We start from the raw sequence: 131,351 nt of genomic DNA, 5'->3' as shown, positions 1-131,351 counted from the left end.
GCCTCCTGTTTGCTAGTTGCATTAGAGTGTATTACGTATTTCCTAGACTTTCTGAATATAATTTATTTTTATTAGCTATCCAGTCAGCATGCCATCTTCCAGCCTAAGGGAATTAGTCATCCCCAGGTCCATTTTAACTTTCTCATTTTCAAGATGTCTTAAAATCAAAAATTTTAAGTTTGGGTGTGGCTCCCATGTGAGAGTACTTGAAAAGAGTGTTGTTCACTGACTTTCCTTTCAAAGTATCCAAAGTGAGGGTTTTATTGCTCATCTTTTTGTTTCTCTTAAAAGGGAAGATGTAGAAGGGTCACAATGCATGTCAATGAATTTTGAGTCCTACATAGTATCTTGGTTTAGATCCCATTCCTTGCCACTTTGTGAGAAAAGCTTTTTTGTTAATTTTCTTACAGGTCATGAGTATTCTTTTTATAATACTTGTTTCTGTAGGCAGGGTAAACTGGTTATTGAGTTGCTGTGAAGGGGGGTAGGAGGGATTAAAAAAAAAGAGGAGGGGAATAAAGAGAGCTGATAGGTATGATTCTTCTGGAAACTCTGACAAGCACCAAGAGATGGGCATTTCAGTGGCTGCAAAACCTGGTATGATGTTCCCTTCTAGAGTCCTATGTGAGTGCCTGTTGATGGTTGAAGTCTTTTGTTCATTTCCTGGGATTAGTACTGATGGCCATAGTAATAAAGATCTGTGGCAGGAAAATGTTATGAAGGCATAAGCAGGTTTGGGCTTTTTTGACTGATGGAAGGTAGTGCACAAGTGTACAACTTATTAAAATACTCCACTGTGAACAGAAATCACATAATGACAAGTAGAATTCACCTAATAGTCCTCAGAATGGCTTTTTATTTTTGCTCTCAAAATTTCTTTGCCAGCTGATGCTGTTGAGTCAGAGTGGTGAACCTGGTAGAAGAGGTGACAGCTCTGAAAGACTCCTGCAAAGCTGCAGTCACCATGCAGTGAGGTGTAAAGGTCTGAGACTATTGAGGGATGAGGGAAGAAGGATTTCTTAGTAGATGTAAGAGATCTTGTAAACGATGCATAAAAGTCTGGCTGTCCCAAGCAGAGGTAACAGCCTGGGAAATGGTGTTGACTAAAGACCCTCCTTCTCTATTAGGAGAAATCTGTTTCTAACCTCTTGGGCAAATAGATCTCTTCAGCACCTGAAAATGGATGCAAAGAAGGAAGTCTTCAAATCCCTGGAGGAATTTGCAAGCTGCAGAAACTCCCAGGGCCCTGCATAGAATTGAGAGTTTTTTGTGGTTTTTATTGATGTCTTGGTACTCCCATGCTGCAGCTCTGAAAACTGAATTCTGGATGCCAGGATCGATTTCTCTGCCATTCCCATGGATGCACTTTACACGGTGCTCAGTTCCCAGGGGCTGCTCTGTAGGTAGTGCTGTCTGGTCATGGTTCGTGTTCAGGTCCCTGCTTATGAGGCCCATGGAGAAACTGGACACTCAGTAGGTTGCCTTTGCAGTGTAAGTGATCCTCTTTGTCTTGGCCTAACTCCTCCAGCTTGTAACAGGCAACGGTGAAATCACATCCACAGCAAAAAACTTACAGTTTTCTCTCCCCTAAGACTGTCCTCCCTCTCCTTCCCTTTTCTGTTGTGCCAGGGTTGTGCCGTTTTTCACTATTTCTGTTACTTTTTTTTTTCTTTTTCTATAAAGAGATTATTGAATGAGATGGAGCATTTTCCTTTTTCTTTCTTTCAAGCCAGCCTTTCCTCTGTCACACACCATCCACTCAGAAATCCCTGGTCCATGTCTTGTTGTGATTGGTAGCAGTTACCAGATGGTGCTTCTGGTTCAGTGTAGTTTGTGTGCATCTTGGAGTAAAAACTGTGGTGAGCCTGGCTGGAGTTCTGCCCATTTGTACTGCTGACTAATAAATAAGCAAGGGTGAGCGCAGTTCCCTGGCTTCTGTGTCAGTTCTTACACCTTCGTGGTTGTTCTGTAGCACTCTGCAGAATGGCTACATTTTTTTGCCTTGAACTTTCCCACAAGTCCTATATCCACTGTCATCTTAGTGCTTTTAAACTTTAGGAATTGCCTTTTGGGAAGGACCTTTAGAGAACTAGGTTGTTGCGAGAGTTTCTTGGATCTTAAAAGGGCAAGAGGGTCAGAGCAGTATCGTGTGAAACAGTTCTCGCAAGCTGAGCTCAGCCTTGTAAAGCAAGGCTCTGAGAAAGCCCTGGATTTCATAAAACCACTTCCCAGAATCTGCACTACTTATATCCCAGGTTTTGCAGTGTATTTAGACTGTTTTGTGAGCAATCAAAAATTGTGTAAAAAAAAAAAGGTTTACCTTTGTAAATTTGTAATTGGGGGAAGAAAAAAAAAAGATGTTTCAATAAGTAAGGAAATGGATGTTACTGTAGTCTGATCCACAGTTAGTCTGCACTCAAATACTTCTCAAAGTGGCCAGCTGAGTGTTGGCTAGTTAATGTGAGATGTTAAAAAGAAGGTGAAGTACCTGTTTACATTAAAATAATCAGGTGGCTTTCTAAGGTTTTCAGCAGGCACAGCTTGAAACCTTTTAAGGTTCCAAGAGTTTGTAGTGTTTTTGGGCACATACTTTCTATAGACTTCAAGATTTGTTTCTCACAGAATATTCTGAGTTGGAAGGGACCCACAGTGATCATCAAGTCCAATTCTAAAGTGAATGGCCCTTCAGTCACAGTGATGTGAGGGTTTTGCTTTCTACACATACAGATTTATATTGAAGGAAGAGAATTTCACTGTCTTCACCTCCAATTATCTTACCCCAATGGGCCAAAGAATGCATTTGAGTAGAAAACACCTTTTTCGCCGGTGCCATTTACAATCCCCATCAGCTCTTCAAGGTCACTGCTGATGAGTCTAGGGCCTTTCTGCTTGCACTGTCAGCCAGTGGCAAGGTGCACTTCTCAGTTTGACATTTGGGGGAGTTCACTGCAAGCTGGTAAAGTTTGGGGTGGGGGGGGGATGCTTTGTTTAGTGTTCTGTGCTGTTATTTCCAAACAAGGGAATAAAAAGGAATACAGTGTGCCTGTAATGCTGAGGGCCAGTCCCATTACACTGCTCTTGCTGTTGAGGCAACTACAAGCATGGTTGTTGAATTGTGTGGCACTTCTCCAGCTGAAAGTTGATTCCAGCCCGTGGGGTTTGGTTTTTTGCCCTTGCCAGTACTTGATGGGATTAGAATTGGAAAGGAAACCATTTTGTATGGACTTCTACTGGGGAAAAGCAGTAAGTAGATCTACATTTTTGTTTCTGGGTTTTTTTAGTGTTTTGGGTTGGGTTTTTTTTTCTGTTCAGCATCTTTCCCATCTTTTGATGACGCACTCTGATTTTATGGATCAGAGTGAAATATTTGATTGATCATATTATGAAAAATCAATGAAAAGGCTGTCAGTTTTGTGCTGCCTGCTATGTATGCAGTGATGGGTTTGAGTGCTCACCATTGTGAACAAGAAGAAGATACCTTGGGGTGCCCAATTATAGCAGCAGTGAGAGGAAATTCAGAAGAGTAATTTTGGCTTCCTTCATTGCCTTTATGTTGGCCTCTGAGAGAGTGGCCATTCCACTCCTTTCAGGTTTCACAGCAGCAAAAGCACTAATGGCAGCTCTGTGCCATCCTGACTTCTTGTGTCTGTGAGACTCAATCAATGCTTTTCCTTCCACATTTAGTAAAACAATTTTACATGCACACTGAGCAGCTATTCTTATCTATACGTGCTTTGAGGTGGACTAGATGAACTGGAAGGTTTTATAGAAAGCCATCTCTTTCATTTGTTCTCCCTCACCCACCCTTTTTCTGGTTTTTTGTTTTGTTGGGTTTTTTTTAATAAACTGCTTGACAATGGAACAGTTCTATAAAGGAGGTATTTTTAAAGCAAAGATGAGGAAAAGCCAAGTGTTTTAATAGGGTTAAAGAAAGTTAACATAAACAGAAAAAAAGCAGTTGAGCTCTCCCAGTTCAAGCAGGTGCTGTTACCACAGTAACAGGACCTGTAAGTATCTGAACACTTAAATTGATAATGTGTTTATTGCTATAACATTCCCATGTAGTTTGGAGCAGAACCTTTTGGAAGGGAGCTGTGAGCTAGAAACTGAGTTTAGGGGCTTGGATACCTAAAGTAGACTCTAAGCAGGGTTTAGATGCTGAAATCAATGACTACAGTCTGTCTGTTCCCTGTTCAGTCACTACTTAGCCTTGGAGGTGATGAACTTCCCTGACATCCAAGACCAGGTGGATTTTCCTTTCATACCCACCCAGGACTGCTCAGAATGGGAGTCCCACAGCACAGCTCATAGGGAAATGTGATCTGACCCCAAAATGAAGAGTTTCTTTGCCTAAGTTGTGATCAAATCAGACTCATTGCTCAGGGGAACCAAGTTCCTGACAAGCATCACACCTCTGTTTTGGCAGCTTTTAAATTGTAGCTGGGAAAGAAGAGAGCCTACAGGGGAAGGTTCTTGCCTGTGAACAGGAAAGCAGGGGTCAAGTGCTATTTCTGAGCACTGTCTTTTAATGTGCTGTTTAATATTAACATCACATTCATAAGCAGAAATGAGAACAGGCAGCAAAGCTCTTCATTCCCACACTACAGAGTCATGCTTCCCCTTAGGCATAGTTCTCTCTCTGGCCCAGCACATGCATTATTATCATTTGGGTTGAGTGGCAGGAGGAATCCCCTTCCTCGAGGAGAGGCATGTCTTGGACTAAAGCTCTCTCCCCTACACTGAAGGTTTGAATCTCTTCTGGCAGCCATTTAAAAACAGTGACCCTGCTTTGTAACAGAAACCCAGGTGCATTTTGGAAGATGTTTGTGTGTGTGGTAGGCAAGAGATCTCTTTCCAGCCTCTGTGGCAAGAGGTTGTGTAATGTATAATCTCTCTTCTTAACTGTAATTGATTGATCAGTATTAACTGAACAGGCAAGCACTTACTTTGCTCTTTTGAAGGAGTTGTTTGGGAATACTTGCTAGCAGCAGGGCCTTCCATGGGTCAAACAGTGTCTGCTCACTGCTTAGTCTGTGATTTAGAGGCAAGCAGGTGGGCATCACATATGCAGCAAACCTTTGGGTTGTTTATCAGCACAAGTATAACACATGACCCCCCTAAAAGAGGGTGCTGGCTTTCCTAGGGTGACAATCCATGGCTTTCTCTGTAGGTAGGTCTTCACAGTGTAACTTAACAGCCATGTGTAACTTGTGACTATCAACTGGCTGCAAAGTACTTTTTAGGAAGAGGAAGAAAGTAGCTGCTAATATTCCCAGCTAGTCAAATATCAGCTGCACCTGACCATATGCATAGGGAAGAATAACCCCAGGCACCAGCACAGGCTGGGGGGCTGAACTGCTGGAAGCAGCTCTGTGGAGAAGGACCTGGGGGTCTTGGTGGACAACAAGGTGTCCATGAGCCAGCAGTGCCCTTGTGGCCAAGAAGGCCAGTGGTATCCTGAGGTGCACTAGGAAGAGCATTGCCAGCAGGTTGAGGGAGGTGATCCTGCCCCTCTACTCAGCCCTGGTGGGGCACATCTGGAATGCTGTGTCCAGTTCTGGGTCCTCAGCGCAAGAGAGACATGGAGCTCCTGGGGCAGGTCCAGCAGAGGCCACAAGGGGCGATGAGGGGACTGGAGCATCTCTTACGAGGAAAGGCTGAGGGAGCTGGGCCTGTTCAGCCTCGAGAGGAGACAACAGAGAGGGGAACTCATCAATGTCTCTTAAGTGTCTGAAGGGAGGGTGTCAGGAGGACAGAACCACGCTCTGCTCAGTGGTTCCAGGCAGTAGGACAAGAGGCAACAGGCAGAAACTGATGCACAGGAAGTTCCACCTAAACATGAGGAAGAACTTCTTTACTACTGGAACAGTAGTAGCAGCACTGGAACAGGTTGCCCAGAGAGGCTGTGGAGTCTCTCTCACTGGAGATACTCAAGAACTGTCTGGATACAATCCTGTACCATGTGCTTGAGGAGGGAGGTTGGACCAGATGAGCCACTGTGGTCCCTTCCAGCCTGACCCATCCTGTGGCTCTGCGCTATGTATACTTAGCTGTGTATTTGGGTAGTTCCATAGTGCCTAACTGCAAATGCATGAAGAGAGCACATAAGAATACCTGCTGGATTCACAGAAACTTGTTCTCTTCAGACTTTATAAAGCTTTCTTCTTTCCCTCACACTTAAAATGTGTTTTTCTGGGGGGAGTCTGAGAATATGTAACTAAGCTGCTTGCCTGGCTTTCCCAAGGAAGCAGCTGCTGCTGTGCAGCAGCAGAGAATGTGGTGGAGGAGGAGGCAACACTGCTTTCTTCATGTAACAGCTGCAGGAGATCTGAAACCTTGTGGCTACACTTGACCTGGTTTTCTTGTCAAAAGCACATCTGGTTTTCAATTTGATTTAACTTGGAAACTCTGCTCTGCCTGTGCTGGGGCTAGGAGTCCTGAGATGCAAATCCTTCAGTTAAAATTCCAGTGTGTCGCTGCTGGGAAAACTACCAAGAGAGCAGATCTAAATGTCGTCTTGGTAGTCCTGTGAGAGAGGCTCACCTTTGTCTTGTCACCTTATGTGGCTGGGATTTGTGCCTGGCAATTTGAGTGCTCCAGGACCTGTCAGACCCCCTTCTCCTCCTTGTACTGTTTTGGTTTGGCTGGTATCATCTGGTATTCCCTCACAGTGGCGTTGTCTTAGTACAGGTGACTTTCCTCTGAGCTAGTATTTCTTACCTGGCATTGTGGACAAGAGGAGCCCAGAGTGTCCTCTGCAAGGCATGTTCACTGTGCCATGGACTTGGTCCCTGTCTTCCCTGAAGCAGTTTGGCTGAGGAGTTTCTGCGGCTCGCTGAAGGCTCCTGCAGGAGCTGGGTTGAGGTGGAAACAGGCTACTCTTGACTGCATACTGTGCCAGAGATCTAGGAATTCTTTGGTGCAAATGAGCAATCCTTTTCATCTTAAGAGCTGGGAGAAAAAATGCCTGCAAACTGCAGCCCTCTGACAAAATGCTTGCTTGCTTGTGGTATGGAGAGTGTTAATAGCAGAGACAAACAGAGGGGAGATTTGCCAGGGTTTCTGATTATAAGACTGTATAAATTCTTGAAGAGCAGGCAAGCCTGAGGTTTTAAAATTCTGCCTTATACAGTCCCTTCCAGAATCCTGTCTTAGGAAGGTTGTGTGGATGCTGCAAAGGTTCAAATACAGACCCAATATTTGGAGTCTGGATGTTTTAAACCAGGGCCTGAACTGAAGGGCTGTCGTGCAAAACAAATGTACTGGGGTGGCAGTGAAGGAGGGAACAGCTAATAGATGTTTTCCCTTTGCATGACATCTGTCACCTTCCCCCATGCCAACCCTTCCTCTGTTTATAGCAAACCATTTGCTCCCATTAATTAGAACTGGATTGCTGCCATCTGACCAGCTTTGTGCCTGTACAAATGTCAACAGAGCCAGGACTACACAGGTGGGCAGAAGGGCCAGTCAGAGGAGATCTGTTGCATCTGTTTAGGGAGGGATAGATGGGGGAAAATGCCCCCCCCCTTCCCAAATCAGGCACATTGGCCTACAACAATAATTGAAATGCAGACTGGGAGCCCCAGGATGCCACTTTACCCAGCCCTTTTCAGAGCAGACTGCACTTTAAGCCATCCCCTCCAGTTAAATCTCTTTACCAAAGTGGTCTGTATGAAGCCTTACATACAAGAACATAATGGTGCTGTCATTTTTACAAATAATCACAACGGGACAGAAAAATAAGAGGAAGATGATTACGCCTGAAAATCCAATGAAGTTCCAGTTGCTAATGCAGTGGAAACTTAAAAGAAGCTGAACACAATCCCAAGCTGTTCCTGCCAGGCTGGCTTTTCTGCTGTGATTTAGGAGCATACAGCTGTGTTGCCATGACATTAGGAAGAAATGTACCTACCCTGGGATGGTTTTCCTCGTGTAAAATACTATGAAGACAAAGTATTTAATGTGGTAGTTGAAGCAAATCTTGAATGGGAGAAATGGGTTAACCTAGTTTGGCTTGGCTGGGTTGTAAAAGAAAAATCCCTGCAAACCCTCCCATGGCTGCCTCCAGCAGTGATGCTCTGCTTCTGCTGGGACCTTGAAACAAGAGGGTGGCACTGGTTTTAACACTGAGGATTAAACCCCATCTTAAAAGGCAGTAGAACAGAAAGGCTTCCCTCACTCCTTCATATAATGGTGGGAAGTGTTTCTTTGTGATGTGGGATGGAGGGGGTTGATGGGATGTGCCTGCGTGTACCCCAGAGTACCTCAAGCCTTTTACGTCCTGGAAGATGATCTGAATCTGTTCAGACATGGAGGACCTGAATGCCAAGGTTGTGAGTACTCCAAACACCTGAACTAATGGCAAAATGGTCCGGGGGAGAAAGAAGGGTGCCTTGTTCTCACAAACTTGCAAGGAAGGAGACTTTTTGAAGTCAAGAGTAAAGAGATTTCTAAACAGAAAAGCTTTGGAGATGTTTTTACACCATGTTGTAGGAAGTATGTCATTCCCTTCTCCATGGCCTGGCATCTGAGGATTCATCCTTTGTGTTCCCCTGCATGAACAGGGGGCCCTAGCCCCTACTCTGCTGGAGTGGCAGTCGTGTTTGTCTGGGCCTTAAGTGCCTCTTGCTGCAACATCCAAGTCAAGTATGCAGCTTCCAGCTTCAGTGTTCTCTGATCAGAAAGGACAGCAGTAGATCTTTAACAGACCTCTTCTGTCTTTCTCATGTTCTCACCCTCAGTGCAAGATTTTTCTTCCCCCTAAAAATGAGCATTTTTTGTTTCTTTATATCACCAGCACTTTCTGTGCTAATGACAGATGCTCCATTTGCTGGTTAGAGGTGAGGCAAGTAAAACATAGAGCTGACTTATCTCCCAAGTTCTGCAAGAATCTCTCCTGGCACAATATTTTCGCTAATTTAACTTAGGGAATCGTTTCCAGGTCAAAGTAAATGGACTCACTTAGTGCATAAACATAGTTGGAAGGCAGAGTGTCTCACAGAGTGATGGACGGAGAGCTGTCATTGTGGCTCATGGGTTGGTGGGGGTGGAACTGTCAGTCCTCTGAGACAAAACATGTGATTTCTGAGTGCCTCAAAATTATTAGTTGTGTCTGCATCAGGTAAATAGAGTGTAACGGGAACTTGACAGATGCATCTTTTTCAGGAAAAATAAATGTTACTGTGTCAGTTAAATAGCAGAGTATTAATTTGCTGCTGAGATGATGATATGTGCCAGTTTTAGTAACGGTGCTGCTGGATTACCAGCAAGCTTTTGCAGGTCTGGGGTGATGCTCGTGGCACATGTAAAAGTAAGGGAGAACTCTGCCGGCAGGGCTATGCTCTTGGGAACAGCCTACAGGTAAGAGAATGTGCATTTTTGTATGTTTTCTATGTTTTGCAGACAGGGTAAACCACGGGGTTCATGTTTAAATACAAGGTCTTGTCCCCCTGCTTGGAGTTTTACTTGTGAAAAGATTTGAGCTTTTCTTAAATATTTCCTATTTGAAGTGTGTTGAAAATGTGCATATGGAGAAACCACCATTACCCACCACTTAATCTCTGCCTTCTGTAAGGTGCTTTGCCTCTTTAAGAGAAATCTGTTGTGTTTTTCCTTTCCTCCTTTTTGTGTTGGATACTTTTCCATATCTCTGAGCATCATCACCTGTTGCTCTTAATTTTTGCTTGCTTGGGGTTTGTTCACCCTAGTTTGGCTTGTCACCACAGGCTTTTTAGTCATTCCCATAAAAAAGCTGTATTGTTGTCTCTGAGACATCAAAAGGGGGGAAATGACAGAATAGATAGGGAAGTGAAGAAGAAAGGTGAGGCAGATGGATGCTCAGCTGGGCATTCCCGGTTGTAACTACTGTATGGGGGCTACAGCCAGTGATTTGGGTAGTGATGGTGAGCGGTGCCTTGTCACGGCCCCCCCAAGGCACAGGAGCAAGGTCTCGGGAAGAGCCTGTGCTCCTGGGGGAAGCACTGTGGGCAGATCTGGTTTGACCTCTCTGTGGTCTTGGCTATGAGCGCATTATGCCCATGTTAGCAGCGCCTCTGGAATGAGATCTCTGGAAGTGCACTGAAGAAATTATGCTGAAAGGCAGCCGATGGGAAAGTTCATTAATGGCTTTTCTGAGGAAGGCTAAAGGGGTGTGAGAGCTGTGTTTAAGCCTGTGCATCAGTCTGTTCAGCCATCTAATGCAGGAAAGTGCACCTGTGCACAGCAAAGAGCAACACTTGGCTGCTGCAGGGTGCTGCCCTGCCTCAAGACATTCCCATCTGGGAATACATGCAGAGCTGGGGGGAATGTTACGGATTGCTGAGCATTAAATCACTGCATTCCCAAGACACTGAGTGATCTGAATGTGCATAGCGGGGGGCTTTCCAAGGTGTGTGGTGTTGATGGATGGGGTAACCAGCACTGACAACAAACTCGGGCTCTTTATAAAGGAAACTTGAGAATTCTTGTAATTGTCACAGAAACATTTTGTAACTGTGGAGAGAGCAATTTCTGTCTCTTCCCACAAATAGGCTATTTCAGAATTCAGTCCTGATTTCCCCTGAAATTAAACAAAGGGACCAGAACAAGCTTTTGTCTGATGCCACCAAGACCATATGTCCTGGTATTGATTCAGACACTCTTTCTTATGGCTTCTGCTTTTCTCTAGCTTGTGAGCTTGTGATTTAGATTATACCTGAGGTTTTAAGCTTTTATAATTTTGGATTTTTTCTTGGTCACAGAAGAGTTTAGGTTGGAAAAGACACTTAAGGTCATTAAGTCCAACTGTAAACCTACACTGCCAAGTCCACCACTAAACCATGTCCCCAGGTGCCCCATGTGCAGGTCTTTTGAGTACCTCTGGGGATGGTGGCTCAACCACTTCCCTGGAGAGCCTTTTCCAGTGCTTACAACCCTCTTGGTGATGAAATTTTTCCTGACATCCAGTCTAACCCTCCTGTGGCACAATACTATTTGTTGCAGCATTCCACCATTTGGGAGTGATTTGAAATCAGGTAGAAAAATGCTTAACCAGGTACAGGTAAATACCCTAAACAAACCAATGAATGCTTAGAGTCTCCCCCTTGTTCTGCCTCTGCCAGGTGTGCATTTGTGGCTGCTACTTGAGCAGTGAGGCCACTGGAACAGTGAATATGCCAGATTCATTTGTGTGCACAATGTACCAGTGGAAAACCAGCAGTGAAGCTCTACTGTCTCTTCCTCCCGATAGAAATGCCTCCCTCCTTCCCTGTAAACACAGATTTTATGGAGCAGTAGCCTGGGCTCAGCAGCCTGTGTCCCAGCCTGTTAGAGGTAAGAGTCAAAGCAGAGCTAGGAGTAAATGTGATGCTTAGGCCTCCTGTTTTGAAGTCCCCAGTGATGCACTTTGTTTGAGCATGATGCCTGCTTTGTTGTCAGCTGACAAAAATGACAAGGAAAGACACGTTTCTGCAAGACAGACTTAGAGTGCATTAAATAAATATAAATTTTATTAAAAACACCCACATCTCAGCGTTATCAGGAATGATATAATAATAAACAGCTTTCAAATAACCTGCATTACATTACAATACTTACAGTATTTATAACCATCCTCAGATTCTTTTTATAGACATACCAAACATCTCATGAAAATGAATGAAACTAAAGTAAAAAAAAAGTAGAACATAAGCATAGAAAATGCACACAGAAGTTCATTACCTTAGTGTCAAACTGCTAAAGTTTCCTACACAAGTTAACCACTAGCTTTAGAAGTGAACTTTATACTGCTGTGCGTCAATCAAGATGAAAAATTCATTCAAGTAAAGTTGACAACTCTCAGAAGCATCTTCAAGTATGGCTATAGTCAACCTGATAATCCTATACAAGCAACTCTGTCTGCTTTGTCATTCGTTCCAACTGAGGCAGGGTTCTGTACACCAAAAATTACAGCTCAGGTATTTACAATACAAAACTGATTCACCAACTAAGCTTCCTGCTCCTGCTGCCAGCAGTTTGGCAAATGATGGTGCACGGCATAGTAACCAAAAATCTACTATGGATTACATGAATTATATAGGATTAAAAAAAAAAATCACCAAAATATGAAGATATATAATGATTTACTTAATCTGACATATAACCATCTTTTTTTTTTTTTTTTTTTTAAAGATGAAACTTTTGTTTCAATGAGTGGGTAAAGTCACAGACTGAGAAAAAACATAATTGCCATAATAAATATTTGACCATTAAACCCAAAGGCCTCCTTTGATTTGAGTTAGGTTGTGATTCTGTTGGATAGAATTTTTTTCGACCAAACTTAATCTTACAGTATATTGCACAAAATATAGCTGGGACATGGAGGTTTGCATGTTTAGGGAAGCCCTTGTACAGACTGTACCTTTTTATATTTTATTTTATTCATTACAGTATCTAAGAAGCCTTATTTAGAGAGTGACTTGAACAACTCTAGCAAACAGTCACTTGCCAAACCCCTGCCTTACATTTTTCCCTTTAATCAGCTCAGTGCATTCTACTTTCTTTTTGTTTATTCATTTGAAACAGTCAAAACATTCTAAATCTCTTAAACACTTCTGTTACAATAAAAAGAGCTAACGAATTTACAAAATTAGTTTTAGTTACACAATACATGTACAAGAAAAGTAAGAGAAGGGATTCAAAAGAAAAACATTAAATCCCTGAAAAAAACAAAACAAAACAAAAAAACCCCAAGAATAATATATTTAACCTACAACAGCTTTACATACACACAGGTGACACGTTGGCATAGGAGAACATGAGCTGAAATATCCCTGAATTTTTAGAACCAAAAAAAAAAGAAGAAAAAAAACAAGTTGAAGTTCAAGTTATACTTGCTAAAATGTCAAGTATTGAGAGTTTTTTTTGTTTAGGTTTTTTTTTGTTTGTTTTTTTTTCAAAGGCTATTGGGGGAAAAAGATGGTATACAATATATAAACTTTCACACTCAGTTCAATATCCTATTGCCAAACTAGTGTTGAGGTATATGACAAGTAGGAACATCACTCAAACCTTTTAATGTATTTTAGCTCACATTATGATATATTTGTAGCAGGCTGAGTAGCACCATGATGTGAATTCAGCTCAAAACCCAAATATATATAGATTTAATATTTTTACAGTACTAAAATACTAAAGCATTGCGTTAAAAAAAGTTTTGTTTACAATTTAATTTACTATACAACTCTCCTGCTTTTTTTTTTTTTAATAGAAATTAATGATTTAAAACCACCACAGCAAGCCAGCTGCCTATTTTTTTTTTTCTATTTAATCAACGGAATCGCACAGAACTAACCCTGTTTCATTCACCTTGTGTAGGCATCGGTCTGCTCAGTCTTCCTGGAAAAGAGGCCACTTGCACCGAGAAAGGACTTGCACCACAATGTACATAATTATCAACACTAAAGCAGTTCTGCCATTCCAGTGGGAGCGCACAGATCTCAAGAAACAGCAGAAGCCCAAGCTAACTAGGTGTAGTTTGCTGCATGCTGCTAATTATTACCTGTGGTTAATATAAAATTCTCTCCTTAAAACTGTACATATTTGAGCAATGAACTTGTCATAATAATTGTAGAAAACAGTTTACAGTATAGCTGTGTGAGATGAGCACCAGAAAAAATGTGTTTTGTGTACTAAAGTATTCCCTTATATCCAGTAAGCCCCATTTTTACCATAACTGACTGTATTAAAAATGGATATGTAGCCCACTAGCTAATGCATGGCTAAACCAAAAGTATTTAAAAGCTTTTTTAGTTTAAAAAAATTATCTTTGCATTTTAAAATCAAAGTAAACTCTTCTTTTTTTTTTTTTTTTTTTTAATGTCTTAGTACCTTAGCATTGTTCAAGTTGCCAAGCTTAGGTAGACAAAGTGCTTTTGAAACACTATTTAAAAAAAAATATCTTTCTCTCTATTTTATTGTCCTTTTCTAGGACTTGACTGGATGAGCAAAATCCAGAGGTCTTTGTACTTCCCATATGTTAAAAAGTAAGCTTATTTTAACACCAGGTAACTTCAATACATACATGAATGAAAACGTCCTCCCCGTTGCCGAAGAACATTTGACTACATCATTGACATTTTGTTATAAAGGCATTAACTGTTTAACTGATAAAATAAAGACACCATTCTCTTAGATAGCACCATGGTTTTAGGATATTCAAACAAATTCAGTGTTTTGCTGTCTTATTTGTTTTATACTTATCTACTTCGTTAAATAAAATCAAAAGACTATTAAGATTACAGTAAAAACTGCATGTTAAAAAGCCATAATTCCAGTATTTCAGTACATCATAGATTCAGCACCAGATGTTATTTTAAGATTCCTGCAGTTGTAATACTACAGTATTATTTTTTAGGGTTTTCTTTTGCTCCTGTTCCATGACTATGCAAACTTGATGACGTTAAAAGTGGCCACAGATGTGCAAAACTGTAAGAAAAAAAAATCTGTTTGCAGATTATCTCTTTCAGTAATAGAGCCAGTGTTTTCCAATGTAAATTGTGAAACACTTTTTTGTTGTGTTCTCTCTTTTTTTTTCCCTTTCCTTTTCTTCTTTTTTTTTTTTTTTTTTTTTTTGCATAGGATGCTTTGGTCTTGTTTCCTACATGCTATCTGTGACCACTTCAAAATCCATGGAAAACAAGTGCTCTAGTGAGATTTACCTCTTTTTGCTGGTGTGCCGAGGCTTTTTCCACTGATGAGTTCCGTTTCCTTCTCCACCCTTGCCTTCCCCAAAATCTAAAGCACTACTACCCTAGTGACAAGGTGTTGTTTCAAATGAGGTAACCAACCAAGGTGTGAAGTCAGATATATCGGTTGTAAGGCCCTGTAACCCGTGTAAAGGCATATGGAGATGTGGTTACTGTGGAGTCCGTGGTGACCGACAGTGTCCTTTGTGCCAGGGACTTGATGAAGCGCACGTACGTTGGCTCAGAGGGCTCGTGGGGCTCCGCAGGCTCCCGCTTGGCTTTTTTGCTGTAGGATTTCTGAGGCACATAGTCTGGGCCGTACTTCTCGCATTCCTCTTCTTTCTCTCTTGCCTTCTCAGCCATCTTTGCCTCCCACAGAGCCAGACCATGTTTTGGCTCATTCATGCTCTTGTGCTGGTAAAATACAAGGGATATTCTGGTGGGATGGTTCCTGTTGGGATTTTTTAAGGGAGTCGTTGCATGGAGCTCACGTTTTGCACACTCTATGAGAATTGACCCATGAGATGGAGCAACTGCCACTCCTCCAATTTCTGGATCCAGAAAGTTCTGCTCACTATCTGACCAGACTTCATCGGGATCCTCTGCTTTTTCTGGATTCAGCACATCAGTTTTATCTAAACCACCCTGGGGAGTAGTCCTGTCATGGTTTTGACCTGGAAGCATGTTAGACAAACCATTAACTGCATGTGAAATCATTTCATTATCCTTATTCTGGAGATGCAGTGAATTAGGAAGACCACTAAACATATTTGGAGCAGAATGGTAGTCATGTGGTAAATGTGGAGGGGGTTGCATGTGATGATGTTCACTTGTTTTACTCATGGAGGCATAATCCATGCTTGGATTACTCAGATTAGATTTTAACCTTGAGGCAACCTCCATAAAATGGCCATTGGCATCATGGGTGGAGTAAGAGGAAAATGGCCCTAGGTGGTGTAAATTTGGTCTAATGGTGCAGTTACTGAAGGAGTCTACTGGCATATTTTGGTTTCCATAATTCAAGTACTTGGGACCAAAACTCTGATTATTCCCAAACCTATGCTGGTATAATGTTTGAATGGGTGGTAGACTGAGTTTAGACATATGGTCTTGGCTGTGGCAACTATACAAGTCCATGTGCTGATGCTGGGAAGGGTAGGAGCCCAAGTAAGAGGGGCAGTTGTCCATAGCTATGTTTCCATTGCATTGGTAGGGGGGATATTGGTTATTTTGACTTAAAGACCCTGAATAAGGGTTCATGGGACTGGAAGAATTCAAATAAGACCCCACAGACTGTGATGAGGTTGTATAGAGGTTCATGGGATTGGACCCTCCATATGGATCTGAAGTGTACGAAGAGTTTGGATAAGCATTGGCTGGATTAGGTAACCTTCCATAGAGATTTGCAGAACCTGAACCCGAGTAAGAGTTAATGGGATTTGACTGAGGGTTGTTAGGGAGAGTGCGCTGTGGATGTTGCTGCTGCTGCTGTTGTTGTGTGGCTGGTCCTGAAAGACGTAAAAGATCTGTAGATGTAAAAAGGAAAAAAACAAACAACCACACAACAAACAGGCTTTAAAAAAAAGGCCCCAAACCAAACAACCACCCAAGAAATTACATACTTTATATGAAATTTATAAGAAAAGTAGATTCATTAGCAGACACTCCCTTTCTCATATCTCAAACACCATCCTTTAAGAAGCTGAATAAATACTAAGGCTACTCTTCCTTTTTGGCATGTATCCAACGAGATCAGATGCTAGTGGCAGTGAGGAAAAGAGGACAGTGCAGTCTGTTCAGAGTCACATGCACAAAATCCAAAGAGTTGAATCATCTTTTAAGTAGCCCATGAACTGGAGCATCAAAGTGCTCCCAAATAGCCGTGCACAAAGTGACTTTCTTTTCCCCAAGGATAAATAATTCTTTTCATCTACATGAACAGAACTGTCTCCAAGAAATGTATGTTAAAACCAACATTCACTGATAGACAGAACAGTGCAGTAATAAGTGAGATCAACTGACGACATAAGAGCAAAAATACCATTCATTAAAGTGCAATGGCATCATTTAATGGTCACAACCCTTGCCTGGGTTATGGGACAGCTGACTTCTATTCATAGGTATTTCAGTGACCTTCTGGGTGGCCCTGGAGGTATCCCTTTTTTCCTCTCTGAAAACTGCTGTAATAATAAAATAGTTCTGATTACTCCTTTACTCAGGACTCTCAAATCTGCTGCTGAGAACTGCTATAAACTCTTACTCCACTATGGAAAACCTGCTTTGCTTTTGGTCTTGAGGCAGAGAGTATAAATAGTGGTAAAGAGGTTACACTTGTATCTCCTCAAATTAGGAGGTTCTCTTTAGCAGATTGAGTGATGTGTAAGTCATTCTTTCTTTGGCAGCAGCACCACACACTTCTCTTCATGACTTCTAGCACTACTAGTCTTTTAAAGATACTTTACAATACACTGAATGGCAAGCAGAGTTTGCTTCTAGATTTCTACAAGTGTTAACTATCCAACAGTAAAGGATTTCTCAGTGCAGCTTTTTTTTTCTTCTCAGGAGTTGTACCAAATTTGGCACTCTAGTATTTATATAATATTGATATTCACTTTCAAGAATTCTCTTGCCTTTTTACTTTAATACATTCTTGGGCTGAAAAAAATTGTTTTCTTGAGGCTGTTTATAACTGGCCCTGATTTGTAGGATGCTTACCACTGCTGACCCTGCTCAGATTCCTGTGTTTACCTGCCAGCTGCTTTGCATGACCTGCTGCTTCAGAGGTGCCTTGCTTGTTGCGTGCTGCAGCAGACTTCTCTCTCTCTTTGCTAGACCCATTCTCCAAGGAGGCAAGCTTTTCTGCAGCTGCTTTCTTTGCTTCTAGCTTCCTTTGCCGACAGGTCTTAACAGGCTCTGCTAACATCCTTACTTTTCGTCGAAAGGAGGTAAGGACCTGGATGCTGCCATTCCTCTTCTTCTCCTCCTGGCCCTCAGTGCTTCCGAACTCATCCACATCAGAGACTTTGTATAACGGGAGCACATGGAGCTGCTCATCTTCTGGTGTTTGGCCAATTTCACGATTGTCTTCTCTAGTCAGTGTGCAAACCTGTCAGAAAGGTGTATTAGAGATGTGAAACTCTACCTCTGCATTGTGCCTTGTCCTGCCACTGTCAGCACTGGCATCTGGCAAGCTCTTTGTAAGTGGTGAGTTTCTGTGCAATTTTTGTGTACCACAACAAGCCTGCAAATGTAATTTCTTCCATTACTTTGTTAAAAGAAACAGAAGGTGTATAGATACCTATTTCTTTTACCTGTGCTGAAATGAACAGTATAGTTAGGGATTACCCTCATGTGAAATAAACTCCAATCCACTGTATAGCGGCCAGAGAGATAAAGCAGTAAAATCTGGGGCTTTGTACTCACCTGAAAAGTCTTTCACTACAATACATGAGGTAGCTACCTATTAGAGACAGTGTGCAATACAACACACTGGTGTTGTATTTCACACTCCCTTACAGTGTAATAACATTGCAGTGTCACAGTAATGTTAATACCAAGATTTAGGGAAGTTACTGTTGTTACGCAGCAGGCTTGTGTTAGTTCCAGCTAGAACAGGTATTAGGAGGATCTTTGTGGAAAAAGATGCCGATAGAGATATATTGTTGTCCCAACTTTGGGGAAAAAACCTCAGCTGGAAATATACGTTGTACTGGTGGTGATTAACTTGTGAATTAAGTCAGACCCTGGAAACATTTAGTTGGAATTAAAAGGGCAGATACTCTCTTTGGTTGTAATAAGAGCTGTGAATCTAGGGAGCTACTTCAAACTACAGCCACGATGATTTTTCATAACTGGAGAGTATTCTTTCTCATGTTTGCCCCAACTGTTTTGTCACGGAAATAATCCAATACACATTGAAAACCAGCTTCCTTTTCTAGTATCTTCTACCAAGCTTCTGCAGTACATGCCAGAAATCAGAACTGAGGAGAGTAAAGGGTGCATGTACTTGCAGACTTTCTGCTCATCCCAAGCAGGAACAAAATCCAAAATTTCCAAAACTCTCTCAGAAAGAAGTTATTTTATTAGAAGATAGTCTCCAAAGTTGTTAGGAAAAAAAAAAAAAAGTGTTTCAAGAGGATAAATATAAACTGGTTTGTGCCAGGAACACTGAAATAGGCATTTCAGCTCTGCTGGGACCTTCTTTCCATTGTCTCCACACTCCTTCTTTTACCAGTTCTGCATTAAAATGTTCTTTAATACACTGTAAGCTCATTCATTTGAAAGAAAAATGTGTAGGGGGTAATAAGTTAGCTCAGTTACTGCCTAATTTTTTCTTTTACTAATCTGCATTATGCAGTATAACTTTAAACAGAGAGGAGATAATGAATCAAAGCCACGAGCTGAGTGCTGGAGTGAGGAGGCTGTTACACATCCCAGACTTACCAGAGTACTCCCGTTCTGCATATTGTGCAAGTCTCTGTGAGCATGAGCACAGAAGTCAAGGCAGGCAGTGACCCCTGAGAATGGGCGACCTTCCTTCAACCCCAGGCGACACTCGGGGGCTCTGTGTTCGTACTCGATCTGGAGAGACAGGACAGGTTTCACTGGGTGCTCCAGGATACCGAGTGCACAAGGAATGCTCTGCTGTGACAACGGGCAGGTCTCCCTCACATCTTGGAGGTGACAACAAACACATCTTGAAGGCAAATAAAACTACAGCAGTTCAATTGCCATTTTGTATCCATGCTTCATTCCTCGCTTCTTTGTTCCCTGGTACCTTCTTTCTCTGGTGTGATTGTGAAATTAGCCAATAATACTTTTCCTTGTGTATTACTCCTGATTTTCTGCCGGGGGTTTGTGTTTTTACATGACAAATGCGGTGCATGGTTTCCGTGACTGGCACTGTGAGAGTGATATGTTTGTGTAGACTGGAAGTATACCAAGCTATTAAGGGAAAATGGCTTTAGAAAACTGACTTCAGAATGACTTAATGAAAAATAATAATTTGCTTTTAGATTTGTAATATTTTGGCATCTTAAACATGTATTTCATTAGTTTAAGTCAAATCTAACCCCTGACTGAAAAGAGAGAGAATTCAGTCAAGACAGTGCTTTGTACCCATGCAGTCATTATTAAGGAGCTTTACAAAGAATTCATAATGCAACAATAGACCTTACACAAAAAGTAAGGATTTTGTAATGGAAGATAAATCCTTAGAAAAACGATGGCTTCATGTTATATTTAGAAAATTTAAAATGAAACCACATTTATAAAATGCTTTGCTGAAATTCCTGAACCTTTCAAATGAATGCACAGAACATCTACACTTAATGGAACTTAATGGATCCCTTTTTAAGTTAAGGTCAAATTAGAAGCTTTGCCAAGTCTTCATTCAAAACCACTAAAAATATGTCTAGTTTGCTCACAGATATTTATTTTTCAAATCTGGACTATTTATTTCCCTGGAATCTGAAAATAAAAGCAGAACAGAACTTGAAAACTGTCTAAACTTCATTGGAATTAAATGTGAGTGGTCTGAAATGTTAGCCAGACTATAATTATCTGATCAAACTATACTGGTGCAGCTGCTCTCTAAGATGTTCCGTTTGGTCCAGTTGGGAAAACAGATCCTTTCCAATTCTTGATTGTAATCCAGAAGTGGTCCAGATTTGGATTAGAATAAATCTGGGAATTTGAAATTTGGTTTTAGGGCTTTTTTGGTTTTAGAACCTTTTATAATATCATACAAATTAGGACTCAATCATCTCTCTTTAAAGCCACTGACAGTAGCTCGAGTACAGTTTCCCCACAAATACAAGGTCTACATGAACCTCCTGAAATAGGCCAAGCTGTACACATGCCTTATTCCATAAGGTAAAAATTGAAGCTTGTAAAAGCATGTATTTTCAACAAACGTTGGGTAGAAGAACCACACCTTACTTGGAGAAAAGTTCTTTAGTGAATTTTTGTGGGAAAAGAAAAGAAGCCCAAGCAAAGAAACATTTTATTGTTCCCCACCTTATTTTTTTTTCTTCCTCTTCCTTTTTTCTCTTGCAGAATGTCTCTCAGATATTTGGACAGATAACCACAGCTAGTGGGCACACAGCCACAGTTTTCTCCATAATGAATCTCCAGACATTATCTGATCAGGTAAGTGAAACTAGGTAAGTCTGCACTGAGTCTGCTTACCCTGTCTAGCTGCTACTAAAAATGAAGTAAAGGAGTAAATTTTACAGCAGATAATAATGGACAGTTTTGTGTTTGTTTACTGTTTCTGCTAAAGCTGAAAATCTGTCTTGTGCTGGTTGTACAAGGCTGTCAACAGGAAAGCAGGATGATGTCCCAGTTTGCAGTAGATGCTCAAAGTTTGGGGCCTGTAAATTCTGTGAACGTTCCTAACAGTAGTAAACCTGAGCAATGAGAATGAAGGCCAACAGTTACATGTTTGCAGGTGGTGTGGTGTCAAATTTTGGTGTAACTGTCTGAAAGACATTTTGTAATGAAATGTCGATGAGCTGCAGTCACACTGGGAACCTCATCAGAGCTCTGAACGTGCTGGTGTCTGAGAACACCGATCCATGGAAAACAGGTGCACACGGTCCCCTCATGCAAGAAGGCTGATGCAGGCACTTGTGTGCCTATGCAGGGATGAGTGTGTTCAAATATAAAACTTCACTTTGAAAGCATGTTTATAAAGGCTATTTTGGTGAAAACTAAATTCATCTGCTGCTTGAGAGAGCAGAACTGAAACTGTGGCTTCAGGGCTTGAGTGCAAACTGTTGCCAATCTCACACCAGATTCATGGTAGCTTTGCTGGTTTGGCTGGTAAGTCAGGCTAAATCAAGAAATTTGTATTTTAGAGCTGAAGAGTGAAATAATTTCATTGTGTTGATGTAGGTGAAAAGATTAGTTCTATTTAGTGGACCAAATCCTGCTAGTTTTACTTGTGAGAGAATTTTAAGTGTAATCATTCATTTCTATTTATCTTCATGCTGATGTCCAAGAAATGTTGGCACAAAATGTATATAATGGTTTGGTGCAAGGCTGAAGCATTGGGAAGTGTGTTAAAAATCAGGTTATTTCCATGACTGCTCATGTTCCTTTTTTCCCCCATCATACCTGGTTGTTATATGCATCAGGTGCAAGCTTCTTGTAGGTAGGTGCCATCAGGGTTGACAGATTCTGCAGATTGGATTCTAGTTTTTCTTCCTGTTAGAAGATGAAACAGGGTTCAATGACATTTCCATACTGTACATCTGGGATCCAACAAGTTAGGGTCTTTACACAATTATGTTTACACTGATAGTTGTGGAAAGGCATAAACCAGTATCATTGGTGTTTAGACAGTAACTGTTGTGAATCTCCTTTTAATTTTATTGTTCCAAGGCCTTTAAAGGAATGGAGCAGTTACAGCAGTGTAGTGGGATACCTTCAATAGGATGTCATGTATTATTCTTGTAATTTGTTTTATATTAAGATAAATCACATTCTTCAACATGGATATGTTTTAGATCTAAGTGTGATAATCCTCATTATTTTCCTTTTTGGAGTTTTGGGAAAATAATTATCTTCAGATAGCTTGAGAGAAATAACATCAGAATGGTCCATCAAGTAAATCTGGCTAATTTTAAGGGTTTTGCACATTGCAATGACAACACTTTGACATACTGAGACATTTTTACATGCAGCAATTTAAAAATATTTAAATATTGCAGCCTTCAAAAAGTTCCCAATCCTTAAGCAATGCAGAATAATCATGGATGTGTCTAGTAACTGGAGATATGGAGGTGGGAATTACCATAGCTCCTTTTTTCTTTGAATTGTATGCTCTCAAAATAAAGCACTCTTTAAAAATAATGCAATAACATACTCCAGAGTTGTTCCCCATCCTCTAAGGATGAGAATCCTAAATTCAAAACCTCGCTTATATAAGGCCCTTATCTTTAATTTTAAGTGCATAAAGGACAGTGGCATACTGGAGTGGTGTACTCATTTTTAGGAGTTTTTGTATTTTAGGAAGATGTGAAGAGCTGTGAAAAAACAGGTTTCAGAGAGGTATGTATTTGGTGTGTTTAAAGTTTGTATCCCATACTACAGGGCAATATCCTAGTTTGGTTTGACATGAAATTGTCAAAAATATCTTGCTGTGACCTTGTGGCTGCTGCCAGAATGTGGAGCTTTGGTATGGCCAGTAGGTTAGCATTTGTTAGTGCAACTTCTAGTTCTTTCGGTGAGAATTCTGTTTGTGCAGTCTATAAACTGTATCTATGCTATGGAACCCAGCCCCTGGTCTGGATGCATGCTTTGGCTCACCCCAACTTTGGGACCAAGACTGGAGGGTAAAACCCTCTTTCCTGCCCAAGTCTGGCCTCCATAGGAAGTAAATGCAAGAATGCAAGTTGGAAGAGTGCCCTGGTGTGCTCTGGCCAGGTATCCATCTTAGAAATGTAGGTAGTTTAGGATTGCAGGCTGTGATAAAGAAGGCATTGTGCCACAGCATGTTTGGAGGAGAGCTATTCTGCAGTTCTTGGTGCTGTAGAAGAGCAGTGGGCAGGAAAATCTGTATGTTAGTGATGATGCACTCTTTTCAGCACAGACTGCAGGATGGAGAAGTACTTGTCTCTCTGATCATGTGAGAGGAATGCTTGGATTTGAGTAAGACACCAGAATACAGTGAAACTGTGGTCTTACGTGCCAGTACACAAGCAAGGGACTAAATTTGCGTGTCCGTGCCAGAAAGCAGACTGGGCCACTGGAGCTTCACATGACTTGCTGGAGGTGTCCAGGAATCATTGCAGTCATAACTTCAGGCTATCTTGTGTCCAGGCTAAGGTCAATGTTTATTACTCTGGCTTATTTTAAACATTTGCCAGTTTGCTGTAACACAGAGCCCAGTCTGGAAACATTCAGTGGGGCAGGACGGTATGTAGAATGAGTCTTCCTAACCTCTTCTTCCTATTGTCATCTCAGTCTCATCATGTTTATCTCCATTGAACCAGTCTGCTCTGGTTCTCAGTTGCAGTGTTAGGTGCCATTAGCTGGTAAACCTTCCATTGTGCCACTGGGGAATGCTCAATTGCAGGCCTAATAACAGCCAGAATTATTCAGGCCGTGCCCTCTCCTCTAATTGTGAAAGCCTGCAAACATGGTTTCAAGTCTCAGGACTTTTACCAGCTGTCAGAATTTGGACAGTCGATTCAGCTGGCTCAGTGACTGGAATCAATCGGTTTTGACTGGCAGTTATTTAATTACCCTACATGTACAGCACTCAGGGAGGCCTCAGGCCCTGCTCTTTTGTACTGTATCTCTATTTACAGAGTGACAGAAAACACTTCTTTGCAAATGAAGCTCATTTTGGAAATGGACACCAACCTCTTTTGGGTCATCTCCCATCAGCTTAAACTTTCTTGGAATCTTGCTTCTGGCAAACTTACAACCATTGTAGTACATGCTCCAGGAGCAACCAAAGGAAAATGAAGCACCACAAGTTTCAGGGTCCAGCCCTTGGCATGCACAAGTCCGTCTAAAAGATAAGAGAACACAGCTGTTAGCAGCAGGCAGGTCCCCCTGTGGTGCTCTGGCAGTAGGCATCGGTGTTCTGCCAGTGCTCCAGAGAATCAGCGGTGTGGATCGTCTTCCATCAGTAAATAATGAAGAAATGCTAGAGGGAGACATACACATCGTAACAGAAGAATTTATCAGAGTGAATAATTTCATGGTTACAAAGTAGGGTCTTTGGGGGTTCTACACTTGTGTGAGAAACCCGGCTTTGCTCAGCTCAGAGCACATTGCGTGGTGCCTTGTTAGGTACTGATATTCATGGTGCCTCAGAGGCTTGTGCTGACAGTACTGCAAGAATGTGGGAGCCCTCTGACAGGGACTAAGCAATAATTCCTGAAATATGACTCTACCCATGAAGCCAAGTAACATACAGTGATAGCTGTGGTAATTTTGGTCTAAATGTTCTTTTCTCTCAGAAGGGCATGGGAAAAAGATACAGTGCAATTTCTTTAGATTGAGGCTAGTCAGTGTCAGCTTACACAAGTATGATTTAGTGCACCCAGCTTTTATTTCAAGGTTGAGGTATCAGCTATCCTGGTGCCTGCTGAGATCTCTTCTTTTAAATACATTGAGATGCTTCACAACTCTGAGAAAGTGTTTTTCCTTATTTGTAAGAGGGTTTATGTTGGGTTTCCTACAAGGTTTGTGGGTTTTCAAACCACCTGAAATAGCTGGGAAGGTTGTAGATGTTTCAGGATAACAGCATGAGCAGAGGTGCTGGGTCTAAGGCTGAAGACAGGGCTGCAGGTTTGGTGAGCACATCCTTTGCTCCACTTACTCTTCGTTCAGGGCACAGCGCCGGTTCGTGAGCGTGCCATACTTCCTCAGGGTGTCGGTGAGTTCAGAGTAGAGCTTATCAGCCAGGCTGGTTGGGATTCCCTCCCAGACCAGGATGAGAATCACGATGACGGCCGTCTCACACGTGTGTCCCGCTCGTTCGCGCACCAAGCAGAGCAGCTTCTCCTCCTGACTGCTTCTGCGGACTACCTGCATGTACAGCAACACACACCCCAGAGCCCCAACACAAACAATGCATTTCTTAATGTGAAGAGCAAGAGAATAGGAAACCTCAGCATTACTGTGCGTGTGGGGAGGTTACTTCTACTTGTATCCTCCTCTTTGTTTCTGGCAATTCAGTCTGTTTTTCTCACTGTGATACGGCAGGGCTACCCTTTGTGTTTAATGAAGCTGACTCTAAGAGGTTGACTGATGGCATGGACAGCCATGGTGGTGGAAACCAGCTTTGTAAAAGTATCCTCCATGCTCAGATTCAGCAGGGATCCTCTCCTGAATCTGTGTTACGGTTGTGGTCCAGATTGATTGGTGAGCAAGAGGAAGTGAGCAATGAGGTGTCTCCCTGCACAGAGTTGGGTAGTGGACACCTGTCTTAGAGCAGGAAGCATGCAGGGAAAGGCAGGTAGTAAGGAAGGGACTAAATAACTGGACATTGGGAGCTTTTTCCCCTTTCCTTCCAAACTTAAGCAGCTATACTCATAACCAGCTTCACAGTTTTGTGACCTGCTGTTATTACATACAAACATTACAGTGTTGAGAGGAAAGCAGTAGATGTTTTTCAAATAAAAGTGTCCTTCCAGTAGCATAAGCTCTGCCAAGCATTTCTTTAAAAGGGTGCAGTCTGGCATGCATAAACACTGTAATAATGTATTAGTTTTTCCTCATCCTGTCTTCCCCCAGCAATCCAAACCACCGAGCAATTTGTTCCAAAGTGTGACAGTGTTTGCTAAGAGGGTGTCCTAACACTTCTCTCAAACTGGGAGGGTATTTTAAAGATATCCCAGTGGTGCACTGGACTTATTTGTAGGCTGAAATTAAACAGCAACGAAAATGTCAGGTGGTGTGAAACTTAAATCTAAGCAAACATGCCTTTCTTCTTAGGTTTTTGTACCTTTAAATCAAATTTTATTCTTGCTATTCTCTGTGCAACAAGTAAATGGAGTGAGAGATGGGTGGGAGCAGGCTACAGGCACCCCATATTACTGCTGCTGTTGAGCTGTTTTAAGTTTCCTAGTGTCAGCTAACAGGACATGTCACTGCTGTCAGCTACATGAACCATCATACTGAACTAGATTAATTTGTTTACATCACTTACCCATTTAGCAATTGGACATCCTTGAGAACTTTTGCCTTCTTTCCCAGTGTAGACAACCCTCTCAATCCTTATAGCTTTACCCTTCTGTCCAAATCTTAAACAAAACAAAAATAAACAAATAGCAGATTCATTTGGTTCTTTGCGAACACTGAAAAAATGGAGCACATTTGCCAGTCTTATCTTAGAAAAATAAACACTATGAATTACAGGGAAAGACGTGCAATGTGGTTTATCTTGATGATTTTATTACAGTGGTGGAATGATATATTAAGAGAGGCAAATGTCTTTAATACATCCCAGATGGGTAAAAATTATCAATACCACATTAATATTACCAAACATTTTAACCATGTCTTTAGAGCATTTGTTACAGACGACATTTTGAAAAGCGGACTTTTCAAAAAAAAAGAAGTCTCTTTATTTTGTTGAAGAATTTTTTTTTTTTTTAATTTCTGGGTTGAAATTGTTTCTCTGAAATGTACATAATTAAGTTGTCATGGAACAACTGGCATGTAACAGTCACTCTATTAATTTTCTGTGCTTGTTTCTGGCTTAGGCAGTGTGAATCAGTTAAGTCAGGATTAATTTGCATCTTATCTTTTTTTTTTCCTTTATCATCCACTCATAAATTGTTACTTATTTACTTCGTCTTCAATACTCCAGTTAGGATCACAAGGTGCCCTCAAATAATGCCATTTGTGTGGCTTTTTGCAGCCAAGGTGGGCAAGCTCAGCTCGTGCTGAAGCATTTAATCAAGGGGATTACACTCTCAAGGCAGACTCTAGCCCATGTGCAAGCAGTGCTGTTGCCAGAGCAAAGAGGATCCACTTTCCAGGTGGAAATATGTGGCAAATGCCATATGAAGCAAATCTTGAATCAGTAGAAAGTGCTGGATCTGCTGAGCCATTTCCAGGCATTTCTCTGGGATTGCCCACCTGCTGAGCCTGGGAGCACACCAGGGCTCAGGGGAGGACAAGGGCAGAAACGACAGTGGCTGCAGTGTTACAGACTGAGCTGCTCTGGCCGCTCGCCTGCTCCTTGGGCACTGGGCAAACTGCACTTCCATCACCATTTCTGGAATTCTGCCACTCTCATTGGTGTTAACTTTTAATAGCCAAGTGTGGGGACTGACTAAATCATTCTCCTTGTTCTTTGCCTTTACCTACAGAGCAGTCAAGGTATGTTCCTTTTATGCAGCCATTTAGTGATGCCTTAAGAACTTTTGACCTTTTTCCCTCTTGTTTTTGCACTAAAATTTTGGTGACATATTTTAGGGCTGGTATCTGTGTTTAAACTTTTGTCCTGTAAAGGAAGTGAAAAATGCTTATTTTTAGATGTGATCTCATTGTGAAGTTTCAGTGTCACAGGAAATTATACAAACAAAATCAAGTTGTACTACACATATTCTGCAGGCAACTGTTAGGTCACTTTTTCCTGCTTAGGCTTAGATGTTAGTATTTATTTGTTTCCTTAATTAACCACATTAAAAAACCCCATTTTTAAATCTTAACATTTTCTATCGGTTTTCTAATCTGGATTGCAGGACAACTGTGCGGATGCCTCTATAGAAATATGTTGTACATTACACACTGGAAATGAAATTGACTTTGTCTCAAATTTTTTCAACTGTCAGAAAGGAATTTGTGCCTGATGTTTGTCATGCTTGTTTTCAAGCCAAAGCTGATTGGCTTTAAAACTGGAGCAAAACTCACTGAACATGAAGTAGAAATTGGGAGAAGGAAGAGGGAAAATGTCTGTATCCGGTGTGGATTCTGCAAGAAATTAGTTCTGGTATAGCTAAAATATTAATTGTAAGTCTAAATCCAAATCCTGGCTTCTTTAGCAGTGCTGAAGTGCTGATACCTTAAAAGTCAATCCATATTCATGGAAAGCCAGGTTAAAAGCACTTCAGTTGTGATTAATGTCACCAGATGCATATGTATGCTTGAGAGTATCTTTATAGTGAAGGGTTTGGGTTTCTTTTACTTAGGGATACAAAATTAGCTAATGAGTTCTGGAGTTCTTCGGTCAGAGAATTTCACAGTTCATACCATACAGTTTAACACTAGGTATTGTTCAAGTAGCTGCCCTATACTCTGCTGGACCTGGCTGAGTAGTTGCATGTTACCTATGATCTCTCATTATTTCCTTCTGCCAACATGAAATGAAATTAAATTAAAGAAAAAGAAAAGGTAAGGTCAATATTAAGAATGAAAAATTACATTCCAAAGTAAAAAAAAAAAAGTCATCTCTATAACTGACATTACAACATGAATGACTGTCCTCTTTTATTTATTATTTGTAAATACTCAACAATTAACCAGTTGATGAGAGCTCTGGAGATAACAGATTGTAAAGAATTTCTTCAGAGAGTCAGCATTCACTTTCCCTTCCCAGAACGAAGCTGATTTATGTAGTTTACATGCACTCAAGCTGCTCTCAAAGCTGAAAATTATTGGGGCAAGAGTCACAGGGAAGGAGGTACTAAGAAAGAGAAAGGACCTCAGGACTTAGAGGTAATCTGAAGGGTTTAATAGGCTCTAAGTGCCCCATGGCTGTGCAGTGATGAGCACAAGCTAACAGTGCTAAGAAATGGTGTTCCTTAGCTCAGACTCAGCACTGCAACAATGCCCACTTGCTTTTGCTCCTGCAACTAGCTGGAGCTTCAGTGTTGTTCTGGAGTCGAGATTTTTAGGGTACTAACAAATCAAATTCCCATCTGTCTCTGACTTAACCGAAGAGTTTTTTGTTTGCTTCTTTGTTCAGAGGGGAACTGCATTCCCAGATACCTCTAAAAATCTGGTCATTATTGGCTACAAGTAATGCAGAATTCACAGTGCAGAAGTCACTTTTGTGACAGCTTTTAATTTATGTGTCTTAGGCTGGTGGGGTTTGTGCTAACACATATTTTTAAACAGCACATATCATATATGTGTTCTGTTCCTTTAAAAATTCCTGCTTTGGTTGGTGTTGATGTAATAAATACGCCACAGGATGCAACATGATAACAGGGATTGTCCACAATCAAGATAAGACTGGGCTTGTGCAGTACTCCAAGGCAGGGGAATGTTTTCTCACAACACTACTTATTGATTCTTGGGCTGAAATCCCATCCAACAATTTTGTGGCATTCCTCTGGACATGAATTAATTAGATTTAGATAGTTGGTAATTTGGCAAGAGGAAACTAATGTTGAAATTCAGTATTCTGCTCTTCATCCTCCTTCTCCACTGGCATTCTCCTAGCCAGAGGGAACACCAGCCCCATGCCTGCCTTTGCAGCCACTGCCAGACGCCTTGCTTGGCAGGCTGGTGAGAACTTGTTCCGGCTTGGGTTTGCTGGCATCTGTCTCCAAGGGCACAGCCCGTGCCAGCCAGCAGACTATTAGCCCTGTCAAATATTGTGACTCTCTGGTGAATAGCAGGGTGCGTAATGTTGGCAACACTGGAGTAGCTAAGCCTACAAGTAATTACTTGATTTGCAGTTGTTTATTTCTTTATGTGCAAAAGCTGGAAAAATTCTGACATCCACAAAAGGATAAACGTTAATCTGCTCTGTGCCTTTGGACTAATTACCTTTCTTCCATGATTTCTCTAATAGCTGCCACATTAGGACCGGCTCCTAGGTGGGTATAGAAAGGACCTTCATCTTTTTCAATAATTTGCTCTGTTTAAAACAAAATAAAGGTTATTACTTTGAAGCTTAATTCTTTCATGTAAAATGTCACATTGCAAAGCTTACATCTAGCTTGTTGGAAGACTGCTGTATGGGCCTGGGGTCAGTTTTCAAACACTTATGTCTAAGGTATTTGCCCACACAGTTTGTACGAAACATGCAAAGCAATGGCTAATCCTGCAAACAGCCATGATAGGGACTGTGTGCCTTTCCCTAACGCAAACACTTGTTCCACATCGCAGGCTCTACACTGACATTCAAATTGGTGTTTTCCTGTTATCAGCAAACAATTGTTTCTCCTTCTTCCACTTCCTCCTCTCCCAGTATATAGAAAGGAGGATAAATGGGATAACAGTGGTAAATATTGATGTTAGGGAGCTGTACTGTACTTGTTTTTCAGCAGACATGTTACAGTGCAGGAACTTACAGCTTGAAAAACTGGCCAGTGAGGTTACACAGAGAATTCCTGCAACCCACAGAAAGACTGTGAAATGAAAAACAAAAACCCAAGTTTGCTGAAAGAAATCGTGCACAAGGCCTGGTCAAAATGCTTGTATGCCAAGAATGTGGCCTCGGTTTTCTGTGTGTAGGTAGGACCATATCAGCAGTCACAATACATGCTGTGTGTTTGCTTTGGTTCCAGGAGGCAGGCTCCAGCGGTGTGAAAGAAACGGCCAGGCCCTGCTTGGGTTCAGGAGATGGTGGAGCTGTGCTGGATGCTTTCTGCCATGCTAACTCCAAGGGCTGGATGAGGTGGTGCTGCCCTTGACAGACAGCCTCTGGAAGCATGATGAAGGCATGGCATAAATCTGAACGTGTCAGTGGGGAATGGCTTAATTTAATCTTCTTAAGGACAATATTGATAAGAAAAAGCAATAAACCTGTAGATTATGCTGTGGCACTGGGTTCTTCAGAGAAAGTTTCATACTCCTGTATTTCCTAGTGTCTGCCAGGACTGAAGAATTAAAATGTAAATGGAGGATAAGTTCTTAACTTTGCTTAGTGGTTTCAGTACAAAAAAAAAAAAAAAGAAGGTAAGGAAATGACTGCTAGAAAAACTTGTGCTAACTATATGGAAGAAACAATATAAAAAACCCCCAACAAATAACAACTGTGTTTTCAAAAAAACCTACATTTTGAAGGTTGTTTCTTATAAACCAAGGAATTGACTTCCAGTGTTCTTCCTGGGAGCTCCAGAAATACACTACTTCCTGGTTTTGTTCCCATAGATCATCTCTGAAGCATAGCCCCAACATTCAAAAAGGCAAAAAGGTCCATTTTGCATTTTGGAGGAGCATTGATTCAACTTTCCTCTTTTATAGTTGATACAAAATCATAGTAACTGAAACTGTAACAAGGATTTTTATTTTCTTCCCCCCATTTTTGGTGCTGAACCTTTTGTCTCAGCCTGAATAGTTTATCAGCAGAGTCTGAAAGTGCCTGTTATACTTGGCTATGTGCAGTGTCAGTACTGTGTGGAAGCTTGGGCTAGGGGGCCATGCCTGTAATCCTACTTCCCTCTGCTCTATTTTTCCAGCTTTTGGAGACAGGGTATGCCATCAAGCAACAACAAGGGTCCCCCCCACTGCTTTTTTTGGTGCTGCTTGTGTAGCTACTCTATGAAACTGTGGATCTCTTTACCCTTACAGGAGACAAATGCCTGAAAGGGAGGATAAACTCTTGCAACAAGTGAGGAATAATCTGACATCTGTTTTTGCTTTGGCTTGACTAGGGGCAACTTCAGCAATTTCACTCTTAGAGCAAAAAATGGCCATAAGTTTTGGACTAGGACTGGGTTTTTAAAAGCTGTATCTGACCTTGACAAGTAAATTAGGTCATAAAGTTATGACCTACTTTTTATCAGGATGTTGTTGTTACGTCTGCTGCTCAAGGAGAATGGATGTGAGGCCATAAGCATTCTGACTGAAAAATCAAATAGGTAATTGCTTTATGAACTATTGAGGAAGGGCCCATGTGCAGGATTGGTAAGTGGAGTAGGCATAAGTGTTTAAAATTCCAGTTTTATCAGTCTTCACTAATTGTGTTTCTTAGAAAACCCCAAAAGATCTTCCAGCAAAAACATCCAACTAACCCTGTGATCCCAACTTGAAGGCTCATTTCCCTCCTGTGAACTATTATGTTTTTAGTACATCTCAGCACTTACCAACACAGCTGCAAGATGGGAAATCATACTGGGTTTTGGCAGGTGTGTCCAATAAATTTTTTACAGGAGTATCCAATAACTTGGAAGGTGAGTCTAAAAAATTATTGAGAACAGTTCCAGCTGTTCTTTTGGTCGGGGTTTTCTCAGCAGACAAGTTTGCTTGCTGATCTAAGATTGGGGTTTGAGTGTCAAAATCTGCAGCACTGGTATTTCGTGATAGGATGGTAATAGGGCCTGCTGTTTCAACCTTCACATGTTTGGGTGATTTGAGAGTAAAAGTCTTATGATCAAACAGTGATTTGACCTGTATCTGTTTTAGCTGCTGCTCCATTGTCTCAATGATGCTCTTTTGTTGTGTGTTCTCGCAGCCAAAGTGCTGATTCTCTTGTTTAATTGTTTTTTTCCACATTTTGTTTTCCAGCTGTCCAGCTGATGGGCGCATGCAGACATTAGACTTTGTGCCAGCCTCAATTTTTATAGGCTTGCGTGCTGCACTGGGACCAGTCTCAGTTTTGGGTTGCTGGTATGCTTGCTGCTCCTGTTTTTGCAAGAGATGCCACCGCAGAGCAGCGTGCTTTTGAAAATCCTTAGAGGTCTGGGACTGCAAATGACAGCCTCTCTGGTCTTGGGCGTGGGGGGCAGTTTGGCTGTTTGGTAAGTACTGCTGAGGGATCTGGGGAGCTTGTTTGCTCGGGAGGTCTTGGTTCAGACTAGCACCATAGCCCTGTGAGGGCTGGAGGGGTGGCAGCTGCAGAACTGAGGCTTGTTGCGTCTGTTGCTCTCGTTCTTGAAAACAATGATTCACATCTTGCTTTGCGGTCAAGTTATTTGAAAAATACTGCATATGCTGCAAGTCCTGCATTTTGTTGGCTCCAAAGCATTCCATATTTGCAGCGTTCCCTTTCTTCTCAGAAATCACGTGCCTGTTGTTTGGGCAAGGGTGCTGGACACTGACGTTTGCCTGCTGAGTGTAAAGGGGAGCTTTGTTGTTCACGGTCTGTACCTGCTCTAGGCCTAGCTGATGGTTAGGCAGTGGGAATGCAGCTGATTTACCATACTTATTCCCAGTCTGGAAACATTCATCTGCTTTAAGTTGATTGAAGGACTTCCTGTCTAGAGACTGCTTAGCATTGCTTTGGGGGTGGGATATGGCTTGGGGCAGGTCTTTAGTTCTCATTTGCGGAGCCTGCTGCTGGTTTGGGGTTAGCTGTGGACTGCGTGGCAGTTGCACTGGATGTGCCTGTTTTTGCAGCATCTGTTGCAAAATATGTGAATGCAAGAATTGCCCCTTTTCCCCTGGCTGGGGATTCAAGTGCTGCTGTTTCAAGGGGGCCCCTAAATGCTGTTCAGCTTGTTGTTCTGATCTTGGCTGGAAATGGAGCTGCTGTGGTGGCTGTTGCTGCACTTGCGACTTGAGAAGGGAATCCACCTTTGTGAGCTGTGGCTGCGGTGAGTGTTTGTGGAATGGCAGCTGCTGGTCAGCTGGGGGATGCGGCTGCAGCTGGGAGCTCTCGCTTTTGTACAGTGGAGGAAGTTGTTCCTTTTGCATTATCTTCTGGCTCTGGGCCTGTCCTGAAGGCCCCTTTAATGAATCAGGACTTCCAGCATACTGTTTTGTATAGACTGTTTGGGCTGTGCTTGCCTGGTACTGAAGAATTGACCGCAATAATGCTTCACTGGGCTTTTGGGGAGGCTCTCCCTGGCGGAAGTGGGTGGAAACCAGTTCTATCCAGGCTGGTTTTGAATATTGTTGAGCCTGTTGTACAGGCTCTTTCACTTGGTCCTTTTCTTTGTCAGGAGGAGTCTCAGGTTCTCTCTGTCCTGGGAAATGCTGATAGTGTTGTTGCAACTCACCCTCGCTTCTGTGTGCGTGTAGGTTTTGGAGGGGAGGTTCTGATGCCAGTGTCACTTCTTCGAGGCGCTGCAGAATTGAGGCAGCCACAGCAGCTTGCGGGTTGCTTTCACTGACATCTTGTTGTGATGTTTGTGCCTGTCGCAGAAGGCTCTGCTGAGGGTGAAGTTGTTGTTGGCTGAGGCTGGGACTTTCTGACATTGGTCCCTCCTGTTGCCCTTCATTTTTTACCTCCCCAGGAAGAGTTTCATCACATCTGTTGTCATAGGAATGGTGTCCTTCTTGCACCACGGCAGACAGTGCACTGTTCATTTCTGGAGCAGGAGGGGTGGAGGAATCTTTGTGAAACGTTGAGTTCTGTGTAAAGAAAGCACCATTATTTTCTGCTTGCTCAGAGTACCTTTCCAGAGCAGTGCTCTGAGCTTGCAGGTTACTGCTGGAACTTAGAGAGAGGTCTTGGTTGGGAACCTGCCCTATGCTTCCATGAATTTTACTGTTTCCTACAGGTAACTGGTGAGGATCATAGCCTGCAATCTGTTGCTGTAGCTGTAGTTCTGATTTCTGAAGTGAACAGCTACCTGGCAATACAGGTGGTTTACTGGAGTCTTCTGTGTTGTAGACCTCAGTAACCACTACAGCTGGCACTTGAGGCAGCTCAGAGTTTGAGGTCTGTGAGGAAGTGATCTGCCCTGAGGTATGGGATGAATGTGTTGTCTCATAGGACAACTCATTAGTAGCCTGACTGGTAATGGCATTGATATGAGATGTGTTCTTCTGCATTGCTATGGAAACATGTTCTGGATAATATTGAGACAGTGTTTTCTCCAGGAGTTCACCATGCATGCTTTCCATGGAAGAGGCAGAAACTGTAGCACCATTAGGCATTGGCACTGCCTTGTTCTTAAGTAGTAAGACAATGTCCCTGTTATGGCAATGAATATTTTCCCGCTCCTGCTCATCCTGAATCAAAAGGTCATGAGGGTTTTCTGAACCAACACTGTTGTATCTTGTAGATGGAATCAAATCTGAAGCATCCTTTTCTTGTCTTGTAAAATTCTCAGGTTTCTTCTCACTATAACAATTGGAGACACTTGGTTTTTCACTGTTGTCCTCTGGCTCAGCTTTTTCTCCATTTACCTCTTTGTCTTGTTTCACTTTCTTGCTGTCATGAAGTCCATACAGAGCGGGCTCGCTATAAGTGCGCTTGATCCCACCATTCTGCATATATTTGGAATAGACTTTCTTTTCTTGTAAAAGGTCGGGGCTAACGCAATTGTTTGGACTTCCCTTCGGGTGGGGCACTCCAAAGTTGCTTTTATTGAATAGCGGCTTGCGGTCTCCATTTACTTCCACGTCAGGCCTCTCTGTTGCTGGACTCCCATTCTGTAGCTTCACTGCAGAAGGCTCTGCCTGGCAAACGTGAGAAGACTGTGGTATTAGAAATGGACTCAATCTATTGCCGTCAACATGGTTGGTTCTGTCCTGTTCCATCTGGCCTGCTCCGGGGCCATCCACAAGGCTACCCTCTGAACGTATCTGAAAGAGAAAAGAAACAGGAGAGAATCTAAGTCAGCTTTAGTTTCCATTGAAGGACAGCCAGTTACTGACAATGCCTGCAGCACTCAAGCACCCATTGCCCTGACCAGCTCCCACACAGAGTGAGCCTTCAGGCACACCTGAGGGGCGTTTCACTATCCTAGCACATCTTGCAGCCCCAGGTCTCCCTTTTTCTTAAAGGTTTGTTCTTCAAGATGAAAAGAGAGTGAAAATGCAGAGTGGCTTCCTTACACCATTTAACATACAAGATATTTTACCAGAAGAAATTGCTCGTAGTGGTGCAAAAAATATTCTCTGCTTTTGAATGATTTATATAGACTCCTCTGTCATCACATTTTGCCCTTGGTAAGGCAGAAAGTCATGTTGAAACCATGGTTCCCAGACTTGGTGCTAATCCTGTAATTTGATTAAGTGTGCCAAACCTCTTTTGTCTGACTTGAATGAGTATGGTCACCAAGTTTCCACTTAGAGGGGAAAACATTTTTTTTCTGTCCTCAGCTGTCTGACAGGGTCTTTTAAAACTGGCATTCCTAAAGACCATGCAAGTGGCACTGCACAAGACAAAGCCATGCTTGCCTGCTGTTCACAGGAACTCTTACAGTTCATCAACAGATCAGTAATGTTGATAGAAAAAGAGTGATTTTTGAAAGGTTTGATGGAATTTTTTTTTTCTGGTATTAATATCCTTTCAAATTTACATCTAGACATCAAGCATGGCTTAAACTATGCATTTGGGTTTTGAATTGAGCTCTGCAGCTGTGGAGCTAGGATTTTTTTCTTCTTTGTTTGGATGGGAAATCCCATTTTCTCATATACTCTTTATATTTTATTTACAAAGTGAAGTTTTTAGCTGGATAATAGTACTGACAATGTGCAGTGAGCAAATTCCATACAGTGACAAGCTAATCCTCTTCACATGCATCTTCCTAGAATTCACAGACCCAGTTAACATAGATAAAGCCCTTGTTTGACTCTGCTTGTAATTTATTCTTTGTTGGTTTATGGTTCTCAACCAGTCACAAATGACAGAAGGCAGACTGACAGTGAGTCTTACAGACATGAAGTTGCACAGAGAAAATTTGGACATATGCATGTCTGTCTGCAACTTTTATTTCTGGTTTGCATAAAGGAGAATCTGAAGGATTCTCCATTACCAGGTCAGCTCTGCTTGGACTGCAAAGTCAAGAGAAGCACTACGTGTGGCTCTATACATGGTATTGCCACTACATAGGAAGAACTATGATACGGAAAACATTCTCCCATCATGGTTGCTCTGCTTTTGTATTTATCCTACATTAATATTTTTATGTTAATAAAATGTAATTTTAAATGTTATTTAAATGTATTTTTTACAGTTTTCAATGCAGTATTGCCTTATTCAGTTTAGTAATATGATTCTAAAATGCTTTTAAAAGTAATATTAATTCATTAAATACATTGCATCCAGCAGAATTCTCTCTGCTTGCAGCTCTAATTTCAGTACCAGGACAATTCAAATGCACATTTTGACTGGCAAGCACCTATATGATAACTTGGATTCATTTCCTCCGAATCCCAAACTTGTTTTTAGATTTACTTTTGACCTCCTGAAGTTTGATTTTTTAATTCCTTTACTCAATTTATGTTTTTTATGACAGAAGTAGAGAAGTTCTCTCTGCAAGTAACAGTAGTTTAAAAAAGTATTTTTGGCGGGAAAGCTACGAACAGGGAGATGAAAAAAATGTTTGTCAATCTTGCCTGGGTTTTTTTGACATGGTAGTGCAGGCTTATTCCCTTCTAGAAGTATTGTCCACCCTAGCTTTAGAGTACCACAACACATGAGCATTTGCAGCTTTCCCAGGGAGATGATGTTCCGTGCTTAGCAGAAAGCTGTATGGAAAGGATTCCTCTGATGTGTCATTCTAGGCCAGGCAGCAGAACGATGCTCCTAGAGTGTTTCAAAAGTAAAATGCCAGCCTAATTTGGAAGCCATTCTTTCCCTTCACACCTTTCATTCCTAAAAACTGCAGGTGAACCACAACTCAGACACAAGTGTGTAGGCTGCTGCATTTCACAAGTATGAAATTAAATAAAGGGTACCATAGTAATTAACACCAGGCTGTCAAGCTGCTTCTAAAAGATTTATTTCTTTAAAAAAAGTTTTAGTCTGTGCAACTAAGCTGTGAGAAACTTTGTCTGGCTCTCAAAGCCTACCTTGCTGCTTTTTTTCTAGTGTACCCTGTGGGTTGCAACTAAATTCCTTCCGAGAATTCCCCGGCAATCTTTCTTCTCAACTCCTTACTATCTATCAGATAAACCCACCATTTCCTTTAGAAGTGGGGTCTCCCTGACTTCTCTAAACTTAGCTTGCAAACTCCTTAAAGGAGTACATGTGTGGTCAGAAAAGAGTCTTAGGTTCATGCCGTCCTCAAAATCCACAAGGTTATCTTGTGACATGAATTATTGTTCATGTCATTCCAAAAGACCTCATGGTATGTTCCCCCAAATTCTGACAACCTTCAGTGTAAAAGGCACTGGTGTTATACATTGCAAAGAACATGGGAATCATTTGGTTCTTTAAAATACAAAGTTAATTCATGCATTGAAAGTGCCAGATTTGCATTCTTTGAAATGCATCTGTGACTTTGCATTATACTTCTTTCTCTGTCTACACTCAAGTTATTCGCTATCCTCAAGTCAGACCTGAGTAAAAATCTTCCTCAAGCACCTACAAGTCACAGCAAATGTAATGTAATTTGTAATGTAGAACTGGCAAAAAATAAATGGCCACGATATCCCTATTACTGGTTTTAACTGGGACACCATGAAGTAGTACTCCTACCTGCTCGCACCTTAAAAAGGCTTTGTGGTTGTCCTTACAATCATTGTTGGGTGAACTGTTTGCCTCTCAAAGTAAATCTACCTTTCCCCAAGTGCAGCAGTTAGTCTTTTTGGTCTTTCCCATAGTTGTATTTTATCCAGACCATTTAGAAGCTCCACATATTTCTCTTCAGCTATAATCCATTAGAAATTCAAGTCACATCATCAGCATCTGTGAAACAATTACTGCATCTAGGACTGACTCTGCAGTCTAATCCATCATAATTATGACTGGCCTCTTTGAAGATGCCACGATGCGTGACTTTAATATAGTACATTACTGTGCAAATGGATCAGCATCTCATCCCACCAATATGCATTCAAGTTAGAATTCAGACTACCACTGTTTGACTTTTTCAGATGCAATTGATGTACGTACATTTATTTCTTGACACACGTAGGGCACAAACTGGAAACTAGGCACTGAATGAGAGCCTGAGATTTTTGTGTTGTTTGTTTTATGGACAAGTTCAGCATGTTTCTGCCACCTCTTATCACTATACTATGGAAGGTGTTGTTGCAAGCACAACACACATTTCTGCAGCAACAGAAGTTGTGTTATTTTCTTTCACAGAAAACTTTTCTTTAGTTTTAGCCAGTTCTAGAGGTTCATAGCTTATTTCCTATAGCAGCTGTATGTGAGCAGTTTGTGAGTGCAAAGCAGCTCAGATGAATGAATGGATAAATACACCTGCTGCAGGGGAGTACAATCTTCTGCAAAACTGGGTGAGATTCCCAGGAGAAAAAGTAGGTGGGGGAATAGCTGTGGTAGAGGACTTGTGGATCTAAAAGGACCAAAAGGTGGAGTGTCAGATGGGTTGTTTGAGACAGACATTTATGTCCTCAGAGGTTTTTCTCCCCAGCAGAAATACACATCCTCAGATCACAGCCTGACTTGTGCTCAACTGATTATCAGGATGAGACTCAGGAAAGCAGAAGTCAGATACCCAGAAGCTTGTTGATGGCTCACTGGGTTGTTCCTGGAGTGTTGCCACAGTCTCCATCCTGCTGGCACCCTTCTGCCACTGCCAGATGACACAGAGGTCTAAATTGCTCCTAGACAAGAAACCCCTCTGGCCCTTTCTCGACAGGAGGTGAATTTACCCATATGTTTTGTCAAACTCCCATTTGGTAAACTGTACTTTGTGCTTACACTCTCCTGCTCCTGTTGTGTGTGTAGAGGAGCTGGCTTCACTTGTGGCTGTGTATCCTTATGTGCTGTGGTGCATTTGCATCTGGTAAAGAGTTCTAAATACTCCTGAAGTGAAAAAGCTCCTGAAGTTAAAGGTTTGGTTTTTTTTCCTATTTCACTGCTGAATGAAAACTTGAGAAGAGGCACAAGTGGTTATTACTTAGGTAAGGGCACTCATGCATGGCTTTGTCAGAAAGCTCAATTTTTGCTCTAAAACCTTAAATGTTCTGGACTTGCATACTTGCACAATTGTTTCTGAGTTAGCCTGTGACAAAGTTTCCTCTTCTTTAATATTGGAACAAGACGTGTAAGCAGTTACAATGACGCTTAGTACCAGGATTTGTTATTATGGGATGTGGTTCTCTGGCCTAGCTAAAGACCGGTTGCTGCAGCTGTGCCCTGGGTTAACACCTGTAAGCAACTGCCAGTGTCCCTAGAGGAGAAAAGACGTGCAGTTAACTCAGATGGCTAAGGGGTGGCGTAACACATCAAAGCTCCTTATTAGTGAGACATTTCCATTATTGCTGGGATGAAAAGTTGAACACGTGTGGTATAGTTTAAGGATTTCCTATATGTTTTGCACCTAAGGTACTGTAGTTTGTACACAGAGAAACAACATGAGCTTCCACATGGAAACTTAGAGGAGAGGCAAGACCAGGAGAGATTCAAGAAAGATTGCATTCATACCCAAGTTGAATTGAGGCTCGAAACCCCACAACATCCCCTAAGGATTTGCTCTGCTCCTTAGCAGCATCACTGCTGCCCCACTCTGCATATGTGGTGGCTGAGGAAAACACAGTGAAACTTCAGGGCAGATGTAAAGGAGACCCCAGAAGGACAAGGACACTCTGTTGTTAGCTGGGCTCTATGGCTTACAGTAGGGTCCTTTTGTACTTCATTCAGCTGTCTCTTCATTTGGATAGTTTATTTATTTAGGGCATTAGCAATGCTTTGGAAAAAACTTGAGTAAGGATGCCATGCCTTGCCTGTCCCTTGAAGTTTTTTAGTTAAAGGTATATTTCTTCCTAAAATATACATACTGCTTTCTTATTGTAGCTTTAAAGAGCAGTTAAGGGGTTAATCTAGAAACTCCTCAATGACTCTGTGACTGTATTCTGCAGAAGGTCATATTACATGAATATAATTGTCTTCTCTGGCATTTAGATCTTCAATACTTTGTGTCAAAAAATGTGGGATGGATAAAATTCGTTACCTAATTTATAGCTAATTTATCCTTCATTTACAGGGAAAATGGTGACTAGCGAATATAGATATAAGCAGACGTAAGGGAATGAAGAGCATGGGATTTGTGACATATGAGGATTAATAATTCATTAAATCTTATCCAAGCCAGACGCTTCAAAATTCATGCATTTTTAAAATCAACTAGTACTAACCCCCCCTCAATTTACTGACATCAGTTCCTGCTTTTCAGTGATACAATGGTCTAATTGCAAAAGCACTTGAATCAGGTTTTTTTTTGACCTTAATAGAGAGGGCATGATAGTAAAGCTAAACAGTCATTTCCCCTTGCTACATTACATAACTATCAACAAGACTGAATACTGTGTAATTTCTACCCAGATGTGAAAAAATTGTACTATTTTAACAATTACAAAAAATCAAGGGAAGTAAAAATTAAATACTTCTACAATATGGGTGGAAAAAAGCAATTATGCAAAGGAAATGAATTCAGGATTATAAAATGGAAGTAAACAGAAATTATAATGTCGCAACATACAGCTCTCCAGTTCCCATTTTTTTGTGATTTATCTTCCATACAAACTTTGTATCTAATTGTACTATGTAGCATTTCTAGCAAAACACCACAGCTCCTCAAGTAGTTGCTTTTAATGCCAACATGGTATGACCAGATTAGAAATGTTTCCCGAAAGGTCAAACTTCAGAACCAGGCTGAATTTAAGAAACAAAAGGACCCTGCCATTGCAATAACCAGATCATTCAAGATGAGGTTGGCATCTACGTCTGTTCTTGCTGGTTGTAAGCTATTTTCTGTAGTTTAGGTTTGGAGTATGGTGGATCCAGGTAGTTTGTACTGACAGACCATTCCACAAGCTCCCCAGCTTGTTTGGTGCTACCTTGGCTGCTGGGATGCCAACATACTCTAAGTCCAGTATTACTCAATTTCTTGAGCACCACCTTGACTAGCAGATGTCTTTAACAAATACAGGGAAGCTGAACTAAAGCACCCTTTCATCTTTGCTGGTTTTTTGAGAATCTTTGTATCTAATAATTATAATAGGAAGGCTGAGGGAGTGGGAGTGGCTCAGGGGTGCTCAAATAAGTGTGTGTTGAGTGAGATGCTTTTGCATAATGAGAAGCTTCTCTGTGAAGTCTGGACCAGCAAAATTCTTTCAAATTGTGACCCACACAGGACATAATTTGGTAATTCCCCAGCACCTGTGAATTCAACACGGGCAAAGATGTTGGTGTTGGAAAACAGAACAAAGTCTCTTTTTCTTTGTCTTAATCCATTATGCTAGGCTAGGTGTGTTGAGCAGTGTTAATCAGGTGCACAACTAGTGCTTTGACCTGTTTCTGATTTCTGAGAAAGGATGTTATTTGAGGGGTGATTTTCCTCTCGGTACTTCAGCTACCCCATGTGTCAACTGGTGATGATGATACGGGCTGCTGATTAAAATCAGCTCCCTGAGAGCAACAGCTGACTGCTCTTGCTGCTCTGGCCAAGCTCTGCACTGCAGCCTCTTGTGAGAACACCAGGATAAACAAGCGTTGGTGGCTGAACCATTCCTCAAGACACACTTGATGTTATCAACCTGCTTTTTAGGGACGGTTACCAAGAGGTCACTGTCATCCTTATCTTCCAGTTTCTGTGATCTTTGTCCATTTGGCTTCAGACCTGGATATAGCATGGATTTCTTGGGTTGATGACTTCCTAGCACCAGTGAAAGGTCAGTTATCCGTGATGATTTCATCACAGCTTTTAGCAGAGTGAAAAATCCCTGGATGGAAAAGAAAAACCACCAGCAAGCTAAAAATTTCAAGATTTCATCGTGTTGGGACAGTAACATTAGAAAATAGGCATATGAGTGGAAGAACTGATAGAAGAGAATAAAACACTCTGGGCTGCACCATCCTCAGAAAACCTATTTACACAGCCCTGGTTTCCATTATCCTTTGAACTTCAAATAGGAAATCCTGTTGGTCTCACAGTTCTGTTGAAAACAGAATTTTTTACAAAATGCAGTTTTCTTAAATTTCTTTTTAAAAGTTGAAGATCATACTGAGAGGAGAGTGGGGAGAATGCAAAGAGAAGGTTGATGGCTCCAAGGTGTACTCTGACTGGTGCTCCTACATGTCCAGGTGGTAAAGCAGAGCTTTCAGCCCTTTCACTGGTGTCACTATGGTAGCCTTTACACCTCTCTACATATTCCTTCTCTGTTTTTCTCATGGCTCTGCCACACCTAGTCTGGGATGTTGTGGTGAACTTAACTTTTGGCTGCTATGTTTTGAGAAATGAGAGGCAGCCAGAGAGGCAGCTCCCACACTACACAGTGTATGCTGCATGTGCCAATATAGCTGAGGGGCAGGTTCTAGGGATCCCTGGCAGGGGCAGTGAGCCACGAGATGCCCTGTGTCCCTGTGAGAGATGCTGCCTGCCGCTGCATGTCCTGCTGGGGGTTCACTTCCACATAGTGGAGCTGGAGGAGTTGAGCCGAAACAAGGGTACTCGCTTTGGAAATATCTTACAGTTTTAATTGTTGCATGATTTAATTTAAAAATGTGTTTTCATTCCCACTTGTGATTTCGTTTTATTCCTCCCAATTTGTGCCTTTCGCAACTTACAAACCAGACCAATTGCTCATAAACACATGGGAAAAATAGGTTTGTTGGTGCCCTGTTCCTTGGCTTCAGGGCAACACTAGCCAGACCTGGACCAGTCCACTCCAACCTGTTTTCAAGAGTCTCTGATGATGAGGGTTGCATAATAACACAGTTACATGCAGTAATTAATCTTACTTATTAGAAAGCTTCTACCATTTAAAACATAACCTTAGATCAGCTCATCCCATCTGCCACAGACATGTGGAGCAGGTTTTTTTTCCCTTCTGTGCTATGGCTTCTTTCTCCCCATGTAACTGAAGACTGTCATTAATGCTCCCCCCTTAGACAGAAAAAACAAACCAGTTCGTGACATCTGATCTCCTCCCTGGGTGGATCTGTATCCTTACCATTTGTTCCCTGACCAAATGCATGGAGGTCACAAAGCAAATCCACAGTCTGTTCTCTGGAGACATTATGCACATCCTGCACTCCGCTAAATTTTCTCTCAAATTCAGCTGTAACATGTATCTGTATAATCTTCGAAAAACCTGTATGAATTACCTTGACTTTCCCCTCAGTAACTAAGCAGTTTTATTCCCTCACTGTATAAATCAAACTGAAATCAACAGAACAGGCTTGTTACTTCTAGCAGAGCTTTATAGAACAGGTTGTTTCCTTAAAATCTTTCTGTGTGCTTAAGTCTTCGAGCTACTCACACAAACATCTCTTCTGACTCCCACTGTTGCTGAGGCACCACAGAAGATAAGGATCTAATGCATTTTTAGATGTCTATGAGAAGATGCTCCCTGGAGCTGTGGTTGCCATTCAGCTTTTCTGCATTCGTGTGTGGTCTTCAGGAGCAGTTTTCATGTGGGTTATTGCAATCTACACACAACAATGGCAGGGATTATTGTGCTGAAATCCAGATCTGAGAAAACAGTTACAGTTACCTCTCCAGATGTACCAGAAATGAAAGACAAGGTGGTTTTGATGACCAGAGCCAGCTGACGACCTAAGAGTAGTTGAGATCTAATCCTGATAAAAGCAAAACTGGGAGAGAAACAACACATGGGAGCTGGTGCTGCCTTACCACAGTTCCGAGCACACAAGGGAGCTTGGCATGGGTACTGTTGCCATCCCCTTCAGCTTTAGGCTGGAGATGAAGATGTGGGACTGCGTTTTCATTTTGAATACTCAACATACAAGCTTGGGAAGAACTTGGTCATTGATCTTCTTAGATAAAAGGGCTCAGGACCCAAACAAATTGTCAGTCAAGAGACACCAGCTTCACATCATGGCAGCATTTACTGAGAAATCACAGCCTAGCTTCTTAAGCCTGGCTTGAAAAACACATTTTCTGTAGTTACCATCTTGGCTACAGTAATTTTCTTCCCTTTCTAATTTTAGCTTTATATCGCTTGCTGATAGAGGTTTTAGGTTTTTCTTTAGAAGGCCACTGTTAATCTTGTTCTGAGGATAAAGTGATAGGCTCCAGTTCATGCTTCCACACAACTGAGGCCATTTCTCAGTTCCTTCTTACCTTGTTCTATCCCCACTTACAAAGGATGTGGGGTTTATGTATAGCCATTTAAAACTTCTTAGTATTTAAGCATAAATGGGCAGTATATGGGGAGTTCTATGTATTTTGTGACAAGAAACATGTAAGAAAACTACTAGAGAAAAAAGATTATTACAAGGATACAGGCTTTTTCCTTTCTGTGGATTATCCCTTCAGTATTCCAGGGAAACTGGAAACCAGTAACAAGTCTGGATTTTGTGAATGGGATGTTTGCTTCAAAACACAGCTCTAGCATGAAAGTTTCTCCCTTTAACCAAATTAAAAGACTGGATAAAAGCTTGGAATTGCTGTGCTGAGAAACAGTTGGGACCCCAGAACGAGCTGGCATTCCTGCTTTCCTTTAATTTCCAGTAATTCAAAGGAACATTGTTTCTCCTGTTTAAATTTTTCCCTTTGTGGCGGGATGCAACATGAAGAGGCAGAAAGTTCACTGCTGCCAAGCTAAAAGGAGCCAGGGGAACTGGCAGATTGTGATTTAACTCTCACTAAGACTTTTAGACTCCCACAGCTGACACTTGGAAGAGCAGCATTTGAGCAGTCCTGAAGGGAACTGCAACACTTCTCTCTCTGTCCTTCCTTTTCAAATATTTTCAAAGCTTTGAAAACAGTCGGTTGTTCTTCGTTCTGGCAACTCACCACTTGCTGCCGGCTCACATCAGTTCATAGTCTTCTGAGGTATCTAGTGGCCTGCATGGATTTGAGAGAGTTTGAAGCTCTAATGAAAGACCTTTGATATTTTGGGATATTTAAGAGACATACAGAAACGGGTGAGTTAAAAGAGCTGTTGTCAGCCTCTGCAAAGCCCACTTCATATTCTGAGTCATGAGATACCGTTTCACTAATTGATTATTGTCTGTCCACAACACAGTCATGCTCTTAGTGCACAAAACAGCAGTGTGGATGAAAAGCTCACCATTGTAAAGTACACACTCAACTGGATTTAGAAAGCTGGGAACAACAAACGAATCTAAGATATGAGACTACTTTGAATGAAACTCATAAATCATAGCTGAGATATTTTTCAGCTTAAGTCAACATCTTTCCTACAGACGAAAGTTAATGGAAGCTTTAAATGCCTCTCTTTAGTCTTCCTGAGGACCTAAGCAGGGGAGCTCTCCTCTAAAGGGTCAGGTGACTTTTCATTCTTTAAATCCACACCTCCAGCAATGAGGACTTGATCCCACAAGCCCTGCAGAACTGCTTCTACCTGGCAAGGTTGTGCTGAGTGTTTGCCAGGCTAGTCCTTCAGCCAGCAGCCTCATAGCTGCGGTGGTCTTGAGCTCAGGAATGCAGGTGTAGGAAAGAATGCCCTGTGTTGTGTGCTTGAGTTCCTGTCAGTGTGTGTGTGTCCTCAAACACCAAGTGAATTGCACAGCACAGTTCCTGCTTTTCTTGCCAACACAAACCTACACTCCCTCTGTGACCCTTGCTGCCCCAAAACACATCAGGGAGAGAACAGGTTTGGGGGCAAAGCAAGGATGATAGGCATTAAGCTCTGATATATGCAACTGGTTTTGCTCAGAAGAAATACAGCGCAGTCTGTGATTGGTAGTGTTACTTCTATACAGCCTCTGGGGGCAATGAACAGCTGCTTTTTCTTATAAAAAAACAAACCAGGGGGAGTTGGGAGAAGAGAGGAGACATCTATCAGGATACTTAATGTCTAATGCAGTCAGTTAAGCTAACATGCATACCACTGTCAAATGCATGTAAGGGCACTTTATCTTTGGTTTGTTAACCTTTGAGGGTCAGCCAGGTCGATTATGAGAAAATGAGGTAATTTTACTGTGGGAAGGGTGGGGGACAAGGATGAATGGCAAAGTTCATCTGCTTATTTTACTCCCCAGTAAACAAACCTTCCTAACAGCCTCATCTAGCTCACAAAAGTTGTCTGTGGAAATGGTGTTTAATAAATCAGATGTGTGCCTCAGCTTCCCAACCAAAATTGTCTTAAGAGTCTATGATAGGTATTGGTGATTAAGCAAATGTTCTGAAAAGTTAGTTGCACCTAAAATTAGAACTGAGAACAAGATGGGCAAAAAAATATTCTGGCGTACCTGCAGTTAACCTTTAAAAAAACATGTGGAAGACTAAAGCAAACCAGGTGAGTGCTAGAGACAGAGTATGTCCTCATACTGCTGTGCATCAACTGTGCAGCATGACAGAGAGAAATTACGTCATGAAGCTTTTGGACTCTATGATTCAGGGTGCTGATGGCTCCAAGCCCATCCTATTTCCTACCGTTTCCCTCTGGTACTTTTAAAGTCCTTTCACTGAGAGGTCCCAACAAAACTGTGCTCCTCTCTTCAAGCAGAGAGGCCAGCCGAACATGCAGTGGATATAGGGCATGTGTCAGCACTGTGCAGCAGGCCCCCAGTCCCATCCTGGAAACTGATGGGGATCCCAGCGGCTCCCAACCTTCCCCTGCCTGTGCTCCCTGCCCCAGCCCTTGTTCCCGGAGCTGTGGAGGTAGAGATGTCTTCAGAGTTGTTAGTTGTTTTCTCATACACTGCAATATAACCAGGCAGCACAAAAGTCTCAATCCGTGCTTCAGTTTTTCTGTCTTCATTGAAAAAGTTCAATGTCTTGAAAACAGCTGGTACTACTTAATGATCTTTTGGTAACGAAGGCTGATTCCTTTTGTTATGCTCTCTGAAGATTAAATTTTGCTCTGGACTCTATTGCCTGAAGGAGGCTATTGTAAAACAAGATACTCAGAAATCAGCAAAAAGATGTTCGAGCTAAAACAGGACACCAAAACATTTTAACTCTACTGGTGCTGCTGCCAATGAGTTAGAGAAAAGATCCTAAGATTATGCTAAAACCAGTCTGGTATTGTGGGCTAATGACTGAGGAACTGCTTTCTAAAAGTGTGCACAGCCTTGTAAATGAATCAAACCTCCATGATATAGAAGATGCTTCTTTGATGTTCAGTTTTAAATCCTGACTTGGTCAAACAGGCTATCATGGAAATAACTAGATGCTGGTAAGCACTGCTATTGCTTTAAATTAAAGGAGGGAAATACAAAGCTCAAGGATTTGCAGTCCCTTTTACAAGAGACACATTGGGAACAGCCTGTGTCTACCAAATACTGAAAAGCTCAATCAGGATTCCAAAGGAAATTGCTATAAAAGATTAAATATGTGGTCAGCAGTAATAACTCTCCCTCTGTTTGTTGTGTCAGATTGTGTTTGTGTTGGAGGAAAGATTGGTGTAGTTCAGATAGCAACAAGGAAAAGAGAGAGAGAGATTTTGAGAGAGATTTTCCATTACAAGGTTAACAAGAGGAAGTGGATGGGGATGAGGGAATGTGCTCCACAGAACTGCAGGAAGCTGAAGTTGGAGGAAGGCAGTGCAGCATCTAGAGACTGTGGCTAAAAGTTTTGATGGCTACAAACACTGACAGTAGTTTTTAGAGATGAAGTTACCAAGGACTAACAACCAACAGAGTCTTCAAGTCTCTGTTGTTGGGATGCTCCTGCAGCAGCTGTGGGGATTGGCCTCTGAACCCTGGAATTGACAGGCAGTGACCTTTTGTCGGGTGTTAATTACAGAGGCTTCCCCTGGGACCTAGCCCACTAGGAACCTACTGCAGAGTTTGCACTGACTTATTTGAAAGTTTAAGCTCATGCTTTGCAGCTATGGCACTCATCTCCAAGTAACTGCAATAACTTTGATTCAAATCAGTCTTTATAGAAACTGGCCCATACGACCCTTTGACCCCTCCCAGTCCAGAGCAGCTCCGCATGCCTTCCCAGTTCTGCTTACTTGCACTGGAGTACTCTCCTCCCATCTAGCCTGGCACCAGCACACACTCATTTGACCTGAGATCCCACCTGTGGGGTTTGTGAAGCCACTGCTTTGAGGCTGTCTCTGCCCTCTGGCTCCCCACAGCGAGTTACTGAATGATACTGGGGTTGCCTGTGACACCGCTTAGCCTTCCTTCACGCTCCAGTGCAACAGGGCGGCAGCCTTTGCCAGTTATTTTGCTCTTATAGGTCACAAGCACAGATAGAGATTTGCGGGGAACTGCAGTAACCAATACATAACAATGCACAAAATGCAGGAAACGCTTTTTGTACGCACTTTGAGTGTCATTGTTGCCTCTTTCTGTTAAAGCTATAGATATGCATTTATAATACACAGAACCAGGTTAATTAAGGCAAGAACTGCCGACATGATCTTTTAGGAGTAGCTTTGCAATTCACACATGAAGACATGAACAGTGACTAGTGCATGTAATGCTAAGCATAACTGAGTAACTCTTCCTGAGGGATTCAGGGTGGCCAGACACTGTAAAACAGTGGCCACAGGCATGAGCTGCGTACAGCATGGCGTGGCAAAATGTTGAGCACATAGGACAGGATATAGGGTGTTTTTTTCCAACCGGAAGCTCAGGGATGAACTATTCATAGGCATTGTAAAACAAACAGCTAAGCTTTTAAGTTTTAAATGAACTTACTTGACTTGAGACTTAGTGGGTTTTCAATAAGCTGACTGAAAAGAGGAGCAGCTGTAACATCTGTTATTAACTTGTTCTCATTTGTGGCCTTATCATAATTTAGATTTAGTTTTAGGTACAACAATTTACCTAAGTGCAAAATTATTTGTTACTTTATTAATACTTTCATTTCCATGGACTGTACATGGAAAAGAGGACCATAAACTTTTGCATCCAGTGCAATGGATGGAAAAACTGACGTTGACTAGGCCAGAAATCAGATTTTTACACAGAAACATTACAGATTCTAGTAACTTACAGGTGTTACCATCGGCTACAGGAAAAGTAGTGGTGGTGGTATTTTGTATATTGGTCATGCCCCAGTAACTCCACAGTGCTCTTCTGTTGTAATACTGAGTCTTTCATGGCTTGACAATGTTTTTTTGCATTCTTTGTATTTTTTGCTTGAAGGGAAGTTCTTCTGTAAGCCTTTTTAAAAAATAACAGAAAGAATCCCTTTATTTTTTAAGTCTAGTTTCTGTATTTCTCATCTTCTCATCTCATTCTAATCTTCTCTTTTCTCAAAGGGAAAAAAATAGATTTATAGTATCTGAATGAAGAAGACAGATAATATTAAGTACCTGACACCTCAAAAGAGCAAAGATCATCAGCTTTCTCTTTCAATTTTATAGTTAGACAGTGCATTTGACAAAGTTAGGCTGTCAAATAGATCATCTACTGGGAAGATTTACACAATTCCCTCACTTGTTATCTCTACTCATGACACAAAGCTTAGCTAAAGTCAAGTCACCCCAGATGAAAAATGAGAAACTGTGCTTCTTCACTTAAAATCTTTGGTGATTTTAAAATGCACAAGGTAGATCTGTTAGTTTCCTGCCCTGTACGATGGTGATCCTGAATGCGTATTTAGCATCTGAGCTTTTGAGGCAGAGCTCAGGAAAGTCCAAATGACAGCACAAGGTCTTAGATAAGAGGGATATTCCTGAAAGGTTCCCCATACCCAGAAAGGTGTGTAAATTCATACCCCATCTGACTTTGCTCCATGTTCAGCATCTGTCTCACAAGCCTAATTGGAAAATGCTTTACAGCGGAAAACGGAATCACTGTCGGATGGGCAGAAATCTTTCTTTCCTCAGTTCTACAGTCCTCACAGCTGGTTGCTTTTATTGTTTTCATTTCAACTTTAGTTGTGTTTGAGAGCTGGTGAGGAAGAAAGAAAATCGAGGCCAATCTCATGTTTACACTTGTGTCTCACAGAAAATGTTCTGTATCCCTTTTTCTTTTTTCCTCCCAATTTTAAAACAGAGCTAAGAATTTTCTTGGCTATCTTTAGGGGTGAAGGAAAGGGATTATTTCCTAGCTTTAAATGGAATTTTAGCTATTCAGAAAAACAAGCCTTTGTCATAATGAAGAACAGTATCATCACCTTGTAGCAGGTGATACAAGTGGTATAGCAAGATTTTTGGTTTTGTAAGGGTAAACACTGGTTCTGTAGTTCAGACATAAAATAGGAATCTTTCTAGATAGGAGTTGACCTTTTCTCTCCTGGAGCTTATGGGTGTTTTCTCAAGAAGTAGAAATTCTTGTTCTTGCTGTGCATGGAGAAGATAAGGACAGTATCACAGAGGGAGGCAGTTGTGTTTTCTCAAAAGGTAAATTACTGTTTAAAGAGGGAGAAAAAGAACAGACAGAAACTGTCTGGGGGGGATTTTTGCCCAGGGGAAGAAGGAAATATGTAGTATCACAGCTGAGACTAATTACACTGAAAGGACTAAGAAAAAGAAAGAACAACAGTGAAGACAGGAATCCAAAACCTGTAGAAGTAAAATGCACCCACCAAGGGTAGAACGGCAGAGATTAGCATTCTGATTTGAAACTGAATTGATCTGCTGGCTTTCTACAGAAAGAAAGGGGGGGATGAGGTTTTTGGGTTTGTTTTTGTTTGGGCTTTTTAAGTCATCATCTGATAAAATGCTTAGTTAATAGTCAAGAAAAGAAAAATCCAAATACAAGAAATCTTCCTGTGTCTTGGTAAAGAAAACTCTCGGAGTCACTAAAACATTGATTGAACCCTGTTTTAAGCAGGTAATGACTTGAAACTCCCTGCTGAAAAGGTGGTTCACAATGATACATGACAGATGCAGAAGCAATGTGAGTGTGAGATGGCACGGTTATTTCAGTTTCAGGGATGATGGGAGTTTATCTAAGGATAAAGGAGGGAGGGATTCCCTGTGCAAGGTCAGTGTAGGGGAGAGATCCAGGGGGAGACCAGCTGTCTGTACTTACTAACCTCTAATCCAGGAGGATGGCTTTGTTGTGCTGCTCCAATACAGAACAGGTTAGACTGAATGCAGATGAGGTACCAGCCATCTAGGAAATCATTTTCTGTTTCACTGATTTTGGTTCTCGTTGTTTTATTTTCCCTTCCCTTTGTATGTAAAACAAGTGTTGAAGGAGTTCCTGAATAGAGGTTGATCTGCTCCTCTCGAAGAGCGGCCTTGTGAGCAATGTGGCTCTGCTGGCCCAAGGGCTTGCCAGCACTTCACAAAGGGCCCTGATAGTACATAAATTCAGATCTTCACCAGATAGATAATTTTATGTGGTCTGCAGAAGAATAGGCCTTTGTCAGAAGGAGATGATAGCTGACTTTGTTTGGGAGGGGGAGGGGAGGTACGAGTTTTCTCATTTTCTGTGTACTTCTATTCAGCTGCTGCAGAAACATCCCCATCTGCTTTGAATCTACATTTTAATTCCAAACCCTTGCAAGAAATACAGCAAGCTGGCTTGTTCTGTCTGGCAAAGTACACACATAGCAAGTTGCTGAGCTGAAAGCTGTTCCAAAATCTAGGAATGTAACAACCTTAAAAGCCAAGTTACCTGGCCTCGTGCTCTGTCTAACCATATGATGATGGTAATCAAAAAATAGATTTCATTTGTCTGTCCTTTAAATGTTGTCACTTACTCAAGAGTATGTGCTTTCTTTGCTATCTGCTCTGTCAGGAAAATGTGGTTTAAGGATATGAAATGCGTTTGGGTTTTCATTTCTCTGGTGAAAGCAGGCAATGGAACTTTTCCTGCTTTTCCTGCATGATGAAAAGGTAGTGAAACAGGAGGTGCAAATTAAATTGTTGATTACCGTCATTTATAACACCTATATCTGAATTCACGTAGTATGACATGACTTTTGCTAGTAGCAGTGAAATCTTGCATGGTTTATATATGTGTGTGTGTGTGCATGAAAGCTGAAGCGCTTATTTTAGCTTTAGGATCTTCACAATTTGTGTTTCTGCTTGTCTGTCCTAGTGCATAAAATTTTATCCCTAACTGTCAACAGGTGTTAGAAACAGAAGCAGCTGGAGCCAGAGTTGAGCACCATTTCTGTTCTGATCTGATAAACTTGCAAATAAACCATGTATAACTTCTGTTAGGGACACCCAGCAAGAGCTAATCGTGATGCAGACCTTAAGTTAATTTCTGTGCCTGTTTCACAAACTGTAAACAGGATAGTGAGTGATACACAGACTAACTCACAGGCTGATAAGCAGAACTGCCGCTAAATTGTTCCTGGTTGAAAGGAATCATAGAAATGCAAGTTATTTGCATGGCATTCTAGAGAGAGTACAATTTAAAGGGGGTTTTTTTGTGATGGAAAGAAAATGGACAAGCAAAACTGTTCAAGCAAACTTAAGCTGTTGTGAGAAAAGACAGAAAAGGAGAAGAGCGTTTACTGTGAGCTGAAAGGGAAAAAGAATTGAAAGATGCCCATTCAAATGCTTCGTCTGCCTGCTAATTTTAATTAAGACTCCTCCTTTGTAACTATGCCACAGAGCCTGAGTCTTTAAAAAAAAATTGTCACTAGGCAGATTTCTGAGAGTCTCCTGATTGAATCATCATTTTAATCTCTTCACTGCTATTCCCCTCTCCTGAGCAGAAGCTACCCGCTGCACTATGTGACAATTAACATGCTGAGAAATGCTACTGCACTCCTCAGGGAGTTTCAGTGATGCAAAACACTGTTCTGCTGTGTGACAAAAACACCAAAACATTTAAAATATCTCTCTGGTAAAATACCATGGGTTTCTAAAGCCTGGATGCACACCTTATTTTCACTAGGAAAAAATACTCTTCATTAACTTTTTCTGAAGAAAAAAGTATTCCTTTCCTTCAACTCTCCCGCAGCCCTCCCTAAAATCCTCTCCATGTTTGGAGAACTTGATAAATACTTTGCAAATAATTAGCAACCAGTGACAAAACCTGCTCTTTCTGGGTTTGCGCGTCTTTGCTCAGTGTACTTTTACTTTCTCAAATCCTTCATCATCCTTGCCTTAGTGCTTCATGTTTCACCTCTCTTCCCAAACAAAGCACTAGAAACAGCTTCTTGCTCTGTGCCTGATGTGGTCCCAGCCTGCTCTTCTGCACTGTCTCACTCCAGTCCCACGGGAGCCAAGCCGGGTTTATTGAACTGGGTCACTGCCCCCAGTTAGACACCACCCACTGTACCAGTCTCCTCTCCTAGCAACAAAAAAAAGAGGGGGGTAACAAAAAAGCAAATGAATCCTTTCTGCGTCTTTTCTCTGTCACCTTTGTAAGCCACAGATCAATCCAAGCAAGGTCTGCCCACAGGGACATGCTAATTGAGATGCTGTTTGGCAGCAGACTCTGTCCTTGCACAAATGTTCACAAAATTACTAATTAAAAACAGGCCTCTTGCCCTGCTTCCTTCCCTTGACAGGCTAACATAGGCACGTTTTTCCTTTCATTATTTTATGGACAACAATAATGAACACACCAAAGAAAGAACACTTCAGGAACAGTTTTGTCTGAAGAAAGTACCGAGGGTGGTTGTCCCTTTCTTCTTCCACGCCCTGATGGCTGCCAGCATTGCTGGGTGAGTGCAGTCCAGGAGGAAGTCATCAAGAGGGGGGTGTAGGGGAAAGGTGAGTCACTCCAGGCAATTCTTAATTATAGTGAAAAAGGAGGAAATATGCTTAAGCAGAAGAATTCTGTTTCTGTTGTTCCAAAAGTATTTTGGGTATTTGCAAGGAGAATAAACAGATTTTCCATGAAGCCTGGAAGGTTAGCTCTCAGTGAGAAAACCCTTTGCGTTCTGCTGCTCAGCTGAATGTCTGTCCTCCCATGGCCTTGCTTGGAAGCCAGAAGGCACCAAGTAGGAGTGCAGAGTACTGCGTTACTCCAGAAAGTATACACCATGCCAGATGGGCAGAGCTCTTAATTACATCATAGATAATCATAGTGTAATCATGGAAACATGCAAGGAATGGGAGTAACTTTAATTCAGGAAAAATGGCTAAGTGGGTTGTGTAATGGGGAAAACCAGCAAATGCAGAAGAAGAACCACAGTGGTGAGGTGACTGCTGCAAAGCAGGCAACAGAATGATTTCCACAGTGATCAGAGATTGTGAAGCAACAGGCTGGATTTTTATCTGGCTGCTGTGCGTGACTAACATCAGCTCTGTGTGTACATGAAATGCTGAGGAACTGATTTCACTGCTACTCCACTGCATGTGTGTTCATTGTTGTCTAAACTTGGGAATAATTGCTGTGAAACTTTCAAGCACATAAGAGTTTTCCTGTAGGCAGAATGGACAAACTCCTAAGGGAGAAACAAGTTGGCTCCTTCTGAGGACCTTGATCTCTAGACTTGGAGAGGAACAGCTTTGCTGTGCTGGAAAAAGCTGCATGCGCATCCACGTGCTTTGGAGGCAGCCTCCTCGCTGGGTGTGAGCCAGCTGCTGAGGAAGCAGCTCTCCACGCACGGCCAGACTGCTGGGTGAGTGCCCGCAGTGCACAGGGACACGGAGGGGAAGCCGTGGTTATTCCTGCTGAGGCTATGAAGGGACAGCAGTGTGGCACTCAGCAAAACTTCAATGTGAGACGGAAGAAATGAGCGAAAGATGGGCCAAAATGTGCAGTGGTGTTTAAGCACATAGACGTGCAGATGGACACATCATGGGGATTTACAAACATAAATAGAAACTCTGTGGAATTACAGAAGTACTAGTCTGACTCTCTAAACATCTGAATGCCTCTGGAGAGATGGTCCTTAGGGCCTGTTTGACCAGAAGTCAGGTACGCAGGTTTGGTGACCATAAAATGCACAGCTCAGATGCTTGTGAAAGCAACTGTCCTGCAGGATACCTGAGCTCTGCTGTGGACTGCTGGTGTTTTGGTAGCCCACTCTCCATAACACCAGCCTGTGCCATTCAGTTAGCAGTCCCATATGTAGTTTGTGGGACTGCTGGTGACCTCCACAAGATCCTGCCAATATGTGGACAGTTGCCAGAATCAGCCTTATGAAGCTGAGGTCAAAGCGTTATGCAAAAAAAAAAAAGAAAAAGTGCAGTAGCAATTTCATCTTGATACTGGACCTCCCTTGCTAAGCAGGTAAATAAACTTAGTCATAAGGAAAAGCCAAATGCTACAGGAAGTAAGATTCATATTTCCACACGTAAATCCACCTTCCCTTTATGTTAGCTCCAAACCCTCAACACAGAAAGATTAAGTCGCCTGGTTTACAGGCACAAAAATCTGTCTTCTTCTGAAATAGTTAACTACATTTTTGTTCAGAGTAAGGAAAGGGCAGGAACTGAAAAGAGTGATCTCTACATGTTGGGTTTTTATTTATGTAAACTATCCAGAACACCTCGACAATCTTGGGGATACACAGAGCTATATATAGAAATGTAAATTAATCTATTAGTGAGCATGACACTGTGTGCAAGCCAGAATACTCCTGAGTATTTTAAGCCATATGCTTTCCTTCTTCCGTATAGCCTTGAGTAGATTATTCTAAATCACTTTCGCACTATGTAAAAGATTTTTTTTCTTGCCTTTTATAGTCATTATTTCAGTATGAATACTATGTAGTCTGAGACTTCCTCAAAACCTCCCAGTTTGTCTTGAAGCTTCCCCATAATAAACTTTTATTAGGGTCCTGTAAAGCTGTATCGCTATCCCATTGAAGTAGATTATTCTGCAGTGAGCAGGTTATACAGAAACCTCATTGTTGAAGAAGTAGGTGTGCTCTGACATGGGGATCAGTACATCAATAACCCCAACAGGCTGATGATTCCTCCAGAATCAGTACATACCTATCATTATCCTGAGTTACTTACAGAGCTTTTTAGAGCCAAATGTGAACCTGAGAGGTAAGGTCTTTTCCAGGGCATTCGGTACTGTTCCTGTTACTTGTATTCTGAGCATGAAGAACACATGCTGTGAACTAGTATTTGGTACTCCTGAGCTGAAATGCAAATGCTAAATGATTCTGACTGGAGTGGGAACTATTCCTGATTTGGGACCCATGGCATGCTTTCCAAGCAGGTAGTTGTAGGAGCACCAAGCCTCAGGAAGACTAAGATTACCCTGGGTTTGCTTTTCTTGGGTGACTGAGAGTTTCAGCAGTGAAACTCTCCTGCTTCACAGGAAGCTTTTCCTGTGGCTGGAACATGTTTAAGGGCTCTCTCCCATGGCTGTTCTTTGGTGTTTAATAACACGTGAAGTTATGCATTTGTTGCTCCCTCACTGGGATGTTTACAGGATCTTTTTCCTTTTCTCAGCTTCTGATCTTCACAACAGTTGAAGCACTAAATCTGTCATATATGGCTGAAAGCAGACAGTTGAATCAGACTTCCTTTGTGGGGGATGGACATGTGCATATGCACAGTATCATCCCATATTATTCCCTGTGCTGGGGAACTAGCTTAATATATATTTTTCTAGTCACAAGAGGGATGTATGACTGCAATAGCTTGTGGTAGTGAGAAGAACAGTCGCTGGTATTCATGGATAAGGGAAATATGTTCAAACCAAACAGCACAAAGCTGTCAGACACAGCACCTTAACCACAAGTCAGAGGACACTAGGCAACACTATCTGTAAGAACTGAAAGTAGAGAGGAGACAACAGAGACTGGTAATTTTAAACAAGTCCTGAACCTCGCAATCCTCAGCGGGGATTATGCGAGGAGCTCCTCTGGAGGCAAGTGGAACAGGTTCATGGAAGACACACCCTGTTTGGGTTCACAGAGAGAGGTGAGAAGGTAAGAAGTGAAACTGAGCAAGCCTTTTTGAAGCAACAGACTTACTGTAATTTGACCGGCTAGAGGACAGGACTTTAGATTGACAGCTTTCTTGACTTCTATGGAGAGAAGCTTGATAAGTAATGTTTTGGGGAAAGTAAATCAGAAGTAAAGCCCAGAGCAATGCTTCAGAAGGAGGAAGGGCAGACAGGTGGTGCAGTGTAGAAAAATTCTGTGTTGTCTTAATGCATGCTAAGTCATGCAACTGCAGGGTAGGAATTTTGTGCCAGTCAACAAGTTTTCCCAGAGAACACTTCACACACACTAAAGTGACGCATACGTGAAAGGCTGGAGAGCCTCAGAACTAAAAGGGACAGAAAGCTGGGAATTTGCTAGAAGAAGTCCCTTCCTAATTTTTAATTTGGGAAGGGAGCTGTTTTGGAAACAGTTAAAGATAGTTGCAAGGTTTGGTCACAGGAACTGAAGAGAGAAGTTTGAAGGATGTGAAAGGAAGCAGGGTAGTCACACAGGCAGAAAATGTGTAGGTGCTTTGGGAGCAAGCAGCTGCCAAGAATTGAGTAAGGAGAGCGCTGTATATATCCAGATACAGATGCAGACCTTGGTTAGCTTATTCAGCTGTCTGGCCTTCTTTGGGAAAAAAAGCAGTGAGATCAAAGGAAGGATTCTAAAGGAGGGCAAGAAGCAATGAGTGAGAATGTGAAATGGAGAAGGCTAGATATGGAAAAAGAGGTTCTGGATAGTGGAACAAAAAGCTTACAAAAGCATGTTTTGAAAAAAAGCAGTGATATTTTTCAAGTTGCAGAAAGTGAACGGAGCAAGTGAGAGGTGAAGAAGAGTTTATAGAGGCAAGAAATGAGATAATAAATAAGATTTTCTGTTTTCTTTTAAAACTAATCTAACAAAATTGTGAAGTTCAGCTTTCTGTAAATGACAGTCATTGTTCTTCCTTCCTTCTAAGAGCTAGGGGGGTTGCAACCAAATGGTAACAGTTATGAGCACACGAAAAAGGTCTCTGGTGAGGCAAAAATACAGGAGGATGAATTTACCCATCTAGTTAGTTCATAATGTGTGCTGTGAACGCCCCATTCAAAATGATCAAATGGTTTATACCATATCTTTTCTGTGGCACGTGGAACCAAATCTGTGTGCTGGAGTAAGGTCACTACACTGTTAGCTGGGTGACAAACCTAGTTTGAGCATTGACTCAGGATTGCAGGCCATGGGCCTCAGGCCAAGGGATGTCAAGCGTGTCACAGAGGTGAGGCGCGTACTCCCGGCGGAAGGCTTCCAGTCCATCGGCACGCCGCCATGCCTTCCCCGTGCCAGTTTGTGGAAAGGCAGCCGGGCTGCCTCCAAAAGGAGTGACTTGTCTGCCTGTCGAGATGGATGTGGCACTGTGCTGGCAGCAGTGAAACCTGGCAGAGAGGAGGAGGGGAGTCTGTTGGGGAGCCACTGGCTGTTTGTGACAAGCTTTATAAACCAGACTGAACACTTGCCGAGGATGCCCTGTTAGCTTTGGCCAAAAATATCTGGGAATTTTGCAAGAAATAGGGGAGACAAGGGCAAGTGTTGCACTGCTGTGGATCAGGGTAGCTCCCCTGATTTCAGCAGAGTCATACTGGTTGAGTTTTGGCTCAAGGTCTGAGCAATAGCATTAGCACAGTGAGGCTGTTCTGCACTCCTGTAAAATGGTACCGTTCCAGATATTCCTGGTATAACACAGATGTCAGCCTGTGCCTTGAGTGTTCCTGTTAAGATATGTTGCTACTGAGACTTTATTTGGGGTTTCTGCATCGGTTTGAAAGGTAGCAACCTCGTTGCTGCAGTTTAATCCTTCAGACAATGCTGTGACAACTGTACCACACGGTGCCTGCCAGGTTCAAGCAAGGACATGGTGGAGCACACGTCAACAGTGGAGCTGCAAATGAGGTAATGTGTTATCAGCAGACAGGTCACGGCTCTATGTATCAACTCCTGGAGCACAGAGTGACTAAAAATAACTTTCTATTGCAAGTACCCATTTCCCAAAGAAGGAAATGCCCTTGTTTAACACCTTCCACCCCAAAGAAACCAGGAATGACTTAATGTAGTTCCCATACCCCTTGACATCCCAGTGTTGGATCTAGTTGGATGCCTGGCTCAAGTGCTCTGCTTTCACCTCCAGAAGGTGACCATAAGTCAAGAGTAATATAAAGACCTGAGCAATCCCAGCCACAACCCCATCACCTGACTGTCACCATGGATAGTATTACAGTTAAGCACCAGCCTGTCTCTGTCAGGAATGTGAGTGTCTGGAGCAAGTGTGGAGAGGAACTATTCCTCGTGGCTTTTGAGGTACACATCATCAGGTCAGGATCTAGACTACTAAAGTGCCTCACATGTCAACTTCACACTTGGGTCTGAACTGTGAACAGAGAAGCCTTTGGCTTCTGTTATTAGACTGGACTTTATACCCATACACAGACACCAGAGAGATCCCAAGGAAATACTTCTAGCAAGGGTAGAAGTGAGTGAGGTCCAGTTTATTATTAATATTGGAGGACAAAAAAAGAGTCAAGCTTAGGTACTCTAACGGTATTTTTGCATCTTCTTAAAAAATGTTTATCTGATTTCTGCAGCTTGTTTCACTACCTTGTCCATCAGCTCTGATGTTTTCACTCTGGCCAAGCAATTTCTATTCCTCATGCCCTCCTAATTATACTTTCCCATATATTTACATTAGTAAGTCATGGAATATGCTGATCCTGTCAAATGAGAGTGACAGGCTTACAGCTGTGCCACTACAGGCCAATGCAGTCTTCTCCTGAAGACACTACTGCTTTGAGAACATGCAGTTGAGGGCAAAAATGAAAAAGCAAAAGCATTTTGAAAAGGCACCCACTAATAGATACACCAGAAACAAGCATGGTAAATAACTCATGGCACATCTCCTAGTGACCAAAACCACAGGTGTTTTAGTAACACACATAAGAAATGAGCTTAAGCAGGGCCATTGGATCAGGCAGGCCAAACTCCTCTGTGTTTGCATTATTTGACTCAGGATTGGGCTTTTTTTTTTTTTTCCAACTACAGACAGTGCAGCGAGTATAAAAAGGACAATTAAGCACCACTGCTGAGCAGTCTCTTCTTCCCATGTTGCACACCCTGGCAACAAATCAATTTTGTCTTTTGCTGCAAGACTCTGCTGGCTCAAAATTACTCTCCCAGAATCCTCTAGAGCAACTATTTTTTCCCCTTCACAGTTCATCCTGCCAGTTGCCACTTCAGTAAAAAGCATATAGCAAGCAATAACTTTATGTTTTCCATTCCCTCTAAAGGTTAACTATAGGTGAATGTTTTATTCTTTATAACAAGTAATTGACATGCATGAGCCAACTTTCTGTTCAGAACATAATTTGTATTCTTGAGAGATCTGTGCGTGTTCTTGTTCATATTGCTTCTTCCCTGAAGGGATCAGGGAGGGGGAGGAGAAGGAGAAGCTTTTAAAGTTTGGCTCACAAAAGTTACAGAGAAAGATCTAGGCTTTCAGCTCCATCAGATAAATGCTAATGTAACTGCACCGTGTACAGTACAGTGGCACGTACTGATAGGAAAAGAACAGAGTAAATAAAGGGGAGGGAGAAGGGGAGAAGAGAAGTCGGCAGGCAAAAACCCCAGAATACTCAAGTCTTCAGGCAAGCTGGCTGCTAAAATATAAATCATCAAACTTTGATACCGAAGGTTGGTGGGCTTATTAGAAATACAATTCAGGTGGGAATTTAATGAGAGCTTTCTAATAAAAAGTCGATGTAGTTCTTCATATCCTTACACCTGGGCACTTTGTCAGCATTTGCTTAATCAGACTTAAAGATATGATCCCACGATCACTGAAATCAGATTTGTTTCACTCACTTCAGTGAGTTTAGAATGAAGTTCAAAAAAGCACCGTTTTAATGGGGGTGTGGCAGGGACGTTCACAGAGCATACTTCTTTCTTTTTTTTTATAAATCAAGAGTCTTCTCATGTGGTTACATCTTCTTGTGAGAAGATCTTTTTAGGATTTGGGTATAAAAAGAGTGTCAGCACATATGCAACCCCTGTAATTTAGAACATAGCTTGTGGGTTGTGGTCTCAGTCAGCCTGATAGGTGTGGTGGGTACAGCTGTGTAATCCTTGTGATGCTGGAATCTGGCAGCTGCCATATTAATGTTACCACACAATAGTGATTTCTTATTTTGTAGTAAGGATCTTCAGCCCCCTTGCATATAGTTTTTTCAAAATTAAACAGACTTAAGACTCCCTTTAGCAAACACAGACTATTTTGAAAAGCTAATGTAAAATCACAGATAGAGACTTGATATTCACACTTTCACCTATGAGGGTAGGTCCTGCTGACCAGCAGTAACTCTCTCCCTTAGCCTGTAACATTCAAATTTGTGGTTTTGAAAGAGTGAACAGTATGGTTTTACTGAAGAAAATACAATTTGCAGACAGAACTGGGACAGGATTATGTATTAGTTGCACATGATCATGGCCATTTATGAGATTTAGGTAGTGGAGTCTTTACGCTACTTAGGTTACAGTATCCTCTTGTAGCCTGCTCCTTGCAGTTTCCTACTGCACCCACTAACAAGCATTCTCCACACACAGATCCCAGTTGTCTACTAAAAAATACTTTAAATGCTAAGGAACTAGGCAACTCAGTTGTCTACTAAAAAATACTTTAAATGCTAAGCAACTAGGCAACTCAGGCAGACAAAGCCACCTATCATGTACAATAAATAAAAGATGGAAAGAGCACCATGAGGTTATTCTTTCCACTCACACTTTATTTCAAACAGATGTGCAAAGGGGACATATCAGAGAGATTTAAATAGGTTAAGCAGACTGTGAATTTCCATCTACGCTTGGTCTAATTAAAGCTATAAACATACGTGAGACTGAGAATTTTGTTTAGAGTAATCCCCTTATCAAAACTGTCATATGCCAGGAAATGTTAGAAGCAGAGTTGCTTATTCCCCGTGTTCTTGAGCTACTGTGTGTGCCATTTAAATATCAACATTTCTCAACAGCTTTCAGTTTAACCCACAGAGGTTTTCCCACAGTAACTTCTGGCTGACTTGTGAGCCCCTTACTCATACCGGTGATTAGTTAATTCCACAAATGCAATGGGATCACATTTAATTATGACTGCATCAATGTAAAAGGTTTCCAGTCCTTTAGGACTAACTCAGATAGTGCTATGAGATAATCTCCCAGAGGCTGTGAATCACCAGACTTTTTTTCTACTTCTGCTTGTGTGAAGGATAAGCCACTGCCACCACAGACAAGTGACAAAATGTTCCTATTGCAAGCTATGCTAAGCATGGTTTGGTTTTTTTTTTTTCTATTGTTATCTTCCTAAAAAGAGCTTTCTGCCTCTTCTGACTCTTACATTCTACCATAAAAGCAATAATTTTAAGGTCTAGGATGCAAGGATTTTCCCAACTTTACACTGTATCACTTGATCCACTTCCAAGCTTTGCACTTCTACCCAGTATTTGCACTTCTACCCAGTATTTGCACTTCTACCCAGTATTTGCACTTAAAAATAATTAACAGATTATACAGAAAAAATATTTATGTGCTATTTATGTACCACAGGAATGTCTTCAGGCATCTGCTGAACTAGGGGGCCTCCTGTTAGACACTGGAAAGATATATAATGTCCTTTTGATTCCCCTCACCGTTACCTGTTTCTTCCCAAAGGGCTATAGAGTGAGTTCTTCCATGGATGCATGTACGTTCTCACATGTGATCTCTCTGCAGTCAGTGACATTATTTGTGAGATTAATTAATCACCACTGTGGAAAGGCACTCATGTTCATGTTATTTTTCATGAAAGGAAAAGGGGGGAAAAAAGCTTTTCAGTACAGGGACTACAGTCCTACATGGAGCAGCAGTCAAAGGCCAGGACTGGAAACAGGTGCTCATGGATCACGCAAGCCCTCCTGAGGCCACCAGAAGAGTCCGGAGCTAAATCTACATACAGACCACAGGGCTACCCATTCCCCTAGGGCTCCTTTTGTTGGTGTCTGTGGGACAGATTACCCTCAGCTTTTGCCTGCAAGTCACAAAGCTTTCTTTTTTTAAGAACCGCTATGTAATAACCTAAAATAGCCTGCCCCATCTATCCTGAGTGCAGCCAGGCAGAGTTCCTTCATAGTATCCGTCATAACTAAAAATATTCCTGTTATGAAAATAGAGATGTCTGTTTTTGTGTGCTGTGCCTGTGTTTAATGTACATGTAAGTGCATGTGGAGATAGTCTGGGGGTAAGCTTCCTCATCCTCAGAGAGTGAATGCTGTACTGAAGAATTATTTAAAACAGTAAACATCATGAATAAGGGCTTGATACCTGTTTCTGAGTATCTGTCTATAGATCTATTGCTGCACTGTGAATATATCTAAACCAAAGCAGACAGTATGTGAAACAGAGCAGGGAATACCACTGACTTCTAGACTTGCTAAACTTGCAAAGCTGTGGGCAGTGCTGCTCACACTAATAGTTCACAGGCATGAGAGAAATACAATGAGCAATGAGGCAGGGTAAGCTTACTAAGTAAGTGAGATGGGGTATAAAATGGGAATGTTTGGAAGGAAAGAAACTAAAAGACAGAGCAAAGTAGGTAAGATGTACCTTGACTGGTGTGTAGAGGGTGACAGTGGTGAGGGTCACAGTGAGAAGGCAGAAAAGTGGGAGGCATTTTAGATCACATGTGGTTTTCCTTCTCTGAAAGTTTTAAGTCATGGAAAAAGCCCATAAAGGAGTCAGACATGACCATGAAGAAAAAGGAACTGAGGAAAAAATTTAAATCTCAGGGTAGAGGAAAACCCTATTTGCTGAGTGTTTCTCACAGGTTTTTTTTTTCCCTTCTTGCTTTTGAAATGATGATGTGTTCAGCTTCCTGACAGACGCAAACCCTGCAACTGAACCTGCCCAGTTTAGGTGTTCTAAAGTGCAAAGGGAAGCAAAAACATGCAAGGACAAACACCTGCTGAGTTTAGGAGAACAGAAAGAAACAAAAGAAAGGATAAAACAAAGAAAAGGCCCAGGTTGTTTCCAGTTCCCTCTGAACCTAGTCCAGGTCAGCACTGTTGCTGACTATAGTGCAAGACAGGAGTTTCTGCGGGATGCCCAGATAACCTTCTTTGATTCATAGTTTCTACAGTCCTACAACCAATATCTCCATGTATTCACCCTCTGTGACTGCTGAAAACTACTTCTAAATTCTCTGGAGGGAAAGACACTATCAGATGAGGTAGCACTTTCACTCCCAGTTCTGCACACAGAACCCATAACCTGTCCAAAAAGACTGCCATTTACCCCCCTGAATGTCCCAATTTAGTTCAAATCATATTCATAAATATAATTAACATTTAAAAAGGATTTCTAAAGTCTGTGTCATAGCCTATAAAATGCTTTGGCACATGCAGAGGAATTTAGGTACTTTCAGGTTAAAACAGTTTTGGTGAAATAAAGAAAACCAGAAGCAGTAATAAAAAGCCCAAATCCTTAAAAGTACATGATGTGTCCTTCCCCATGCATTAGGCTGCAACAAGTGTGTTGATAGTCAACAGTAGATATGCAAGGATGAAGTAACCAAAAAGCCCAAGGATTATAAAGTAAATATTTGGGTGTATTAGCTAACTGTTTGGGGATGTTTTGTGTTTTTAAATTGGTTTGTGTTAATGTTTGAGTCCAACTCACCTTCCAAAAAAAAGATAACTGAAATGATCTGTCTTCTGCCCGCAGTCATCTCCTCCATCAATATTTTTTCTTATCTCTCTTCTCATGTTTCATGTTGTTTCAAGCAGCTTTTTAGCAAGCCACAAAAATGCTAGCTATCCAGCTAGGTTTAAGTGGACCTCAGTTGAAGTAAATACTCCAAGCATATTATTTTTCTTTTCCATTTCTTGGTTAGTCCTCTTTGGGCCTGCTACATGTAGAACAGGAGTCTTTAAAGTGTTTAGTGAGGGAACCATGCATTACAGAAACTCTTGCTTTCACAGTACTGTGTTTCTATAGTAACCATCTTATTAAAGCACTGCAGCCATCTGCTTTAAATACTAACTTCACAAGACCATCAGGACTAACTTAAAACAATATCACATGTTCATTAAATATTAAAACTAGAAACAAAAGGAGAGAACTACAGGAGAGAGCTTTTTCCTTCAATCTAATCTTTGAAAAAAATGCAACACTTGTTTGCTCTTTTTAGATAATTTAACCATTTGTGCCACTGCTTTACAAAGAACTGTGGAAGTGGCCACACTTGCTGCTGGTGGCATAAACTACAACTTTCTGGGACGTTGCAAAAACAAACAAATGAAGGAAATAGCTGCTTGGGTAGGTGGTCAGTCAGTATATGTTCCTGATAAGAGATTTTCTGAACCCTGTTTTTGCAGCAGTACTCTCAGGCATACTGTGGTGAAGTCTTCAGAGGAAGGAGCACACAGAGAAACAGCCAGCAGCAGCTGAGAAGTGCCACACTGAAGCAAACAACTGTCTGTTGTTACCATAGTCTGCTAAAGGGCAAATGCCTCAGAGAAATGTATAATCACTCAGTAATACATTCAGCCAACCTACAGCTTATAGCCAAAACCATGAGCCTTAAACTCCCTATAGATCGTATCCTTAAGGAGCAGGAGCCTAGACGTGGTCCTAATTCACAAAAATGTCTGGTACTTACAAAGGAACCTGCTTAAGCGACAGGCTGGGACGGCAGGGTCTTTAGATTAAGCACACCTGCTGTCTTTGTTTCCTTTCAGCAATTTGAAATATGTTGGCTGCTGCCTTCTTCAAATACTAGCTTTCTTCAAATTGTGCTAGAGAGCCAAAGGTAGCTCCTGAGAGCCCTTCTGTGCCTTTAGTGTATGTTAGCTAGCTCACACTCCGGAGTTATTTTCACTGTGCTTTACTTCCTGCTCCCTCACTCTGTGCTGCCCGTTTTGAGGCGCCGATCCAGCACAAGCTATTGTATTTGGAGTCAGAATACATGGGAACATTCATAATTTGCAAGTTTCATCTGAAAATGCCACAGGAACAACAAAGAGGAGGAGAATTCAGATCTTCCCATGGACAAACCATACACCTCTGTCACTACAGATCAGGAGAAATATTTTCTAGTGTTTTGCATTCTCTGAAACATGTTTCTGTCTTCATTCACTACAGCTTAACAAAGCCATACATACTATTAAGATTAAGTACTGTGTTGCGTCTGTTTTTCCCACTTCTCTTTACTGCCACATTTAGCAAGTGCCTACACTTCAGCTGTTCATTGTATTGTCCAGATCATCTTCCCTGGCAGAGAACTCTTTGCATTATGCACAGAATAGCAGCAGTGTGTGCCCAGGTAACACGGGCATGGTCCTTTGGCCAAGAAATTCACATTCTAATGGATCACCAGACCCTCACAAAAATGTGTAATTACTTAAGATCCCCTCACTATGCAGTTCCTCCTCCTTGATGACACCAACTTCTTTGTTTCACACACTAGCTTTTTTTCTGAAGTTCTTCTGGGGTTTCTTGCCTTGGTAACCTGAGGGCCATGTCTCAAGGCAGGAACAATCATGAGCAAAAACACTGAATGAGGAACAGGAGTTCTTGGAGTTAGAGTGAACATCAAGCTGAGAAGTTATGTCAACCTTTTTAAGAAAAAAAGGCAATTTTTGCACAGGCTCTTTTGTGTGACTTTGTCAGATATTAAGTTACTTTTCTTCTTAAGCCTTGGCAGGGCTTCAACTGGAATACTTTATCTGTCCAAAAGGAAAAAATGTTCATCAAAATGAGAAGACTTGGAAGAGTATAAAATCTCTACTAGCAGAGGTCTTCTAAAGCAGATTATCCACCTATTTATCAAAAGTGCCAGTTATGATTTGGCTGATTTGGGAGAAGAAGATGGAATAAATGGTCTCTTCCATGGCTATTTCATACAACTTTTAGGAATAGCTTGTGCATCTTTCTCACTGCTGTGCACTGGTACAGGGGAAGGCTGTTTAGTATATCCTGCAGAGATTTTTCCTGGATAAGGGTGCAAGCAAGTTTGAACAGGCCAAAAAGGGGCTCACAAAGGAAAGATACTCTTCCCCTTAAAATTAAACTAACCGAATTTCTCCACATCAAAACTTTACACTGAACCATGACATCGTTTGTATGGAGTTTCGTGAAAATTGTCTTTCTTGAGACAACCATACTTCATGTTTGTGGACCTACAGCAAGGATAAAAAATTAGGAAAAAGAAAAAAAAAGCTGCTGGGATAGTGAAACATGAGTAGAAGAGAAGGTCTGATTTTGCTGCTTCTGGTGCATCTCTGTTGAATTCATACATCAGGGTTTCTGCAGCTTGGCTGTTAAATATATGCAGCTGCTTACTTTCGTTGATACATAACTTGACTACTAGAAATAGGGCTTTCATCATATTTTGAAGCTTTGGAGGTTGGCCATGGCCAAAGTCAGGCTGGAGGGCAAAGCACAGTAGTTTCTTGTAGGACTGAGAGATATGGGAAGAAACCTCAGCACCTCACTGGTTTAATCCTGTGAATATGAAGGAGAGCCATTGCTGGTATGGCTCAGCCATCTTTTGTTTTTTTAAACTCACTCTTTTAGGTGGGATTTTCCTGCTTTCCTAAGTACATCTCTAGGCATTTTACCCCACACATTCCCTAGTGCTGTAAAAAATCTGAAATGCTCCTTGTTCCTTTCATTGCTTTTGTTCTCTTTTTCACATATTATAGTTCTTGTGACTCTTGAATTTTAAGGAATTGTTATGTTTTTAATTACGGTGATGGGAAACATTTTCTGCCAGTAGTTTATACTGAACATATATTTTGGAGGCCTGTTGCACGTTCCCACCTTGCCTTTGAGTGCTGTGGGCAGTTGTTAGTGTAACTCAATGTATTTTCTAGCAGGTGTTCTGTACATTTTATTCTCATAAAAACAATAAGCAGTTGGTCTGTTAAGGAACCCTCTTCTGCTGAGACAACAATGAGTACGAGAGACAGAAGAACAATTTGACCCCTGTCTGTCTACCTTCTAGGTCAGGAAGTCCTCTCACTGCCTCATTCAGTGCTGCAACTTTTGGAGCAGAATTGATGTGCAGTTCAGATAGTATCCAAGATTCCCGGGTCCAAGAGACATTAATGCAAAACCCTCAGGTAAATACCAGAAGTGCTGTTTCACCTCTTTTCCATCTTCCCCTGCTTTTTTGGTAGATAGGTTTTTCAGAGGGGTGAGGGAAGAGGAGTATTGACTGAAAAACATAAACTGGTGAATAATCTCTTGCTCTCTCCCACACATCTAGGTGGCAGAGAGACTATGGCTGAGAATAGTTGTTTATTATGCCAAGGGATTTTCTTCCCCAAACTGTGCACTGTCATGACTGTAGATCAATCCATCTAAGAAAAATAAAAAGTCCTAAGTCTGTTCTCTAGGAGTTGAATAAAACTCTTTAGTAAGACTTGCACCCATGCATCTGAAGACATAATTAAACTTTAGGTGTGCCTTTTGCTGAACTTGTTAAACAAGATTTCCACTGCTTTTTTTACGTAGAGGACAAACCCATGACAGAGTCTGTATTTATTTTCAGATACTCATCTAAACTGACACAATGGCAGTATTCACTCTGTAGCATACAATGGTAATATTACACTGTTCCCTTCCCTCCTGCCCCAACTAAAAGCATTGAATAAAATAATCTTCATCATAAGCAGCACTTCTTTGCTTATATTCCCTTCACTGGGTGACTAAAAGAAGCTCTTCATAGAAAGTAAGAAAATATTATAAATGCTAACAATAGGAAGATTCTCTGAGTCAAAGACGGACCAAACAGAATTTGTGTATCTGTATAGACCTTAACACTGGTTAAGTTAAATGTACTGGTAAAGCCCACAGACACTATAAATACTAATAATCCAGTCCTTGTAAACCTCAGTACTTTCTGATTCAGAACAATTTAAAGAGTGCTTCAGGGTTTCTGAAGAAAGACTCCAGAGGATGTATGGTGATGTACCCAAGAGGAAAGCTATATACATTAAGGGATGATTTTATACTAAGGCTCTAATTCTCCTTTCTCTCATTCTGCCCATACTTGTACAGTTTCACAGTAAGGTGGATTTGCTTTCCTCAGGCAGGAGAAATGCTACAAAGAGCTCTTAAAACACAGCAGTGACCTATTTTAAGTACTTCCATTCTTATTTCTAGGTCTTTTATACACAGTGTAATGAACACTGAGCAGTGAAAAGACATCAATAACTGACCAAGTACCTTTGCTCACATTCTAAATACAAGATTAAAAGTAGTTAGGAGACTGAACAAAACTGGCAACGGGTCAGGAGCTGACCTCCAGAGCACTTCCCCAGCTCAGGTCAGAGCTACCTGAGACCACATGAAATTAGTCAGTAACCAAGCCAGAGTGAACACGTGTCAGCCTCTCTTGTTTTATTTCGTTTACATAGTGAAAAACCTTTGCCATTTGAATTTTGACAACTCTAATGCAGAGCTGTCATGGTTATGGTTGGAAAAGATGATGACTCACAAAAATTTTATTCAGTAGAGGGATTGAACTGTATTGCAGAAGAGGTGTAGAGAGGCCCATAGTGTGTCTTTCCTACAGGCTTTATCATTATGATATTTACAAACACTGAAATGTATTACAATAACTAATACAAAATGGAACTAACATCTTTCTACCATCTCATCTACTTCTGAACAGTCAAACTTTCTATTTGGGAGGGGAAAAAGAATTTTTCATCATTTAGGAGGCTTTTGCAAAGCTGAGATTAAATTCTTCAATTCCAAAAGTGAAAACTGGAAGTAATTTTTAAGTATGGGTTATTTTTGCTCATTTAGCAGCTTTTTCAAGAAAACTTTAATTATCTTAAGCAATCACTCACAGTTATAGTACCTGTCTTCCTCCACACACTTGTATTTCTGAGACAACTTCAAGAATGCTAGAATATGTCCAAAACTAATTCTTGGACTGCGTACTCCACTTTACTATAAACTGCTAACTTCTAGAAAGCAAACTGCTTTGGAGTACTTTGGCATACAATACAAACTTCTTTGAAAAGCTTCAAGGGTGAGGAAGGGATGCTTTATTTTTTTCAGTAGACCCATACTGTAAAAAATATACGTGTGAAGATAGAACATGGACATTTGACAGTTGAGCATTCAGTGCTTGGTTTGCTGAAACAGAGTTTCGGCTATGTTTTTTTTTCTTAAGGCCCATGTCAAAAAAACCAAATCAGTCATACAGCGATACTCATATTTTGTAGATGGAGGTGTTTCATTTGAAACTACTAAGGTATTTTTTTCCTAAATGGATGGTCACAGCCTGACTACAAAGCACTCATTAGTGCCTGAGTGCAAGTGTTAATAAAGGAATAAAAAAGGAACTGTCAATCAGGAACTACACGATCATGCAGTGTTCTTTTCTTTTAGCCGAAGTAAGCCAGCTTTGCATTTCCTTCCCGTTGTGAAAATTTTATGTGCTGAGTTAGTTCAACGCAGAAACAGACTTAGAGTGCTGAAGAATACAGTCACTTCTATCCCTGAGTTGCTGAATCACTTACCCGCCGCTCCTGCTAGTTAATAGTAGCTATTTTTAGTTTATGGTGGAAAACACTCTCATGGTGGCAATGATACTTCAAAACAGTTTGGGAGCAAAATCATCAGCTTTGAACGTCTCTCAGAGCCTGTATTGGTACAAATGCCTCGCTATTCATTCCCAGTGCTGGCGATCTAGGTCAGTCTGGTGCGCGAGATGTGGCACTCGCTGCCTCTTTCATAACTGCCCGTAAGAGTTCTGGGGTCATGTTTGTAAACACTGCTGCCATGTGCGTGTAAGCACGTGGCGAGACACCAGCATGACCTGGAGTGCCAAAGCCGAGAGGTAAAGCTTGGCGCCAGCGTGATGTCGCTGAGCCAACCAGCGCCAGCACCCCGGCTGGCGCACACCCCTTGCAGCCCTGTGAGACACCGCGGCGGGGTGTTTGAAGGGCAAGTGGGAACCTTTTTCCTGTACATGGCACACGTGGACGTGTGCTAATGTTGATGGTGGCCCCACAGGTTCGTCTATCAGTGTAAGCAAATGGCAGTGCTGAATTGTTCTTAAGAAAAATGGAACTCCCTTCTGCCCTAAGTCACTAAAATTGGAGCCCATATGGTCCCAGAACACAATGCAAAACTGTGGCTCTTAGGGGAAAAAGACTGTATAAGGGCACATTGCCAAAGTTTCCAAAATTACTTCAAAGACACATAACAGAGACTTCGTGTCTGTAATAGCTTTTTGCTGGCTTTGCACTGATGAAATTAAGACCACGTTTCAGGCATTTGAGGAAGTAGTTCCTAAATTATTTCTGTTTATCAGTAGAAATTGCACGATATGGCCAGTACAAACAAAAGTCACGAGTCTTTCATTTCCTCTTGATGAGAAATAAGCAGATCCAACCACCCAAACCTATGCAAAGTTTCATCTCACCCTTGCCACACACCCTATATGCTTCAAGAAAAAAGAAAAAACATGCGAGAGGGGGAACAGTCTGTGGTCAATATCCCTCTCCTCCGTTTCAAGTGCAGCTGTAAGTCTCATTTGCTTTGACCTTTCCTGGGAGAGCTGAGAATAGGACAAAGAGTTAAAGTGTTACCAGTCCCTGCTGAGTCTGCACTTCTCGGCCAGGCAAGCCAGAGAGGCGGCTGGAAGAGGGTGTGTACACAGCAGAGGGTGAGCGGGAGGGGGTGCAGGGAGGGAGAGTAAAACAAAAGGAGAAAAATAAACTGTGCACACCCCGAAACAAAACAGGGGAACAAGTACAGAAAAAGAGTTCGTCTTTGAAGAACAGGAACTTTTCTGTTTGTTTCCCTCCATGCAGTTATATCTTGTTATCTGAACTCAAGGTACGGTAGATATATGAGTCCTTGAACTCTGAACTGGTGAGGACAATAGCAAAAGCAAGTCAATACAATTTTAGCTGAGCAGCTGGAAAGGAACAGGCTTTGTCTTTTTGTGCCTCAGCTATGGGAGGCCATTTAATGCTGCAACACACAGCTGTTCAAACCTCTTTCTTACTGTACACCAATGGCTTGCTAAAACAAAGCAGAACTAAGGCAGTCTTCTCTGAGTGATAATGCAACTCTGATTTTACAGAGTAGCTGCTCCGAACTACTTGTGTTTTGTTGAGCCCCATCTCTTAAACCTGGAGAAGAAATGGTCCCTGGTTTGTTAGTGGGAAATGAAAAAAAAAAAGCGTCCATTCATTTCCACAGGCTTTTTGAAATCCTGCCCTACTGTAAACGTTACCCAATTCCCTAGTAGTGTTTCTGGAAAGCAGAAAAGTACCTTCCTCACTGTTGTGTGTATATCTAGCTAGCGCTCTCCAGTGCTACTATGCTATCGAGCAATGAAGTTTCTATTTTTGACTCACTGTGGACGACCTTGCTCTAAACCCCTGGCCTGAATATTGCTTAAATGTTAAAATGAGCAAACCTGAACAATCTAGCAGGCTCCACAGGCCATCACAGACCTGCCTTTAGCTACAACTGCTACAAGCAGCCAAGAACGTAGGTGAAAAACAGGAGCTCTCACAAGCTGCAGTGTGGTACCCAGTGGTGCCTGGGGACACCTTGGGAGGGTGTTTGTAAACAGCAAGGCCACGTGCATGTGAGCCACGTGGGGCTTGGCTGGCTGAACCTCCAAACTGCTGTGGGGAGAGGAGCAACTGCGGGAGGCAAGTCCAAATGCTCTGCTCCATCTTTTTCCAAAGTAGTTTGCAGTGCTATTGTATCTCTAAACATGGCAGAGAAAAATCCATCTGTTCTTCACAGTCAACTGCGTCTGCCAGCATCCAGAGATGCTGCACAAGCTAAATTACCTATTGGATTTTATTACCAAATGCATTTCATCATGGATTGTATCACAAGTCCATGAATGTTCTGAAGTTAAATAGGGTAGGCTCTTGGTTAAATGCGCTATGTAACCAGGCAGGCTGAGCTGTGACTATGACCCACAGCAAAGGAATTCATAAAGGCCAGAGACATTAAAGCTTACCCTCTCCAATCCCTGTGATGAGATAAAGGGGGACTCTTGAACAGAAAGCTTTGAATGCTGCTATAGTTAATGTTACCTGCAGGTTTGTGCATCCCATCTCCAGTAGAGATTTCTTACAACAAATTAAAATTGGTTTTGTTTTGGTATTTTTCCCTCCGTTGAGCTCTGCTACCAAGTATGATGTCAACATGAGGGTTCATGGACCCTGACAAACCTTTAATTGATAAAACAGATTAAATGGGAGTTGTGTGGTAGGTTGGAGCTGATGTACATGAACAGTTTGCAGACTGTGGGAAATCTTGCCTGAATGAATAGGAGGATTGAGGGTATTAAAGGGAGTTAGCTAGAGTACCTACTTATAGAAATGTCATAACTGTTTCACACACAGTGATTAACTGACAAAACATACTACTTTTAATTATTGTTATTTTAATTATTTGTTTGGAGGTACATGTAGACACCTACAGTGCCAGTAAAACCGAGATAACATTCTTCCCTGCATCCTTTCTCACTTGGAGTGGAGGGTTTAAACAGTGCTGCAAAGCAGTGAACAAAAAGCCATCCTTTTCCCTGAGATTTGTTTAATTTTAATTTGCTGAGTTGTTTTGGTAAGCACTGCTGATTTAGAGGTCCGTAAGTTTGTGCAGCAAAACCAGAACAGGTTGTCAGTCAACAGAAAATGCTACTGAAAACCAAATTCTGAAAAAAAGTGAAAAGCGTCTAGTTTCTGTTTCTTAAAATTGATACTTCTGTTATCTTAGTAAGCAGAGAAAACGATCAGTAAACTTCTGAATGAGCAGGAAGGAGGGTATCATGGGTAAAGCACTGGGGTTTAGGAGATATGGGTTCAGTTCCCAGCTATACCACAGCTTTCCTGTAGGTCTTCTAGGGTTAAGAAAAAAAAGGCACAGAAATGAATGATTCCAGCAGGGTTTGTACCACATTGCATGATCTCTGTGTGCTTTGGTTCTCAGTTGTTGCTTATTAATTTTATACCCTTTCTCTCCTTCTTTGCGTGTTTTGCCTGCTCATTAACATTAGCACCCTGGGGAAAAGGCTGCAGCAGTGCTGCTTAGGAACTCCTCTGACACACACACACACATGCACAGAGCGGGCACTAATAGCAGCTTTGCTTTATTTACTGCAAATATTTAGTTTTTTGAAAGGGAGCTGCCTGCCTCTGCTATAAACAAGAGTTACTAACACTCTGGCCCCTTGTGTGCTGCCAGACCCCTTTTCTCTGCCTCTTTTACTGAATTAAATGGTAAGACAGAACAAAAATGGCTTATGTTTGTATAGCCCAAAGCACAGTGGGATTCTGTTTCATGGCTGGGATATGAGGTGCCTCCTAATGTGCAATAATTAATTTCACTCTATCCACTCTCCTTATATTTAGAAGCATCAGAGTTGCCATCCTGAATTAGACTCATGCTCCAACTTGTCCAACGAAGTATCTCCAACCAGCTTGTTGTTTCAAGAAAAAGCAGCTATTCTGAGTAGTTAGACTCACTCTTCCAGAAGCATAACTTTTAATTCATCTGCTAGAGTTTATGTTTTATAGCAAAATACATGTTAACTTGCAACTGCTTTGAAAAGTTGGAGGTTTTTAAGTAAAAATTAGATTTTAGCTTCTATACCTGTAGTCTTTCCATCCATTTCTTCTTCCTGTCCCCTCAAAAAAGAAAAAAATAGCCCCAAAACAACTTTTTCTTTTTTCCAGTACTACGAAGTATATGACTGACTAGGTGCCTCACTGCTCCAAGTGTCTCCGGTATAGCTTCCTGAGCCCAAGGAAAATGAATAGGGCTTTGTGAAAATGGCAGTTTGCAGGATCACAAGTCAGCTGACATGGGGGAAAAAAAAAGCCACCTATACTTAATGTATTGTCAATTTCACAACAAAGACACAGTGGAAAAATAGATAGAAATCTGTATTTTCCTGTCTGGTTTCTCACTTGTCAGGCACTACACACAGTAATAGAAAGAAAGAAAACAGATCAGCACAATTCTTGGTTTTCTTACTGCTTTCTCACACCTACAGAAGCTGTTCTGCATTAAGGATTACAGGGAAGCAGAAAAGTACAATTCTAAACTTACTTAAGGAAAATAAATGTTCCATGTAGAGTATGGAAAGCACCATAAAAACAACAGAGGAGTGAAAGGCTGTATTTTTTTGGTTTGTGCGCTTTTCATCTTTATAAATGTGTTTTTCCCTATTTGGTCTGTATTTTCACTTGCTCCTAGGTATGTGATGTGTACATTTGCAACTACCTGTGCATGGAATGGGAAACACACTAGCATACATTTTCCTTCCCCCAAAATGTCTACTAGATATACAAAATTAAGTAAGTGCTAAATCTGACCCTTGCCAGTTGTTCAGCTTTCATGTTTTTGATTTTTAGTGTTGCCATTTAAGTAATACTTCAGAGCTTTTTGGGCAGACAAACTTGAAATGAAATATAAAAGCATGCAAAGGAGTGCAGAGGGAACAAAAATTTGGTAACCTGAAAAGAAAGTATGTTAAAATCTGTAATATGTACACACACATACCACCACTGCTCCATATCCCAGGAAGAGATGAGTCCCATGTATTTCCCAGCTTTCATATGTTCTCTTTAAGGGATAAATGGCATTCCTTTTATTAAGCTGTACATGCACGTGAAGCTTCATGGAAATGCCTTACTTCTGTGGTCTTTAACTTTGGGAAAATGGTAGAAACTCCTTCCTGTTTGACTGCAGCAATTCCTTTTCCTCATTTTACCGTGAGGAGAGTAATGCTACTTGCACACAAGAGAAAATACGCAATCATTCTTTTCTCCTTTTTGCTTACATAAGAGCTGAAAGAGTTTTGTGTCCTTTGGCAAGTATAAAAATTTTATAACTTCAAAGAATGTGACTTCAAACACAAGTGAAGTAGCACTGAAAGAACAAACAGATTAAACAAAGATGAAAAAAAGCATCAGGGGCATGAAATGGGGGTGAGTGTTGCATGAACAGTTGTTGTCTTTTATTCCAAGGGACAAATCTGGAAAGATACTAAAGGACACTGAAGTTGAGGGCAAGACTCTCCCACCAGAATCAGGCCCAGGGTTAATGTTTACCCTTTGATCTCTCTAACAACCGTAGAAGTGGCAAGAGAAGGAACAAATAGTCAGGGCAAACTCAGGAATGCCTTTGTCACATATTCTCTCACATGCCTTACTCTTGCTTGCTACCTTCTGCTACCCAGCTGGTGCAAGAGTAATGGGAACTGTAGGTCAAAAAGAAGCCAGAAAAGAAAATGAAAGGTGGTAAAGAGCTCACTGAAACAGGAGCAGATTCTGGATATGACACAAATCATTTTGTCCTGAAAATGACAGGACAGGTGAGCAAGAAACCACTCCAGTGTAATTACAAAATTACAGTGTTGTAATAGACATCAAGATAAAATGGGAGCAACCAATGTGAATGTACAACTGCTAGCAGCAGCCATGTGTATAACAAGATCTGGGATCAGCCTTCCTACTCTGTTGCATGACAGTGAATACCATGACTCATCCAGACAAATTCAGAATATGGAAGAGGCATTTGTACCAACTGCTTCCTCCCTATGAGGAGAAAACAGATTTTAGGATTCATTTTGTAAAGCAAGTGATGTGCTTTGCACAATGTTCTGAGTGCTTCCTACAAAACTGCTAAGAAAGTCTGAAAAAATGTGCATGGGACTGGATAAGGAGCATTAGACCCCCTGATAATAAGGTCCTACAGCACATGCAGGGCATAGGCTTCAAATGTTTCTGAAGACCAGAACTGGCCTGACAGGTTTGGTTTAGGTCCAGAGGGTAGAACATGAAACATGTTGTCAGTTGGGTGCTTCTGACCAGCTACAGTGCATTTTCACAGAATCACAAAATTTTCATCTCTGCAAGGCATCCCCAATGATTACCACCACTTCTCCCCACACTTTTTTTTTTTTTTTTTTTGAGCAACAGATTGGTGCCATTATTCACTTGGTTGGGTAAATGCAGAAATTTCCACCAAGCTTCTTACATTTAATGCAGGTCTAAAACTTGCCTTGCAGTGGTATTAGCTTTCGTAACAGCAACGCCTCTTTGTGTCAACATGTCTCATTAAGTAATAAAGACTTTCAGCTATTTGATTTTACTCATAAAGTTAGTAGGATTCATGATTTCTTTCTTGTTCTTTAAAAAGGGAATTGTTCTAGTATCCTAACAGGCAGTGAATCATGCTTAATTAAGGAAAAAATATATAACCATTTACAGTAGGATTCTTGTATTGTAAAGAGCTGAGCTGTTTTGTCACAAAAGCTTTTGGGACTTGAATTAATTATACATTTTTAAAAGGGGAGGAGGGGCACAAAAATAACTTGAAACCTTTGTGACAATTCCCTTAGCCCCCATCTCATACTTTGGGTCAGTCTGTTCCAGACAAACCCGTCAACACAGCCCAGACTGCGTTGAAGCGCAGAGGATAAAAACAACGGCATTTGACAAAGGACACAGTGGTCTAGAATGCAACACAGATGCAGAAAGCTCAGCCAAAACCCAAACTATGATATGTGTTCTTAAAACTGTGCAGTTTTTTATTCCTTTCCCCCTCCTCTGCTGTCCATGAGGACCAGGGACATTCCTAGAACTCTGTCCTCACTGGCTGCGTCAAGGCAGCTGCCGAGGATGCTGGGACACTGTTTGTAAACACTCAAACCACGTGCACGCAACCACATGGAGAGTCATCCTCCTGACCTAAACCTACCCACTTGGTAAGCTGGGGTTTCACTGCAATGGAGCCAAATCCTTTCCCAACACAGTGTGACTTAGGGTAGCTCACGCCAGGACACTGGAACACAAACTTGGACTGCTTATGCATTATTGGAAAGGAGATTAGGCAGAAGAGTTGTTTAAACTTTAGTCATTGAAATGTACATTTAGGGACAGAGTAGCTCATGTAGAGTAAAGAATGCAGAAGATGTTCTTTTATACAGCTGCAAAAATTCAACTTAAACCTGGAAACTTCTCCTCTGCCATGCATACACCTGGTAAAACCAATATTCGTATGCTGGGAAAACGCGTGGAATATATTTGAGGTTAGAGGTAATGCTGTAGAACATGTGAAGATTATTTCATTGTCTAAATTGCATCACAGTATTTAATCAGAGTGCCGATGGTACTGCCCTGTACCTGGGGAAGACACTTCCAAGGGGTATTTGGTTATTGAGCTATTCCTGGTTATCTTAGCTATCTAAACACTCACTTGCTCACTCTGTCTGTTGTGGTTTAACAAAACTTGTACTTGATTAGGCTTAAAATGCTGCATTATCCTTTCTTGCTGAACTTGAGCATAGAACAAGCCTATTCCTTTCCACACTGCAACAGAAATGCCTCCTGTATTTCATTTATTATTTTTGTTTTGGTAAGAGGAAAAACACACACACAAGAAATTAGGTCAGATACTGCAAGCCTTTATTTATCTGAAAGAATAATCCTTCTGGGATTTCTTGCCATATGTATACTACAAGGCAATAATACTCCAACTTGGAATCCCCACCTCCACAGAAAACTTTGCTTTTTAAAGACAGCCTGAATTTTTTTCAGGTTACTAAGATGATTCAGAGTTCTGGAAGGTGTTTGACACAGATGAGCAAGCCTGCTTGAAAAGATAGACACGAATCTAAATCTTTATGATTTTATTTGTTAAAGTGTTTTTCAAAGCATGGCAATTGTCTTTAAAGTGACCCCAGATTTAAAATCCTTTACTATGAAAAACTAGTAGATCCACCTATAAGTTAGGACTTTATTTTTTTCTTCATTTCAAGAACAGTGTGAGATATGTGGGCGAAATTAGTTAGCTGTTCTTTCTATTTCTCAAACCTTGTTTTTCTCTACCTTCCTCCTGTTACTCCCTGCTATGTAATGCAGGGCACATTCCCAGTATTTTAATCCAAACAACCTTTTTGGGTCAGTCATCAGCTGTCCTTGGGATTAGTCCAGCTGATGCTGGAGGTTCAGAATTTTATTCCTTAACCCCACCATCTCTGCATCCACCCACTGAGCAATTCCTTGGCAAAATGGGTGATTTTCCATGTACATATATATACACACACTCACATATAGATAATTCTTTAAAGCAGACTTATCTACCCTAAGGTAAGGCAGAAGTGATTTCTTTTCAATAGGTGACTGAGAGGATGATTACTCACGGTACTTTCCATTTGTAAGGTTTTATTATCTAGGATTATTGGGACGAGGTATACAAATTGAACATGTAAGCAAGCAGTGATGATAAAGTAACAACCGGAACTATGGCAACTTGTTAGTAGTTATTTGTTCAGTGTTCAAAAGCATATTTCTGCTGCAGAATATCACTAAATGAGTAAGATGGTATTCACTGCCTTATGAAGTAAGAGATGGGAATAATGCTGCAAGTGTGATTGATTCATACAATTCTCTTTTTGGCTTTCAGCCATGATGCAGTCATATGCTTTATCTCTGTTCAGACTACAGCTTTTTTTTTAAATAATGAATCATAGTACATCCCACTCCATTTCAGAACCAGCACATTGCCTTTCAAAATGATGTCACAACACTTAATGCTGCTGGCTGACTGCCTTAACAGCAATCAGAGAGCTGGACTAAATAAATACTGTATATTATTTGCCAAAATAATATGTGGTTGTGTTCTCCAGCGCAGTTTCCAAGATAACCACTGACTCTACTTGAAACTTGGCAACTTTGTTCTACCACTTTCAAGCTCCAGTTGTGAAGCTGGCTTACAGATGCTGCTACCATGCCTAGAGCTACTGTGCGGCAGCCCAGGGAGAGAGGCAGAGGGGTCACTCGCTGTGACAAGCCAAATTTGACAGCTCTTCAGGAATTCCACCTTGACAAATTGTCAGCTTTTTAAAAAGGACCTTACTTGGCTCCTGTAGAAACACAAAATACATCTTCCACTTGGAACAAAATGGAACAAGGGATTTAAAGTCACTGCTTAGGCACACTCTGATAAAAACACTACTGTCCATGCAAGTAACTTAGGCGTGAGGCACTCCCTGTAACCCTGACCAGGGTCAGTAACATTAATGCAACCTGACCTTCATGTTTTTTAACATCCAAGCAGCAGGTTTGTTCCAAAATATGGTGAGGGGTTTTTTTTTCCCTTTTCTTTTGGGCTGTCTAACTGTTGCTAATATTTAACAGAATCATGTGGAAGACACAGGCCCAGCATCTGAAGTGCTTGGGGCAAGAAGGAACAGTCCCATCCAACTTTGGCAGCTGAAACGTCCATTCCAGCAGCAACTACAGGTTCTCCCAATTCTGCATGCAGAAGTCAAAACATTTACAACCTCCTATTTCTGCTACCCAGTGCAGCACTGGTACCAACAAGAGACCTTGGAAATCTGTCCATCATAAGAACTCCTCAATAACTCTGCAACAAGCACACGTTTCTTGTTCTTTAAACAATGCTGACATGCCAAAGTCTAGGACCATGTGCACTGTATCAAAACAATACCAGTTTTCCTGGCTAAAAGCCACCACAATGAATCACCACAATGCCAAAGTTCTCGTTAAAAACCTTACTACCAACAGTGATAATTCGGTAGATTCAGGTGCCTCAGTGTCTCCCATTCAACCTTGTCTTCTTTTGAAGATTTGTTGGGAATGGGCAACACAAAACAACTTTCTGAGATTCCCTGGATGCATTCACAAAGGTCTTGTTTCAATGTCACTTCCCAAAGTGAAACAACTATTTCCACTGAAAGATGACTTTTGAGTTCTTCATCTCACATAAACAGCACTTTAGTCCCACGACCAAAACAATGTTATTTTCCACATATTTGCCTTCCTTTTTTTCCCTCCTCCCTACACCCTGGCTTCTAGATTTAAATGTTTTCTGACTTCACTGGCAGGGTTCATACTACACTTTCCATGAGAGAGACAAAATACTGCTCAACAGTGATTTATTTTCATTGGTTCCAAATGGTCATTTTCTGCGGGGTGGAATCCAAGATGGGTACGTTTTTTCAGAGAGTTTACAGCAGCAGTCAGATCCCCTTGCAACTCTACCTTATACATGACTACTGACCACTGACATCTTCCTGTTGAGTATCTTCGGCAACCACGTCCTGTTTTGCACTTTACAGCCTCCAGAGAAAGTGCCATAGTGGAATACACATGCGGATACACAAGGGAATGTGTGACTGCACTCACCCCCTGCTGCAGTAAGTCAACCTGCCATTAACACGCCAATAGAACGGCCTCATTAGCTGACAAACAACACCCACTGACCTGCTTTCACTAGGGACAGTATATCGCATCATCTTTGAAACTCTTAAACTTCACATTGAAAAGGAGAAGAAAATAAAATTATGCTGAACATATATTCAGAGCTGCCGATCACTGCTCAAAGCCTGCACGTTCGCATGCCGCTCATCATGGAAAACAAATCTTGTGATGAGATCTTTGGTTGCAGCGTTTCGATGAAAGCACGCTAGACCACATCACTTTTCCCTTCACCTCACTCCGAAAAGGAAAATTACTTAGCAGAAAAGAGTCTGCTGAATTTCCAACACTCAGACCGCGAGCCGAAAAGCCTCCTTTTAACTCTGGGCACGAGAATGAGTGCTGGTGTCTAAGGGGGTGATTTAACGCCGATACACGCCGCGATGCGAGCGAGCGAGCGCACACTGCCGCGCGTCCGACTCAGGCGTGGTGAGGTTGTTGCTCTTGCCTGTCATCTGGCGGGGAACGAGCCTGACCTCGCCGAAAGCGTTATTTTAGGGGAACACGCTCGGGAAAGTGATTCTCCTTTTCATCCCGTGGCCACATTGTGCCTCGACGGCAAGGTTTAGCAACGCGGGCAAAACACGCGTGTGGCTCATTGCACAGAAAAAGGGAGGCCTCGCTCCGAGCCCCCGCCTCGCCCGCACACACTTCTCCCTCCCGAGCCCCCCGGCACCGCGGTCCGCTCGCCACCCCCTCGCCCTCCCCAAGCCCCGCAAGCCCCCCGCCTCTCTGCCCTCTCCCCGGGCTGCGCCCGCCTTTGTGTCCGCCCGGGGCCGGGGAGCGGCACAAAGCCGGGGCGCCTCCGGCCGCCGTCCCCCGTCCGCAGACAAAGGCGCGGGGAGGGGCGGCGAGGCGAAGCCCGGGTCCGGCCCCGCGGGGAGGGGGCGGCGGCGCCCCCGCCGGCCCTGTCAGTCAGCCATGTTGGGGTACCCACGGCGGCGCCCCCTCCTCGCCGACCCCCGGCGGCGCGGCGCTGCGCTGCGCTGCCCCGCGACACCTCCCGGTGGTGCCGGGCGGAGAAGGCGGCCGGCGCGGGAATCCCGCTCTGACCTCTGCCGTGTCCCTCAGCCTCGCCGACATCCAGCACGCACAGCCCGGGCGCCGCGCTCCCCGCTCCTACAGCGCCGCCATCTTGCTTCCTTCTGCTCCTTGGCGAGCGCGGCCGGGCCCCCGCATCAATATGCGCGCGGCGCCCTGACGTCGGCGCCCGCCCCGCGCACCGCCCCGCGCGCGCGGCACGGCTCCCCCCGGCCCCCCCCAGCGCGCGGCGCGGGGGCGCCCCCAGCACCGTCACCGGCGCCGTCCCTGTTCCCGACCGCGCGGGGCTTTTTTCCCGGCTGCTGACGCTCTTTCGGCCTTTTGGGGATTCCCCCCCGCCCTCTTGTCCCCCCACCCGCCTCTTCTGCTTTCGCCGGGGGGTTCGCGGGACACGGCGGGGCGCAGGGTACCGCCCTCCAGCGCCAGCCCCCGCCACCCCCCGTGGGACGCCCCCCGTCCCGCATCCCTCCCGTCCGCGGGGGCCGGCGGCGCTTTCCCACGGCCCCGAGAGCCCGTCTGCTATCCCCGGGCTGTTCTCTCCCGGGGGTGCAGCTTGGTAGTGCTCGGTAGCCGGCTGACAGCGTAAAAGAAAAGCCAAGAAAGAAAAGGGGGGGGGGGAGAATCGACAAAATCTCCTCAGGCTTCCAGGCTTCCCCAAAATGAAGCCCTGTCCCCGCAGACACTGGGCTGCCAGGGAGGGATTGCTCAGCACGGGATGAGCTGGACACCCAGCTCGGGAGCGCCTGCAGCCCCGCGGCTTGGTGCGTGACGAGAGGGACTAGCGGCACCATTCCCAAACTATGGGCTCGTGGCTCGCCCCAGGAGAAACCGTGTTGTGCCCGCGACAGCTGGAGCCGCAGAAGGAGGTCCGGCTGCCGTTCCCAGCCCCGCAGCCCCGAGAGCGGAGGTTGGTGCCCCCCGAGCCTGCCAGCCCCCGCCGGCGGCGGACAGGTTCCCGCTGCCATCCCCTCCGTGCGCCGCTCGCCACCTTTCACCGGGGGAGCTGGAGCTCTTCCAGCTGGGCAGCTGCGGGGAGCAGAAGTAAAAGTATGCAAAATCGCCTCTCTGGGAACCGGCGGTGGGCTTTCACACCGCCGAAACACCGCGCGGAGTCCCGAGCGCCGGACGAAGCCGAGGGCCTCCCCTCCAGCGGGTCCCTCTACTTCCCGCTGCGCCAAATAGAGCAGCCTTCAGGCTGCTTTCCTCCGGCCTGCCCGGGACGCGTGCGGGGCCAGGGAGGATTTTAGGAGAGCATTAGTTTCACGGCCAGACCCTTTCCCCCTCTCCGGTGTGTCCTTCACCCCGGGGGGTGTCAGGAGAAGGTCTACAAGCGCTGCGTTCATCAGTGGTGCCCAAGAGATGCTGAATCCCCGTCTGTCCCCTGCCTGGCAAAGGCAAGCTGGTGAAAACGGGCTTCAGCAAGATGACAAATCCGGTGCATTTGATGCAGATCAGAGTGATTTCTAGGAAGTTCAGGTCATCACTGAATAATTTGTTTTTCATATTATAGTTTGTTCTCTGAGTTTTGGTTTTACTTTAATTTCTGTGAAACATTTCAGAAGCACACTAGAGATAAAAGTTTGCCCTTACAACTTGTTAAAACAGCTCTGTGATGGTGGCAGAGTGTCAGATCTGTACCTTTGCAAGGCAGCTCGTTCTCCCCAGCCCTTGGAAAGGTGCTGGGCTGGCTAGCCCTATTCTGTAGGAAAATGCATGGCGTTTCTGACAAAGATGTTTGTGTTTACTTCTGCAGAGCCGACTTCTGCAGCATTTCGTGCAGCCTAAAGCTATGCAAATAGACCTAGGTCTCTCTCTTTTTGGAAAAGTAAATGAAGCAAAAAATGGTCAAGGCCTGCCTCAATTTTGCCTTTTTAATTTTTTTTTTTTTTGTGCTTTCACAACACTTGCTTGATTTCCAGCAGCCTTTAATCAGTGTTTAAAACTCTTTGAAGTTTGCCTGTTTTATTAAAGCCTGGGACTGTCTTTTCCCCTGGTGTGGCACATCCAGCTGACATTACAAGGAACGAACATGCTCAGCCTCTCAGTGGGTTCAAAGTGCTGTCTGGTCCCTGAGCTGCTCTTACGGCACTGTAGACACCTCCATCCTCTGCACCGTCTTGTTCTGCCTAACCAGGACTCGGCATTGACAGGGTTTGGCAGGGCCTCTCTCTCTGTGCTTTTCTCCAGCAATTTGCATTGCGCTGGGAGAGATGACCGTCCTTTGCATGGCTCAGATCCTTCCCGTGCCCGTGAGCCCTCTGTGGCTGCAAAAGGCAGGTGGCTGGTTTTGGCAGGAGACTGTTGCATCGGAGCAAAGACCTATCTTCCCTTTGCATGAGCAAGCAGCTGCAAACGTGGGTAACTGATGGGGTGGGTAAAATAGAAAAAAAAAAAAAAGAAAGAAAAAAACTCAACAAGCACCAACCCAAAAACCACAAGCAGGAGTTTGAAACTGAGCTGGGATTCTTTTTGTTTTCTGACTGTATTCCTGTGCTGAAGATAAGGGACCACTCATGCATGTGTTACCTGCACGTATGAATGTGAGAAACGTGTGCATTTTTTAAATGCTTCTTGACAAAGGTGTGGTACATTCCCTATTCTTTTCTCTCTCTCACTCTCTCCCTCTTTAAACTTTACTGCCCTAATGACAGGCTGTTGTAATCACCAGGCTCAATAAACCCAGGAGCAGTCCTGCTGAACCAGCAGTACTGTCTTGCCTCCTGGAGCACAGGGCACATTTACCGGAGCCTCCCCTGCCCTGCCAGCTTGTGCTCAGCTATCTTGACCTACAAACCTCCTAAGTGACCCAGTGCCATCCCGTAGTTCTGCTACATTTTGACAAACTGCAGGATATTTTGGCTTCCAAAGCAATGGCTTTCTGTTGTGCGTGCCTCTGTCAAATGTAGCGTGCTCTGCAATCATGTTACTTGGTATCTGTTAGCAGCCTGATGGGAGGGGCATGAACCTAAATTCTCCCTTGGAGTAGTTCTGTTTGCTTCAATGTATTTATTGAATGAGAAATTTTGACCCATTTTGCTTTGCTGTATCTATCAAACGGGGAGAAAAGTGACCGAACATGACCACGGTGAGAAGGGACATAAAAGCCCCCACACCTTTTCACCCTTAAAGAGTTGGGGGCAGAAAGCTTTTTAGCTCTCAAACATCCTGTTCCCTGACTTAAGTTGTATGCATTTCTCAAAGCAAGTATCTGCTGTAGAAAGCAGATATGCAGCTTCCTTGGAAATGTGCTGAAATGCACTTAGCTCAAACAGTGTTCTGGAGCTGTTTCTAGAGCTATCCCAGCCACACCATTTTTCATGGGCAAAACATCAGGTAAAAAGCATCCTGCAGTTAGAGCATTTGTGTGTACAGCGTGTAATTGTGCACAATTAATCCAGCGGTTTCAAAGAGCATGGGCCTTGCCCTTTGCTAGAGAAAAAGCTCACCATGAAGGATGTCGGGGTGGCCAGGACGAGAGTTGCAGCCAGTTTCCTCCTAAAGCTGCAGTGAGCAAACCTGACTGACTTACTGAAGGAATGTAACATAGTTGGCCTCCTCAAAGCCCCAAACGAAACATCCAGAGAGACATACAGTGCAGATAATATTTCATCCTGTATCCCACATTGCAGAATTTGTATTAACTACCCCCTTTGCATAGCTTGCAGGGACAAATCGAACTCTGACTTAGAAATTCTGTGCAAAAACCAGTTCAGAGCCATAATTTAATTGTTTCTACTGAGACTTCAGCTTTTCATATTGTTTTTATCCATGTTGTCTTGCCCCCATAATAAAGTGTGAACAGCTATTGAGGTGAAAGGAAAGAAATTTTCTAGATAGCCCATTTCACCTCCTTGAGCAAACCTCTGGAGCCCAGAGGACTGTCTGCTGTGACATGATAGGCCTGCAGAAAATCTCTCATGTCCTTTCTCCACACAGATAGTTGTCTCTGTCATGAGGGACACTGATATCTCATGGACCCATGTCCAGATCACAGCAGCATCCACCAGAAGCCCTAGAGGGACACAGTGAGGGAAAGGCAACAAGTCCAGTTCAGTGAGCTATTGTTTTGTTTTGGTTAATACTTTCAGAAGGGCTCTTTCAGGTCCTGAGAAATCTGCTCATTCACGAGCTTGAGAGTCCAGCCTAGAACTGAGGGATCACACTGATGCTGGGGCTGCAGCCATGCCAACAGGCAGTGAGAGGTGGCCCTGCCAGACTCACATTAATGACAGGATCCCACCTCACTTTTTTGCCCTGAATTTATCAAAGACCACTATTTGTCATTTCTTTGCGTTCCTAGCCTGGTCAGAAAGGGGCTTTTCCAGCACTGCACAGATGAGTTGTTGCAGAGGAAATGTGTGGGAAGCCCAGTTTTGTTTGTTTGTTTGGGAGTGAGGTGCCCAGTGGCTGGGCTGCCTGCAGGGGTGATATCAATGCTGTGATGTGTTGTCTGCCCAGTGCTGTCATTCTGTGGGTGGGAGATGTGTGTTTCCTAAGAGATATAAATGGCTCAGTTTTTAAACCCTTGGCTTTTGCCAGTGGGTGTAGGTATCTTTGTGCTGCTCTTCAGTGTTTATGGCTCTAAGGTGACTGTAGCCATGTGATTGCTTAGGCATTTTTGGCTGGAAAGCCTGAATTTTGGCACCCTAGATATTTGCTAGGCAATTCCTGCCCCCAGGATCATGGCTGGGATGAATGCCCTGGGGCAGTGGAGGAGAGGTAAGGGAGGCTTAAACAGAGGTGAAGCAGGAGGATGCTTTCTGAAGGTACAACTTGTCCTTTTGGGGTCCCAGGCTTGCTTTTTCATGGTTGTAGGAGTAAAATCTCGAGTCCTCCATGCAAGAGAAGCAGAAACTCTACTCAAGGGTTGTAGGGGAAGGTCTGGGCTGAGAAATGGACACTGGGTCTGTGGTTACTCCTGATGAGTGGTGTTTCACTTACTGACTTCTGGTAATAACCTTCCAAGAAAGAGCCAGAAGCTGACCTGCAAAGGAAGAGCACTCAGCAGTGTGTATAGATCCTGGATGCAACTGAGTTGGTGACATTCAGGATCAAAGTCAATTCTTCCTGCTCTGCTCATCCCACTCCCCAGCCTGCCAGCATTTCTCATGTATGTCCACTCCTGGACTGCAGCACCTTTGGGAAGGCAGCAAAGCTGGGAAAATAAGTGCATCAACCCAGTACCACAGACCAACATAAGCAGAGGGGCAGGAGCAGAACAGATGGTTGCCCTTCCTCAAAACACCTCCCTGTGAGCAGAGGGCAACCAGTCTCACTCCATCAGTCAGGCTTGCTGTGGCTGAATGTTCTCCCACAGGCAAATGCCTGTCACAGCAAAGTGTGGTGAGCTGTGCTGTGTTTCTGTCAAGTGCATTACGCAGCCATCAGGTGGTTCAAAGCCATGCCATCAGTCAATCCAGCTCTGGAGAGGAAAGCTGTGCTTTTAGCCCTCTGCAGAATCATTGGGCAATGATGTGCGACCAGGACTGCTCCACCAGTGTCAGGCTCTGTATGTGACAATGTGCATCTCTCACTGACTTTCTGGGCTAGAGCAACATTTGCTAGCTGTATCTATCCATTCTCTGATTGTTGGAGGAATTAAAATCCTTTGATAACTCCTGAACTGTGAGCATTTTGCTGCTGCATGAATAGTTGAGGGCTCAGGTGGACTGAGCAGGTAGGGAAGCATACAGCTGCCAAATCCTTTACTGATGTTTTTCCCCTGCCTTCTCTACTGATGTTTGGTTTTCTCCTTATCTTCAAGGCCTTCCACAGCATTGTGGGTGTCATCCTGGCATGGATCCTTATGTGCTGCCCATGGGGTCTGCTGCACTGCTCGGTATCACCTCTCTTGTTGGCAGCTCTTGCCCTGTGGCTCTGCAGCAGCATTAAGGGAGCAGGCAGGTGGATGAGGCCATGGAGTCTCCTGTGTGCTCTTCCTGGTCTCTGCTGGTGGCAGTGATGGAGGGGGATCCCTTGCATATGATGAGTCCTCAGTAGCAGTGTGAGCAGAGCCTGTGTGAAGTGGGGCTGGAGAGGCTTTTGTGGGAGTTTGGTGCTTCTGTTGCTGGATATCAAGTAGTGCTCACTCTGCCTTCTCAGCTTTACCAAAAAGTATCCCAGTTTGAACGGTGGCTTGTTTTCAAGGGCCTCTCTCTTCTCTGTCCCTGAACGTGACTTTTGCTTGACTACAAATTGAGCAGGATGGATGGAGGGCTAAATTCCTACAGCTGCTGGGCCCTGAGCGGGGCTCAGTGTCTTTTCTCCTTGGAAACTGATTCCACATTCCTCAGAAAATCATGGTAGAAGATGAAGAAGTGACTGAGCACTGATCTCCTGAAACCACATTTTCAAATTAGGTGTCTGAAAACGGGCTCCCCGTGTCTGTACTCCTGAGGAAGGGTGGCTGTGTTCCGGGTGAGCTTGATGTCTGCTGGTGACACTAGTGACAGTCTCAGTTATCAGTACTGGTCCCTTTCAGTTACATATTTTCCAATGTATGTATTTAAACATACAGCTTTAGGTATTAGGAATTTGGTCATTTTCTACAGTTCATCTCTCAATTAGGAAGGAAGAGGTCTTGCTGTTAACTGAGAGAAGTCAGGGATATATGCCACTTTTTGCAGTGCAGCCTGTGATTTCCTGGCATATAATGAAAGGTGGCTCCTAAGAAAGTCTTGCAAAGGGAAAGGTGCCAAGGGAAAACTAGAAAGGACTGATGAAACAGTTAAACAGGCTGATACACAGACACCTGGGATGTGATACGGCAAATGCCAGTCTTTGGAAGGAGCCTTAGCTGTGTGCCTGGGCAGGAGCTGGGAAAGGCAGGGGCTGCAAGGTTGTGTGACTCAAAGAGCTTTACCTTTTCATTTTTAATCATTTGCCTTTTTAACAAGCTCGGTAGGACTTTACTGGTTGGTTTCCATTCTCCCAGTGCATCCAGATGAGAAGCCCAAACCTAATCATGGGGTTGCCATTGCCCTGAGACTCAGAAATTCTCAGCCCTTGAGCAGAAGTGTCATGTTTGTTCATACCCTCAGTGCAGGCACAATTATATTGAGTTAAATTCTGCTTAAATCAATTTTACCCTGTAAATGAAAGCTATATGCAAAGCTAACTGCTTTGCAGCATGCATTTAAGCAGCTAAACAGTATTCAAAAGCAATGTAAATGTGTGCGTGCCCGTGATCTCTTTAGTGTGGATTTTCTAATCTAGAGGCAATGTATAAAGAAGATAAATGTTGTAGCTGTCTTTGTCTCTTTTGATTTCCTTCTACTGGCAGAGCAGTTTGTCTGTGGTCCTAGCTGAGCTGTCAGCTTGCTTTGATTTTTTCTTATATGCCTGCTACTGGTTTGGGCAGTGAGTCAGCACCGTAGCTCCTTGGGGGCAAGACACCTGGGGGCAAGACACCTGAGGAATCTCCCGTTTGGACACAAACTGGCAGTAGCCTGGGGTTTTGCAGCTCAAGGAAGGATCTGTGCATCCAGTCCTTTTTCTGTGGGTAAATGTGGGGATGTTGCATACAGTTGCCCTTCTCCCCTTCTTCAAAAAGCTGTTGAGAAGCTCTGCTGAAAGATGCAAACATACATCAGAGCCACAATCACTGCATGATATTAAAAGGTGCATTTTTATTTCGGGATCTGAAGAACAAGAAGAGTAGACTGTCAGGGCTTGGCAGCTATGAGGTACCAGCAGAAGCCCTTGCCACCCTGAGCAGCTTAAAAACACCACAAATTCTCTCTTCTTTGAGGAAGAGGCAGCTGCCTTCCTGGCTCATTGGGTCAGCTTTCACTATCACAAGTTTTCCTCTGTCATCGAAATGTACTGACCTGTGCCCCTTTCTGGCTGGCAGCGGGGTGATGCAGGTGGAATTTGCTTTTGGTCACTGGCATCAGCAGGTACTTTGAGTCAGGGCTGAGGGCTGGAGGCCAAAGTGTGTCCAGTGGTCAGCCTTAAACTGGCAACACGCACCTTTGCATGCAGCCCCTGCCTCTAATGTAGTATGCTCCTCTCAAAATGAAAAATAGCTGCAGTGCTTCTTGGTGGTGGCAACCTGCCCTGTCTTCTGCTTCCCTTAATGGGATGTTGGGAGACGAGGAAAAAAAATTTTATGAAGCTGGTTAAAAAAAAAAATATATAGCTGTTGAGATAATCTCTGCCATGCTAATTCCATCTATGAAAAATTAGGAGACATATTAAAAAGTAATTGCTCTGATAGAAGAAGGTTGTCTATGACCGAGGACTCTGACTGCCACAGAGCCTGCAATGTATTTATCTTATTTCCTTCCAGGAAAAAGCTGTGAATGAGCTCTCCACCTCTGTGGCAGGATCCTCAGTTTTCTGGAGTATCAAGGGAGTGGGGATGCTTGGAGGTCCCTAAACTGAAGCACCTTAAGGGGCATGAATTTTAGAGGATATTTATTTGGCATTTTCAGAAAATTCAACTGCTGGGTGCTTTCAGGACATCTCAAATTAGGGACTCATGGACTTTATGAGATTTTTACTTCCAGTCCTACTTTGCCTGGCTCTTCTATTTGTAAATAAGAACACTAATACCCTTATCAGCAGAGGGATTTAGGAAAGATAAATAGATTCAGTTTTAATTCCTTCAGAAATCATGCCAGAAGTATAGAAAATAAACAGAAGTATTTGAATACTCAGCACTGAAGCAAACCAGGATTTAACAGGCACCACAGAGACTCTGGGGGACAGATTACAGCTTGGAAAGATGGATATGGAAGGGCATGGCTGATTTAGGAAAACTAAGCAGAGAAAACAGGGGTTAAATTTTGTGACAAATACTGGGAAAGGCTGTTCTTTATCTGACATTCGTGAGGAAGCAAGAGGAAGATTTATTGAATGACTTTGGAGACAGATAAAGATGAAAGAGAGGGGGGTGTCAAGAGGAGGGTTGTTACTTGATGGGAAGGGAGATGTTTAGGAAGGTGCTGCACAAGCAGCTGCTGAGCAGTCACCCTCTGGCAGTGAAGGGCACCTGCCCTCTTACCATGGGTCCCCAGGAGGGGCACATCTTGGCATCAGCAGAACAGGAGCCAGCAGCCAAATGGTGCTGTCCAAGGGCAAAGTGTGCCCCACAGCGTGTTTGCCGTGGGGAGGCATCCTCTGGTGTTCACTGCTTGGTGAAGCTTCAGATGGAGACATGCAGCCAGCTGGAGAGCTGTGCTTCCAGTAATATATTAGAGGAGGGAGTTCAGAGATGGTTTGCAGGAATGACAGCTTATACAGCAAAGCTCTCCCCCAAGCAGAAGGGTTTGGAATTGCTGAATTTGGATTTTGGCAGCTGTGAGGACATGGTAAGTCATCTGCTCCATGTTAAATTCTGTTAAAATGCTGAGCGTCAACTGTCTTTCACATCCTCTGGAAATAAAGCAAGAAAAACCTGGGCTAATGGGCAGAAATGCACATCTATTGCCAGGACAATAATTTCTGACTGTGAAGATTCTTCTGCACTTAAAGAAGTTGCCTGGAGGCAGGGCAGGGTCTGTCAGGAAATATCTACCCATCTGAGGCCAAGGATGGATCAGAAACCACCTATAGTCCTTCACAGACTGATATTTCCATTTTGCCAAGAAAATGATGGACTTTTTTAAGAGTCTCAGGAAGAACAACAGTGTCCCACTTGGAGACCATGCAGAAAATAAAATCTGGGTGCTTGGAGTAAGATAAATAGTGGAGATGTGCCATTTGCTGGCCTGTCCACACTTGGAGAGTTAGAGAACACATTGTCACAGGTGAAGGAGGGGGCATAACTTGCTCTTTGCTAGGATGCCAGGGAGTGGACTGAACCTGGAATATTGAAATATACATTAAAAAATATGGCTGATTGTAAACCGAGGAGTGACTTGAATGGAAAATGTTCTTTAATGTATAGAGATGACAGCCCAACAAAACCAAGCTTCAAAGTCTTTAAAACTACTTAAATACAGCAGAAATAGGTAAATGTAAAGTCAAGGAAATAAAATTCTTATGGGGAATACCTAAGGAGGAGGGGACATTCAAAGTACTTAATGGAAAGTTTTACCCGTTGGAAGGTGGAAGACTGTGGTGTTGCATCCAAATGATGCTAACAGGTTGGGAAGGGTTTGGAGAGGATCTGAAAGCTTCCCATCAGTTTCTGACCTTTTGTTTTGAGGTCAGAAAAACTTGTCTCCCTCTGAGAGATGCAAATAAATTTAATCCATTTATTTTAAGAAAGGCAAGATTAAGGTCACGGTCCTCAAATGTCGACAAAAGCAAATGTTCTCAGCAGCTGCAAGTTCTTTAATCAATCAGACAAAGACAAAACAAAACACAGTAGATGAAGGCTAAAGCTAGAGAAATTCAGCCTGAAATGTTCTCATTTTTAAGATCAAGTGGCATTTTTTTCTTAAATTGTGGAATAATTTAGCAGGGGAAGTGGCAGAGCCTTTCCATCGAGGGTTTGTCTAAAAGATGCGTAATGGTGCTTTAGCTGGTTACCTAAAGGCTGTGCTGTGTGGGAAGTCAAAGAAGATGATTGTGTGGCCCAGTTTAGTCTGTGGATCACACTTTTAAGCCATTTGTGTGTTTACTGTGATGAAAGCATGACACAAACCTGAAGATTTCTGCCCTGTTGTTGGAAGGCTATTCAGAGAGCAGACGCCTGGCATTCCAAAGTGGAGAGATAAAATCAAGATGTCCCATGCAAAAGAATTGTAATGGTATTAATTTCATAGTTCTTCCAGGGCTTTTGAATCCAGGTATTGACAGAGGAGTCAAGAGAGGTGGCTGCTAGACCACTAGGGAGCTCATGAAGCTCTTGCATGTGTCCTGCTTATCAAAGAAACTGCGGGCTGTTGCTGTGGGGCTCCTGTGGCTTTGACTGTTTCAGCTGACTGTCTTTCCCTGCCAGAACTCTTCTTAATTTTCAAGTGAGAAATAAAAGGGTGCTCCATCTGAGGGAGGTCAAGAGAGCAACAAGTTTATGAAAAGGGCAGGACTCAAATTAATAAATGTGGGTGGGATGGAGATAGTGAGGTGCAGTTGTCTTTCACATCTAGTCACCCATGTTAATCTGTCCTAATTGCATTAGAGAGAACGAACAGGCAGCAGAGCTGATGTTTGCTGAGGCTGATGTTTGTAACAGCTCTGGGCATCTGGTGGGAGATTTCACCAGGTCAGCTGCACTGAGGGCAAAGATGCCGATCCCAAGCGAAGGCAGACACCACCTGTGCATGTGTACATATGTCTGTACTAGGTTAGTGACAGGAATGTAATCATACGTAGGCATAAATGCTCTCAGGAAAGACAGCTTGAAAATTTGATTAATATAATGCACCTTCACTCCAAACTTAGGTGAGACCCACACTTTGCATGTTGAAAAACAAGCTCTTCATTTCTCATTTCCTCCTCTTACGTTTTGAACATGATGTTTTCCCAGCAGATAACATTCATCCTGTCCCTTACAGTGTGCTGGCTCTTTCGTACTGTTCTTCTCTGGCAAAGCTTTTGAGCAATGAATTGTGTCATCAAAGCTTCAGAGCAGATCAGAGTCTGAGTCTCACTGAGGACAAACTTTCCTGAGGCAAGGAGGGGAAGATCTGGTCTGGGAGCTGAATTTAAGTACATAGGCACTTTAAAGTCAGGGGAGCAATGTCAGAGAGTGACTGTGTGACCCAGCCTGCCCGGGCTTTAACGCACCAAATTGAAGAGAGCAGCGCAGCTCCCGGTTGCAAGAGGGGCAATTTAGGAAGGGATTTCCCTGAAGAGACAGGTAGCCCTAGGCAGGAGAAACCTCTTGTGTTCTTTTGGTGCTTTTTGCAGGATTTCAATGGCATTAAATCCCTCTGAGTCCTGCAGGTGTGTTTTTTCTCCCGAAGTAATGCTTTTTGGTGGAAAATTGCCTATAAAATGTCCATCCTTTGAGAGTACAATCTGGGGAGTTGACTTTTGATTGTTAATTTTGTCAATGTATTTATTTTGCATTAAGGTGTGAAAAACATACATTTACAAGAAAGCAGCCACCGAGATAGTCAGTAAAAGCCTTGATGGTCTCTCTCAGTTTTGAACAGAAAGTGATGTTCTCTGAATGTCAAAGCCAACCCAAATCAGCACAAACAATCGTTAAGTCATTAGCAAAGGCTGTGAATGCCAGTAGTCCTAATATTAAGCCTTCTGGTGCTCTCCCTGGAATTGTCTGACTCGATTGCATCCTGTTACACTTACAATCTGCTTTCTGCTATCGGAAGATAGGCTGGCAGATGTATAAATTCTCATTTAGAAAAATCTGAGAGCACTTCATTTGGGACATTTTGGGGTTTTCTCTGGCTTTTTTTCTTGTTCTGAGAAAATGTTATGGTTCCCAGAGGGCAGCCTGGGGGCGGGCTTGATCTCCCTTGGGGCTGAACAGCAACAGCTTGCTTTTGGGCTGGTACAGTCAACAGCAGGGACAGCTGAGAGGAAGGGTGAGCCTTATTAGGTGTGGGAGACGTCAGTGTGCTGCTCCCACCTCCATCCTCATCCTCTGTCCCTGTCTGTTATTGGGTTTGTTTTCTGAGGAGACATGGGAGAAGGAGATGCCAGCGTTTCCGCAGCCCAGAGAGGCACAAGCCTTTTTAGGGGGTTTTGTGGCACAAGGAGGCAGCATGAGAGACGTGGGGGGAGCTAGGTCTCATGGAGCTGAGATTTGGGCTAGGCACAAGGATAAACTTAAATCTTCCTGGGGAGAGTGAGGTGAAGTTGTTCTTCTAACATGATCAGGGAAGTTCTTCCTCCTCAAACTATTGCGCTCCTCCTCCTGACACAAAACACGGGGGAGCAGGAAGAGCCCCCTCTTCCCATCAGCCCCTCCTGCAGCCATTTGTGCAATCCTGACCCTCGGGACCACATCCCAGTGCTGTGGTGAGTCACTACTGAGTGAACAGGGCTCCCCCCGAGCCTCCCACCCTCCTCCCCATCACCTCCTCTTTGCCGGGATGTTTGCTGGAGACACCTGGCAGCACTGGCCCCTGCAGTCACCTTTCAGTCTCATGGAAGATTTCCCTGTGCAAACTTCCCCGGCTGCCCGAGGTGAGAAGCTGCTGCTGCCAGCGGCACTGCTTGGCACCTGCCATTTCGGCATCCACAGGTGTGAGACACCGCAGGGGATGCCAGCTACTTACACAGCCTGTGGTGGCATTAAACACTAATTCATTTACTCCGTTTTACTACAGGCAAGGCATTTCCAGAGGGTTTAAAATGTGCAGGGACATGAATTTCCCCTCCTGAATGCTTATGTGTAAGTCTCTCATTTGCACAACTGTGAAGGTGTCAGGAGGTTTCCTGTAGGATTTGGCTGGGATGCCGACCCTGAGGGCAGCTTTTGCATCCTTAGGTCTGCTATGCGGGAAGGATGTTTAGATGTGGGCAACCTTCATACAAACACTATCTGCCCAGCTGCTGGATTTGGGAGACCTTGTCCTGAGGGAATATTTTCTAATTTTTGGTCATGGCTCCATGACATAATGAACTGTAACCATTTCCTGGCATATCTGTCTGTATACAAATCATTAACCTAGTGTGAGAAAAATCATTTGCCCAGCAAGGTTTAGCTCCTTGGTGCTGCTTTGCACTACTAAATTCTATAAGCAGATAAAGCCTGACAACCTCATTTTTGTCTGTAATGAACCACAGCTATCCTATTGACTGCCTCCTGAGAGAGGGCTGCACACATCCCCAGTCGAGGAGCACCATCACATGTACCTAAGCCGTGCTGAGGACTTGAGGAATGCTTTGGTGAGCATATTTCCTCCATGGAAGATGCTTTTTTGGACGGGGCTGGGAAGCCACAAGATGCAGATACATCCCAGCTGATGGCAAATCCTTTGACCTGGTTCCCACCAACATGTGAAAACCGTCCTCCCTCATTCTTTCAGTTCTGTGTGCTGGGGGCAGGCCTGGCCTGGGGGCTGGTCCCCATGTGTGTGGTGGAAAGGAGAACTGCTGGGTGGTTTGGGGCAGTTTGGTTTAATCTCATCTGCCAAAAGCAATCTCAGGGGAGGCTGAGGAGACAAACGAATGCCAGGCTTGCCTAATGTCTCCCAGTGAGACACACACTAAATCCTCAGACAGATGTAGGAAGCCTAGGAGAACCAAAGGACGTTTTGGTAGATACTCTGAAGTGCTCCAGGAGCAAAGTTAGGACCACCAGTTGAACAGCAGGCTAATGACTTCAAAATACAGCCTCAACATGCTCTTCTCAGGCAGCCCACAAATCTCTTGCTTCCTCTGCTCTGCAAAGAACCAGACCGAAACACTGGAAAAGTGGCTACTGCATGTCTCTCCCACCTCTCTTCCCATCTCCTTTTGGCTCTGTTGGGAAAGAGGGGTGCTGGTGGTGCTTTCCCTGCCACAGCTGAGCCTCCAGCTGCGTGGGCAGGTGTGGGGACTGCACACCTGCCACCGTGCCTACAGGCCAAGTTTGTTCCTTGCAGCATCTGTTTGGGGAGGAAATGACTCCTGCCGCAGAAAGGGGCTTCATAAGGAAGGGGCAAAGGGGAGTTATGTCACTGCCAGCTCCCCTCCAAGGAAGCAGAGATCTCAGGAGCACCACCAAACACTTCCAGGGAACTTAATCCTCTCCTCAGAGACAGCGGAGGAGACAGTGGCTGGACCAAGACCTGCTGGCAAGGTTCAGGATGAGAAGCAGCTTATGTGCCCTGAGGGGAAACTCCTCTCCCTTCTCCAGGTGACAAGTTTATGACATGTGGCTAAAGGATGCTCAGTTTCTCAGAAGTCACAAACATCCCTCAGTGCCAAGAGCTGCCAAATTACGTGTACTGTCTCTGGGTACACATATGACGTACGTATGTGCGTATCTGTGCAGATTTATATGCCCACACATATGCATGTGTATGACATGTGCACCCAAAACTTTTATCAGTGAACAGGGTTTGACTCGGTGGTACAGAGATGTCACATCATGGCATATGTTCCCCACCATCCGTGGCTTCCTTCCTCCCTCCTGCGAGCTTTAGGGTGGTCTCCTCCAGTGTGTGGGTGCAGGGGCTCAGCAGCACTGTTTTTGGCACCAGCTGCTTCTCGTGGTGCTGCTCTGAGTCAGCACAGGTGGCAGATGATTCATCTCCAGCATCAGTATGATGCTCATCTGCACAGTCTCAGGTTAGATGTGTTTTTTTTCTATATTTTTCTTTTTTTCAATGGCAAGATGATTAATCTCCTTGTGCTAGTACTTCAAAAGCTTCAGTCCCGGGGGCACTGTTTTATGTGGTTGGTCTTCTAAAGAAAATTGTGCCACCACTTCCCTTCCTCTGTGCTAAGCTGCACTGTCGGGGTTTTTGAGCTTTGCTCCTTCCTTTCATGTTGACTTATGGTTGGCTTTTTGTGGCATCCGGATAGCATTAGCTATTCAGGAGTGATAATTCTCCTTGCCACCTCATCCCTAATAATTTAGGAGGGCAGTGATTACCATGGCATCCTCCAGTCTCACTCCTGCAGGACTTGGTCTAAAGATGGTGAAATGATTTGGCTGAAAATGTCTTACACAGCCTCCCCAGCTGCCTCTCCCTGGATTGAGTGGGCATGGGGAAGGAAACCCAAATGCTCGCCCAGTGTGAAAAAACACATACTCAGCTTTTAGCAGCGCAGAGGTGAAACCTTTTCAGCTGCTGGCAATGATAGGTATTAGTCCTCAGCCATAATTGCTGGCTCCTGAAGTGGAGAGAAAGAGCTGCTGGAGGTAATGGGAATGAGGGGCATGAGGGCTTTAAACTGGGTATTTGCAAGCACTGGCTGGAGATGGACAAGAGGACGTCAAAGAGTCACAGGACTGGTCCAGAGAGAGAACTTTGAAAGTACTGATACATCCAGAGGAAGGAAATACCCTTTCTTCCAGGAAGAAAATATCCCCATGAATGCGGAAAAGGGGGACAGTGAGGGAGGGGGTAAGGTCCAGTCCGTAGCATGGATGCAGCAGAGACCACATGGGTTTCTGGCTTTGAGTTTGATTTTAATGTTTCTTGAAAAATAGTAATAGTTTCTCAGAATACTCTGGCAGGTGTGAAATATGTCTTCACCACAGATATGTTTTCACTGTTTGTGGTATTCCCTCTGAAGTGGGCTGTAAAAAACCTGCCTTTCTAATTGAATTTTTGTGTAGATGGAGAAGGTGCAATCTAAGATAATTAATGCTAATTAATTATTGCATGGTCAAATGAGCAGGAAATGCATATAGAAACTTGAAAAAAAATTAATTATATGAAAATAGGATAATTGCTTGTGTGTTCAGATACACATTTATCTGGGCAAGCATATACTCAGCATTTTAAAAAGGGTTACTGTAGGACAAAAAAAAAAGCTGTGAAGAGAAAACATTTCCTAAAAGACTCCCTACTGCATATTAAGAAAACCCCAAAGGTAGCAAAAAATAGATGAAGTTAAGAAGAGACTAGTTTCAGTATCACTTGCTTTTGAAAGGGAAAACACTGACATCACACAGCCTACTGCACTTTCACCATACAAACACACCTGGCCTCTGAATGTAGCCATTGTTGAAAAAAAAAACCAGAAAAGGCTAAATTTTGATAATTTGTCTCAGTGTGCAGCGCTTTGTTTTGTAAGGAACCGCAGTGAGGCTGGAGAAAGCAAGGTGAGAAGGCTGACGGGTGAGTGGCTGAGACCCATGGGATGGGAGAGTGCCGAGCAGACTGATGGTTTTTACATCTGCCACAACTTGGCCCTAATACCCATTACAGCTGCAGCAGGCAGAAGCTGGTTTCCTTACAAATACAAAAATACTTGCTTAGAAAGTCTCCAGAGCTCTCAGGATCCAGGTTTTCTTCCCATATGTTTTTTTCCCTGTCAGCTCCCTGACTGTAGCACATGATGAAATGCTCCTCCTTAGCAGCCAAGGCTGGGCTCAGAGCTGGTGGAGGCAGGAGGAGATGGTGGCTGCAGCCTGGGAAACTGGGGCTCCCTAAAGGGACCTGTGGGGTTCGCCTCCCTCTCTCCACGGGCACTTGTGTGTAGGTAGAACAGCACTACATTGCTAAGCAGGTGCACCACCTCCAGGGTTACTGGTGGGTTGGGTGGGACAGTTTGTGATGGAAAATCTGTCCAGGGAGCATGAGATGGACTCCCAGGAGAGAGAGATTTAAAATATAAACCTTTATAGCCAAAATTTCTCACTTTCTCCCTGTTCCTCATCCAAGGATTCTGATTTTAGATAGTTTATTGAAAAAGCAAGCTTGCCAAAGGTTTGCAAAAAATTGCTTGGTGGGAAATCTAATTTTATCCTGAAAGTGTGTTTGATTCAGAAATTCATCCTAACCCTGGTCTGAAGACTTGCAGTGCCAAGACACGTGTTTATCTGCTTACAGCTTTCCTCTGAGAAGCAAGTGATAGGAAGATGACCAGAGCTTGGACCTTTCTCTGAGGAAGACCACCACAGTTTGCTGTTGGTGCACCTTAGTACTAACTTTCTATCATCTTTGGACAAAAAGAAAGAAAGGTGGAGGAGCTATCCTTGGAAATGGATAGTGGGCTCAGCATTTTCTGGGATTTGCTCTTGTCCGGAGGGCTGGAGGAGGAGCTCAGCGCCGCACCTAAAAGCGTAATCAAGTCCTCAAAAATATCTAACAGCTAAATTCTCATCTCTGAAAGGCTGCAGCAACACTGATTTGGGATTCATCGAATATCAGGCATCAGGTTGGCTTCCAGGAAGTGGGTGGATGAAAGTGTGAGGGGGAGTGTGTGATTTGTATTAAATCAGAAATAATCAGTTAAGCCAATAGTGGTTCCAGGGAGCCCCAGCAGACCATTTCCAGTAATAGATTTTTTTGGGAGCCCCGCCGATACATCTTTTTTTTGTTTTATAATGGATCTGTCCCATGATGATTAAATAAGCAATTTCTCTAGCAATTACATCCTCTCTGAAATGACAGTTTCATGGCTTAGAAGTTACTGGGAGCAGCTGTGGTCATCGAGCCTGTGCAGTTTACACTGCTGGGGCAGTCCCACCTCATCCCTCCAACACCCCCATCCCTCTCATCTTCATCTGTCCTCACTGCTTGAGCCCCACGCTCTGTCCTCTGTGCTTGCACATGAGAACCTCATTGCAACACTGTAAATGTGACATAAAGATGGCAAACGCCTCCCACCCTGGCCCCAGCACAAGGGCCATGCCTGGTCTCTTGTTGGGCGCTGAAGCCTGCGGGGTGGGAAGGGAGGTGTTGGCAGATGTGGGGGTGACTGTGGAGTGCAGGAGTTGGGGCAGTCATCTCGTTTCTCACCTGGAACCTCGGCATTTGGTGACACTGGGGACCTAGTGATGCTGGGCAGTAGCTCAGGCAGGAGTGGCTTGTCCTCTCTCAGCAGCCATAGGGGTCATGAGCATTTGCAGTTGGAGGTGTGACCACTCATGGAGGAAGGCTCTCCATCTGCATGTGGGGCCAAATGTGACACAGAAAGATGATCTGGATGTTGATGTTGTACCCTGCTCTGCTTCAAGGTGTGTTTTGGGCATAGCTAGCAGATAACAGACATATTTCTGCTATTCTATTCTATTGTACTTAAAATTGCCTCCTTAACTGTAATAGTTAATAGACCATGATTAACCACTTTCACCTTTGAGCGGGAGCTGCACAGGCACATCTTTTCCCAGAAGAAAGCTGTAAACTTGAGGGTGTGTGATGGAGACAAGTCCCTGTGGCCACTGGCCAACAGCGAATGATTACAAACCAGCAGGGCACTCACCTCCTTCAGCTTCATATAAACCAGATAATTATCCTTTGGCTTTGGTATCATCATTGCAGTGTTGGCTTGTCAAGTTGGCAGGAGCCTGCTCAGTCTAAGCAACAGGAAGTTTCCTCTGTGAATACTTAAAACTTTAATAATAATTTATTGAATAAGTAGGATGAGAGCCAGGACACTGCTGAAATGCGAGGAGTTTCCCAGGTGACTTTCCAAAATCTTTGAGATAGTAGCAGGTCCAGCTCTAAAGTTATTGAAAGGAAAGAAAATCTTCTCTAAAGAGCTTTTGGCTATTCTTGCTCTCTTTCCCTCCCTCATTTATCTGGGCAAATCTCTTCAATCTGCCTTTATTTAGTGAAGTTAAGGAAACTTTTTTTTTTTAATAAACTGAGTCCTTCCTGCGTGGTCTTGGTAGAAGAGATGGAAGAAGAGAATACAAATCACAGCACCATGTTTATTCCTGACAATGGGAGCTGTTGCTGCTAGTCCCAAGACAAACAGATAAGTCCAGTAATTATAGATAAGTGCTTTTGTTTGATCTGTATAACAATTTCTGCATTTTCAGGTAATTTCCCTTAGGCGTTCACAGGCAGGTGGGAAGCTGTTCTTATACAGTCTGTATTTTAATCTATATTCAATTGACTTCTTTACGAGAAGACAAACAACTTTCTTCCATTTTTAGGACTAAGCCTTTTCCTGAGACTGTTTATGAGCCAAAGTTATGACAGGTTTTTAATATTATACTTTCTGACTTCTGCCCTTTCCTCCAAGTAAGTCAGCAAATAAAATAAAATGAAGTTGCTTCACTCTTGATTTTTCCCAGTAAAAAGACCTTCAAAATGCCCTAGCATGTTGCAAGGCCACCTTGCAATACAGAAGCCAAAAGCCCTCATGAAGATTTGTCCTAAGCCTGCTAGAAGTTATAAAAACTTCTCCAGAGAAGCGAGTGGTGTGTGAATAACTCAAACCCTTCATTTTCCTAGCCTTCAGATTCCTCTGAAAGCCCACTGGGATGTTTTCCAGAGGTATAAACAGACACAGAGGCGCTTTGCTAAATCCCATTTGCAAGCTGACATGCAATCAGAACTTCAGGGCTGCTTGCAGACATGCTCCCTTGGCCAGGAGGTTCGAAAGTGGACACGAAGTGAAGCCAGCTCCGCTGTGGAGTGATGAATCCAAGCCTTTGCTTTCCCACTTTCAGCTGCCTGAAACAAAGCCAAGCTGATAGGGCAGGTTTGGGAGTTAGCAGGATGGCTCATGCAGGTGTTTAGAAAGCTCTTGCCTGTCTGAAATTGCCCCACTCTGTTGGTGGTTTTAGGTGATTGTGAGAAATTTCAGAGGTTTCTGCTCGGGAAGAGTGTATTTTTTGGTGTGTGAAATGAATGCAATATTAGTTAGCTTGTCAGTTTGACTGGCAATTGTTCTTTTAGTGGTGAGAGAGCAGCAACTTGAGAAGACTTAAAGCAAGGTATGTTGAGCTTTGCATCTTGCCCTTCCTGCTCTTCTCTACTCGTTCTGTCCCCAACAACAGTAGCCTTGCACTAGTACAACAGCATTCACTGCTCCTGTCTCAAGGCTCAGTTTGGCCCTAACAGCAACCCCAAAAGGGGTGGCCAGTGGGTCTGGCTGAAGAAGAGAGTAGGTAGGTGGCTTACTTCTGGTTTTTTTTGTGTCCAGCTGGTGCTGATGCAGGGTGGACTGAATGATCAGAAAGGCAATGAGAGTGTGGCCCAAGAATCATAGAATGGTTTGAGTTGGAAGTGAACATGAAGATCATGAAGTTCCAACCCTACTGCCATGGGTAGAGACACCTTCCACTAGACCAGGTTGCTCAACACCCTGTCCAACATGGACTTGAACACTTCCAGGATTGGGGCAGGAATTTGCTTGCTCTGCGCAGTACCTTGTGGCCTTGGGGCAGCTGCCTCCTGATGAGGGACAGTTGTCCTTTGGCAGTGCAAGACCTCTTGTAGTCAAAGGAAGCATCTCTCTTGGCAGTGCTGTGAGCAAAAGCCACGTCTGAATGGATTCCAGCTCAGCTTCTTGCAATGAAGCTTCAAGGATGTTTCAGTGAGGTTCCCAGGGCCTGATGAACCCTAGAGTTTCTTAAGCATCTTGTCCGTATTTGAGTTACTGCCACCTTAATGAAAAAGCTGATGTTGAACTGGATGAAGAAACATCAGTATAAGGCAAATGGAGAATGAGGCTCCTATTAAAGAGCAAGGAATATCTAGTGGGATCATGTTGTGCGGTGTGATTGCCTGGCAGTGAGGGAGCACGGGTGTTTAATTGTGGGCCACGTTAGTGTCAGCTAGGTGTAGAAGGAATGAGTGTCTAATAAGTATTTGACACAGTTCACTATCAGTCATGGTAGATTAAATAACAAGACATACATTAACTCATTTAATAATTAGCTACCATCATATCAACTTGATAAAAGAGTACTATTAAGTTAGTCAGAGATTGTATTAATATAGTCTTTAATTTTTAACACAGAAGATTAAGATAAAGCGACTGTCAAGGATTGCATTGTAACACCTTTTCCAGCTATGTTGGGGTAAATATCTTTTCGACAGGTATTAACCCCCATGTCTGGTATTTTTCTGAATCCTTGTTTTTGTTAATTGCTCCCTTGCCTCCCTTTCCTTTGGGAAAGAGCAAACTTGGAATGGGCACCTACCACAGCAGAGCCAGTTCCAGGGGAGGAAAGGCAAGGATGTGGTGAAGAGTGGTGACTGTCCCATGCCGGGAAGCACAAGAAAGAAGGATGGATGAAAGACCTGGCTTGGGTCTGTCCTGGGGTTCTCCATGATACTCAAGCTCTTCACTCACCTCTCTTTGCATTACTTTATCTGTGTAAAAATAGTAATACTGATACATTTTTTTTCCGTGTCATGTTGTTTGCTATGTCACTGCTAGTGTTGCCATACTTTGTGTGGGGTTAACCACATTTCCTGGGGTGGTTCAGAAGGCAGTGAGAGTGAGAGGGCTGCTGTCCTGTATGCATTTCTGTTGACCACATGGAAAGTCTGGGTTTACGCTAATGCGGCAACAAAAGTGATGTGTGGTTTGTGAGTGACTTAAGCTGGTTACACCTAGCAGATACCTTCCTCATAGTGAAATTGAGTAGGAAGTCAGATGAGAGGCAATCACTTGGGTTATGATCATGTTGTATAAATTTGCTGTGTGTATATTTTGTCTTTTATTTTGCTTCCATTGGTGCTGGGGGGTTTTGTACTAGCAGTGCTTGTTTGAGCCCTTCAGGTAGCACCTACCCTCCAGCAGGACCTTTGAGCCCTTGCCTTCACTTCGGATTTCCCAGCAGGGGAAGACTGCTGGTGGGAATTACAACCAGCAATAAGTGGGGGTGTAGCAGCAGCTGTCCTCTGGCCAAAGCACTGCTGGGCACCCAGGGGAAAGCAGAGCTATGGTGGGGTTTTCCAGCAGAAACTTCCCCAGTAAAAGTGCCCCATAATGGTGCTGAGGGGGTTTCTTTTGCAGGAGCTCATCTAAACTTCTTTCAAACCTATGTAAGCTTTCAGCACCCAGGAGGATATACTGCCAGGATTGGCCAGCCACTGTGCAGGTGAGTTTCTTTCCCATCTCCACCACGCTGCCTGCAAGTTCCTTTCCATTCCTGCTTAGCTCCTGTGTTAAAATGAGTGTGAGTAATCCATGTCTGTTGATGTGCACCAGCTTATTGCCTTTGCTATGTCACTGGGCAAGTCACTGCATATTAATGTGAAGGTTTTGGGGGGGTTAATTTCAGTTCAACTTCAGAAACCAGATCTTTTTTTTTTCTGGAGAAAAACTGATAGAAGATGAGTATTTGGTTTGCAAATAGATGTTGACTAATTTGAATATTAATTTCTGTGTTTGTTGCTGACATGAAAGAGTAAGTGGCCACACCATAGAGGGGTTGGAGAGATCTTTATGAAAGGGACTTAAATACTGTTATACCCATGCTTTCCTTGTTAAATGCTGCAGTAATGCCAGTGGCTGATATTAAAAAAAAAAGGGTAGATTCAGAAAAAACAGAAGTCAGCTTAAACTCATAAGAAGGAAAGGAATATATATACACACACATCTGTAGAGAGACCATTTAGGTCTTATTTACCCATTGGTTTTTGAGCTGCTGTTTATGCTTGCAAGCTCTTTTCCTACACTCATATGCTGTATCAATACTTTTTTATTACATTGAAAATGAGGTACACGTGATACTACTCAGCTGGAAGGCAAAGGCTTTAAGAAAAGTAAGTATGACAAGATTCTTGATAACATCATGGGACGTGACAAGCTACTGTAGCTGTTTAAAGCGTCTTTTCTGGTGAAACATGTTGAATAGTCAGTTGGGAGTGGGTACAGGTAATGATTCTGAAAAATTGCATTAACAGTGTTCATTCAGGAAAATGAGCTCTTGATGGGAGGTGCTAATTGTTATTAATTAAACAACTTACAGGTGATATGATTAGTATTGACCCACAATATTAAAACAGTAAATTACTTACAGAGTGGGCAAGACTACAATACGGGAAATTGAATAAGTTAATAAATCAAAATTAATGGGTGTCTGGAACAATTATAGCCATTAGTGGAACTACAGTCACTTTAAATATGTAAAGGGAAGTTCATAAAAGCTAATAATGTTGCCCTGAAAAGGGACTTCTTGGACCAAAACAGACATAGAGACTACCCCAGATCCCATGTAGTAGGGACATCAAATGAGGGGTCACCTGTGGTCAGGAGAGACTTTTCTTCCCTGTAGCTTTCTTAAAGTGGCTCACAGAAGCTGTTTCCAAGCTGTATGCAAGATACACCTCCCCAGTGATGCCAGTGAAAATTAATGACTGAAAATACCTCTCAAGATCAGGCTTTGATGTGAAGTCCTCCCAGAGATTTACAAAAAATAAATTGCACTTAATTTAATAAGCCCAAATCCTGCTCTACTCTCATAAGGACTTTTTAAAGTGCTCTGAAACTTGGAGAATCACTAAGGGTTTAGAAGAAAAACTACTGCTTCTTGGCTGCTCCTGGGACACTGAGCTGCCAGTGACTCACGCTGCTTTTGCTTTCTTACCAGGCTATGTTGGTACAGCTGCTTTGTTCCAGTTTGGAGCTGGGACCTCAGTCCATAAACCTTCTCTTGCCCTGCTGAGTCCAATGGTGATGCCTTCACTGGCTTGGGTGGAGAGACACACTTGGTCTCTGATTTTGGAATCTCACATATCCCTGTGAGGTTTCCATCTGTGGGAGGGAGAAGGGCTTGCACTTGTGGGATGAACTATTTCCACCACTAAGGGCAGAGGACCTTGTGTTCAAAGATGATCTTGCTCTTCAACAGGAAGTTGCGGGTCCTGGTCACCTCTGGAAACCATGGCCACTGGCTTCTGGCCTGTGGGGTTGTGAGGACACATAGGGCTCCTTTTGCAGAGAGAGGGACAGGAGCACACTCTGAACCTGTGTAAGGGCAAAGGAGATAGCATGCTATGAATCTGCCCTCCCTCATTTGTGTTAGCTTATGTGAAAACTCAGTGAAGTCTTAACACCCAGTCACCAGGAAATGGAATATCTCCAGCCAAAGTTGTACTCTGTTACTGAGGCAGATTTAATCAACAGGAACCAGTGCTGGAGGGCAGTGACAGATAAGCAGAGAAATTAGTCCCAGAGTCATTGTAATTAAAAACATCTGGGTGATGTCAGCCTGTCTAAAAGGCCATTTTCATGAAGGGTTTGTGAGTACTGCTAAACCCCTCACGCTAATCAGCAAGAGCAAGCCTGTGCATCACCTGCCACCTTTTTTTTTTTTTCCCTGTGTGCATGTGTGCATGTCTGTGCAATATTTATTGGTTTGGATATTCCCACAAATACAATTTCCCATTTTTCAGTGTTGGAAAACCAGTGCCACTTAAGAATTTGCAAGCATAAATTGATGGCCAGACTCTTTGGCAGATGGAAATATTTAACAAATTTCTATATCCACTGGAGGGACTTCGACAGATGTATCTTACCCAGAGACTTCAGCCAAGTCTTTTTTTGTACATGGGGAAATGTTCTTTTTTTTATATGAGAATTTTCTTTTCACTGACACTGAGCAGAAACAAAGAAACAATACCTCTCATCCCCACCTCTGAGGCAGCAGAGTCGGCTCTGATGGATGCAATTGAAATGAAAAATGGGCAGAGTTCATCTCTCCTTCCTTGGATGTACAACAAGACTTTCAACATCAGTGCCCTTCAGTCGGGGAATATGTCCTTTGCCTTATTATTCAATAGGGAGAAGACAGATGGGTTACTTCAGGCCAACACTGGAGTAGGAGTTTTCCACTGGGACACTGGGACGGTTGAGCTGAGTGCCGGGCATGGGAAGGGATGTTGAGCCTGGCACTGCTCTGGTTTTCTCCAGCATGGGAAAATGAGGACACAGAGAAGGAGTGGATGGGGTGGGGACACTCTCATCAAGGCACCGCAGTGCACAGGAAGCAGGGCTGACTGCTGACAGGCACCTGTGCTGCCTTTCTGGGGATGGGCAGCTTAGGGACATGACGAGGATTTCCCTGCCAGGGAGATCAGCCAGGGCAAGTACAGACACAAGATATTTTCCCTTTCCCAAGGTCAGTAAGACTTTTTGATGAGGAAAGACTAATACGCCTAATGTCTGAAAGGTATTTTTATTATTATTTTTTATTGTTCAGTTTAATTGACAGCTGGCTGTGATTTTTATTGTTTGTAGGGCATGCTTTGCCCCTGCTAGACTTCACATCTTACTGGTTTGGTTTACAGTCTGAGCAAGAGTCATCCTCAATAATGTCAGTGTGAGACTGTCGAGTAAAAGAGAGCTCAGGCCTTTTTCAGATGCTCTCCTTGTTATTTTATGTAATCCAAAGCAGAGGAACGGATGCTTTGATGCAAACTTGCTGCCGCTGCAAAGACTGGTGTGAGAAGCAGTGGCGAGGGTCACCGGGAGCTGTTGCAAGACATGCCATGCAGTGAAATGTCACTGACATCTCCATTAATGAGCTGCTGCAGGAAATTGTAATTGCACTGAAATTAACCTGGGGTATTATTTAAGCATTTTATCAGGCTGATCTAATCTGCTTTTGCAGGTGTTTATAACATAACCAGAGTTGGATATTTTTGCATGCTACAAAACTCTCTGAAACTCTGAACATGTTGCTTTAGAGACTAAGTTTTCTCTGTGTAAGCATCTCCCTGGAGCAGAGAGGGCTTACCTTGTTTTTGCTGTACAGAAGATAGAAAGGGTTTTTTTTGGATGAGGCCAATATAATACATTCCAAGCTCGTTTTGACTTTATGGTTCTCTGCAGCAGAGAACATCATCCCTTAGCCCCACACTTTCGGGAGCAGCCTCTAACACGCAGTGCTATGTGCATCAGGCCGGTTATTCTGGTGCTGGCTCACAGAGGTGTGGAGCTTTGGCTTCCCACAGGCCCTGGCGGGATCCTCTGCAGCTCTGAAACAAGCCTGCGGGCTGAGCACACCACTACCGACGTGTGAGAAAAATAGCAGCTGCTTTTGTAGATGTTTCAAACAAAAGGGAAGGAAAAGAGCCGCATTCTCTGACCTCTTTGCCGCAATGTGCTCACCATATTATTTCTCCTGGCCCAAAGGAGGTCATGTTTTCTAAAGTGCACAAATAGTTCCCCCAGTAGCCAGGGCTATTTTGAAGACACTTTTCTGTTGTTTTTTTCCTGCTGTGCAGTGTCTTGAAAATATTTTAACTTTCTGTTAAATAGAAAGTAAGTTTTCTTAAGGAGATTTGTATTGTAGGAATCTGCACAGAAGGAAACCGTGACACGCATTAAAAATACCCAACTGAACCATTTCAATTTGTGTTAAAGTGTGTCAACAATCCCATGAGATGAATGGGCTGCATTTGGGCAAGGTCAGACATGCTGTCTTTTAACCAAGCTTCAAGACCAGTCATGTGGTGGTGAAGTCCATCCAAGCAAAGAAACAGTCAGTCAGAGGGAGGCTTGTTGTCAGCCCTGCTGCCTCATCCTGCTTTTCCTTCCCTTGCAGCCCCCAAAAGCTTCCTCTACAGAGGGGGTGAGAGTGTTCTGCCAGAAATGCTGCATGGCTAGGATGGAGTAGAGTTGTCATCTGCCCTGCCTTTCCAGAGCTAATTCCCACCATGTGTCCCCAGGTTGACCGTGGTAAATTCCAAACAACCCCAAGGAGGCCAAAGGGTGCCCATAGGATGGGGTGGGGGGCTTGTCCAGTTGCATTTGTTGCTGCTCTCCCTCCCAAGACAGTGGTGGGTGAGAGGTGCAGGCCCTAACTTTTGTCCGGCTCCAAAGCCTCATAAGACATAATAGATCAGATCAAAGGCGTCTGCAGCTTAATAGACACTTCCCTCCTTCCCTCCTAGCTTTTTGCTAAGGCAGTACTGGGAGTACAAGCCTGAATGAACAAGTTGTGGGCAAAATCACATGTTTTCACAGGGAATGACATTTGTGCTTCAACAACCAGGAATAAAAAGACTGAGACCAACAATTTGCTGAGTACCACAGCTTGCTAGTATTAGGCATGTACAAACCTGAGGGAATTGCTGCTCCCACAGCCTTGTACTCAGCTGGAAGTGGGCAGGGGAGGTGGTGATGCTTTGGCTGCCCTTTGCATCACTCATCAGCCTCAATCTTCCTTGCTTCAGCAGTGCAAACTGGTGGTACCCGCTCCGTTGAGATCCGGAATCTGCTGTTCCTAACAGCAAAGCTCCACGGGGGCTGGTGCACTGAGGGAAGAGAAATGAAACTGCCCGTTCTTGTAGCTTGGATTAATTAGAAGGGTCTGTGCTGGTGCAAGGGAGGGAGGGGATCCCTAACAGGTGGATTGTTGAATGAAGAACTGTCCTTAACCCCATGGTGTGGCTCCTGGGAGTGAAATCTATTTCATGCCTTACTGTTTTTCCAGCTCCCATGCCTCAAAATGTTATTTCCAAACAACTCAGCCTGTTTACTGGGGAAGTTGATCATACCAGCTGGTGCAGATGCTATTGAAAACTAGAAGTTTTAAACTTTGGAATGTCACCAGCATTTCCAGTTTTCTTGCCAGGCTGGGCTGCATTGAAAACAGTAAGTGAAACTTCTAATAATTACCTGATTCTTACTGAAAAAAAAGGTGCAGGGCAACTTAGTCCTTGTCACCTGCAGTGCCAGGTGACAGGTCATCATCAGAGGAATGAGATCAGGATTTATGGAATGGCTTGCTCTATAGCAAGCGGGTGAATGTAGTGTGATGCTTTCCATGAATGTTCATTCCAATTTTAAGTGACTTTACATCAGCTATTCTGGGGTATTTGGTGTCTCTGGAGACGATTACCCACTTAGGGATATTGGCAAATTTGTGTGCCTTGAATTTTTTAAAAGCAAAGGTCCTTTGCAGTGTGTTTTCCAAGTGAGATGTTTTTTACAGAGATGGGAATAGTGAACACTGCCCCGTGGGGTCCTCTCCCCCAGCCTGCTGCAAGAACAAGTGTTCCAAATGCGGGGGGTTGGGGAAGGCTTTTTACTATGGTGGTGAAGGGAACTGAGAGTGAGCCAAATTATGGCTGCTACTGTTGTTCTAAATTTGGAAGGAAATTATCTTGATATCAGGTATTTTATAGCATGCCTCAAACTTCCTCTTTTTTTCAAATTTCAAGCAACAAAGGTTTTTTCCAAATACGGACATCAAAGTTTAGATTGGTAGCAGTGCTGGATTAGGGCTGTGTCCAAATATTGTGCGGAAGCTGAGTAACACCACTTCATTAGGCAGCAGGTTTGCTCTTGATATCCGGGAGTGTGGCAGAAATGGAAACACACAACACAGATGGAACGTCTGTCTTGGGAAGGGGCCAGTTGCCTGCATGCAAGGTTGCAGCTTGCAGCATGCAGGCTGACCAAGTCCAGCCTGCACGGGTTATAGGAAAAGCAGCTCCATCACTCCAGAAAAGCTGGAGATCTTTAAACACTAGAGGTGCTGACCATCCTCAGGAGCCCCACCTGGCTCCCCTCCCTTCTCCCCACAGCTGCCTGGCAGGCAGCGACAGCTCTGACAGCTGCTGGGAATACATTTGTTCTAAACATTCCCAAGCTGCTGTTCAGGTCATCAAGACCCTCCTTGCATTAGGGGAGGAGGAAAGGGGCCATGAAGTGAACAAAAGAGCTCCTGCAGATATTCCAGTGTTCTCCAGCTTGGCTGCAGATGAACTAGTTACAGAAAACACATATGTTAGACAATGTGTGACTAAAAGCGTGGGGCAGCCCCTGCTCTGGTGCCTGGGACATGGAAGGGGTCTGTGGGAGTTGCCAGCCCTGCCAGTGTCTCTCCTTGATCTGGTCCTGCCCCAGGTTATAGCAAGGCCAAATGTGGGACCCAGAGGGGAGGATGCATGGAGAGGCAGCCCCGCAACCCCCACCAGTACATTTTTCTTGGGATATCACCATAGAGTGGTTATTTGGGTTGCCAATTTTTTTTTTCTGTAAAACATTTACTGCATTAATAAAGAATGTTTCGCAGGGCTCTGCTTTTAAAAGAAAAACCAAAGTAACTTTTGCAGGGTGTTGTCAGCCCTACCCACTCAACTACTTCTAGCTTTAAAAGACCTTATCAAGTTGAACACAACTGACAGGTGATATTGCAAGGAAACGAGCCAAAAATGTTTTCACTATTTAGTTGGGTAAATTCGAGTGCTGAACAGTTCAACCCCAACACACCCTCCTCATTTGCTCCCTACACGCCTTTTAAAATTGGTTTTGGAAAGGAAAAATGTAGCTTGGCTATTTGTGCACTGAAACATAAGTGTGTGTTTTTTACAGCATTATAAATATGTGGATGATCATTTAGTAAAAGGTAGCCAGGGGTAAGGGGAAGAAAACCCCCAAAGGTGATTTCCATCAGTGCTTCCAGACTCCACTTCCACTGTTATGCAATTAAATCCAATTCAGTTGATGTATTTGTTACCCAAAATGGAAAGACAGAAGGTTTATCTCTCTTTCCATTATTATGAGTGTGATGAAAGTACCACAGGACCCCATCCCTGATAGGGACCGCTATTGTCTGAGACACAAAGCTGAGTAATAAACACAGTCCCCTTGGGAGATTCTCAGCCTGTGTAAATTATCACAGCAATTAATGTGCTATTTTGAAGTATGACAATTTACAACAGATGATAATCTTCCTCCTGGCCAGGAAGAATTACTGGTTTTAGCACACGATTCAATAAAGCCAGCTACAATTGCAAACTGCCCTCATTTTACATGCTCGGCTAAAAACCTCCTTCTCTGTCAGTTCCTGTGAATTAAGAGGATTAAGTCCCTCATTTAGGTTCTCCCTCTTTTTTACAACAGACACCTCTTGAGCACCCACCTTCCAGGTGCAGACAGTAGTTTTAAGGCATTGTTCTTCTGGTAGAGAGTTGTCTCAGCCTCATGAAGGCAGTCTGGACTTGCCCTGTTAGCTTCACCCTGCCTGTGCTGTCTTCCTGCCTGGTGTTGTGGAGGTTTGTTGCTCTGGAGGTGTGGGGTTTTATAGTTGCTGCCTTAAGGAGCCTCTAAAATGATCTTTGGAAATGAGATGGAAATGCAGGCTTTGAAAAGCAAAACAGCAGGCAAAGGAGGTGTATTTCTGCAGCTGTGTTGTGGCCTGAAGGATAAAGAATGATGAGGTTAGAGGGAAACCCTTCTGGAGCCTGTCTTGTCACAGTAGCTACCACAGAGCTTTGCCTCACAGGGTACACTCATTCAGCGCCTTTGGGCACATAAGTATTTATCCGCTAATACTTTTGTTACCCTTTTTTGGCTTCGGTGTATGTAGGACACCAACATCACAGAATAAGCTGAAGCAACCCTCAGGGATCATTGATTCCAGCTCTTGGCTCTGCACAGGAGCAACCCCAAGACTCACACTACAGGCCTGAGAGTGTTGTCCAAACAGTTCTTAAGCTCAAACAGGCTTCATGCTGTGACCACTTCCCTGGGGAGCCTGTTCCATTGCCCAACCACCCTCTGGGTGAAGAACATTTTTCTAATATCTAGCCATGATCTCCACCATGGCTGAAATACTTCTGTCCCTCTGGAAGACCCTTGAGGAGCTCTGCATTTTTTAAAGAGATGCATACAGACTTCTACAACACCTAAAGGAGAAATGTCAAAGTCTGGCTGTGGATTTAGGCACCTAAATTATCTAAACCCCTCTCAAGCAAAGTTATTTTTTAGTTGCCTTTCACTTTGTGGAGGTCGGATTGCTATTGTTTCTTCTGTAAACATTTATTTTTAAACCTATGAATTACACTGAAAGCTCACAAGAGTGATGACCCCTCAGATGTACTTTTCACCTGGCACAAATACACACCATGTTGAATCCTGGCTTAATTTTTTCTTTTTACCTGGAGATATTCCAGATGCCAGTGCTTTTACACGTGTGCGATGAAAACAAGATTTTTTTATCTGGTTAAGCACTTTTGGATCCTGCAGGATGTAGACATTACTATTTTAATAATGGTTATGGTAATTTCCAAGGTAGGCAATAAATCTATCACTTAATCCATCTCTTCCTTAATTAGTCAGCAAGCATAACATCACAGTCTGGGATAGAAGGAGTCTCAAGTGAGATCAGTGTTTAAAATCTAAAATTCGAATTATCCTTTCCTTTCTGAAGATGGGGTGGGGGACACTGTTTAAAAATAACAGACTCCAGTGATTTATATGGTATCCTCTGGTCTTATCAAAAAACCACAGATTCAAATTGAAAAAGCTTTAGTGGTCCTAATGGAGAAAAGTCTTGAGTTTAATCCTACCAGGCATTTTAAAACCATGAGATGATACAGAGCACAGATTTTAAGAGGCAAAATGAAATACTTAATCTTCATCAGTTAAAAAAAGGCCACTTCAATAACACAGAAGATTATGTAACTTTGAGGAGAGGGCTTAAGTGGTTACTACAGCCTAAGTAAACCGGGATTGTGGGAGCTAGGAACAGGAGATGTGAGTGGGGGTTTTGGGTTTGACTCAGGGTTGGGGGGTCGGTGCATGCAAATTCTAGTCCTGACCATGTAAGTTGAGATCCTGGCTCACCCAGGGCCCCTCTTATGCAGGAAAAGTCCAAAATGTTTGAATAACTCAAAGGAGCAGGATGAGCCGTGCATGTCCCTGTGATACTGAAGCAAGGGCCAAAGTGGTGTGGGAAGGTGGCTTGGCTGGTACAGCTCATATGGGAATGGATTGCTGTCACAGTCTGTATCGGATTTTACTGCCCTCATTTTAATCTGCTAAAAATTGTTCTTTTGGAAAGGTTTTGCAGCCAATTTTACTGGTTCAAGAAACCTTTCAGGTGCTGGCTTAGAGGTCTCCTGCCCATGAACTGGAGCTCTTGTAGAGAGCTCTGCGCTCTTGCTGATGGCTTCCGGATTAGGCTTATTATTACCGTGCACTTGGCATCAAACCTACATGAGCTGCATCCTCCAAAGAGCTTAGAAGTGAGAATAAATTCCACTTTTTGCAGGAAAAAAAGAAAAAAGGTGAGTCAATCAGTTTGAAATTTCACCCAGTGTGATCTTGCAGGTGATCTGCTAGTGCTATATAACTTTTTATTCCATGAACTTTTAATAGGCTGTGTTTGAAGCTGGGCTGTGACTGCAGTTCATCCTTTCCCCTCTTATTTTTTACTGCTTTAAACTTCTTCTTTCATTAAAAAAAATAAGGTGTTTTCTACACACAAGTCAGAATGTTCTGAATGCTTCTGATGTAACAGGTGGTTTTGAGGAGAAAAATGCTTTTATTTAGGGCATTTTTAGCTGATTTGCAGCATAACAAGCAGCTTATGTCTGTGGTCTTAAACATGAGTGGCAGGGGCTTGTCACTCATAAAGCCTTATCTGATGCAGAAGATTTCCTCCATCTGGAGCTTCTCTGTTTTGCCAACTTGATCCTACTGTGGAGAAGCTATAAGGATTGGATCATTGATTAATAGTGGTATCCTAAGGATATTGTCTTAAGCCAATGCAGTAAAACAGAGCACTGATTTATTGAGTTGTTTCTTTTCCCTGCCTTAATAGACCCAAAAAATCTCCCCTTGCCCCCCCACCAAAAAAAAAAAACCTCACCCAAAAACCAAACCCCAGAAGTGGGGTTTGTTACAGTGGCAAAATCTAGACATAGTGAAACTGGTGCACGTGCTGTAGGATGGGGGAAGAGTGAGGAAAACCCCATCTTGCTTCCCCCTCTGTCAGGAGCACAGTGTGTATAAAACAACTGAGGTAGCTTATGAAGAAAAGCTCTGCAAACAAGGCTGAAAGCAGTATTCACCCCTGCCTCAACAACAGGGTGTCCTGTGTGGCCTGACCGGCTGGGATGGGCATGTCCACTCAGGGTTAGTCTCTGCAGAGCTACTGCATTTGGAGGAGATGTGCAGATTAATACCAGCCATGGACTTCCCCCCCCCGCCATCAAATTTTTTTTTAGTTTTAATTAATATCAGCTTAACTCAGATCAGAAGAGACACCACTGTGCCAATAAACCCACGGCCACTCTCCTGATGGGATATGAATTGGTGGCCTTTTACTTAGACCTGCTTGCGTTCGTTTCATATACCAACATAATCATCTGGCATTAGCATCCAGATGAGGGTCTTAAAAGAGGAAGATTAACGTGACATATCAGAGGTGACATTCAAATACAAAGTCCCCATCATTTTTTTGACTAGAATGCTGCAATTATGAAAAAAATGAGCCCATTACATGCTGGAGGTCCTTTCAGACTGCAGGACAGCCTTGCAGGCAGGGAGTGCAGCAACAACACAAACCCCACTTTGTGTTCAAACAGTATTTGACAGCATTAAATGTAACACAGGCTCATCTGACTTTCATGTCTCCATTCAGGTGCCTCACAGTGGCAGCAGTGTTGTTTTATTATGGATTGAAGTGCATCTTGAGTGGCTTTTCTTTGACCTTCAGAGGATGCTGGAGAGATCTAGATATCCTCTTTTTTGGTGTATTGAGGCAGCTGAGGCGATTCTCTTAACTCACACATCTCTCCCATGGCATGGACAGCCAGCTGTGGGGGCTGAGTATCTCTATAGCCCTGTCAGCAGCCAAGCCTCCTGCTCCCAATTCAAGAGCAGCACTGAGTATTTGGTGAGTGGCAAGGAGCTGTGAGGAGGGGATAGGAAATAAAGGAGCAACAGATCGGCCACACTGGTATTGTTTGACTTTTCATGCATTCAGCAGCAGCGTGGAGGGAGTGCAGGGGTCTGTGTCTGTGGGTTAATCTATCCTGACAGCAGAGCTGTCAAGGTATCTTTGCTTAATGGGACCTAGAGATAATTAGATTTAGCACTCAGGGCCAAGCTGTGAACTTCTGGAGTGAAGGGGCTGGTAATAGGGATTACTCCCCGTGGTGGGGTCAGGGTGTCTGCCCGGCCAGGAGGTGGCTGGGGTGAAATCTTTGCTAAAGCCCCCCTTGCTTTCTGCTGAGCTTGGGATAATGCACCAGAACCCACAGCTCCTTCCTCAGGGTGAAATTCCTTTCAGCATCACCTTATTTTGCGCCCCCTCATCTCAGATGACTTCCCCCCCCCAATGGTTAATCTCAAAGGAATATTTTGAGAAAAAGAAATATATTGATATAAAATTGTTTCTTTTCTTTTTTAGTTGTAGTCTGATACAGCATTTCAAACCGTCCTTAGGAAATAATAAAAGTTACAGAAGTCAGGCTGAAAAGAAAGATGAAACACAATTATGCCAAAATGTAATTTAAAATGCAAATTTGCCAGAGAAACTGCAAACCCCTAATTGCAGTGTTCTCTCTTATCATTGCTTCAAAAGCTCTGCGTGCTCCCTTCCTCCCTCCGGGAAGGGCCTCAGCCGCGGCTGTGCTGCTACACTCTGACCTCCCCAGTGAAATGTGGGTGACCCAAAATAAAACCAAGCGGGAAAGGAGGTGGCTGGGGCGCCTGCACCCCCTGGGACTCAGCGGTCTGTGGTGGGTGCCCCAGGAGGGGTGCTTGTGCCACGGACAGTGTGGGAACGATGATTTACAGGGAGCAGTCTAACATCTAGGTCTGGAGAGCACCAACCTGCTGCCTGCACCTTCAAGGCAGTCTGTAATGCTGAAAAACCCCATAACTGCACTTTAGAAGAAGCTTAGCTGAGAAATTTGAAAATACTGCAGGTATTGAGATGCCTTTTACAGAGCCTGGTAAGTGAAATCTAAGAAAAATATACTTAGTTGTTGAGCAAAATGTTTGTAGCTCCGCAGAGTTGTCCTCGGTGGCTGAAATCCCTGGTTGGACTATGTAGCTCCACACACCACCACAGCCTTTGGCCAGCACCTCTTGCCTCTGGTTGGGTGGCCAGAGGCAGAGGGGCCTCTCCAGTGTCCTCTCCCCTGCCTTCATGGGCTGCCCCTGCCAAGAGTTATGGTAGAGGTCCCAGTGTTTGCCAGGCAGCACGAGTGGCCAGCAGTGGACATGAGGCCGTGCTCTGGTCATCAAGGATGTCCTCAAGGACAACACAAAAGCAATTGCACCCCATGGTCTCAGCAGGCTGCCCTTCTGTGACCATCTCTAATCACTTTCTGAAGTGAAAGCTGTTTGTGTTTTAACCTTTGCATATTAAGTAGCCCCCAGGGTTTTACCCTGATTCCTTGTGTGGCCTTGGAGGATCTCCGCCAGGCTTTGGGCTCAGCATCTCACAGTGAATTCAGAAGAACTGGGTATTTCTAACCTGTTCAGCCAGACTGTGGCTTTTTCTGCCTGTGGTCTGTGTCACTTTCTCTTTAGTTATGCTTTATATGTGAACTTGAGATGCCCTGAGACTGATTACTGACAAAAAAATCTCCCCTTGCCCCCCCCACCAAAAAAAAAAAAGTGGAGTCATTTCAGAAGCCCTGATTACTGTGGGAGGGGCTGATGCCTCCATCTCCCCTGCCCAGGCTGCCCAGGGTGGTGACAGACACCGGGGTGTCACCAGTCACCAGGTGTCACCCTGCCTGCCACAGGACTGTGAGGTTTATTTCAGCACAAGGGGAAGCAGCAATCACAGATCTCTGTTGAAAGGCACCAAGCAGTCAGGGGCTTCACAGAGTCACAGATGGGATTTGCTGGCTGTGTACTCACCACGCTTGCAGGACACATTTCCCTTTCCAGTCCCCCCTGTGCTGTAGAGTGCTGTACTTTGCCTGCATTTTGGAAATGCACTGAGATGAAGCAGTTAACTTTATCTTTTCACTGGCAAGGTTTCACAGAGACTGGGGAACATCTGGGATGCAGGTAGGATGTCTCTCTGGTGCTTGACAGAGCCTGAAACTGTGGGGGGTCTGAGGGAGCTGGGCTGGGAGGTTTTTCTTGTGCCTCTGACCCAGCAAGGTGCTAATGTGAGCAGTGGAAAATCCATTACCTTTTTAACAGTTCTAGATGGCATTTGAAAACGAGTAGGTAAAAAAGAGGATGAAGGCAGGCACATGACACTGTTTCTACTTGCACAAGGGGCTCAGGAAATAGTCAGGTGGGTTGTGGTGCTTCAAGCAAAGTCCTGCTTTCTGTTTTCCCTCTTTCCCGTTGCAGCATGAGGTAGTAGAGGCAAATCAGCCCATTTGATGGCTCGTGTTTTAGTTTAAATCCACTTCCATTGGTAGTATGGGCTCAGATCCTTGCACTGAAGTGTCTGAGCTGCACCCTGCTGGGTCAGCATCCAGGGTAAGAGCTGCAGGATGACAAAGAGTTGTGGGCCCAGCTTCTGCCATGTGTAAGACCTGCTGCTGCAGTGGCTCCTGATCACTGCTTAATTTTGCTTATCGTTGCTCTGCCCTTTGCAGGCTCTGGCCTGCTTTTTAGGGTTGCATCCTGCACAGCTGCTCTTCAGCTACAGGGGGCTGAGTTCCCTCTGTGATTCCCCATCAAAGGTGTAGCTGAGCATGATGAGGACTTCACAGCCTCTATGATGGCTCTTATGGGACAGGATTGTCATGGTAAGGCATTTGGGATGCTCTAAAACAGTGAGAAAAGGGTTTCTTGGCGTGGCTGCTGGCCTCTCCTTTGGGCTTGCACTGGGGGACACCTGTGGCACAGCCAATCACACGCTACTTTGGTCTGCCATGGAGAGGGGACACGGCTTTGCGGGCAGGCTGGCATGTATGTTGCTATCCAAGCTGGTTTGGGTAAAATGACTATTGCTTGGCACATCCAGCGCCGTTTAACAGCGTGAACAGCTTGCTGGCAGGTAGGGCGCCAGCTGGAAGCACAGCCACAAATGTAAGCACGAGGAAGAGGCATTCGTGTAATCTGAGAATCAAACCCTGACTCTTAAAGGCCAGCATGTTGTTTTTCCTGAGCTGGGATCTTGAACTATTAGCAGCTTTATGCTGGAGATATGTATTAGATGTGGAAATTTTTGGTGTTACCACTTGCTGATGACATTTCTGAGTTGCATTTTGCCAATCAATTTTTGACTTGATCAGTACTTTATTGAATAGTGTCCCGCATTTTCTCTGGAAATACTTTATTTATCTTGTGGCCTAATGACATGGTTTAATTTGGCACATCATTGATGCTGCTGCTGTCAGTGTGTCCTCAAAGCACCGCAGCAGTGTCTCAAGCCCTTACCGACCATGCCAGGGCCGGCCGGGAGGGTGGCAGCAGCATTAGTTGGCTTAAGTAGCCTAAGGCAGCAAATTAAGTTTCAAAAAGAGCTTCCACATGTTATACCTGCCCTGAACCTGGGTTGGATGCTGTGCCCATTCAAGCACAGGCATCACCCTGCTCCTGAAAGCTTCTAATGGCTTTTGTTACAAGAGTCTCAGAAATCTAACCACAATGGACAAACACTAGTTGAAGAGATGTTTCTAAAGTCAAAATGTGGGTCATCCTTAGTTCATGAAGATGGGTGAAGGCAGCACGCATTTGCTCTAATGCTAACTGCAATGTGACTTTGAAATTTTGAAGGTGGAGGTTGGGTACCTACACACAGTCAAGGTAGCTGCAGCCAATGGTCGTGGCTTGACAGCAGCAGAGCTGAGCGAAGATTATTTATTTCCACCAAGCAGAGCCGTAATAAAAAGCTTCTTGCATCAGACAGGTGCAGTGCTCACCTGGCTCTTTCTGTGCTGATGGATGGGGAAGTGAATGAGGTTTTACTTGCCTGTGGAAAAAATATTCACAAAGAAAGCCAGCCTGAGCTCAGCTTGTTGGAAGAACTGCCAGGGACTTTTAAAGCCATTTTTGGGGGTAGGGCAGTAGTGAAGTAATTATTATCTGAACGCATGCATACAGTAAAATGGGTATGTTTTCTAAATGGTCTCTTAAAGCAAAACTGAGTAGTAAGTAGGAATGCTTCCCTGCAGGCTGGCAGAAGGACACAGTTGTTATCACACATTTTAGCAGCTGGCATGTTAATGAGGCCATTTTTATTGAAATGAGCTAAATACTATTAACATTTGTGGACTCCCAACTGATTTCTGAAGCATTTATTGAACTTAAAAAACTGCCTCAAGAATCAATTAAAAATAATTTTTTAGATTTGATAGAAAGAACACCAAAGAAAATTGTGCCATCGTGTTTGTGTTTATCTGAACAGATCTTACCTTTCTGTTGCTGACTTTAAAGAGTTTCCTCTCTTTTTTCCTTTTTGGAGCTTAAAATATCACTGAAAAAGATCTCTTTGGAGAAAGTGGTAAGGTAGTTTGTAGTCAACATGATTTTTGTTGGTGTGGGTTTTCTTCTGCACGGGAAGATGGTTGGTGTGTGGTTGAAAATGAATATAAGGCTCTGTTATAGAGATAGCACTTGGTCACTTTTACCAGTGAACTTAAATATATTTAAATGATTAATTAAAATATTAAAAATTTTTAGAAAGGAAGAAACTAATGACGAGCTGTCTGGCCTAGCATTGTGGGGGATTGGATGACAAAAAGTGCTTCCCATTTATCCTTTCACCAGGCAGGTGTGGGCGAAACCCTTGAGCTTTGATATGTTTTGGGAAGCCTGAGCAGTCAAGTCTGGGAGCAGTGGTGAGGAGCTGCTTGTCCTCACCGGGGCATCTGGTCCAGCACACCCAAACCCGCCATGGCACTGGCAGGTGAGGCCTTGTCAGCCCCTTGGCTGCTTCCCTTGGCTTAAGGAGAGCTGCAGCCCAATATTTAAAGCATTGTGACAAGCTCTAGTATCTTCAAGGCAGAGTCAATTATTTGGTGCTAAGGTGAGGAGCTTGTTGGTAAAGACAAATGTTAGAAAGAAAAATCAAGCCACGTTCTTGAAAGCGACATTAATCTAAGCAGTGTGTCAGCCTGCAGATGCTGCTGGAGTCATTATCCCAAGCTGAAACAACAACCTATGCAATTTTATTTCCCTTGTTTTGTATTTTTTGTCACAGCAGGGATTCATTGCCTGCAAATACGTGTAATGTTCATCAAAGACAGTCAAAGGTTGCCCCAAGCCCTGACAGTGCATTAGGGTGACAGGAGCCAGGCACAGTGTGGTGGCTGAGGGCACCCCCTGAGCAATGGGCTTGGGGCGTCCTGTGCAGCTGCTTCAGGTGGGGGCAAATTCACAAAAAGGGGCGACTGGCTGGTTTGTTCAAATAGTCTGAGTAAGGATGGCTGGGCCATCGTGTGGCCTCTCCCCAGGGACTTCAGGGCTGTAGGTCTTCCTTGCTGTCAGATGTGCTTTATGGCTGGAGCAGAAAACCTGCTCATCAGCAAGGCTCCGAGGAAACAAGTTTGTGCATTGAACGCTGCTGGAGGGACCGACATAAAAAGCTGGAGTGGGAATTTTAGTCTTTATCCCAAGAACATCTTGCCCATTTACTGATGAATCCAGTCTGTGACAGAAAAATCCTCTTGGCTCCATTTAACAGTTCTGGAGAGGAAGGCAGAGCATTAGAGTATGATCTACAGTTACATACCAAAAATACAGGCTGTTAGGACTGCGTGCGGTCTGTGAGACCACAGCCTGCCACAAATGCGCAACCGTGCAGCAGCTGAAATGAGCAGCGCTTCTGTTTCTGTACGCCCTCCAAAAAGTTGTATCAGTGCTGCTAATTTTACCTCATATCTAACCTGAAAATTACTAGCCACTAGGATGATGATTTTTTTTCATTGGTTTCCTTTGAAAGGGAAAAAAAAGGCAACAAAACAAACCCTCAAAACAAGAAAAAAGATCCCATTATGAAAGCACAGCCTGTGCAAAAATAAACCAGTAGGAAAAAAAAAAAAAAGGAAAAAAAAAAAAGAGACTACTTGTTGTATAAATATGCCTAGAAGTGGTTGTTTTTATTTTTTTTTCTCATTTGACTTGAATCCTTTCCCAAACTTTAAAAATATCCTCATTTGAAAGAAGGATAAGGAAATAAGAAACAGCCTTTAATAGTAAAGCTGTGCTTCTCCAAGCTCCCAGCCTGTTGCCCAGCCCACACTTCAGTGGTGGGAGTGTGACACACAAGCAGAGCAGACCAGAGCTCACCCTGAGGTGAAGGAAGGAGATTCTCCCACCCTTAAGTGCTGGAGATGAGACATAGGTCTGGCAGGCCAGGATGGTGTGGAGGAGAGGAGGTGAGCATATGTGACAGCAGCATGGGGAGGTGCAGGCTCGTCCCACCAGCAGAGTAACATCCCTCACCTGCCTCCTTCACCCTTCCTTGCCAACGGCATCCCTTGTGTGCTCATGCTTCTGGCTGTCAGGGGAACAAGCTTGAAACACTGTATGGAGGTTTCAGGGATCTAGATCATGGCTGACAAAGTCAGCACACTACAGCTGGAGAAATTACTCAATGTACATTTCTTCACTCTTCTGAGGGCAGTTCCGTCATGTGAAAAAGAAACATGGATGATGCTGTTGCCCAAGTTAATTGCTAAACACTGATCTTCGTTATTTAGCCCCATGGCAAAATCTGGTTTAGCTGCTTGTTGTCTCTGAGACTGCACAGTCACTTCAGAATTCACCCAGGCAGGACTTTGTTCTTTTACCATTATGGAAATCATGGACTGTTTCTCAGCACGTGAGAAAGACCCCTCAATGCAATGTGGTGACCTTCCTTCTGTTGGATGCAAACACATGTGAGCACCCAAGATGTTCTTCAGCTTCTCACTCTGTGGCTCCCTCTGTGAATGATTTCTGTATTTTTATGTTGTATTTATTTAGAGTCCAGGGTTAGTGATCTGTCTGGTGGAACTTGACCTCTTTTGAGATCACTTTCATTCTGCTGATACAGTACAGCTGTGGATCATGATTGTTCTCTTGAAAACACAGGTTCAAAATACTCTTAAAATGCTTTCTGATTACTTTTTCAGTGACCAGAAAACCTCTTTCAGTTCGTTCATGCTGAGCTCCACATTACTCACTCAATTACGAGGACAGAGGCAGCATGCAGGTAAGCCTGCTTAAATGAAGGCCATGAGCACCAGCATGGCAGAAATCCAAGATGTGCTCGTAGCTGTGCTGCAATTACAACACATAAGTAATTAACACATTTAAATAAAACCCCCAGCTAAGGTGTTTGATGATAAAGGCAAAGTTCAAAAGCTCTGTCAATTAATCCCTGGGAAGGGCTGGTGCTCCCCAAGCCCAAGGGCTGCTGTGGGGCTGGAGGCTGGGCAGAGGTAAGGGCTCCAGCCCTGGCATTGTGCGACCAGGCACAAATCCAGTGGGTTACTGTTGGTTGGTTTTAAATTGCTTAAACAATTTGTATAGGTCTCTTTAGATGCTGAATGGTTTTATGGCAGCTGCTGCCTGGAAAGCTTCATGTGCCAGGGCCCTAGTCCTGAAACAGTAATTTAGGTGGTAACTCTTACTAAGATTAGTAGCTCTGTTTTACTGGGATGGGATTGTTCCCAGTAGTTAACCAGGTGAGAGTTTGCTGGAAGATGAGCAGCTGAAGATCTGAAGTCAGCAGGAGGATGTGATAACTGATAGGTGTTGAAGGAAGCAGAAAGGATAACTAAGATGATGGCATTAGTGAGACAGGATTTCAGTATAATTCTTCTTACTGCTATGCAGCTTCACTTATATACTTTATCCTTGATCCTGTTTCTGTTTGGTTTTGGGTTTTTGTTTGGGGCATTTTTTGGTTGATTGGTTGGGGAGGGGGGGATGCTTGTTTGTTTGTTTGTTGTTTCTTTTTTCTTTTCTACAAGTCTCCATTTTCACCTGTTGTTGTTCAGGGAAATCCACCTCATCCAGCCCTTGCCTGTCTCAGTGCCTTTGCTGCTGCAGGGATGTTCCTGCTCCTCTGCCCAATTTGGCCACGAGGAGCACTGGCAATGTGCCTCCTTGGGAAGCTTTGCAGTTTGGATGCTGTTTCACTTATATTTTCATTTAAAAAATTGAAAATGTACCAGCAGCGGGAACCTTGCCCACAGGACTCCAGTGTGCCAAAATGAGTGGAGCCAAATGGCACTGGTTGCAGCTCCCTGTTCACGCTATGCCACTGGATCCAAGCATCATTTGCTGAAGCTGGACAGGTTCTGGGAGAGATTGCTGGTTCTTATAGGACACAATGAGAAGTGTTAAAAAGCAGGGCTGGCTCTTACCTACAGAGAAAGTAGGTGGTTGCTGAAGAGCAGCAAGAAAACCCCCAGAAACATAATGGCCGTTTATTGCCTGAGAGAGCAAATGGTTATTTGCCTTGCAAATGAGAGTTTAGAGGTGGCACAGGTGAAGATTGGGTAAAGATTATCTTTCCCCCCTGCCTCCTGTGCATGAGTCTGTGCCTGAGTGAAAGTCTAGGAGGGAAGGGTTTGCTGACCTGTACAGGCACTTGAGATGTGAAATCCCTAAACAAGCACCGTGGCGAAATGCCTCTCCTCTGGGCTTGGCTTTGCTTCCCCATTTGCTGCGGAGGTGTCTGCCTTTTTTGGGACAGGCAGCCCTCACCCAGTATGTGTGACAAGCCAGAGCTGCAAAGAGTTACTGAGATGAGTGAGTTCCCTGAGTGCCAGAATAAAAAATTAGTTCAGACGGGAGCTGGCATCTCCTTTATTACTCACTGAGTGACAGCACCAGCCTCAGCTGCTGTGCACAACCCAGAGGCTTTAACTCGAGGTGACTCATTCAGGAAATAACATTTTCCCTCCCTCCTCATCCAACCACTCCACTTTCCCAAAGAGGTGATGCCCTCTCTGTCTGCTCGGCTGTTCCCCGTCCCAGCACACGGGAATACTGGCAGCTCGGAGCTCCCCTCCCTGCCCGTGCCTGCTGGTGGCTTGCCCAGGGCAGCAGCAAGGAGCTGGGGGCTCCCCTGCAGACGTCCAAGGGACACGACAGTCATTTTGCAGAGACTTGTCCAAAACCAAGCGGAGTTCTCGGCACGATGCTGCCGGAATCAGCGTCACCCTACACCTGGCCGTGTGCACAGTGCCGTAACTGAGCCCCTGCTTTTTCCAGCTGCGCTTGGTTGTGATCAGGAGGCATCTCTCTGCCTCCCTAAAAACAAACAAACAAAAATCCAACAGGAGAAAACCCAACCCCACTTCTCCCCCTCCCCACCCCCCAACCCCAGCTCTGTGAAGAGAAAGGGTGTTAGAACGAAATGAGTCAAATGGAAGTGTTTTCCTCTGAGCTCTGTTCTCTAATGTCACAGTGTGGTCAAAGCAAAGAAATCAGAGGTCAGATGTTTTTAAGGCTTAAATAATTAATTTTTAGTGCAAACAAGGCATAAGGGCTGACATGGGACTAGACTTAATGACTCCTGAGTAGCAGCGGCTGCTGTTAGATGTGTAATACCAGGGAAAATGGGACTATTTGAGAAGCTGGTACAGTCTGTTGATGCTAAAGCTGGACACAAAATTGGCATTCGGACCAAAATCAGTGCAATTAGTAAAAACAACTCTTCTCTCAAGCTCAACATTTTTGCAAACACTCTCTGTATCATTGCCACCCACTCATCGTGAAGAGTACAAGGGGCTGCCTTCTGAATTATCTATTTCATTTATATATAATCACCTTGAAATCATGTGATGGTGCTGTAGTCTTCTCCAGAAAAATGCTGCTTCAAACAAAAATCCCTTTGCCTGTAAAACTATAAAAAATGTATGACTCTGTAAACACAAACTAAAAGGGCTGAATGTCTTTCCTGTAACTTTGCTAAAACTGGTGCTGTGATCTGTGTCTGTATGAATGAAATCAGTCTGAGCAGCAAGGGAACCGACTTTATACCAGATTATTGCAAACATTTGCAGATATTCCACTTTGCTGCCAGAAGTGCATCACTGTCACACAGATTTTAAGTACAATGTATCACATAAAACCAGAAATAGGAAGCTCTGTTCTGTTAAATGACTGAAATTTATTTTAGACACCCCACTTTGTGAGACATTGGGAAATTGCTATCACTTATATTTTAAGAGCCCACTTGCAAACCAGCAGTCACTAGGAAAACACAGAGTCTGAGCCTTGGTTTTGTGGTGGGGTGGCTTAAATGGTTAGATTTGGTGAATTTTTGCTGTTCCAGGTTGTAAGCAAAGTTATTGTTCTGCTGCTGTCTCTTCAGGAATCATGCTGGCTTTTTTCACTTCCCTGTGAGTGGGAAAAACATAAAGCAAGCTGGCATCAAGGATTGTGCTTTATAAGAAAGGAACGAGGAAAGATAAAATGGCTACATATGGCAATATGGACAGTTTCCAACTTAATGGAAATAAAAGAGTCAGATTTTTTGCAGCATATAGTGGGAATTGAACTATATTTTTATGCAAATGCTGTAGAAAATGCAGTTCAGCAAAGGCTGTTTTCCTACTGTTGGCTGGAAAGCATTTTGAGTGCCTAAAGACTTATATTTTCCACAAGAATTTGGTGAGGAAGAATATAAAGGGGTAATGGAGCATTTAAACCCGTTATACCTACCAGAGGTTTCTTTTTTTTTTTAAATCCAAGAATCAGCTAAGAGGAGGAAACACTACTAAGCCTTTAACAAGCCTAAATAGTGATTCTTCCTTTCTGTTCTGTTTGTTTGTTTGTTTGTTGTTTTTAAATGCAGGTCAAACCCAAATTTGTTTATGGAGCAACACACCAGGAAAAATGGTGTATGCCTGTGCAGCACAATCCAGCCCTGGGGGCTGCCACAGGAGGTACTTTAGGTGCAATATAGCTTTGATAGGGTGGAGCTTTATGTGTCCAAGAGGGAGTATAGCAGCACAGCACTGCTGTGCAGTGCTTATTCATCTCTGCTGCTGAGAGGACCCAGTCTCACCCAGGCCCTTCTGTATTGAATGGTGCTGTGCACACTGACTGAAAACTCATTGCATGTGATGAATGGCATGGTGTCACTATCAGAGGGAAATCCACCACCTAGAAAAACCTTTGGGAGAGGGTAGTTGGGACACACCTTGGGGTATGGATGAGCATGGCTCAGAATGAGGGTACTCCTTAGAGTAAGAGCTGAAGGGCCCAAGCCCCTTTACTGGCATTGATGGGATGGGCTGAGTTGCTATGTATCCTGTTACTGTGAAAACAAACCATGTGGCATTAAGCCTGGGAGACTAGCAAAGAAAAATTTCTGGAGTTAAATCTGAATGAAATGAACTTGTTGTTAAGGGGTCCCAGAAAGGGGGGAGAAGGAGTTTTAGGCTGTGTGAGTGTCACAGTAACTTCTCCACATACCTGTTTGCCCTTAGAGTTAACTGGGACTGAAGGAGACGGTCTCCTGCCAATAGGCAGAAAGTGACGATATGTAAGCGTAAGCCAGACCAAAGAGCAGCACACTGGAGACTTGCCAGCGAGGGGGAGCCAAGAGGTACAGTGTAGAGCCCTATGTAGGGCAGACATTTGTTTTATAAGCAGCACAAGAGGAAGGCTGGAGGAGCAGGCGATGCCATTTCTCAGTTGCTGTGGGTGAGACTGGTGCCATTTGTGTAGGGGAGGGTGGCTGCGGAGAGGCGGCCGGATAGATCAGAGGAGCAGTGGGATGGATTGCAGAGGCTGGGTATAATTCCACCTGCAGATTCCAGGGCAGCATATACCAGCCATATGTACTCCCAAGACTGGGTAAGGATTTGTGGGAACTATAAAGTCACTGTAAATCCTCATTTACAAATGGGTCAGTACCCAATTCCTATACCATAAGATTCATTCACAGCAGTTTTGAGAAGGGGGAATTCACATCTCCCAGCTGGTCTTCCAAAATTATTTGATGGTGAAGATACCCAAGGGGCCATTTACAAACATGTCAGTAACACTCAGGGTGGCCAATCTATATGCCGCAGGATGAGGTTTGGGAATTACCTGGGCTTTTTGGAAAGTGTTTTAATGAATGGGATTAGTTCAGAGGGACAGTCCTAAAAGTTTGAGGGGACACTAAAGAGGCTGCAAATATATAGCTATACTATTAAGAGAAGTAAGTTCATTTAACTTCACTAGACTTATTTGCTCTCCATAAGGGCAGGAGCAATGTGCTTATTAAAGGGGAAAACAAAAATAACTAAGAATGTACTGGTACCACAGAATATTGTTTCTGGTCATGTTAAGCTGTTGTAGTTTAAAAGTTTTCTTTAAATATATTAGCTTTGGTCAGCTTGATGTCTGGCTTGTTTTAAAAATTGAAAGAAAAGCTTCATTCAGGAGAGCAAAATTAGACATTCTGGCAATCAAATAGCTTGAGCCCTTTGATACATTTTATTCTTTATCATTAACATTAGTACCTGTACTGGAAGGACTGGTTCCTGAAATTTCAAATATCTATTACGAGATGAGTAAAAGAACCTCTGTATCATTATCTTACTGAACATCTCAAAACTGGCCATCATTCATCTTAAATAATGCTGCTCTGCTGTGCTCCTTTCACTACAAAACCCTTCTGTCCATCATTTGCAAATAAATGCTAGAATGACTTGTTGGGATGAAAATAACTGTCCTCATCACCAATACAAAGCTGGAAGCACTGAGGCTGAGAATATGCATTTCTCCACTGGTAGAGGCCAGATAGCAGACACTGAGTTTTGTTAGGTAAGCATTTTACCAAAATGCCTTTTAGAATAAACCCTCAAAAATGCTTTCTTGTACTCACAGAGGAAAAAAAAAAGCAAAGCAGTTCAGTGTATGTTTTCTATTCTACAGACCTTTCTTAACAGTGCTAAAGAAATTGTTCTGGAAACAAGAAATAACTTAATTTTGGTTATAGTTGTACACTCTGGACTTCAGGGGTGGCCACGTTACATCACTGGTGGCCAGCTTAAGCCAGAGTGCTTTTAGAAAATTGATATTTTCCTTAGTTCTTTGCCAGGGGGAATACTAGGAACAATAAAAAAAAGCTTACAAAGAGACACACTGGTATAATTACCTGAGTAGTGCCAAGAGACTGTTAAATTGAAAAGGACGAAAAACCTCATTTCACGTGCCTGCTGCTTTTCCGCAGGGTAGACTCAGGCAGCAGTTTGTGCCCTCCCAGCAGATCATGGCACTTGGCAGTGGTCGGGCGTGCTGGTACCTGGGGACGTGTGCTGTGCCACCACATGTTAATTTTGCAGGGGGGAGAAAAGCTGCTGCTTTCCCTGCTGGCTGGGACATGTTACTGGTGCCAGGACAGGATATGAGGGATGGGAATGTGCGCTGTAAAACAGCCCAAGAGCTTCATGAAACAAAATTTGCTGAAACCAGACCCAGACGACCCCCGTGCCAACCCCAGTCCTGGCATGCCCACCCTGCCAACCAGACCAAGTGCTTCAGGAGGGAGTAGGAGACACCTGTGTTGGTGCACTGCTACAGCTTCCCTTGGCTCGCATGGGCTGGCTGCACAGAAAGTGTCACCAGGTACCCCTGACATAAAGCATTCCCTGTGCTGAAATCAAGCAGGCTCAAAACACCAAGCAATGGAAATTTCTCTGTTCCTGCTTCCCCCATGTAATGCCCTAAGTTTCTGCTTGGAGCTGATGGTGCCAGTGTACAATTGGATGGGACATGGAAATTTGTGAGAAGGCATGGTAAAACAGATTTTGTTGCCAGTGACTTATTAAGTAAAGGGGGTGTGATGTAGAGATGTACTGATTAATTGAAAAGCTTAGAGCAGATGTAATATGTGGCTCCAGAAGTCAATAAAAATGGCTTCAGTTTTATAGGTTTTTGTTGTTTCAGAAAATAATACCCAAGGAAAGGAGAGAATGGAAAGATGTGTGGGCTTCCAGAAGGAAAGGGCAAGAGAAAAATCAGACATTTAATTCTCTCCCTGATGCCCAACATCAGGGAGAATGACCACTGAATTCAGAGTGCTTCCCCAAAGTTAGGCTTGTGATTTATTTTTCTGTTGGGGATGTCATTGGGGTAATGTACAAGGGAGAAACTTGCTGTATTGACAAGCTGTGCTTTAAAGCTTATGGGGCTGCTGATTTCTAGTTCACTGGGTAAAAAGTATCTAAGATTTTGGGGTTTTTTTCAATCGTGATTATTGCATAGTGGGGGCTGATAGACCTTCTGTGTCCACTTCCTCTCAAGAGTTACTGGTTTGTAACTTCTTCACATGGATCAGCCACCTAACTGGAAACAGCTTATAGAAATGAATATGAAAGATAACAGCAGCAATCTAAAAAAACTGTGGAGAAATTAATTGAAAAAGTGAATTATAATAACCTCATTTAGTTTTTTGCAGTGGGCAGCACAAATTGCTTACAGCTGCTAGTGTTCCTCATAAGAGACATCATACCTCACTCACTTGGAGGACAAACACCCATAAGCCTTTAAGAGTCAGGTCCCTGACA

General features: G+C 43.3%; 1 protein-coding gene and 2 long non-coding RNA genes across 6 annotated transcripts; 2 read left to right on the top strand and 1 right to left on the bottom strand.

Annotated features, from left to right (window-relative positions):
- Positions 1-10,192: 10,192 nt before the first annotated feature.
- Positions 10,193-14,181, top strand: LOC125325785. The gene is made up of 2 exons (XR_007203542.1): positions 10,193-11,310; positions 13,333-14,181. It is a non-coding gene; the product is annotated as an uncharacterized LOC125325785 (long non-coding RNA).
- TET2 (tet methylcytosine dioxygenase 2) lies at positions 11,459-83,105 on the bottom strand. 4 transcript variants are annotated; one of them, XM_048303181.1, is made up of 10 exons: positions 82,975-83,103; positions 32,213-35,600; positions 29,949-30,039; positions 26,374-26,467; positions 25,042-25,250; positions 24,075-24,225; positions 21,822-21,911; positions 19,146-19,283; positions 17,451-17,808; positions 11,459-16,228 (listed from the first exon to the last, which is right to left on the bottom strand). In XM_048303181.1, the coding sequence occupies exons 1-10, from the start codon at positions 83,002-83,004 to the stop codon at positions 14,817-14,819; spliced, it is 5,961 nt and encodes a 1,986-aa protein (XP_048159138.1). In that variant the 5' UTR covers positions 83,005-83,103; the 3' UTR covers positions 11,459-14,816. The 4 variants fall into 4 exon arrangements, with proteins under 4 accessions (XP_048159138.1, XP_048159139.1, XP_048159141.1 ...); XM_048303182.1 differs by having other exon boundaries at positions 11,459-16,210; XM_048303184.1 differs by having other exon boundaries at positions 15,920-16,210; positions 17,632-17,808; positions 82,975-83,105.
- Positions 68,633-82,019, top strand: LOC125325786. The gene is made up of 2 exons (XR_007203543.1): positions 68,633-68,757; positions 75,043-82,019. It is a non-coding gene; the product is annotated as an uncharacterized LOC125325786 (long non-coding RNA).
- Positions 83,106-131,351: the final 48,246 nt, after the last annotated feature.

This window comes from Corvus hawaiiensis, chromosome 5 (genome assembly GCF_020740725.1).
Source record: "Corvus hawaiiensis isolate bCorHaw1 chromosome 5, bCorHaw1.pri.cur, whole genome shotgun sequence".
Taxonomy (NCBI): domain Eukaryota; kingdom Metazoa; phylum Chordata; class Aves; order Passeriformes; family Corvidae; genus Corvus; species Corvus hawaiiensis.
This window is presented reverse-complemented; position numbering and strand designations above follow the sequence as displayed.

Bases quoted from the DNA above. Each gene is read 5' to 3' on its own strand.
- TET2 (XM_048303181.1), bottom strand. From the start codon at position 83,004: ATGTCGGCGAGGCTGAGGGACACGGCAGAG. The intron at 21,912-24,074 runs GTTGGTGTCCAT...ATCTTCTAACAG, and splicing joins TGGGAGATGACCCAAAAGAG to GAAGAAAAACTAGAATCCAA. The intron at 19,284-21,821 runs GTATGATGGGGG...CTGTCTCTCCAG, and splicing joins CTGATGCATATAACAACCAG to ATCGAGTACGAACACAGAGC.